General features: G+C 36.8%; 3 protein-coding genes, 1 non-coding gene and 2 pseudogenes across 6 annotated transcripts in view; 1 reads left to right on the forward strand and 5 right to left on the reverse strand.

The window, feature by feature from the left end:
- Positions 1-11,080: 11,080 nt before the first annotated feature.
- Positions 11,081-22,898, forward strand: LOC104906670 (monodehydroascorbate reductase 4, peroxisomal). Its single transcript, XM_010695456.4, has 7 exons — positions 11,081-11,386; positions 15,671-15,722; positions 16,682-16,762; positions 20,060-20,178; positions 20,484-20,703; positions 21,490-21,608; positions 22,023-22,898. Exons 1-7 carry the CDS (start codon positions 11,267-11,269, stop codon positions 22,743-22,745), a joined length of 1,434 nt encoding a protein of 477 aa, XP_010693758.1. The 5' UTR covers positions 11,081-11,266; the 3' UTR covers positions 22,746-22,898.
- A 2,917-nt stretch (positions 22,899-25,815) lies between these two features.
- On the reverse strand, positions 25,816-25,934 carry LOC125497149 (5S ribosomal RNA; annotated as a pseudogene).
- A 226-nt stretch (positions 25,935-26,160) lies between these two features.
- Positions 26,161-26,274, reverse strand: LOC125497242 (5S ribosomal RNA). The gene has a single exon (XR_007273871.2). It is a non-coding gene; the product is annotated as a 5S ribosomal RNA (ribosomal RNA).
- Positions 26,275-26,504: 230 nt separating this feature from the next.
- On the reverse strand, positions 26,505-26,623 carry LOC125497182 (5S ribosomal RNA; annotated as a pseudogene).
- An 18,850-nt stretch (positions 26,624-45,473) lies between these two features.
- LOC104906669 (phosphatidylinositol-3-phosphatase myotubularin-1) lies at positions 45,474-92,598 on the reverse strand. 3 transcript variants are annotated; one of them, XM_010695454.3, is made up of 19 exons: positions 92,391-92,598; positions 92,189-92,257; positions 91,914-91,988; positions 88,010-88,081; positions 86,043-86,112; positions 83,765-83,814; positions 72,114-72,406; positions 71,941-72,014; positions 71,779-71,842; positions 71,625-71,690; positions 70,565-70,664; positions 70,360-70,473; positions 60,226-60,395; positions 59,182-59,266; positions 54,721-54,945; positions 51,889-51,948; positions 51,735-51,799; positions 47,001-47,280; positions 45,474-46,402 (listed from the first exon to the last, which is right to left on the reverse strand). In XM_010695454.3, the coding sequence occupies exons 1-19, from the start codon at positions 92,499-92,501 to the stop codon at positions 45,890-45,892; spliced, it is 2,556 nt and encodes an 851-aa protein (XP_010693756.1). In that variant the 5' UTR covers positions 92,502-92,598; the 3' UTR covers positions 45,474-45,889. The 3 variants fall into 3 exon arrangements, with proteins under 3 accessions (XP_010693756.1, XP_048498935.1, XP_048498934.1); XM_048642978.2 differs by having other exon boundaries at positions 92,189-92,222; positions 92,391-92,524; XM_048642977.1 differs by lacking the exon at positions 51,889-51,948.
- A 50,174-nt stretch (positions 92,599-142,772) lies between these two features.
- The window catches only part of LOC104906668 (hypothetical protein), a 24,651-nt gene continuing 23,244 nt past the window's right edge, over positions 142,773-144,179 (reverse strand). The window contains exon 13 of the mRNA XM_010695452.4: positions 142,773-143,766. Coding sequence (XP_010693754.1) covers positions 143,726-143,766 — 41 coding nt within the window. The 3' untranslated portion in view covers positions 142,773-143,725. The remainder of the gene's footprint in view (positions 143,767-144,179) is intronic.

A 144,179-nucleotide genomic window follows, 5' to 3' on the forward strand; every position in this document is an offset into this window, starting at 1 on the left:
CTAACATCAATTTAGACCTATCCTTGTACACTCTCTTAATCTAGTCACATTTGAAGATTTCAAGAATCTTTCACACTTTCAATTACACAAACAGCATATTCGAGTTCAAGGCACGAACGAAATTGCAATGAAATCATTCCTATGACTTAATGCACATGACATTTATATGCTCCTATCCCATACTACCCATTTTGAAATCGTTTTAAAATGTCTTTGAAAATAGGAGCTTCTGGCTCTGAATCCAGTTTTGTGACACCCCCAAAATCCATACACGTCTAATGCTACGACGCATCGACTTTGGGAGTGTTACCGCCGCGATGGAACGCAAGGCATAAATAGAAATACGGTAACTCAAATTCATTGTCTCAAAACCAAATTGCAGCGGAATTAAAAATGTAAATACAACTCGGGAATCATAGATGACCCCTTTTATTCAAACTCAAACCATTTAACAACGTTTTATAAATTCCAGTAATACTTAATCCAAATGTTTAACTTCAAAACTACGGACTAGCCCCCGTATGCTTGATATCATGCAGCAACACCAGCACACCTACTCTGCTCCCCATTGAAGCGTCAATGGTTCATCACAGGTCAACAAACACATAATAACACACAGAATCAGCTATGCTGAGTACGTAATGAACCATTGAAAATATATGAACATAAATGATGCACACGTGAACAAACTGATATATGATACTACATTATCTCACATCCTTTAGTCTTTCTTTATTTGGCATCGAACGGGCACCGTCATCTTACTAGAATCATACGGGCTACTGAATCCTTAATAGACAACTTGGTCTATTAGATGAAATGCAAATACGGTTTTGTTCCGTCTCACACCCATCACCTTAGTATGCATACCCCCAAGATCGAACGGAACCTTCCGCCTACTTGAGTTATCAAAATATAAGGACACTACTGTCGTCGCAATAGGCCTGCGTAGGAGTGTAGGACAAGTCCCACACTCCCTCCATTGTTCTATACTTGTAGGGAGTCCAACTACAAGTTATTGCCATAATCTTCTTTTACTACTAACTATTCTTTTTATAACTTCAAAGAGTCATTTACACGTTCTCTTAATTACAAAACTCAATCTTATCTCTGGTAACACTCTCGTTACACTATAGATCAGATTAAAAAAGCTTATGTTACACTACGATAGAACTTCGCATCTCAATGCAACATATTGATTTCACGTCACAAACGTCTAACCAAACAATCACAATCAAATGTTCCCTATCATGTACTAGGTTCCAATAAAATGAACTGCAACGTAATCATGATACTAAAACTTGAAAGTAAACTGGTATGCGTACGTACCTTGTAGCGGAGAATTTTCGCTGACTTAATTGAACGAGCCGCTTATGAAATTAGGACCTAAACCGTTAATACAAAGCTTTAGTGCTACGTCCTTGATAACACTAACAACTACTACGTACTAAGACCATAACGATCTAATGATTCGAATTAAACGATAGCTAAAACCTTATTCCAGAACTTTCGTTACTTTTCTATTCTAGTGGATTTAACGTCTTTTAAGAGTTAAAGTTAGTGAGCAACCAAACTTAGTTAATGTCATTAGTCCACTATTTTACCAAACCAAATGGGTCATAAGTCCAACCATGTCTTATGTCCAGAAGTCCAATCTTACGTCCAGTAATTAGGTCTCATGTCCAAAAGTTAAGTCATATGTCCAAAAGGTATATGTCCCACGAAACTGGTCACGCATAATACGATAATAACTTTAACTAATAATAATAACACACTTTTCCTACTTTCATCTTATTCCAATACAAACCTTAACTAGAATTTTAACTTAAAAACAGAATAACAACTTAACTACTTAGACAGTCTAATAAATTATTACACAACTTTACTTACTAATTACTAATTACTAAATACAACTTACGTAATTACGAAAAAACGGTAAATATAAAAATAAACTAATAAACTGACAAACTAAGTTAAGTACATAAATATACCGCTGAAACTCGCCGGCAAAAGAAATTCGACGACCGAAACACCACACCACACACGTGCACAAAACCGAAACCGTCGCGCAACCACTTTGCACCACACCCGTCCGGTCTCCGTCGCCCAAACACCCTCGCGCCACCACACTCGCACGACGCGGAACCACGCTCACACGACTTGGACACCGCTTGGACACCCTCGAACACGAGCCAACACCACCACTCTTGACCCACTTTTCGCACAAAAACTCTCGAACCACTCTTCGCACGAAACCACCCTTCGCACGAAACCACCCTTCGTACAATTTTCTTGCAACCTTCGTCGGAACCCTTCGCACCAACACCACCCACGTACAACACACAGGCGACGAGAGGGAGGCGGAGCGAAGTGGATGAGGAAGAGCAGCGAGAGAATCCGAGAGGGAGAGAGAGAAATCTGAGAGAGGGAGAGAGAAGTCAGCTGAGGAGAGAGAGAAGTCGGCTGAGGAGAGAGAGAAAAGGGTTTAGGGTTTCCTTGTTGGTTTTTTCCTGATTTCCTTCCCTTTTCCTTTTTATACTCCCTTCATAAAAAGGTAACCCTAGGTCAATAAAAAATCAGTTTAACCTTTTTAAAACTCGAAATTTCTAAACCAACTCATTATCAATACTTTATTCCTATTATTTGTAAATAAATAAAATACCTTTTTATTAATTCTTTATATTTTCTTAATTAATACGAAATAACTCAAAAATACGGAGTATTACAGGCTTCCCCCTTAAAAGAAGTGTCGTCGGAAACTTTGAGGTAGCCCGTCTTAACGACGATCTTTTGCACTTATAAGTCCCAAATTTCACAAGCGTTTTCTAACGTTCGCACAACAGATAAGCAAATAAGCAGTAATTACACATAACTAACATAATTAATCAACTACTTTAGGGTGAAAGCGCGAAATTCTATCGCATTTTTCCCCCCTTAAAAGAAAAGTTACGTCCCCGTAACTCACGTACCTCTTGGAAAAGCTCAGGGTACTTCAGACGCATTGCATCTTCGGCTTCCCATGTGGCTTCCTCGGTAGTTTGATTTCTCCACAACACTTTGACAATTCTGACGTCCTTATTCCTCGTACTCGCACTTTGCGGTCTAGGATCTGGACAGGTTTCTCCTCATAGGACAAGTTTCGTCTATCTCGACGTTTTCGGTTCAAGGACATGTGACGCATCAGGTACGTATCTCCGGAGTTGGGATACGTGAAACACGTTATGGACCCTTTCTAAGTCGTTGGGAAATCCAGGCGATAAGCAACTTTCCCTACCTCGCCATATCTCATAGGGTCCTATGAACTTAGGGCTTAGCTTCCCCTTTTTCCCGAATCGCATCACTCCTTTCATTGGGACACCTTAAGCAATACTTTTTCCCCAACTTCGTAATTTCATCCCTTCGCTTCTGTCCGCATAGGATTTTTGCCTGTCCTGTGCAGCCTTAATCTTTTCTTGAATGACTCGCACTGATCCACTGTCTCCTGAATCATCTCAGGTCCTAAAACACAGTCTCACTGATGTCGTTCCAACACAAAGGGCTACGACACTTTCTCCCATACAATGCTTCAAATGGTGCCATCTTAATACTAGCATGGTAGCTGTTGTTGTATGAGAATTCTATGAGGTCCAAATGGTCTTCCCATGATCCTTGGTATTCTAAGGCACATGCTCCAACATGTCCTCTAAGGTCTGAATAGTTCTTTCGGTTTGACCATCGGTAGCTGGGTGAAAGGCTGTACTCATCAATAGCTCACTACCAAATGCTTCCTGGACCTTTTTCCAGAAATTCACAGGAATCGAGAGCTCTATCTGATACTATACTTGGGGTACTCCATGCAATCGAATGACATTTTTCACATAAGCCTTGGCTAAGGCTTCCATACTCCACGTATCTTCATAGGTATGAACCTTGCTGTCTTGGTTAGTCTTCCACTATCACCCAAATGGTATTATTGCCTCCCCGACTCCTAGGTAAGGCGACAACGAAGTCCATGGATATCGATCCCATTTCCATGTCGGAATGTCTAAGGTTGAATCTTTCCTTGAGGTCTCTTGTGTTCACTTTTGACTTTCTGGCACGTTAGGCATTTGGAAACAAACTCAGCTACTGCTCTCTTCATACCAGGCCACCAAAACATCTTCTTGAGGTCCTTATACAACTTATCTCCCCCTGGGTGGACGGAATAAGTCGTGTTATGACCCTCACTCATTATCCTCTGTTTCAACTCTTCACACTTTTGTGGCACGCACCACCTACCCTTATATCGTATGCTTCCATCCTCATGGATCGCAAATCCCTCTGCTTTGCCCTCCTTAAGCTTTGCTTTGACTCGCTCAAGCTTCACATCCCCAGGTTGACTCTCTCTTATCTCGTCTAGGAAGTTGGGTTCGATGGTTAGGGCACTCAGCAATCTTTCTACCTCCCCTTCATGAACAACTTCTATCCGAGTCTAGAAATTCCTCACAAAGTTTGTCGGCAACGACTAATGTATTCAGGCTATGGCTAGACTTGCGACTTAACGCATCAGCAACGACGTTGGCTTTACCCTCATGGTATGGATGTCTAAGTCATAGTCCTTGATGAGCTCTAACCATCTGCGCTGTCTCATGTTAGGTCTTTCTGGGTGAAGATATTTAAGGCTTTTGTGATAGTGAAGATCGCAAGGTTCACCCCGTGAGGTAGTGTCTCCAGATTTTGAGTGCAAATACTATGGCGGCCAATTCTAGGTCGTGTGTTGGGTAATTGACTTCATATGGCTTCAACTGTCGGGACGCATAAGCTATGACCTTCCCGTTTTGCATCAGAACACAACCCAACCCATTTTTGGACGCATCACTATACACATCATATCCCTCATTTTCCGTTAGGCAAGGTCTGATGTTAACCTCTCTTTGAGCGTTTGAAAGGCCTTCTCACTGTCCTCATTCCAGTTAAACCTACAATCCTTCTTCATCAGGTTGGTCATAGGCTTTGCTATTTTGGAGAAGTCTTTCACAAATCTCCTATAGTAACCGGCTAAACCCAAGAAACTTCTTATATCCGTGACATTCTTTGGGTAGGCCATTCACTCACGGCTTTGATCTTTTAGGATCTACTGACACACCCTCCTTGAGATAAAAATGACCCAAAAATGACACTTTTCCAACCAAAATTCACTTTCGAAAACTTCGCATATAGTTGGTTGTCCCTAAGTGCTAAAATGACTCTCAAATCCTCATGTTCCTCCTTGTTCTTAGAATAGATCAGGATATCGTCTATGAATACCACGACAATTTGTCGAGGTAGGGTCGGAAAATCTATTCATAAGGTCCATGAAAACTGCAGGTGCATTGGTTAACCCAAAAGGCATTACCGTAAACTCATAGTGGCCATATCTGGTTCGAAAGGCAGTCTTAGGTATATCATGATCAACAATCCTCAACTGATGGTAACCAGACCTTAAGTCTATTTTGGAGAACATCCCCGCACCCTGAAGTTGGTCGAACAAGTCATCAATCCTAGGTAATGGTACTTTTTTTCACAGTGACATTGTTCAACTCCGATAGTCTATACACAACCTCAACTACCATCCTTCTTTTTCAAACAAAGAGGGTGCTCCCCATGGGACATGCTAGGTCTAATATACCCTTTGTCTAGTAGTTCCTCTAACTGGTTCTTCAACTCATTCATTTCTGCGGAGCCATTCGATAGGGGCTTTCGAAATGGTCCAGTCCCAGGTACTAGGTCAACGGTGAACTCTACATCTCTCCTTGGAGGCATACCAGGTATTTCCTCAGGAAAGACATCCTGGAACTCTCGGACTATGGGCACATCTTCAGGCCTCAACGGATCATCCTCAACTCTTCTCACGAACACATAAATAGGGGCCAACCCTTGTCTACGTAGTTCTTAAGTTGTAAGCATTGACACTTAATCTCGGTTCTCGAGGTATTCTCCTATATGACACTCTTTTCCCGAAGGGTCCTTAGTTCCACTTTCTGCGCATCGCAATCTATCTTAGCCATGTACTTCCCAAGCCAATCCATCCCCAGAATAATGTCTAGGTTGATAAGTTAAACTCTATCAGATCAGAGGGAAAGTAACCCTCACCTATCTTAATGGCACTTTTAGAAATCTTTTAGAGCAATTAACAGTCTCCCCAGATGGAATGACTATAGGCATAGAAATCGACTCAGACTCGACCAATGTAAAGTTCTAACAGTTGCAATGGGCAATAAATGACAATGATGCTCCAGAATCAAATAATACTTTAACAGGAGTGGAGTTGATAGAAAATGTACCCGTGACAACATCTCTACGAGCCTCTTCTTCTCTAGCGTCATCATGTACAGCTTCCCTTGCCCTTATCTTGGGAATTGTTGCATTGTTCCATTAGAGATCTGTTGCTGGTGTTGGTGCAGGCTTGGAATAGTTAGAATTCCCATTGTAAGACTTCCCCCTTTCCATTCCCGTTTCCATTTCCATTTCGCGGGCTTGTCCCCATAATTCCCCTTCTTTGGCCATTGGGGTTTCAGTTTGTTCTTTCGATAGCACTCATATGCCTCTATGTCCCATTTCCCGCATTCTCGACATTCACCTTGTTACCCTCACAGTCTTACCAGGATGGTTGTTAGGGCACTTTCTACACCTATACACACGCTCAGGTCTGCGGTTATTGGTGTTGTTATTGCGGTTTTGTTGTTGGGATTAGAGTTTGTTATTGGGTCCCTTACCAAATTCCTTGAGGGTTTGATGTTTTGGTTCCCATTATGCTTTTCTCAAATTCTGGCCTCGGGTTTGGATTATCTTTCGTTTCTCCCAGCTTACCCCTTCCTCCTTCTTCCTGATGCATAAAGTGGCAGCTTTGCCAAACACTGTCTAGAGAGTGAATGTATCTCCCCCCAGTCTACCCTGCAGGTCAAGGGTAAGTCCAATTCAAAACGTGAGGCTTTAGCCTCCTCAGTAGGGGCAATCTCCGGGGAAACTCATTAGTTCAATGAATTTCGGTAATACTCCTCACGACATGGTCCCTTGCTCAGCATCATAAATCCTGGCTTTTGTTTCTTAAGATATGGAGGGTATATTGTCTCTTAGGGCCTTTTTGAAAGTCTCCCACCCGAAACCAGGTTGACTCAGAAGGTTGTCCTTAGCTGGGTCCACCAGAAATGGGCATCCCCCTGCAGATAGTAGCTAGCTAAGGGCACGTTTTCTCTCAGGCAGGATAGGGTGAAGAAAAGTGTTTCAAATTCCCCAACCCAGTTCTCAACTCTTCAGGTCCCCCTTTTCCTTAGTACAGGTGGGTTCTACGGGCCACTTTTTCAGATAGTCCCCATCCCGGTTGTGACCTTGGGCTAAGTTGGCAGTGATTTGTACAGGTCACGTATCGATTGCTCGATATTAGAGAGGTTTCGGGGGCCTCCCGATCGAACCATTCTGCGCTGAAATTAACAATAGCTATTTCAGTGACTTACACATAATTTTTTAACTTATTCAACGAATACACATTTCATATATAACATATTTGCGAAACTTTAAGTCTGTACTGACTTGCATTACAATCATCCAAAAGAAGATGCCACAATTAACAATAAAAGATAACACTATGCACTATTATTGAAAATGGAATGTAATGTTTGTAAAGAAATACCATATATATATATAAATAACAATAATGTACTCCCTAATCGGCATGCAAGCCTTATTAACATTAATAAACAAATGAAAAAACGACAAAATAAACAAATCCTAATCCTAATATATGCCAAAGAACTATGGACTAAGGCGGCGAGCTTCATCCTCTGATCAGAATCCTCTATCCCCTCATCAAGTCAATCTTCTCATCAGGCTCGTCGTCCTCAAGAATATATCTCAGTAGGGTCCTTGGTCTTCCTCGGGGTCTTCTTCCTGATGGGACCTCTTCCTCAATTGAATCCTCTTCCTCAATGGGATCCTCTTCCTCAATGGAATCCTCATCCTCAATGGGATCCTCTTCCTGAACAGGATTTTCTTCCTTAACAGGGTCTTCGTTCTCAGCAGGTTCTTCTTCCTCAACTGGTATATCTTCTAGTGGGGGTGGCTCGTCATCATCATCTTCCCCGTCTAACCCTGGTGCAGCCTGAACCCCGTCCAACACTACAATAAAGGTCCTATTGTTTCTCTCATCATCCGAGACGTAAGTGACGGTCCTAAGATTTTGAAAGTCATCGACTATTAACTCGGCCTCAAATGGTTGGTATCTTGGCCTCTTTGCCACAGGTGCCGATGGTGGTTCAGGTATGACCCCTGGGTTCTCAGAACTCCCATCTACGGTCCTATTGTCCGAACTTTCCCCCACAGATGAAGTAGAAGGGTTTTGACCTCTCGTTTCACGAACCCTCCACTCATTCTCACAATATTTGAGGTCAGCTAGGAAGTGTTTTTCAGAAGGAAGGTTTTGGTATCCGTAGGTATGCTTATTCCTAATTAAATTCCCCTCTGTCGTCCACATATCTCCATACCTACGATGAACGAATCTATAAGGCTCTATGTCTGGAACATATCGAAGCATAAAGTGTATCCTAGAGCACTCAGACCGTAACCACTGCTCCCCTTGCATAATTCTATAATCCATGGCAGACTTCATCTTAAAAAACCAAACATCCCAGTCCTCCCCTACTTGTTTCATCAAATAATCTGTACAACCTATGTCGTGAACCATCTGCGAAAATAAAAAAAAATAGAATAGTCTAAGCTTTTGTATATAATAGGGTTCAAAACATATGTTATATATATACATGTTTAGGAGGTAAAATGCTCATTTTAACTTTGAAATTCACAAGTGAGATCAAGATCATTTCCATCAATAAAATAGTTTTATACTAAAATAAGTTTTGAGTCTAACATCAATTTAGACCTATCCTTGTACACTCTCTTAATCTAGTCACATTTGAAGATTTCAAGAATCTTTCACAATTTCAATTACACAAACAGCATATTCGAGTTCAAGGCACGAACGAAATTGCAATGAAATCATTCCTCTGACTTAATGCACATGACATGATTTATATGCTCCTATCCCATACTACCCACTTTGCACCACACCCGTCCGGTCTCCGTCGCCCAAACACCCTCGCGCCACCACACTCGCACGACGCGGAACCACGCTCACACGACTCGGACACTGCTCGAACACCCTCGAACACGAGCCAACACCACCACTCTCGACCCACTTTTCGCACAAAAACTCTCGAACCACTCTTCGCACGAAACCACCCTTCGCACGAAACCACCCTTCGCACGAACCACCCTTCGCACGATTTTCTTGCAACCTTCGTCGGAACCCTTCGCACCAACACCACCCACGTACAACACATAGACGACGAGAGGGAGGCGGAGCGAAGTGGATGAGGAAGAGCAGCGAGAGAATCCGAGAGGGAGAGAGACAAATCTGAGAGAGAGAGAGAGAGAAGTCGGCTGAGGAGAGAGAGAAGTCGGCTGAGGAGAGAGAGAAAAGGGTTTAGGGTCTCCTTGTTGGTTTTTTTTTCTGATTTTTCCTTCCCTTTTCCCTTTTATACTCCCTTCATAGAGAGGTAACCCTAGGTCAATAAAAAAATCAGTTTAACCTTTTAAAAACTCCGAAAATTTCTTAAACCAACTCATATTATCAATACTTTATTCCTATTATTTTGTAAATAAACTAAAATACCTTTTATTAATTTCTTTATATTTTCTTTAATTAATACGAAATAACTCCCAAAAATACGGAGCATTACAGTGAGGATGTGATAAATGGGGTGGTCTGAGAAGTGAGAGGGAGAGGAGAGATTTGTGAGTCTGTGGAGTGACCGAGTGAGAGAGAGGGTGAAGTATGAGGAGTGACCGAGTGAGATAGAGGGTGAAGTATGAGTGAGATCTGTGAGTCTGTGAGAGAGAGGTAAGCGGCGCTCAAAAGGATTAAAAAACCCTAATGATCCTATTGTTGCGGTTTTTTCTAAAAATCGCAGCAATAGATTAAAATACTATTTAAAAAAAATTATTTTAATCTATTGCTGCGATTTTGGACGAGAACCGCATCAATAGATCCGGTCAAACCAATAAATGAAGAATGAAAAAATTCTCGTTGACATCTATTGCTGCGATTTTTACTCAAAACCGCAGCAATATGTTGATTTCCAATTTTTCCTTTTTTTTTCACGTGATTTATTGCTGCGTATGGGTAAAACCACTCCAATACCACCGCATCAATAAATAATTATTGTACTAGTGTTTCAAATAAAAAGTTAAACTTTCAAATGCAAAAGTTAAGTTTTCGGTACCAAAAGTGATATGATTTGTTTCTTCAAATATTTTGCAAGTGCAAGTTATCATCTAACAATGGGCAGTATATATTACCCTTTGTGATGAATATGTGTCAAACTCTTCTTTCACTTCAACCACGATAAACATCTTATCAGGTGAAAAAATAAAGTAAGTGTTTGTGGACATTGTCATTGCAAACTCGTGCTCAAATATTTTACTTGCATCCAAATTAAACATCCAATGCAGGTTGTATGAAGAGAATTTTTTTTATTATTATTAGGAAAGCCTATAGGAAACACCAACACATTGGCTGCTAAAGCATGCATAGCATGCTAAGGAAATATCCCAACATAATGCTGGGGGTAAGGATCGAACCCCTGACCTCAGGGGCCAAGGGGGAGCGCTCTACCCACTTGAGCTAACTCTTATCCTTGGTTGTATGAAGAGAATGGATGAGGAAAACAATATAGGTTTTAGGGCGTCTCGATGGATTAACGAATATATTCTGGCGCTTAACTAATATGCTTAACTAATATACTTCAACGCTTAACTAATTCATCCAGAAGCAATTTAAGGCTAACATAACTAATAGTTGCAAACGATTAACTAATTCTACGACTGGTTTGATGCACTTGCGAGATATCATCATGACATCAACAGTTTCCGTTAACACTAATGTTTGTCAATAACAAAATGGTAAAAATTAATTAGTTTTAGATACAAATTTTTAATAAGGTAATTTCTAAAAAAAAGTTAGGATAAAAAGATCCCCATATTTTAATATAGCGAAGGAGAAAGCCGGATAGCGTTGGAAAGAAATGTGTGGGTTGGGGCCCTGCCTGGGGGAGATTGATTGTTTGTTTGTTAATCTTATGAGGTTATCTCTCCGTTCACGGCACGAATTGAGAACATATGATCTCCAATAGCTGTTTCCCTGACAACAAAAAAAAAAAAGAAGCAAGAAATTAAGTTTTCTCTCTCCTCCAGAAAGGGAGGGAAAGAGAAAAAGATGGGGAGGGCGTTTGTGTATGTGATACTTGGAGGTGGAGTAGCAGCTGGCTACGCCGCTCTCGAATTTATCAAGAAGGGGGTTTCACCTGGTGAACTCTGTATAATATCTGAAGAATCGGTACTTTTATTTTTTAATTTATTTTGTCTCTCTTTTTGCGTCATTCAGCATCTTTTCCTACATCTTTGATTTAACGCGCTCAACTCATAGCCAACATTAATTATCTTGCGTTATTGAGCATATTTTACCCGAATTTGAGTTTATTATTTGCGAATTTTGAATATGTGAATTGATTTATAGGAGTATTTGTTTCTGTAAAAGGAATATTGACAAATATAAAACCGCCTTACTATGAGGGACCTCTTTTACCCTTTTTTGGAAACAAAGTGAGGTGGTATTAGACAAGACTTAGTGCGATCATGAGAAGCAAATATATATTTGAGCTGCAAATGTTTCAGAGTCTGGAAAGAAGAAATGGGGTTCGTTCGTCTTAAGTGTTCAGAATGTTTGAGAAAGCACTGTGAATATGATATTATAATGCTGGGAATCAAATGGCTCACTTGTGTATTTGCTAAATAGATGGAATGTTACTATGTTATTCTCGAAGTATGCATATTTTTGTCATAATGGACTCTCTACAACCACCAGAGTTGGGGGGGGGGGGGGCTGATGTCTGAATCTGGTTACTCTTTCAAATCCCGGCAATGTTATTGTTCTTGGTCGAGGTAACAGTTACGAGTATCTTGACATTAGAAAAACAAAATACAAGTTCAATATCGATAATTTATGTTGTCTTGTAAAATTTAATCGCGTCACCAAGCAATGAGATTAGTCTATTACTAGTTGGCGGGGAGAATACAAGTGCTTGTTATAGAAGTTGATGTCTAAGAAACTATAGATCAACTTCAATCTTTTTTCATGTAGAACTAAAGTGTGGCAAATTCATGCCAAGGAGTGGAAGTGTGGAACGACCATGGTTTGCACGACCTCATAGAGTCTTTTACTAGTTTGGTGGAGAGAATACAAGTTATTGGTTAGGGTGCCAGTCAATGTCCAATAAATAAGCTACTTCCTCCGTCCCATTTTATAGTTCCCGTATTCCATCTTGGGTGTCCCAAAATGTTGTTCACATTTCCCTTGTTTCCATTTTTTAACATCACTTTATACTCTCTCTCTCTACCTTTTCACATGGGTTTTTGATACATAATTTAATGTTCCTTCAATCTCATTGGTTGGATATAACCATTTAATATTTTAATTCTTTTTTATTTTTTATGACAATAATTCCAAAAAACACAACAACTCCCGATGCAAGTACATAATAATCATGGTTTCCTTAATTCCCGTGCCCAAGGTGAAACGGGAACTATAACATGAGACGGAGAGAGTATTAATCAACCTCAATTATCTTTGTGTAGAACTAAAGTTTGGCTTGATCAAACCTAGGAGTGAGAGTGAAATGGTGATTTGTTTGACAGGTTATCATGCCTTTAAAGTTATGGCATTCGACGTGTGCACCTTCACCGAGTTTGAGGATACTACGCACAGTCGTGCTTGAGGGTGCACGCCCTTTTCTAACACCACATAGATTTTGCTTCAGAGTAGGTGGAAAACCAATACTCTCCGTAGCGAGAAATTGACTCATCTTCAACGATTCTCTACCTTGATTCGGATTTTTCAGTAAGTCTTTACCTTAACTTGGATTCTCAATAACTCGTCACCAAACATCTATCTCTATCTCTTTAGAAAATGTATAAGGCAATGCCAAAGAAGTCCACCCAATAAGTTCACTTGGTCGTTCGAAGCTATCTTATTAACACATAAACCATATTCTCAGACACCTTGTTTGCAATGATTTAGCGAATGAAGTTATACTCCAGATCAATATGCACGGTTATTTTGTGAAAAGGTATAGTGATTTTTGTTAAAATGATCGACACCTTGAGTATCACAATGAATAAACACCAAATTAGGGTTCATACTGAACTTTGACCAAACCCCTAAGCCGTTGTTGTGCATGTCTATATTTCCAATAGTTTAAGGCAAGTATAAGTCTAATAGAAGAGTGCTTTACCACATGTGAGATGACCTCTTAAATATCATTGTCCTCAACTTGTGTAAAGTCTACAGCAACAAAACTTTCCATCTAACACAGACCTCCATGTTCAGGTTACCTTCCTTCTTTATACATATACACTTGCAAGTTGCACCCCATCTTGTTGTGGGTCAGACGGCTATTTTATGCCAACGCTTACTTGTCTTGCTATTATGTAGAGACTGCGACTCTTTGTGCATTGCAACCAACCACCTATTGACATAGTGCTGCTTGGTAGGAACTGGGATGAGGGATCTTTAAGTGTCTCAACCTTGCCACGAAAAGAGCATAAGTGACAAAGTTACATGGAATGTGTCTTTTAGGAGGCTTAAATTTTGTCCTTTACCGATATCTTAAAATAGAATAACTCTTCTTTTGTGTTACAACTTTACAGGGTCCTCATGTGGTAAATTTTTATCAACTTGTGCAGTGAAGACATATTCAATCCCTACCTTCTTGGTACACTGAGGCCAACTGGTCTCCATAGAAAAGTCGATCATGCGTTTGTCAACTAGTTTAATGAAAAGAATATGAGAAGAGCTTGAGCAATAACAATTATAACTCTTTAATACTCAACACTCTTAAACATTTAGTTTTTAGTGGAATCACCCTCAGAAATGTGGAAGTTATAATGCACAAGCCATAAATCAATCACAATCATTTCTCCTATAACGACTCAAGATACTGAAATTGGAGCATGGGATGACCATGCTATTCTGCAGAGTAGGTTTTTGCCTACTTCTGGAAGTATGTCATGATCTGGCACAATGGCTTCATAACCATGCTAGCCTGCACTGGAGTTTCTGGAGATTTTACAGAAGTAGATGATCTGAATAAGAACAATAACAAAGTTAGAGCCTTTATTGTTTGGATATCGATTAAGGCTTCAAATTTAGGAAAAGCCTTAAAATTAGTTATGGGCTGGAAAGAAATTTAAGTGATTTTACATGGAACAATGTGACTGAAAATCTGAAATTTTAATGCCAAACATAACTCAACACTGGATTCACTCAAATCAGAAAAACTAATTAAACCTTAACTTGAAAGTTGAAACTACCAGACTCCTTCAATCTACAACCCTATGCTATTATTATAGCTAACATTACTTGCTCTTTATGCCAACACAGAAAAAATTGATAAACATAAGGATTTTTTCGATAATAACCACCTTGTGTTTTGCCTACTTTGAGAATAATCACCTTAATACTTTTTTATTTTTATTTTACCACCTTAACTTTACTAACTTCTTTAATTTCACCACCACTTAATATATTAACTCTATTCTCCCGTCCAATGTGGCCCTACCTATTGGTTTCCCTCAATTCCATCCTATAACTCCATGATTCTTCCATTACTCCTCCTCAAACCTTGTCCAATCTCTCTCAATTGTTAAAATTCTTCCAACTAAATCTACAATTAGAAGAAGGTACTTTCATATATTGACTTTGTAATTCAATCTACGATGAAATTTCAAAGATTACCCGGACATATCGAGGAGGGATGTAGAGGAAGAAAAGGAGGGAAACAAAATTTCGGACAAAAAGTATTAAGTGGTGGTGAAATTTTAAGAAGATAGTAGAGTTAAGGTGGTAAATACAAAAAAAAAGAAGTATAAGGTGGTCATTCTCAAATGAAAAGATCTATAAACCTGACAAATTCATTTATCCATAATGTACAGTTCCCTACTTCAAAAGTGAGATAAAAACCATATTATTTACGAAATAAAACAATAAATACAGTAGTAAGCCCATCAAGCTATGCTGACATTAGTGATCCATGATGGGGGAACTAGATCCACACCACTTTACACGGTTTAGAGGGCAGTCACCCCTGCCTAACTGCAAGACTCCTGCAACAGATACAATATGCTTGAAAATTGGGGGAAACAACAAAACTCTAAGCGAGGGACCAACACCCCACTCAGCAGTTTGAATTGTTCCTTGGTGGCATGGGAAGCCTAATTTTGGATTGGCAAGTTGAAAATTGTTTTCATGCTTTAGTAAACTTGTTAGATAAAGCAATAGAATAGACCGCTTAAGAGAACTTTTTTTGTCTATATGTATGAGGAGTGTAACACTTAAGATAATCAAATTTTACACTTAGACTGCACCTTTTTTCTGTTTAGTTCTGCAACCTTCAATTTTATTTTGGAGAAATAGTCCTTTTCTGGAAAGGACAAATTTGTCAAAGTGTGTTGAAATGACCAATATACCATCAGTTTTTTTATGACTTCTAATTAATCTATATGTCGAATTAATTTGGATGCTATTTGATGTGAAAAATCATGAAGCTTCCCGTGTTCTTTTCAGGTTGCTCCTTATGAAAGACCTGCGTTAAGCAAAGGATTTTTGCTTCCTGAAGGTAGGCTTTCTGTTCAGCATGATACTGAAGACACTATCGCATCATACCAATGCCTTCATTGTTTATGTTTTCTAGATGTGTGAAGAAGTTCCTAATAGTAAGTGAAGCTCTGCGTTTGGTTTGGTCAACTAGGAATTCTTAATGAAGTCTCCCTACTCAACCCACCCTATGCATGAGGCAGCATGAAACCTTAGTTGCATTCGCATCCCACTTATAATATGATACCTTTGTTGATCTAGTGATCCTTTGTCCTTGTATTTGAAAATGGAAATGCTTATGTGACAAATGCTGTTTATGTAATTACTCCTGGTGTCCTATGCTGTTTGCGTAGTTTGAAAATTTTGCATATTAAGAACTAAGTCAATAGATGTAAAATTGAGTACCTTTAACCTTGTTATCTAACACCTCAACTAAATCATATGTATTTTTACTAGAGAAGTATGCTATCACATTAATTGATACCCGTAATATTAAAATGCAGAAAGAAGAAAGATGTTATGGATGATATGACTGTAGAAACCATGCACTACTATCTGAAACATCCCAAAAGTATAACGATCTTAAAATATGAGACAGAGAGAGTATCTATTCTCTTGTTATATCTGCTTAAAGGTTTTATGCTACCCACTTATGGTGGCTAACATCACAGTCTACTTTGGGCATAGGGAAAAGGATTCCAGATAACATAGAAGTCTTTATATTATTGTTAATTGGGCATGGAAAGGTTTTATCTCATCATAGGTGGAGATAAGAAATTGCTTCCTAGAAAGAAATTTTCTGATCAAGTAAAGCCTTAATGAAGACAGCCTAAGCATTTTTAACAAAGTCCTAAATTTCCATTGTAGATTTTAGTTGAATAATTTTTTCCTGCAGATTTTGTTTGCCTCTACTCTGAAAATGTTTGTGCTCTCTGTTTGCTGTCATGATATATGACATTGGCTCTAAATTTATGATTGCAGCTCCTGCACGGCTTCCATCATTTCATACATGTGTCGGTTTGAATGAGGAACGATTGACGACAAAATGGTATAAGGAACATGGTATTGCCGCTTTCAGCCTCAAATTATCTTGAACTTGTATGGTATTTGTCATGCTGCTTATGATCAGTTTAATGCACCTTGTTATGGTGAGAGTAGAATGTATACACCAACATACTTTTGCAGTTTGACCCCCATCATTTGTGGAATAAAGTACTTGGTAATGCTGCCTTTTATTGGTGAAATTTGATTTTATTATTTACACCTTTACAGGTTCATAAATACTGAATAAAAGGAGAAAAAGGTTCACTTTGGGAATGTAGTTATGAATTGCACATGCACTGTCTTATAATGACTGCCTATTTGACTTTTTACACATTAGGAGCACTGAGAAGAACCAGCAGGAATGGGTTTTGTGCATTAACAATGCAGAGTGCTAGTAAATAGCACGTTGAGAAAGAACGTAGAGTGCTGGTGGCAGTGTATGTATGTTGCTGATAACGCAGCGCCAAAGGTTTTTGCTGTGCTTTGCTCCCTAAGACTAAGGCACAAAGGGAAATATCTGCTAAATAGTCAAACAGCCTATTTATCCTAAGCTCACCTATAGTGAATGCTTAATTCTAGGAAAGGTGCAATCTAGTTTAGTTACTAGGATGTCGTGTGAAGTTCAGAATACTTTGGATTCAGCTTGAAATATAAAATTTATATCGGTTATAATGGCTGAGAGATTGGACCTTGGAGCAGTTTTTGTTTTTGTGCTGGTCACAACTTTGCGCTGTTATTACATGGGAATATAGGCAATAGGCACTGTAAATTTGGCGAAAACTGGGATGGATGTTAGGATGAAAATTTTGACAGTTTAATAATGCAGTGATATTTTACTTAATGGCTATGCATATGTGATGTGTTTCTTGATACAAGAAACACATTTTTAATTCTCTAACTCTCATGTATTTGTTTTGTATAAGTTCTTGGATGAATTTTTGGTATTTCTTGCTTTAAAGAACAAAAATAACAATAAATGATCTGAAGAATTCAACAATATGAGTTGAATTCAGCTAGGGATATGAAGGGTAAAGCTATCTTGGCTAAATTCAACTCGGAAACAACAATTCACAAGGAATTAATCTTCATAAACTCAGATCTTCATCTTATTTTGGCCGAAATATTCAGCTATTTATAGCCTATAATTTGCTACACTAAATCTGACTATGAAAGCATAAAAGATAAACATATAATAACTATCGAGGAGATACTTTGCACCAGGTAAAAACTCCTTACATGACTATAACAACTAATAAAGAAACCTAATGCTACTCAAATACTAATGACACGCCTAACAGTAATTTAAGTACACGGCTAACAAGATAAATAAACTAATAAACTCCTAAAACAACTAAAATACTATATTACATAGGATCCTAATTTAACTAGGAAGCTACGTAATAGAGTTCTAAGTTTCTAACAGAACTAGGACTTGGAAGAAATGACCATGGCGCACATGGATCGTACTCCCCTAGTTTAAAAAACTTATCCTCAAGTTCCAATGTAGCTAAGCAACCAGCCATATGCGATGCCCACGAGGTTGACCACCATGAAGTGCTTGGTGGTATACAGATGCGTGAATCCACAAGGCTCGTGGCCGTGGATTCACACACATCACCATGAAGTGCACAAATTGTCTTCAAGATTTCATCACAAGTCGCGTTTATAGTTTCTCACATGGTCTGCTGACAACCAGTGTTGAAAGTTTAAGGCTGCATATAACTCGTTAATTATTCAAATATTATGAAATTTAGCTCAACCCACTTCAGGATGTTAGGAATCCACGAGCCAAAAATCATTGCAATCAGATACCACACGTGCTATCGCAAACTACAGCCAGAAATTTGATGCAAATGTTTTCGCTTGCGACTTCATTACTGCTTCAATTGCGCAGAAATTTTGACACAAGGTATATTTTCTTGTTAGCTTTCCAACGAACCAAAAAAAAAAAAATCACGAATCCGACTTGTAATGCGCCCACATGAGCTGTTATGCCGGACTGATACCACTTGATCTATTTCTTGATACAAGAAACACGTCTTTAGTTCTCTAACTCTCATGTATTTGCTTTATATATGTTCTGGGATGCATTTTTTATTTTTTATTGTTCTAATGAACCAAAATAACAATAAATTATATGATGAATTGAACGATCTCAGCTAAATTCAACTAGGGATATGAACGATAAAGCTATCTCGTCTAAATTCAATTGGTTTTTCGCTATGTCGGCGGAAGCAACAATTCACACGGAATCAATTTTTATAAACTTAAATCTTCATCTTATTATGGCTGAAATATTCAGCTAACGTATAATTTCCTAAACCAAAACTAATTATGAAAGCTTAAAAAATAAACACATAAAAACTATCTAGGAGATACTTGGGCACCAAGTAATAACTCCTTGCATGCCTAGAACAACTAATGAAGAAACCTAATGCTACTCAAATACTAATGACACGCCTAACAATAATTAAATACACGCCTAACAAGATAAATAAACTAATTAACTCCTAAAACAACTTGAATACTATATTACATATGATCCTAATATAACTAGGAAGGTACATAATATAGTCCGAACAGAAGTAGGACTTAGAAGAAATGCGCCATGGCACACATGGATCAATATAATAAGGTCAGTAGACTGTTTTTGTTTACTACAATTTTAAGCCGTGGACTTCCAAACATATTTGTTGTATATTTTGGTAGAACTGGGATTTTGAGCTGCATCACCTTCAGCAACATAAGCTACTGTGCCTCTTCAAAGGTTAATTTGACCTTTCTGAATGTTTCACATGCTACATGTTAAGGCCTTGGAACTAGGAACATGAGGAGCATAATCTAAAAAGCACGTGTTGCATAATGGAGAAAGAAGTTGTAAAAATTGCAACCTGATAATATCTGAGATGTTGATTTATGTGACACTGGAAGTAGTTAAGCTGCATACATTAATAATATCTTCTGGTAAAAGTAAATTAAATAGTTATACACGGAGTGATATCTAAATTAGTCTGCAGTGACAGTCACATTATCTGACAGATGGTATACATTATTAATTTGTATAACTTATATGTCTGTCTCTGCATTTTTTATGATGATCGTGTGTATGTTGACAACAAGAATAGCCTTGAGCTACTTCTGTGTTTTTTGTGGGAGTAGAAGTTACTTGAGGTTTAAGGTTTGTCCATGAGTTCTGTGCTTCACATATCTTTCAGGCTGAAGGGAAATGTTGTGAGACCATGCAAATGTCTTATTTAACAAATTGAGGCATAGGAGATGTTGCTTATGAATAACAATTTTGAAAACTGAATCCAGGCATTGAACTTGTCCTTGGAACTCGTGTTAAGTCTGCTGATGTGAAGCGAAAAACTCTGTTGACAGCAACTGGAGAGACTATAAGTTACAAGACTCTCATTGTAGCTACTGGTGCTCGGGTATTGAAGCTCATTCGTTTTGTTTACTGCATTTTCCTTTTCTGTGTTGCTTGCCTCATGTCTTTCTTGCCTTCCAATTATGGACCTACCATATCATTAGTTTCACTGTGTCGGAAATTGACAAAAAGTAACTGGCTAGATAATAGAAGGGTGCTTGAGTTTGAGTTTTCTAAGAGTTAAAATTGAAATACTAGGAAAGCTTTGAGTTTCATCATTACGGTATCACTTGATTTTACAAGATAAAGTGTACTATCTGTAGAACTCAATTGCATAGATTTAAATATGTTTCTGTGAACATCTTGTAGGCTTTAAAACTTGAAGAATTCGGGGTGAATGTATCAAATGCTGAAAATGTGTGTTATCTGCGTGATCTTGCTGATGCGAGCAAGCTTGTTACTGTGATGCAATCTTGTGTTAGCGGAAATGCTGTTGTAATAGGCGGTGGCTATATAGGGATGGAATGTGCTGCATCTTTGGTCATAAACAAGATCAACGTAACGATGGTCTTTCCTGAGGACCACTGCAGTGAGTATAGTTTATAATGATTTCTTGGAAATATTATAGTCACGAGGGCATATCAATCTGAAATGTAATGAGCATATCATGGTTCCATAATTACTGAATGTCTATAAAAATATGGGTGTCTATATTAATATTCACATTAATACTTGCATTGGCAGCAAAGTGTTGCACTGGATTTGTTAAAGTTAAAAGTGTAAATTATGAAACTTATGGATATTTATTGAAACAGTTTCTTATGTGTTGATCTCTGTCAAAATAGTGATTAAATTCATGCTGAAATTAAAGATGTGAAAAAACATTGACAGAAGTTGGATATGTTGACAGATGTCTCAGATGATTCTTTCAAATGTTGATACCTTCATTGTTGAACCTAGCCCTAGGGAAGGCTTATCTGAAATATATGAGCACTCTATGATATTAAGAATGCATGATGCTCTGGCTTTATTATTGCAAATTTTTATTAGTTGTGCCTAGCATATTTTCTTGCTTGACAATACAAGTAGATTTCTCTGTGATCTTCCGTGATGTGTTTCTTCAAAAAAAATTCTGTCAATCAGATCAAAATCTTAGCATGTAGTGATAAAGGGACTATCAGAAAAAAAAAAAAGGAAGAATAGGTAGCTACAAGCATATGATTGGGTATCTTACATATCTGGAAAAAGCTTGCTATCTAGTAGCTTGCTTAACTTGTTCATATGAAGGTCTACAATTCAATGTTCCCTTTTCGTTGTCTGGCCAAAGCTTAATTTTTTCAGAATTCCAAGCCATGTTTATCCTACATTTTTTCAGTGCCACGGTTATTCACAACCAAGATTGCAGATTATTATGAGGAGTATTACAAGGGTAAAGGAGTCAAGTTCGTGAAAGGTACTGTCCTGATGTCGTTTGAATTTGACTCCAATGGGAAGGTAAGTACTGGATTTAACATTATTATCTTCTGCACCTTTTTTTATGTGTATGTGAATTTAGATATATGTATTGAACCGGCATCACTAAGGCATATAAAAGAAGAATATTAAGGACTAAAACTTATATTTGATTGATAATCTGGAAATTTACAGCGAAAATAAAATACTAAAAGCTTTCGAGAGGCTTGTTCCCTCCCCAAACTAAACCAGTAATCTCTCCAAAGTTTTCTTCATAATTTCTTTCCAATCTGTTCTATATGTTGAGTTTCTGCCTCAGTAACTCTCTAACTTATTCTTGAAGCTACCCTTAACTAACATACCTAAAATGACCCTCTCCTTTGTATCAGTCTATTACAACATATTAGTCATTCAAAAGCTTCTGAATTCATTTCTAATTAGATATAAAATACACAGATCACGGCTGTCAATCTCAAGGATGGTACTCGGGTACCTGCTGACATGGTGGTTGTGGGAATTGGAATCCGCCCAAATACTAGTTTGTTTGAAGGCCAATTATCTATAGAGAAGGGTGGAATCAAGGTCAACGGGAAAATGCAAACTAGCAACGATTCAGTTTATGCAGTCGGGGATGTAGCAGCATTCCCAGTGAAATTGTTTGGTGACATTCGACGACTTGAACACGTTGATTCTGCAAGGATGACAGCAAGACATGCTGTCACTGCAATAATGGAACCTGACACGACTGATGACTTTGACTATATTCCTTTTTTTTATTCTAGAGTCTTTGGTTTATCTTGGCAGTTCTATGGGGATAATGCAGGGGAGGTAGTTCATTTCGGTGATTATTCAGCGAAAAGCTTTGGAGCTTATTGGATAAAAGATGGCCTGCTTGTTGGGTCTTTCCTTGAAGGTGGAAACAAAGAAGAATATGAGGCCTTGGCCAGGGCCACCAGGCTTAGGCCTTCAGTTGAAAACTTAGCTGAACTCGAAAATGAAGGTCTGAGCTTCGCCTATGTAATCTGCCAGAAATCACCATCATTTGTTGGTTGCATTGGAAGTTCAATTGCTGTAGAGCAGAAACCAATGCATGTTTGGCATGCAACTGCCGGGGTTATATTTGCTGCATCGATAGCTGGCTTTGCTTACTGGTATGGAAGAAGGCGTAAAAGATGGTGAGAAGAAAAATTCTTTCCATTTTGTTTTATTCTTCATCAAAGTCTGGTCATTTTCACGTGTTATAACACTGTCGATTACCGGATGAAATACTTGATTTTGGCAGATCACATCTGTCCTGGTTACTGATGAATCCAGTCTTTACAGTTACACTTATTGCTAGCTCTTTTTGGTTATTTTCCCCTAGAATATTTTAGCTTGTAAGTGGTCAAAAACCCACAAAGTTACACCGATATGATATGTAGATTAGCTATAAAAGAAGGAATTGGGCCGGCTCAAGCAGTGGGCTTTCCCATTTTTCCTAGTGAAGTTTAGGTTTCGAATCTTAGGATTTAAAGAGAAGGAGTAGGGGGTATATGATTATAATGAGTCTTTGAGTGGGGCTCTATGCGAGGGTAGTCCAAATGATTTCTTTTTACGTGTTAGAAAAAAAAGTTAGCTATATAAAGATAGATCATTAAGAAATTACTATATTTTGTTAGTTGTAATCTAGTATGCATTAAAGCTTATCTAATGTTGGAAGATCAACACTGGACATAGGGGGGAGCTACATAGAGACTAGAGTTATAGGTCGTATGATCCCACTATATTATTTTTAAAGGTTTGAGTTCTTTTTGGGACAAACGAAACAAGAATAAAAGAGAAAGCTAAAAGGTGTGTAACGGTAAGCTATTTATCCTCCTCTCTTTGACTTTTTGTTCTGATGCATAAGATTTCCCCGATTTAAAAGGCCGCTTGAATTTTACTCATGCCTTTGGTGTTAATACTGAACTTCTATACGTTGCCCAACAATTACTTAAAATCGCCCAAAAAAACAATGAAATTACATTTATAACCTTCCTTATTTTTTTCTTCAATCAACATCATCCACTCCACCTCTTGCCTTCCACCACCACCACCATCTCCTTCACCTCCTACCTTCCATCACCACCAACCACGCACCTCACTCCTCCACTGAAATTACCCCTCTCTCTCTCTCCTTCACTGTTTACGTACCACAACCATCACCCAGCGTGACGTCGCAGTGTCGCACACCGCAGCCAGCGAATTTTTTTTAAATTGTAGAACGTCCTGGCCGGACGTTCACCCCATGAGCTGATCGTCCTGGCCGGACGATCGCCCCATGGGCTAAACGTCCTGTCGGGACGTTCTACAATTTAAAAAAAATTTGCTGCGAGATGGTTGCGTAGTCGTGGCACCACGGCTTCGCGAAGCTCCAACAATGGCGAACGAAGAGGAGAGAATTCTGGAAACTCAATTAGAGCTCCAATTACACGAACGAAATGAATCCTTTTCTGCTATTGAACAAGCTTTAATCTCCGATCCCCAAAATTCCGAGCTTCTCAGTGTAATGCTTTTCTTTCCCCTTTTTTATTAGTTTTCATTTTTAGATAATCTCACTTAATTTCATTAATTAATTTCAATTCGCTGCATTTTATCATGTTTTTTCGTATCTTCGACGCTCGATTAAGCTAATATGCATTATGCTTATCATTTCTGGGTCTACAATGTTCAATTGTTTTTGCTTAGAAAGTTGTTCAGTTTGGAGGATTGATTGTGCAGCGACGGTGATAGTGGGAAGGTACGTGGTGGTGGGGTGGTGAGAAAAGAGAAGGTGAAATGGCAGAAGGTTGGTGGTGGTGGGGGTGGTGGGTAGTGTAGAAAAGAGGAAAGGGTAAATTGGGCTATAAAAATATAGTTTGCGCGATTTTAAGTAATTTATGGGCGATGTTTAACAATCCCCGTGTTAATAGTGTAGGAAACTCGGGGTTTGTGCCTCTTTTCGAAAGAAGATAAGTTATCTTTTTCTTTGGAATCCTCTCACAATCATATATGTGGTGATTTACGGGTGGTCACAAAAAATCGAAATTCCGTATCGAAAAAACGGGAAAGCTGGTCAAAATTGGCGGTAATCGAACCAGAAAATTTGAGACTGAACAGTTCGGTTACCAAACCGGTAAAAATTACGGTTAAACGATACGGTTACAGTTATAATTTTTTTATAAAACGGTTAACTGAAAAACGGGATAAATTTATCTTTTTATTATTATTTTAATTCTTTATAATAATTATATTAATTAACTTTTTTATTAAAGGCATTAATTAGTAAGTAAAGTGTAGAGTGTGCACTCATTGGAGACTAAGAAATATTTGTGTGCAGAGTGTGCACTCACCGGAGTAGCCTACACTTGGATTTGTATGTGCACTTGTTGCTGTTGTTTCTTGTAATTTCTCATTGTGAACTACCAACTTGTAATAGTTTAGATTTTTGTGCTTGTTTTTTTAGAACTTTGAGATATGTTATCATTGTATTGTAATATTGTATGGTGTGAAATGTTTTTAGAGATTTTTTTTTTGAAGGAGAAATTTCATTAATTGAAGGCCAAACAGCATCTACAATAGATATTAAAGAAAACTAAGATAATCAAACAAGGTTAAATCAAATTCGTCTTCGAAAAAACTACAATGAACCAGATCGAGCAATACAGCGCAGCTTTCTTGTATTTGCTGAATCAAACAGCTATTGATGAGGAAGTCTATCATTCTGACATAGTTTGGGAAGAACATTCTTGATCGAGCCATGTTTACCGCATCCGAGATTCCAATACCTTCATGTTGAGTCTCGAACTTCAACAAATGGGAACTATTTCTCATACATAAGAATCGAAAAAACCCTACTCACAACTCCCATACAGGAGAAAGAGATCTCCAAAATAGAGATTAAAAAAATCCCATAAAAAGATACTAATTTATTCAAACAAAACTAAAAACTGAAAATAAAAGGGGAAGAGGGGCTTACCATGGATGAAAACATCCATGGCAGCCCCTAACTGATGAAAAAGGGTAGAGAAGGCTACGGTTTAGAGAGAGAAAAAGAGAGGGGGGGGGGAGGGGGTGGCTTTTTAGGTTCACCCCTAATTATTCGAACGCTCATGACTTCGCGCTCGGACCTCCGTTTTAAGTGATTTTTTTTTTCCAAACCAATTATCTTTTCGAGATCTAAGTCGTTGTCTCCCGCCCTTTATAAAAATCGGCTTCAAACGGGAATTTTTTTTTTTTTTTGCAGAAAAAAGGGGTGCAACACGAGGACTTCCGAGGAGGTCACCCGTCCTAGTACTACTCTCGCGCAAGCACGGTTAACTGCTGATTTCTAATGGGATCTAGTGCATAAGTACTGGTATGATCGCACCCGTTAACTCACTGTTCGATTTTTTTTATATGGCCATACCCCTTCTTCCAGTTCTTCACACTTTACCTCAATCACCCCTGATTATTCGAATGCTCATAATTTCGCGCTCGGACCACCGTTTTAAATGATTTTTTTTCTAACCAATTATTTTTCGAGATCTACGTCGTTGTCTCCCGCCCTCTAGAAAAATCGGTTTCAAACGGGAAAAAAATGAATTTTCCAGATCAAAGGGTGCAACACGAGGACTTTCGAGGAGGTCACCCATCCTAGTACTACTCTCGCCCAAGCACGCTTAACTGCGGAGTTGGGATCCGGTGCATTAGTGCTGGTATGATCGCACCCGTCAACTCACTGTTCGAATTTGTTTATATGGCCTTACCCATCCTTCCAGTTCTTCACACCTTACCCCACTCACCCCTAATTATTAGAATGCTCATAACTTCGCGCTCGAACCTCCGTTTTAAGTGATCTTTTTTTCAAACCAATTATCTTTTCGAGATCTACGTCATTGTCTCCCGCTCTCTAGAAAAATCGACTTCAAACGGATAAAAAAATGAATTTTGCAAAAAAAAGGGGTGCAACACGAGGACTTCCCAGGAGGTCACCCATCCTAGTACTACTCTCGCCCAAGCACGCTTAAATGCGGAATTCTAATGGGATCCGGTGCATTAATTTCCGAATGATTATTGCGTCTAAAGTTGCATTTTTCTATGCTCAACATATTTCTCAAGTCCGAATGGGAAAAAAATAAAGTCGATTTTTTCGTACCAGTTGTGTCCTACATTGAACGTGAAAAATAATTTTCCTATATCTCTTATAATGAAAAATATTTCGGAACGATTCTTACGCCTAAAGTTGCATTTTTTCCATGCTCAACATATTATTCAAGTATCAATTGTCAGAATATCTTGTACTAACTCTACCATACATTAAACATGAAAAGTATTTTTCCAGTGATTCTTATCTCGAAAAATATTTCTGATTGATTCTTGCTTCTAAAGTTGCACCTTTCCATGCTCAACATATTCTATAAATCCGAATAGGGAAAAAATGAAGTTGGATTTTTCGTACCAGTTTTGCCCTATATAGAAGTTGAAAAGTGTTTTTGGAATAACTATTAGCATGAAAAGATCTCTAAACAATTGTTGTGCCTAAAGTGGTTTTTTTCCATGATCCACAACTCTGTCAATTTAGAATGTGGAAAAAATGAAGTTGAAATTTTCGTACATTGTACGTGAAAAGTACTTTTCCTATATCTCTGATCTTGAAAACATTTCTAATTGATTCTCGCGCCTAAAGTGCCATTTTCCCATGCTCGAAGTATTCCTCAAGAAAAATGAAGTCGTTTTTTCGTACGAGTTGCGACCTCCAAATAATCTGAAAAGTGTTTTTGGCATAAGTCTTTGTCCGAAAAAACATTTCTACACGATTCTATTGCCTAAAGTGGTTCTTTTCCATGATCCACAACTCCGTCACTTTAGAATGTGGGATAAATGAAGTTGAATTTTTCATACAAGTAGTGCGCTACATCGGACGTGAAAAGTATTTTACTTATAACCTTATCCCGCAAGACATTTCTGATTGATTCTTACGCCTAAAGTGACATTATTTCTTGCTCAACATAGCCCTCAAGTCTGAATGGGAAGAAAAAGTCGAATTTTTTGTACCAGTTATATCCTACATTGAACGTTAAAAGTATTTTTCACATTACTCTCATAAAGAAAAACATTTATGATTGATTCTAGCGCCTAATGTTGCATTTTTTTCCATGCTCAACATTTTCGTGAAGTCTGAATGGAAAAAAATGAAGTCGAATATTTCGTACCAATTTCGCCCTACATTGAACGTGAAAAGTATATTTCTTATAATTCTTATCTAGAGAAACAAGTTTGATTTATTCTTGCGCCTAAAGTTGCATTTTTCCATGCTCAACATATTCTTTAAGTTCAAATGGGCAAAAAAATTAAGTCGGATTTTTCGTACCAGTTGTGCCGTAGATAGAAGCTGAAAGTCTTTTTGGCATAACTATTGGCACGAAAAACATCTCTAAACGGTTGTTGTATCAAAAGTGATTTTTTTCCATGATCCACAATTGTGTCACTTCAGAATGTGGAAAAAATGAAGTTGGATTTTTCGTACAAGTAGTGTCATACATTGAACGTCAAAAGTATTTTCCCTATAATTCTTATCTCGAAATACATTTCTAATTGATTCTTGCGCCTAAAGTTGCCTTTGTTCCATGCTTAACATATTCCTCAAGTCCGAATGGGAAAAAAAATGAATTCGAATATTTCGTATCAGTTGCGCCGTACATTGAATGTGAAAACTATTTTACCTCTAATTCTTATCTTGGAATATATTTTTAATAAATTCTTGCCCGAAAAGTGACATTTTTCCACGCTCAACATAATCCTCAAGTTAGAATGGGAAAAAAAAAATGAAGTAGAACTTTTTTCCTGTTGCGTCCTACATTAAATGTAAAAATTGTTTTCCTGTAATTCTTATCTCGAAAAATAATTCTAATTTATTATTGCGCCTAAAGTTGCATTTTTTCATGCTCAACTTCTTCCTCAAGTGTGAATAGGGAAAAAATAAAGTTGAATTTGTCGTACCGTTGCGCCTTAGATTGAACTGAAAAATATTTTTCCTTTATTCTTATCTCGAAAAAAATTAATGATTGATTAATGCGCCTAAAGTTGCATTTCTCTATGCTCAATATAATCTGAAAATCCGATGGGGAGAAAATAAAGTGGAATTTCGTACCTATTGTGCCCTACATTGAATGTGAAAATTATCTTCCCTATGCTTATCTCAAAAAATATTTATGATTGATTAATGCGCCTAAAGTTGCATTTTCCTATGCTCAATATAATCCGAAAGTCCGATGTGGAAAAAATAAACTCGAATTTTTCGTACCTATTGCGTCCTACATTGAATGTGAAAAATATTTATGATTGATTATTGCACCTAAAGTTGCATTTTTCCATGCTCAACATATTTTTCAAGTCGAAACGGGAAAAAAATTAAGTAAAAATTTTTGTACCAGTTGCGCTCTACATTGAACATAAATTTTTTTTCCTATAATTCTTATCTCGAGAAACATTTCTGATTGATTATTGCGCCTAAAGTTGAAATTTATCATGCTCAACGCATTCCTGAAGTCTAAATGAGAAAAAAATGATGTCACATTTTTCTTACTAGTGAACGTGAAAAATATTTTTCCGATAACTTTTATCTCGAAAAAAATTTCTTGCTGATTCTTGTGCTTAAAGTTGCATTTTTCCATGCTCAACATATTACTCAAGTCCGAATAGGTAAAAAATGACGTCGAATTTATCGTATAGTTGCATTTTTCCATGCTCAAGATATTCCTCATGTCCGAATGAGAATAAAATGAATTTGAATATTTCGTACCAGTTGCGCCCTACAATGAACGTGAAAACTAATGCTTATGTCGGAAAACATTTATGATAAAAAAATGGCATTTTTCCATGTTCAACATAATCCTCAAGTTCGTATAGGCAAAAAATGAAGTCAAATTTTTGATACCTTTGGCGCCCTACGTTGAACGTGAAAATTATTTTTCCTATAATTCTTATCTTGAAAAAATTTCCAAATGATTATTGCGTATAAAGTTGCATTTTCTATGCTCAACATATTTCTCAAGTCCGAGTGGGAAAAAAATTAAGTCGAATTTGATGCATATTGATTAAGATAACAAGACTATTCGAATTGACAAAGAACAAAGATAAGAGCTATGTATCAAACCGGTTCAAACTAGTTGAACAACCACCACTTTCACTAACCAAATTACCACCAATCAAAGACCAAACTATAACAATGAGCTTCTAGTTTGAGTCTACTTTGTGATTCAATCACCAAATCAACGTTTAGATGAAGGAATTAGCAAAGGTTTGATAAAAGGTCAAAACTGACCGAGAGAAACACTTAGCACACAGCTTAGAATTTTGGGCATAAAAGTTTAACTTTTTATTCAATTGATCTAATCCCAAAAGTATTACAAATTAAACTTATATGGCTACAACATTTCCAAAATTCAGCTCATTTGGACGTCATTTGCTATGCCAACTAGGGCAATAAAATAAGAGAAACAAAAACTAAAACTGTTACAGCACACTTCTAATGATTGGCTAAGCTACCCTATTGGACGAGGGAAAACAGAAAAACTACCAATTGGATATTAAAATACATATCTTAAAGTAAATATCCTCAAAAGTTCAAGCCAATTGGAGAAGTAAAAAGCCTTTCCCAAAACAGAAGAAAATGAAGCTGCTGGAACGTGTAAACTGGGCAAGTTGCTTTCCTTGCCATGAAGTCTCTCTTCTCATTTATGAGCTTCTTTGCCCATGTGAACTTCACATGGTTCTTCTACACTTCCCTAATCATCAATAAGCTGGAGGTGGCTTGGAATGCAGCAAAAAACATCTCCTAAGCTCAATCAAAATCGGATTACAAGGAGCTAAGCTAGTTAGCTCTAAACATGATTAGCTTAACTTAACAACTAATTAGGCTATTAATCACCTACTAAACTTGATTACAATAATTAATGATGATTAAGGTATCATTAGTACTAATTAACTTGCTTAAAAGGAGATTAGCAAAAGATTAACCTAATTAAGATGCTTAAGTAGAGTTTTAGGAAAAACCGAGCTAGTTTGCTTATTACACCTTGATTAGACAATTTAAGCCCTTAAAGACCTTAATAATCCTCAATATTAACCAAACCCAGAAATTAAACAAACTTATGATTAATTTCAAGATCAGGTCAAATGCATATGCTTCATTCTCCCCTTCTTGAAGTAAGATTCGTCCTCGAATCTTGTTCTCTTTTTCACCTGAAACATGAAATTTATTGTTAGTGCACTCCCCTTCTTGAATTTTTCTTGGTTTTCTTTTTTTTTCAGTCTTTTCTTTTATGGTATAAGGTTTGCACTCAAATTGTTTTCATGTAGCTCACTATTTTCAGTGGTTTTGGTTTCAAAATGAATGGTTCAAGTGTAATGGATTGAAGGTTTGTTTCTAGGCTATAAGTGTTTTCATAACCATCATGTTGCACTGCCTATCATACATCCAAGGCCTTCCTAATAAGATTTCACAGCCTCCATGGGTAACACATCACAAAGCACTTTATCTTCATAATAGCTGCCAAAAGAAAAACAAATTAGGCTTGGTTAGAAATTTCAATTGAAGTTTCATGATTAACCCATTGAAGAAGGTAGGGTTTTGGATGCTGGATCAATGGAAGCTTCATTTCCTTAACCATGTTTAAGGACACTAGATTGGCGCAACTCCCACTATCTATCACAAGTGAACATTTCTTGCTTTCCACTTCACAACTTGTCTTGAAAATCTGCTCCCTTTTCGTGAGGCCTTTGGAGCACCCCTCTTCATGGAGTAATCTTCTTGTTATGAGTAATGGACCTTCTTGGATTGGTTCAATCACCACTTCTTCCACCTGCTCCTCTTCTTCTTTTTGCTTGGATGCTTCTTCTTCTATGGCTTGAATGTCTACAAGAGTCATGACTCTCTTGTTAGGACATTTTGTTGCATAATGGCCATAACCTTGGCATTTGTAGCACTTGACATCCTCCTTCTTTGTGAGCTTCTTTTGGCCTTGGTTTCTGCCTTGCTGGTTCATCTTGTGGAGTGTAAGATGAGTCTTCCTCCTTGTTATCTCTCCACGCCATCTTCTTCTTTCTCTCCTTTTGATGTTTCTCCACTTTTAAGGCAAGCTTGAAGAGTTCATCCAAGGTAGAATAAGGTTGTAACTCTAGCTTCCTTCGAATGTCCTTCTCTAATCCTCCTAAGAAACGTGACATAGTTTGCTCCTCCCTCTCTTGAACATCAAGCTTCATCATCAATTTATCAAATTCATGAATGTAATGTTCAACTCCCTTATGATCTTGAGACAAATCAGCTAATTGGTTATATAAATCAAGAGTATAAATGGAAGGTAAAAACTTCCCTTTCATTTTCTTCTTAAGTTTTATCCAACTCTTGATTTTAGGCTTATGCTTTCTAGTTCTAGCTAAAACAACATTCTCCCACCAAAGGGATGCATACCCCTTTAGCTTAGCTACAGCAACCTTGAAAGCCTTAGCATCATCATACTCCTTAAGTTCAAAGATCCTATCACACCTTGAAACCCACTCCAAGTAAACATCTGGATTAAGGTTTCCATCAAATTCAGGAACTTCTAACTTAATGTCTCTAAAATCATCAACTTTTCGTGGCCTTCTCCTAGTCCTTGAAGACTCAGAGATAACCTCCTCACTACTATCATAGGCTACACCTTCATCCTCCACATTTTCTCTCCTCAATGGTCCTCTAAACCCCTCTCTCATAACTGCCATCATATTAGCCATTTGTTCAGACAAAGTGGCTATTTGATTCTCCACTCCAACCAACCTTGCTTCATTCATGTTCATACCCCTTCTAAACTGATTTTCTTCACCTCCACTCATGATTGATTCAACCTCAATGAGAGTTAGGCTAGAAAGAAAGAAAAGAAGTGTGTTTGGGCTTAGAATAGGTTCGGTTTTAGGGGGGGATTGTGTTTGGGTTTAAGAAGTGTTTTGAGTGTGTTTATGGGATGAATTGAATGCTCTTAATCAACCTTAAGCTCTGATACCAAATGATGCATATTGATTAAGACACCAAGAGCATTCAAGTTAAGAAAGAACAAAGATAAGAGCTATGTATCAAACCGGTTCGAACTAGTCGAACAACCACCACTTTCCACTATCCAGAGTACCACCAATCAAGACTAAACTATAACAATGAGCTTCTAGTTTGAGTCTACTTTGAGTTTCAATCACCAAATCAACGTTTAGATGATCAAAATAGCAAAGGTTTGATAAATGGTCAAAACTGACCAAGAGATACACTATGCACACAGCCTAGTATATTTTTCATAAAAGTTTCATTTTCACCTGGATTGATCTAATTCCAAACGGATTACAAAGTAATTTTATATGGCTACAACATGTCCAAAATTCAGCTCATTTGGACGTCATTTGCTATGCCAACTAGGGAAATAAAATAAGAGAAACAAAAACTAAAACTGTTACAGCACACTTCTAATGATTAGCTAAGCTACCCTATTGGACGAGGGAAAACAGAAAAACTACCAAATGGATATTAAAATAAATATCTTAAAGTAAATATCCTCAAAAGCTCAAGCCAATTGGAGAAGTAAAAAGCCTTGCCCAAAACAAAAGAAAATGAAGCTGCTGGAACGTGTAAACTGGGCAGGTTGCTTTCCTTGCCATGAAGTACTCTCTTCTCATTTGATGAAGCTTCTTTGCCCATGTGAACTTCACATGGTTCTTCTACACTTCCCTAAGATCATCAATAAGCTGGAGGTGGCTTGGAATTGCAGCAAAATACATCTCCCTAAGCTTAATCAAAATCTGATTACAAGGAGCTTAAGCTAGATTAGCTCTAAACATGATTAACTTAACTAATCAACCTAATTAAGCTAATTAATCACCAACTAAAACTTGATTAACAATACTTAATGATGATTAGGATATCATTAGTACTAATTAACCTTGCTTAAAAGGAGATTAGCAAAAGATTAGCCTAATTAAGGTGCTTTAAGAAGAGTTTAGGGAAAACCGAGCTTGTTCTTGCTTATTACCACCTGGATTAGAGCAATTTAAGCCCTTAAAGACCTTAATAATCCTCAATATTAACCAAACCCAGAAATTAAACAAACTTATGATTAATTTCGAGATCAGGTCATATGCATATGCTTCAGAATTTTTCGTACCAGTTGTATCCTACATTGAACATGAAAGTTTTTTTCCTGTAACTCTTATAACGAAAAATATTTCGGATCGATTCTTACGCCTAAAATTGAATTTTTTTCCATGTTCAACATATTATTCAAGTATCATTGGGAAAAAAAATAAAGTCAGAATATTTCGTACCAACTTTGTCCTACATTGAACGTGAAAAGTATTTTTCTAGTGATTCTTATCTCGAAAAATATTTCTGGTTGAATCTTGCTTCTAAATTTGCATCTTTCCATGCTCAACATATTGTTTAAGTCCGAATAGGGAAAAACATTTCTGATTGATTATTGCGCCTAAAGTTGCATTTTTCTATGCTCAACGTATTCATCAAGTCCGAATGGGAAAAAGATTATGTCGAATTTTTCGTACTACTTGTAGGCTACATTAAAGGTGAAAAGTATTTTTCCCATAACTCTTGTAACGAAAAATATTTCTGATTGATTCTTCCCCCTATAGTTGCATTTTTCCATGCTCAAGATATTCCTCAAGTCCAAATGAAAAAAAAAATGAATTCAAATATTTCGTACCAGTTGCGCCATACAATGAACGTGAAAACTAATTCTTATCTCCGAAAACATTCCTGATAAATTATTGCGCCAAAAGTGGCAATTTTCCATGTTCAACATAATCCTCAAGTTTGTATGGGGAAAAAATGAAGTCAAATTTTTTGTACCTGTTGCGTCCTACATTGAACGTGAAAATTATTTTCCCTATAATTCTTATCTCGAAAAAATTTTATGAATGATTGTTGCACCTAAAGTTGCATTTTTCTATGCTCAACATACTTCTCAAGTCCGAATGGGAAAAAAAATAAAGTCGAATTTTTCGTACTAGTTGCGTCCTACATTGAATGTGAAAAATATTTTTCCTGTAACTCTTATAACGAAAAATATTTCGGATTGATTGTTACACCTAAAGTTGCATTTTTCCCATGCTCAATATATTATTCAAGTATCAATGGGAAAAAAAATCAGAATATTTCGTACCAACTCTGCCCTACATTGAATGTGAAAAGTAGTTTTCCAGTGATTCTTATGTCGAAAAATATTTCTGGTTGATTCTTGCTTCTAAAGTTGCATCTTTCCATCCTCAACATATACTTTAAGTCCGAATAGGAAAACAAATGAAGTTGGATTTTTCGTACCAGTTTTGACCTATATAGAAGTTGAAAAGTGTTTTTGGAATAACTATTAGATCGAAAAACATCTCTAAACAATTGTTGTGCCTAAAGTGATTTTTTTTCCATCATCCACAACTTTGTCAATTCAGAATGTGGAAAAAATGAAGTTGATTTTTTCGTACATTGTACGTGAAAAGTACTTTTCCTATAACCCTGATCTTGAAAAAAATTTCTGATTGATTCTCGCGCCTAAAGTGCCATTTTTCCATGCTCGACATATTCCTCAAGTTTGAGTGGGAAAAATGAAGTCGTTTTTTCATACGAGTTGCGCCCTCCACATAATCTGAAAAGTGTTTTTGGCATAAATTTTTGCCCGAAAAAAAATTGCTACACGATTCTTGTGCCTAAAGTTGTTTTTTTCCATGATCCACAACCGTGTCACTCCAAAATGTAGAAAAAATGAAGTTGAATATTTCTTACAAGTAGTGCCCTACATTGAACGTCAGAATTATTTTGCTTATAACCCTTATCTCGGAAGACATTTCTGATTGATTCTTACGCTTAAAGTGGCATTATTTCATGCTCAACGTAGTCCTCAAGTCTGAATGGGAAAATAATGAAGTCGGATTTTTCGTATTAGTTGCCCCCTCCATTGAAGCGAAAAAGTATTTTTATCATAACTCTTAGCCCGAAAAATATTTCTAAACCATCCTTATGCCTAAAGTAGTTATTTTCCATGATCCATAGCGACATCGCTTTTAAATGCGGAAAAAATAATGTTGTATTTTTCATATAAGTAGTGCCGTACCTTTAACGCTAAAATTATTTTGCCTATAACTCTTATGTCAAAAAACATTTATGATTGATTCTTGCGTCAAAAAGTGGCATTGTTCCATGCTCAATATATTCTGAGTTCCGAATGGGAAGAAAATGAAGTCGAATTTTTTGTACCGGTTGCGGCCTGCGTATAAGCGGAAAAGTATTTTTGTCATAACGTTTAGCCTAAAATACATTTTCTAAACGATTCTTGTGCCTAAAATTGTTTTTTTCCATGCTCCACAACCCCGTCACTTCACAATGTGGAAAGTTGAAGTTAGATTTTTCGTACAAGTATTACATTCAACTAGAATAGTGTTTTGTCTATAACTCTTATCTCAAAAAATATTTTAGTTTGATTCTTGCGCCTAAAGTAGCATTTTCCATGCTTAAAAGATTCTTCAAGTCGAATTTTTTGAACCACGTGCGCCCTACATTTAAGCTCAAAAGTGTTTTTCGCATAACTCTTAATCCGATAAACATTTCTAAACGATTCTTGTGCTTGAAGTTGTTTTTCTCCATACTCCACAACTCCGTAACTTCACAATGTGGAAAAATGAAGTTGGATTTTTCGCACAAGTAGTGCCCTACATTCGACATGAAAATTATTTTGCCTACAAATCTTATCTCGGAAAACATTTCTGATTTATTCTTGCGCCTAAAGTAGCATTTTTCCATGTTTAACAGATTCCTCAAGTCTGAATGGGGAAAAAATGAAGTCAAATTTTTTTATACCAGTTGCGCCTCCACATAATCTGAAAAGTGTATTTCGCATAACTCTTATCCCGAAATACATTTCGAAACGATTCTTGTGCTTAAAGTTGTTTTTTCCATGCTCCAAAGCTCCGTCACTTCAGAATGTAGAAAAAATGAAGTTGGTTTTTTCGTGCAAGTGCCCTGAATTGAATGTGAAAATTATTTTGGATATAACTCTTTTCTTATAAAACATTTATGATAGATTCTTACGCCTAAAGTGGCAAATTTTCATCCTCAGTAGAATCCTCAAGTCCGAATGGAGAAAAAAATTAAGTCGGATTTTTCGTACCAGGTGCACCCTCCATTGAAGCTCAAAAGTGTTTTTGGCATGTCTCTTAGCCTAATAAACATTTCTAAAAGATTCTTGTGCCTAAAGTGGTTTTTATCATACTCTTGATGTGTGCGTGGTGAGATGGATATTTGGGAGACATTCCTAATTATATTAGGAATTAGAATGGCGTGCGATAGCATGCTTAGTTGAGTTCTATTAGGACTCTTCATATCTTTATTGCTTTATGTTTCCTAGTTCAAGTTGTATTAGGAGTCATGGTTTTGCATACGTTCTTTAAACTATGGATTTTACATGATTCAATCTTATTTAGAGTTTGATTAGGATTATGACTTAGGGACTTGTCCTAAGCATAGTAGGAGTTAGTTTATTTTGCTTATATATAGTTTAGGGTGTACCTTATTTTCAGAAGACAAATTTATGAGATTAGAGTTTTAATTTTCTTTGTTAAAATTTTCGGACTTCTTTGTGATTTTCAAACATTAAATCAATTACATTGTGTTTGAGATTTAAGATTGATTGCTTAATTACTTTGTGTTTGAGAGTGAATCAACACCCAATTCGTGAATTACTTTGTATTTGATCAAATTGTTCTATCCTTAATACTTAAAGAAAACCCTAAAGATCCAGTCTTTCTTTCAAGATTCTTAGCTTTTCGTAAAACTCGACTAAAGCACATCCGCATCCACATCAAACTGGTATTAGCGCTAGTTGAAAGAAAGTCGAAAAAACTTGCAGTGCGTTCGTCCGGATTCAAATAGTTTCTAGGTGCGTTTTGTTTATTTTCGTTCTCTTAGTTGGAAACAAATTTTTGGGTTAATTCCTAAGCTAAACTGGACTACTACATGTCTAGTTTACTATCCTAAAATTTCATAAGATTGAAGATCGTTTCTGTTTCGGTTGTGGAACGGTTGACGACCTCAAGGGAAGTCCGCCAAAGATCTGGAGAGTGAAGTCCTTTAGTGAATAGCTGCACAACAAGCAAACGTGAGCTACCCTAAGGGTGGTTGCGAGGAAACCCCCTCCGACGCTCAAGTCAGTGTTTGTCCAACTAGGATTTAGAGAGAGAAATTAGAGAGAGAGATAAGCTATTTTCAGTATGAGAGAGAGTGTACCTGCAGAATAGTACTAGTGGGGTATTTATAGAAGTACTATTCCTCTGACAAGGCGTATAATCCTTCGACACGTGTATGGCTGTGGCGCGCTTGGCAGGTGGGAAGATTCCACTGCTCTTGTCTTATTAGTCGACCACCAACATTGTCGGACTGCGTGGGTGAACTAACTTGTTAGAGATGTGGACGACACTTGTATCGCTCGCGTCTTCATTAGTGTTCGCGGACTTGTCATGCTGGTCCGCTAACGTACTTGGGTTATACCCATACAACTAGCCCCCCAGCATCATTTGGGGTCTTTGACCGCTAAGGATGTTGTTAGCGGACACGAGCTACTTTCGTCGTGTCTGATTTTTCTATAAGATTAATTTGTTTAGTGCCACGTGTTGCTGTAGGGAGTTGAAGCATTTTGAAAAGTTAATGATTACCTTTCCGAAAATCCCGCCCACTACTTTATTGGGACCTTATTTCACCTTGACACTTGGCAGAAATCTGGAGAGGAGTTGGAGAGTTTTTTAGTCTCAGCTGTTCATCTGCGCATATAAACCAGAGCAGTTGTCTTTTTCTGAATTTTTCATCCTACTCTCAAGACTCTCTCTTTCCTTCTTCAGTTTCTTGACAAACTCCTCTATAACCAAAGTTTGCATTGCTTGAAAAATCATCCTTCTTGTGCTTAGATTGCTTTAAAAAGTTTCTCAATCTTCGAGTTTTTACTTTCCGGTTCTAGTGTGCTGCAAATTTCGTTATTTCCCGACGAACATTTTCTGGGTCTTTCTGCTCTTGGGTTTTCGTGCGTTTCCGGTGGCTTTTCGGGATTTTCGGTGGTTCTTTGGCTTCAAGGTAAAAGCTTTTTGGTACGATTCTACCTTTTGAGGACTTTGCTCATCTTTTCCTACAGTTTTCGATTCTTACTTTCTTTTTTTAGGCGGTCCTTCATTTCCAGGTATTCCCTCAATCTGTTTCCTCATTTCCTTAATTTCTTTCGCGTTTTCATCATGTCAGACCACTCTGATAGCCAGAATGCCCTTAGTGAGGTATTTATAACTGAGAGTGACCCTTCTTACCTTTTGGCCGATAACGATCCTGCTTACCCTTTGGTCGAAATTGAACTTGCTTCTGGTTCAAACCCTGTGGGGGAGGACTAGGTTGTTAGCGGACATACCTCTTACGGCCGAGAGAGAGAGAGAGAGAGAGAGAGAACTGAGGTCTAAATTTCTTAACAACCCTGCTACCCCTGAAGACCATAATTTGACTATGAGGTATCTGTCCTCCAGCCAGAGCGGTGACAAACAGATGCTTAGGGAACTTAGGCACCAAACCCTTGCTAGACGCTCTCTTAGGCATCCACCAGCAAGCTTTGATAATCCTTTCTTGCTTGTGTTACAAGCTTTGATAATTTTGACCTCGACGTACTTTGCGTCGACGAAGACTTTTGGCCGCTAACAAATTTGCCACCTGCTCCCGCTAACGACTACGAGACGATGCACGGTGTCACTAACGGTCGTCGAGGGGCAAATTGTCATGGTCCCTAGAATATCTACCAAGGACGTGGTGGGACAACTGTGCCTCGCGTCTCTGCTCTTGAGGGTACTGCTGCTAGTACTAGTATTACACCATCCCTCTGAGGTCGTCTGCCACTCGGACCGTTACCAGAGGTGCCATTACCAGAAGACGACCCCGTGAGCAGGTCCTGGCAGATTCTGCCGCCAACAAGAGGCAGGTCTTGGATGATCCTGGGTCTTCTGCCGCTAATGAGATCGTCCATGTGGAGAATCTGAACGTGAGTGCTCGTCCGGAGACCCAGGAGCACACTACTGTGGCCGCTGGTCCCGGACATGCTAGTGGCATTTCTTGGCTGTAGGGCTCTTATTCTTCCATTAGGGAGAAAATAAGGGAGCTGATTTCCATGCCAAGCTTCCTGTCCAACTTGTCTTCTGGTATCTTTACTCGGCACCGGGAGTGGATTGAGAAGAAAGAGGTGCCGCTGAGTGAATCCATGGTGGCCACCTTTTCTCGCCGGCCTGTCACCCCCGGCAAAATTTACCAGCCTGAATGGGACGTCAGGGAGGATGAGTCGCTGTACGCCGACATTCCTGAGAATGGTGGCATTCTTGCCTACCGTATCTTGAAGGGCATGCAGCTGCCCTTAGACAGGCCGGCAGGATCCTTGGTAACTCCTGCTGCTCGGCTGGCTCATGATCAGTTTGTGTACGTTTTCATACTTGGTTTATATATATATATATATTTTTTTTTTTTTTTGACTCGTTGGCGTTCTCTTCCTTTTGCAGGACAACAATGCCGCTATTGAGCTAATTGAGCAATATGTCGAGTACTAAAAGTTGGCGGACAGCTATAAGACCTCATTGGAGACCTTCCAGGACTTGCTCAAGGACGCCGAGACTCAGTTAGCGGCAAAGGTGGCGGCTTTGCAGCCTTTGGAGGACGAGTTGGAGATATTGCGGTCAAGGGTAACTTTGTTGGAATAGACCGAGGAAAACGTCAAGGCGTTAACCAAGGCTGTGGAGGTTGCCAATACTGAAAAGGAGGTGGTTGTGTTGGACGCCTCTGCTGAAGCTGAAGCTAGGGGGTCGCCAAAGCTATTGCTGAATTCAAACAATCTGATGATTATGTGGCGGCCCTCCACAAGAGGTATGATGGCGGCTGGGCGGCTGCCATGAGGTGTGTATGCAAGGCCATTCCAGGGTTTGACTGGAATGTGATTGAAGATGCTCATGCTGCCGCCTAGCATCTCACGCCTTTTGAGGGGGATCCCAACTTTGCTGATGAGGATGCCATTACTGATGTGGATCCTCGAGACCCTCCGACCCAAGGACTTCCTCCCTCTTGAAGCTCTTGGCGGCCTTCTCTCAGCTCTTCTTGCTCTTCTAACAGCGTGTAGTTTTATACAACTTTTTTGTAATAATTTCGATTAAACATTGTATTCGGCCTCTTGTTGGCGTTTGTGAACGATGGCAGTTTTGACTTTGTGAGTAATTATTCCAACTGAAAGCCTTTTTTGTTGGCCGCCATAATTTTCATTTGTAGTTGGCCACCAAGACAGTAGCTTTTATTTTATGGAAAAGTACTTTCGTATTTTTTGCTTCCTTTCGTTGCTAGCGTTCTTGTTTTTGCATGATGGTTAACAAGAGTTTGGTTTATTTAATAACCGTTAGCATAATTCACCTTTCATGTGGTGGTATCATGTGCTTGGTGTGTTATATTCTGTTATATGACCGCGAATGCACTTTGCTTGTCATATGGCTTTTTATTATGTGCTTGGTCTGTCATGTGGCCGTTAATGCACTTTGCCTGTCATATGGCTTTTATCATGTGCTTGGTCTGTCATATGACCGTTAAGGCACTTTGCCTGTCATATGGCTTTTATTATGTGCTTGGTCTATCATATGACCGCTAATGCACTTTGCCTGTCATATGGCTTTTATTATGTGCTTGGTCTGTCATATGACCGTTAATGCGCTTTGCCTATCATATGGCTTGATCTGCAACCCCTAACCCTCCTATTGTTGATTTAGGCGACGACAGTGATTCCATTACTACCGTCATGGTTCGTGAAGAAACGGTTTATCATCGTCGTGCCGGTGCGAGCATTGGGGTATCTATGCCTCTAGCATCACCTGTAATTGGGGCAGGCTTAAGCCAGCCGGCAGAGGTCGCAGCCGGGCAGGGTTCTGATGCTCTATGGCTTCCTGAGGACGCCGCTGCCGACCCTCTCAACGTGGAGATTGACGGGCGATGGCGTTAGGATGCTCTTGATCTTGCTTATCCGAGAGTTGCTCGAGATTTATACCATATGCCCACAGGGTACCGTTTGATAGTGCCGCCAGAGGGGGCCATTGTGACGGAATGTCCTCCCGGTTATGTGGCCTACATCTGCATCCACATCAATTCCCCAGCTCCGTTACTTCATAATGTGGAAAAATGAAGTTGGATTTTTCGTACAAGTAGTGCCCTACATTAAACGTGAAAAGTTTTTTGGCATATATTTCTTATCTCGGAAAACATTTCTGATTGATTTTTGCGCCTAATGTGGCATTTTTCCACGCTCCACATATTCCTGAAGTTCGAATAGGGAAAAAAATGAATTCAGACTTTTCATACCAGTTGCGTCATCCATTGAAGCGAAGAAGTGTTTTTATCATTAGTTTTAGCCCGAAAAACATTTCTAAACGATTCTTATGCGTAATGTGGTTTTTTTTCATGTTCCGTAGCTCCGTCACTTCACAAGTAGTTCCATAACAAGAAAAGTATTTCCCAATAACTCTTATCTCAAATAACATTTTTGATTGATTCTTGCGCCTAAAGTGGCATTTTTCAAAGTTCAACAGATTCCTCAAGTACGAATGGAAATAAATAAAGTCGGACTCTTCTTACCAGTTGCGCCTTTCACATAATCTGAAAATTGTTTTTGACATAACTGTTAGCCCGAAAAACATTTCTAAACGATTCTTGTGCCTAAAGTGGTTTTTTTCAATGCTCCAAAGCTCCGTCACTTCATAATGTGAAAAAAAATGAAGTTGGATTTCCATTCAAGTAGTGCCCTGAATTGAACGTGAAAAGTATTTTGACTATAACTCTTATCTCGGAAAACATTTCTGATTGATTCTTACGCCTAAAGTGGCTTTTTCCCATGCTCAACATACCCCTCAAGTCCAATGGAGAAAAAATGAAGCCGGATTTTTCGTACCAGGTTCGCCGTGCATTGAAGCTCAAAAGTGTTTTTGGCATAATTCTTAGCCCAATAAATATTTATAAACGATTCTTGTGCCTAAAGTGGTTTATTTCCATACTCCACAGCTCTGTCACTTCATAATATCGAAAATGAAGCTGAATTTTCCGTACAAGTAGTGCCCTACATTGAATGTCAAAAGTATTTTGACTATAACTCTTAGCTCGAAAGACATTTATGGATGATTCTTGCGCCTAAAGTGGCATTTTTCCATGCTCAACATATTCCTCAAGTCCGAATAAGAAAAATGAAATCGGATGTTTCATACCGGTGGCGCCCTCCAATGAAGCAAACAAATGTTTTTATCATAACTCTTAGCTCCAAAAACATGTGTAAACGATTCTTATGCCTAAAGTGGTTTTTTTCCACGACTTTTAACTCCGTCGCTTTAGAAAGCGGAAAAAACGAAGTTGGATTTTTCATACAAGTAGTGTCCATTTGCTCAATTAAACTCTAATTTTCTAGCGTAGTTGCTCAATTATTGAACAAAGAAATTGTTGAAGAATCAATTTCGAATTAATATGGCGTTACAATTATTGAATCAAATGAGAATAATTATTCGATTGTGAAGAGATTTACGTAAATTTAGGTTTTGTATGAAATTGAGAAATAATTTGAATGAAGAGAGGTAAAAATTTTAGAGCGAGAGAATTTTCGGTTTGGAAGTATATGAGAGAGTGAATCGCAAATTTGGGAAAATGAAAGTCAATAGTGTTTGTCGCGGGCACGTGCCTGGGCCTGATGCCCAATATTTTCAATGTGAACTGGGTTCACGCAAGTCGGATTGAAGAAATTAAACTGTTTAGGAAGTTAGAATTTACAAAAAACTGATTATAAGTAAAAAAAAAAAAAAAGATCTATTTTTAATAGTAGTAATTGGCAAACTTGAGATACTGACTGTGATCCATGTGAGAGATGGTCATTTTCTATAAATCATGATGCTTGAGGACGGGTACGACAAAGAACTACATCATGACAACAAAAATCAGTAGAAGATGCTTCATAATATTGTACCCCACGCTGCTTGGAAGCTTTTTCCGCACATGGAACAACAAAGATAGGACCTTTGGTAGGTTTACTAGCTAAAGATGCAATCTTGAAGTCATCTTGATCCAACGATTGAACTATAGAACCGAAATCATCCAAAGATAACTTCTCTTCTTCCTTCTTTGAACAAGACAAGGTTTCGATCTTTTCTTCATCCTCAACAACATGAAGTGCTTGTGACCGTTCTTCCACAAATTCATCAACGTAGTTTTGATTATTAGTTTTATTTTCTTGCTTTTCTCCGCTTAGTTGTTGCATCAAATCTTGAAGCTTCATGTTACTCCTTTGAATTCGTGCTAGCCTTTCTTCAAAGGTTGTGGACATATGAGATCTTTTATTTTCTGGTTAGCCCTTTCAATTTTTTGAAAAACGTCCAATAAATCGAATGACACACCTTTAAACTCCATAGCACTGAAACTGACGCAATGTGCCAGGATTTAACATTGAAAGTAATTGCTCGCTGTGAAATCGTTATGTCTCCAAACCATCCGAAATTTTTGCAAGACTTAGCCCTATATGTAATAAGCACACGATCAAAATTTTATGCAAAAATTTGAAACCAGCAATTCGTAGTTTATTTTATCACAAAACCATATTCACCCGATTTTAGACTACTTTGAAAGATCAGTCTCGAATATATAGCAAATAAACTTCAAATAATACGAGGTTTTAGAAAAATAAAGTAGACAAATGATAGTCCAGTTTAGGCTCAAGAATCACCCAAAAATCGATCGGAGGTGGGAGAACGAGTTGCTCAAAGTTATCTAAAAAAATCTGTTTGTTATGGGCGATTTTCTTGTTCTTTCTTCTTCTCCAATAACGTCTAAGTACCAAGGGGTCTTAGATGTCTTTTCTCCGGTACCAATAGATATATTTGCGAATAGTAATCTATATTAGTTCGACAAAACCTACGACACTATCGTTTGTGTTTCGATTAAACTAACTTAGGGCCTGTTCTCTTTAGTATAAAACAATTGAACTAAACTAAACTGAACTGAATTGAATTAAACTGAAATGAATGGTGATATGTGAGAGTAAAAGTATTGTCCAGAGCTGAATTGAATTGAACTGAACTAAACTGAACTGAACTGAATTGAACTGAATTGAACTGAATTGAACTGAATTGAAAATAAGTTGGGGAGAACAAACCCTTAGATTGATATGTTTTCAGCAAGAAAGAATTTGCTCTTAATTACCTTCAACTGATATTAGATTATGAAAAGATTAGCTCTTAACCTAAACTAATGGTTTGTGTTTAATTGCTCAAAAGATTCCCTCTTAGGAACTCAAACGTTTTGTGAATTTGCAGCTTTTAACTTCCAAATATCACGGTCTAATTTCTCTCTGATTCACACAAATGAGCAAAGAACTGTTTACACTCAAAAAACTTACTATTCTCTTTTTATTAATGAAAACAAAGCCTTATATAGGCGTGAAAACAGAAAACAAAGCAATCCTAATCCTACTAAGACTAGGAAACTAAAAACAAGATAGCAAAGAAATAACAAACTCTTAAACCATATAGAACAAGCTCAAGTTGGTGCCCACTATCTAGACTCGTACTACTATTATAACTCTACTCCAATTAGAATCCTAATCCAACTAGGATTTGGGTTTCTAACTCTTGAAACTTTAAAACTCCTAACATAAGCAAAAGTTGTAATCCTACTAGAATTAGGATAATTAATCCTACTAGAGTTAGGAAACAAACAAATCCTAACAAAACTAGAATTTATAAAAAATGACCATCTCTCACATGGATCAGACTCTTGTGAAGCTTGATTGTTCAATTGCTGGCAAGAAACAGAGTATACATATTTTACCAAACAAAATAGATGCTAGTACAAGTTTTTCACAATTAAATGAAATTAGTAACCAAAGTCATACAGGTTTCTTATTACTGAATACATGTATGCTGTAAAATATCATGCCGTATTTCAGAAAGACTTGAGATAGTCATCTATCACGACTTAATTTGCAGATGGGAAGCAGAATCCCAGTCACAGAGCTGGCCTTGAAAGATCAGTTAAGAATTACAGACGTCTATGATGAAACGGAGCTTCCAACTCTATATTTAACTATACAATCCCAAAACCCAAGTCAAAAGATGGGTCACAAGTTTTATTTGTTGCAAGTGTTGTACAAGATTTTTTACTTGCAACGTCTCCTATACCTTGTTCTGAATATACAATGAACTGGTAAAAGTTCCATTAAATCCAAAATTAGCTCAAAACTTCGAAGTTGCAGGTTTCAAAAGTAACCATCATCTATAGATAACCGATCAAAAGCATCAAAGTTTGCCTTCAGACCAACAAACTGGCTTCCAATCTGAGCACAACCTGCTTCAGGCCACCTACATCGACCATCTGGTGAATGTAATGGGCAGAGGGATTCACATATCCGAGTAAAAGAATCAGTTGGAAGATCATCATTATGCATTAGCCCGATGGAGATTGAGAGATCTGACTTTTCATCAGACGGCAACTTTCTCACAGATTGTTGTTTGGAAAGAGAGTAGAATGATTTATGAGGGGACTCTGTTCCACAGTGTTCAACATCAATAGTGGTATCCCCACTACCTGAGAAGTGAATCTTGCAGCCTAATGACTGGATTGCACGCTTAATAGCAGCATTTTCCTTGCTGGCATTTTTAGCCAAGTGCAGTGCAGAGCTACTCAGTTGCTTCTCATTTCTCAACTCTGAGGCTAGAGACTCCATGGCGGCTGTAACTTCCCAAGTCTTCCTTTCTGCTGCATCTTTAGCCTGCAAGCACAGAAGGGTACTCAGCAACTAGCCAATAGTTGTCAGATGAGAAATATAAAACGGACAACGAAACTGACTTCTTTGACTGACCTAGTTATACCGAGTGAATTTTAATAATAATCATAATTTTAGCATGAGATGGGTTACTTGGACTCAAGAACATAGATCAGATACATATACAGATCCAAGTATCAAGTCCAAGTGTTACAAGAAGAGGGAAAACCACTTCACATTATCTTCAATTTTCCATGACACTTGTGCAGTTGTTCTCTGCATTTTCATCTAATTTAATCATAACATCCTCCCTTCTCCTCACACTCACCCTCACCCCATATCAAAACTAAATTCTTACAGCCATATACATTCACAAATTCCGGTTCTTTAGTCAAAGCAACTTCGTCACTTTCGTGTACCCATCAGACGGCAGCCCTTTCGGCAGTTCTTAAGGAACCGATTCACCCTGCGTAGATTGACTAAACAAAGAAAGCCTTCCACCCTACCTCTCCCTTCCCCCTTTCTCAGGTTGTGGCCCATCTAAAGGTTTGGGTATTAAGCAGTAAAGTCATGATGTTCATATAAAGCACAAGACACCAGTTACCTTCTGCAAATCAGATAATTTGCTATCCATGCTTCTACATTTAGCTTCAATGTCACCAGCCTCGACTTCTTTAGGACAGGCCCAGCGAAGGTGGAACTGCGGCCATAATGTAGGAGCAAGAGCTGCTGCCGGAGGTAGCAGTGGACCATCATGTTTCATTGGATCATAAAAAAGATTGAAGTGAACATGTGATTGACCATCAGAGGAATGCAATTCAGCCAAGTAGCTCCACAAGCATCCACATGCATCAGAAACCCCAAATTGTTGTCTTTCCCTTTCACTACAAATAATAATAAAAATAATCGATCAAATTTTCAAGTTTCATGGTACGAACAGGTAAGTGTAAGGAACTCCATCACTTTCTCTCATCCACAGAGACATATTATAGACTTTAAAAATACTTCAAGTCACATCACATCAAATTCCAATGAAGGCACATACAATGATCATACCGATGCCAAATCATTTTGGTAGCGTCACAAACAGAAATACAACCATCATAAAAAAAAAATCACTATTCAGGTTGTATGACATTGCTATAATCATAATCATTGTGTAACATAACTCATTAGACATTACTCAGTCCCATATTTTTCTTCATATAAGGGATTGGCACGGAATATAAGAATAGTAGAACATATAAAATTTTATGGTAGGGAGAGAAAATAGTAAGAGAAAGTGTGGGGAGAAAGTGAGAAAGACTGATGGGTTGGACAGAGAAATGGGAAATGTGAGACGGAAGTATCAAGATATTGGATCAATAGATCTGAATAAGCTACAAATTCATTCACATAGGTGAAATTCATTGGATACTTTGAATAAAACAACACTGAGAACCTAACTGGTTAGTAAGAATCCTACCATTATTTGCAGCATTTTCACATACACAACCATACTCTAGCAATAAAAACTCATAGAAAGGCTGTTCTCCAAAGGTAATAAAGTAACAGAACAACATCCCTGAGGGGCTTCATTGTGCAGCAATGTCATACCAGTATTCTGGGTTGTACCCTGTGTTGCATTAAGTTCCCACAAAATAAACACCCAGTATTCCAAGTCATAATAACACAGATGTTTCCTGATTGCTGCACTAAATTAGAAAAAAGGTATTTCCCTACATATACAAAGAAAAAAAGTTTCCAAAAGGAGTAAGTGGGTTAGCAACAGTATTTTTGAGGCTCTTCCCTGCATAAAGTAACCAACCATTCCGCCAACTGTGTACACCACAAGAAATTTTTGACATCTTCTGCTGCAACTGCTTAGATATCACGATGGAGTAGTTTGAAAAACATAAATTCCAATACTTTGTAAGGCACCACCTTCAAAAGATAATTTGTTCCACATTCATTCCACATCTGTAAATTTGTTCCACTTTCATTCTTAGTTCCAAAAAAGCGCGTCTAGAGGCAAGGTGAGCCTAGTCATCGAGCAAAACGCATCCATCGGCCCAAGTGAGGCGCACAACAATACGCGCACAGAGGGGCGCGCTTTAGAGCGCCTTGTCTCGAGGCGCATGAGGCCGCCACTTTTGGGGTTGAGCCGCGCGTGTAAGCCACCGCCCCCTTTTTTTGAAAATATTTCCACGTTTTTGCTCGGCACTCTGCTTTTCTTTTGCGTGGGGATCTAGGAAACACCAGAGACACTCAACCTTGACCCTCTGCTCGATATTGGACCTTGCCGTTGGTCACCGATGTTCGCCCACTGCTTGCCGGTAAATTTGTCTGCCTTTATTTTATTTTCTTCATCTGTTCTCTTTCCATTTAGATGCTTCTTTATTTAATTAGTTTTGGAATAACATTTGGATTCTAGTGGGTTAATCTGAAAACTTTGTTTGCTTTTCTTTCTATTTAGTACTTTGACTTGTTAAGGTATTGTAGTGAATGATCAACTCCATCTATGGTCTGTTTTGTTACCAAAAACCACTTTTACTGATCCAATTTGTATACCAAAAATTTCCATTTCAGAAATATATCAATATCAATGTTATAATATGCGTTCCCAAGGGGTATGTGGTCAGTGATCACTACTAACAAAGAACGGAAGAAAATATTTTCCAGATTAAGTTCATATAATTTCAATAATGTTTTGTCCAAACTTTCAATTTACACAGTTTATACAGAAAGTATTATTAACCACCATAAAAATTCTCATCAAAATCATGGAGGTGATTACAGAAACAGGAAAAATTTCAGAAAGTATTATTATCCCCTACTGATGCATGAGACAATATGGATCCTTGTTCTTGGATACTCATGGAAAGAGTCATGATGATTTTCGAAGCTTCTTTAAGGTTTTCATGGAGTTCAAGTTCCATTATGACTCTTCATAGTTTTCTAGTTCTATTAGGATTCTTGTGTTGTGATCCTAGTCCTAGTAGGAATGGAATTTGTGAAATCCTAGTTCTAGTAGGATTAGAACTCCTAGTTGTATTAGGAGTATAAGTTGAAATCCTAATTCTGGTTGGATTAGTAGTCCAAATCCTAGTTGGATTAGAATTATAGTTTAGTTAGAATTCTAGTAGTATAGTTCACTATCCTAATTGGGAAAGGTTTTATTTGATTCAGCTAGTTAGGAGTTTTAGTTAGTTAGTTTATCTTTTAGTTTATTAGTTATCTTTTATGTTTTCTAGTCCTAGTATAATTAGGTCTTTGTAACGCCTATTTAAAGGCTATTTTCGATCATTAACAATACAGATTAATATAGAGTGATTAATTTCGAGTACATTGAGTATTCATCCAAATCTAATTGCTGGTGGCTTAGCCTTTACGCATTCAAACCCTTAGTGTGTTTTTCGTGGTGGCGTTGCCTTTATCATGATTCACCTAAGCACTATCCAGTTTTGTCTTGTTTAGTTGGTGGCTTTGCCTTTACGCTAATCAAACAATTCGAATCTTTTATGTTATTCTTGGTGATTAAATTCTTTATAGAATTCACATAAAAGCCTATCCAACCCTTAGTTTGATATTTGTGGGGATTAAATTCTTTATCGGAAATCAACTAAGTACCTATGAAGCATGGCCTCATGGGTACTTCTCCCACCTGCCGTATCCCGTATCCCGTACCCGGGACGGGACGGGACGGATACGGCAAAAATACGTGCCCAAGCCGTATCTGGAACTTGGAGACGACCGGTGTAGTTGGGGATGGCTAAAGAAAACGTTGGGGTCGTCTTGGGGACAGGGTTAGAAGCTTTATGACGTCCCCCATGCCGGCGGGATTCATCGGGAAATGTCTAGTTATCTACTGGTCTACCTTTTTTTTAATTTGAAAATGGGGAGGGGAGGGGAGGGGAGGGGGTGGGGAAGGGTTAAGGAATTAAGTCACGTGAAAGAGGGGACAGTGCTAATACTGTAATACAGCTGTCCAACACTTGTTTTTTTATAGTTATTGCCTATAGTGTGCTGCAAGTTTGCAGCCCTTTGACTTTCTCTAGTTCAATTTATTTGTTTCTTTTCTTTCTTTTATGTTTTTATTTGAACCTAATCATCTATAACTTTTAACTTTATAACCCCATATAAACTTTAAATTTTTATTTATATTTCGTTTAATTTTTTTGCACCAATTTTTTTTGAGATTATGTGTATGAATTTTTTTTGTAATATTATTCATTAATTTTTTTTTTCCGAATCCAAGCCGTACCCATTTTTAGAAATTTTCATTTTCCCATTTTCTGTCCCCGTCCCCGTATCCGTATTGGTGCTACCTAGCTAAGTACTATCCTTTTTTTCTTTTAATTTACGCACCTTAATTTAGTCTTTTAGTAGGATTAAATATATCATCCACCCTCGTCTTTCGAAGTTAGGGTTTACTCACCATATTATATTATTATGATCCCACTCTCTTGCACCCTTAGCCAAACACCACCATTAGAACAGAATCTGCCATGGCAGTCAGCTCTCTAAATCGATCAAATTCCTAAGCTTCGCTGCTTTGTCACAGTAGTCTTTCAATCGACATTGCAAGTCACATACCTTAGAGTTAGATAGATATCCTGGGACTGAACATTTACAGGGGCACATAATTGTGAAATGAGAGTGGGGATTAGTAGCTGGGTGATTCAAGAGAATCAAGAAGAATCTCAATGTTATTCCTTTCAATTTTCATCGTTCCTTCACTTTTTGAGGCTTGCAATAATTTAAACACCAAAAGACCAGACGTATTAACCAGATATAATGTCTTGTAGCCATGATTCTCATTCTGATCATACTTTGAGGTGATTTTGCCATTTTGATATCTGAAATATTTTGGGTATTTCGGCATGCTATTCCTTAGTATTACATTCTTCATATGATCCATTACTTTAGCAAAAGAAATAACCATAAATTACATGGAGCAAAGAAACAAGTAATGTACAAATCTCAACAGGATACTCACAAAGGTCTTTTGAATAGGTTGTAATATATGAAGAGGGGATTGTTTTAAGAGACCACCAAAATAGTCTTCTAGCAAGTAATTTATCAAACGTACACCAAAATAGTCTTCTAGCTAGTTATTTATCAAACGTGTTGATATACATGACTACACTGACAGTAGCTGGCAAGGAGCAGCACAAAAAAAGGATATATAGAGATTTAGCTACTTATCTATTATAGGGGTAGTATATATGATTGTAGAGACAATTGTCATAAGAGGCAGCCCAAAATTTATAAAAAACTTTCAGCATGGGATACCATAAATAACCCACCCCAATGTACAACATCACTCATTTAAGAAATACATAAGATTGAAGAATACCTGTTACACAGAAAATTTCCAAAGCGACAAGAGAGCACGCAATCCAAGAACTCAACCAAAAATGTCTACAGTTCACAAAGGAATTAAAACAACATATCAGCTCTTCAGCAGTTCAGCATTAAACTATACCACGCAAGAGGACTGCTGGACCTACCGAGGAAAATTCAAAAGCAGACGGATACATTCTTAATAACTGTGAAACACAATCAACCCACTGCAACAAATAAAATTAAGATTTAGGTCTCTGAAAATGCTTGCATCACCACAGCATATTGCCATCCTTCACAATAGGATAATAACGGGAAAAAATGAACAAAATAAAGAGACGGAAAAGGAAAAGGGAAGCAAAGTGTTAAAAGGACGAGATCTAGCATGATGTTCGGAGGGGAGCCAGGGGTGGTTCCTTGCTGAAGGATTCAAGATTAACTAATGCTGCGGTGCACTGTAAATGCTATTATTTTACCCTATGTTACTCCGACACGGATATGGGTGTCGTATCCAAGTAGGGATCGGAGGATCCGACACTATACTCCAAAAGTATGGCCGATACGGGGATACGGTCAAAAGAGTGTCTTGACCAGTTTTATAGACACGGGTATCGTATAAGTGTCAGAAAAAAATCCACACCTTTTTTTCCTTAAAAAAAAAGTTGTAAAATTATTAAAAATTAGGTAGAATTTAAAATTTTACCTTGAAAATTATTATAATTAAAGAATAGCAGACATTTATTTTTCATGCTGGTTTAATAAGTTGAGGGTCATGTTCCAATACACACTCGTTCCAATAGTCAACTGTCAATGCAGACATTTAATAAGTATTTATTTTGCTTTTCTTTATAACATTTCAAGCTTTTAGTAGTATTTTCCAGAACCCACGTTTTGACCTCCCAGGCTCCCACCCTTTCACCTTCTATCTCTTTCTTTCATCTTCTTCAGTTCTCTTCGTTCTCCCCCTCTCTGTCAATCACATCATAGCATCGGATAACAATGGAGCCCTCCTTCCAGTTTGAAATTGATCGAAAAGCAAAATCCCCATGGTATTTCCCTAATGCCGGTCTCCTCTCTTTCCAATTTCACATTTAGGGTTTGTCATCCAAGCCCTAGATCTGTAATTTCTCCTTTGCAATTTCAGTGGGCGATTTCGACACCTCTCTTCGATACTTCTCTGATACCCAACTCGGACACTTCTTCCAGGCAGTGTCGAGCGTGGTGTCACGTGTCGTGTCGAGTAGACACACGACACCCAAGGTGAAAGAGGGTGTCGAAGTAAAGCAGATTTTACCTTAATTGAATGTAATATCAACATCTATGGAACCACAAATTATCAGAACTCGATTTAATGAAAAAGATGGATTTCTACAGAACTGTAATCCTTAAAATTCTATTCCCCATGTCCCAGCAGGCATCATCCAGCCTTACCCAACCAGTAGAATTTTTTTACAGGACAGCCTTGATACAGTCACTTTTCCTAGATACTCCAGAGTACAGATGCACACAGATATACTTCGAATTGCAAATTGTCAGGATCAACTAATTTGGAAAAAAAAAAGTACTTCTAAGGAAATGATATATATTCTTGCCCAACTGAGATTTGATCTCCCATGTTACAACAGGTACCAGTACCAGACAAAGGAGCGCAACCAGTAGAAAGTAAACACACAATTGATAAACAATTTGCCTCTAGACCAGGGAAGAAAAACTCGGCCATTGCGTTCTAGAATGGGCGCTCTGTAACGGGTTTGAGAGTTGTCGTTCCCAGAAAACCCGTTCTAGAATGGTGGCAGGAAATTCACACCAAACTCGGCCGTTCTTCCGTTATGCAACGGATTTGCGGCGTTCTAAAATGGTTTCTTGGCCGCTTTGTATTAAAACGCAAGGGAAAGAAGGAAAAGTGAGAAAAGCATAAATCTGACTAAAATTTCTCGAATTAATCTTACCAAGCTTCTTCATGCTCTAATTCAACAAAAAAACCCTAAAGTAATTTCATTTAATTACTTCAGATTGCAGTCTAAAATGGAAACCCTAATTTTAAAGAAACCACTAATTTACAAAAAAACCCTAATATGCGTATGGGAGGTAAATGATGGCCCCTGCTTCGCCGGTCACAACAGAAAATGCCGGCGATATATCTTCGGATGCTTCTGGCATCATAGCTGCCGGTGGACGGCGGCTGTTGTTGAAGCAGGTTGGTTCTCTTTCATCAATCTGATGATTCTTCTTCTTTTCTCTCTCTTCTTGTTTCTTCTATTTTTCATTTTATTTTGTGACTGCGAGTCACATGAGAAATGAGAACTGAGATAAAATATCTCGCTTGTTCTCTGTCTTCTTTTTTTTTATTTTTTATTTTTCATTCCCTTTTTTTCATTCTCTTTTTCTTTTTATTCCACACAGAGTCACAACTTTACAATTGCACCAAAAAAACATGAGTATTTTCCATTTTACTTGTTCACAAGCTCTTGTAAAGACTTGTGTGTTAAAATATCATCAAAAGTACCCAAAATATTGTATTGGTAACAAAACAAAGTTAAAACACTGCTTATGTGAATTTTTTCACAAAATTCACGCCATTGAGACGTTCTATTTGGCCGTTACCGCGAACGCGACCGCGGTTTTTTTCCGTGTTCTTGACAATACGACATGCACAGTCATATCCGGCATGCTAAGTCTAACTGTGCAAGAATAAGTTAAGATTGATAGTTCACAGGCAACATACAAAAGTAAGGGGACAAGTGAATACTACATCTTTTATGAGATACCTTTCTTCAATCAGAAATTGAAATGATTCTAATGTTCTATTTATGCCAAATCAGACAAGTAAAACTATGAGACAGGATTCAGCACAATGAACAACTGTTCCACTCGTAAGACAAACATTGGAGTCTGGAGCGGAAACAATGTTTAGGCCCTCAATCCACATGCTAGTCCAGGAAAAGTAGAATTACAATCTCTAGCACCAGTGGTCAGTCGAAGAATGGGAGAAGACTTACCTGCAAAAAGATAGGAGAATAGCTGTTCGAACTGTGTGTGTGTGAAGAGCCAGATGGCTGTGTAAAAGATCCAGACTGCTGACGTATTGAAGGCGAATGGAAACTACCAGTGGTAGACTGTCGTGACAATTCTACTGGCGTATTACCACTTCCAGATAAAGTAGGGAGCCCAATACGGTCAGAAAACGGATGACCAAAAGCAAGCCAATCTTTCTCAACAAGTGCCTGAACATGACAAAACACAATTAACAAAGTCAGACCCACATATTTAGAAACTCTTACCTAATGAACACTTAGTATAGATTTGAAGTCTTAAGTCGATCTATGACTTTCACATAACATTAGCAGCGCAGAAAGGCCCCTAATATCTCAGCTTTTTGGCCATAGATAATGTTGTAAAAGATAGACACAGAAAAAGCTTGCTTTCACCCAATCACTAAATATAGTAGCACACATACACAGCACAAGCTCAATTAATCCCTCATTATTTTGGGGAGGAAGGTCTAATACTTCTTCCTCGCTCACTTGTTTAGGTTTGTCGGGGACTTAGAGCTCTAATAACCTTTTAATTTTCTAGTAATCTCTTTTAGATGATTTTTAATTAGAGATTACATTCTGTCAAATTTGAACATCTTCAAAGTAGTATATTTGTGCAATCAATATTGTGGCACCCCAGAACATAATACACATCATGCTCCCAGGTCACAGTTTTTCAACATGTCTGTAAATTTGTTTGAACACACAAGTTGCTTATAGCATACTCCCTCCGGTCTTTATTAGTTTACCCGTTTCTTTTGCACAAAGTTTTTAGGAGAAACAATATTGTGGGACATAGAAGAAAAGAGAAACTATTATTTTATGTCAAAGTTGAATGTATGTATGATGGAAAGTTAGTGGTCCCATTCAAAAAATAGAAACAAAAGAAATTGGTATATTAATAAGGGACATCCTAAAAAGGAATACGGGTAAACTAATAAAGACCGAAGATTTCAAACCCACAGCACCACCATTTCAAACCCACAGCCAACCCCACCAGCATTGGAATCCCACAGCCAGCATTCGAATCCCACAGCCACCATTCGAACCCCAAACTCCACCACCAGAAAAACCATTCAAACCACTTGAAAACAAGAAAACAACGGCCACCATTAACATGGCTGGAGATTTCTCCATTATCTTCAATAATTGCTCTCTCTCTCTCCTCTCTACTTCTCAGTTCTCACAATCGAAATTGAAAAATTTATGAATTGGAGAAGAGAGAGGAGATAGACGAAGAGAGAAATGAGATCGAACTTAGGGATTTTAGACAATGAGATCGAAATTGGGGGAGAATTAAAATTTGTTCCAAATGAGTTACTATTGTATGTTGAGTTTACTGAGATTAAAACCCAAAAATAAAGTTGGGATGAAGATGAATTCAAGTTTACTCCTAAAGCTTTTGCTGCCTTCTTTCATAGTGATATTAAATACTAATATTACCCTGTTTCCTTTACCTTTTCATTTTCATTCCCGTAATTATTCTATTGCAACTGATGAAGATCATAAGTTAATCACTTACAAAGACTGCAAATTAGGGTTTTCCAATCTCAATTGACCCCTTTCTCTCTTCCATCAAATGGTCTCTTTGCGCCTTTCCAATCGCGCACTTTGAGGAGGGATTCTTGAGAGAGGAGGAAGAAGCCAAGGCGAGAAAGGTCGAGAGGAGAGAGATTAAAGGAGGGAGTTACGGAGGCAACCAAGGTTATTGGTTGGCTGAGCGTCGACAAGGGAGAGAGGGAGGAGGAGGAGGAGGAGGAGGAAGGTGTGACGATTGCGAGAACAGAAGATGGGTTGAGGGTGTGGGTTGTGGAAGAAGGGTGGTGGCTAGAAGATATCATGGAGTAGTTAGGAGAAAGAATAAGTAGGTCTATTAGTTTAATTGTTTTATATTAGAGTATGTAATCGCATAAAAGGTATTTAAGTAATTTTACATTCCAAAACTTACTAAATAAGGAAAGAAAAAAGAGTCTAAGATCTTATTTGAAACATCCCATTTAGGAAAGTGTAGCATCTTATGTGATACGGAGGAAGTATAAGTTTCATACATCTGTTTAATTTTCCTTCGTTGCAATGAGGTGCACCACGACGCTACTAGGCGCACCAACATCCTATTGCTGGAATGCACCTTAGCTTTTTCATACTGATTCTTATATAGAGAATGTAAATAGGTCGTCTTGTATGTTACATGGAATTGGGTACGAGTATTAAATAGATCTGAGTGCAAGGAAATTTTGGAAGGCTTGGAGGTATGTTAACGAATTGGTTCACGACATAAACGACACTTCATAAATTCAGGGACTTGATATTGGAACAAAGGCGGGGAGACTCGCTCGCCTCCCAAAGAGAGATGCAACTGAAGTGACAATCATCTCACTTGCAAACATATATGTGGGTGGGATCAAATATATGACATGGTTACCAGATATTGTAATCATTATTGATCAACAAGAAGAATATACAGCCCTTCGTGAATGTGTTACTTTAGGGATTCCAACGATTTGTTTAATCGATACAAATTGTGACCAGGATCTCGCATATATTTCGATTCTGGCAAACGATGACGTTATAGCTTCAATTCGATTAATTAGTATTTGCAATTTGTGAAGGCCGCTCTAGAAATATAAGAAATCCTTGATTCATAATAAAGTAAAAAACAAACTTCCTAAACTCTATTTTAGCTTCAATTCGATAAATTAGTATTTGCAATTTGTGAAGGCCGCTCTAGCTATATAAGAAATCCTTGATTCATAATAAAATAAAAAACAGACTTCCTAAACTCTATTTGGGGTGCGCAAATATCCTAAAATACACCAGCACGCAGATACAGATACAACATCTGCAAAATAATACTCCTAATATCTTAAATTTTCCACATAAATCTCAATTGATATTTTCTCAAATGATAAAATCTCTTTATTACTCCCTTTGTTTGTTTTTAATCTACACACTTTTCTTTTTGGTTAGTTTCTTTTCAATCTACACAATGTTGCTTTTTCTATTATTGGTAACCGGCTAACCGCTATGATTTAATATAGCTTGGACGATAGTAATGGTAGAGATTAAGCAGAAAGAGAAGATTTAACTCATAAACTGAAATTACAGCAATATAAACGATAATTACAACCTTTCGAGAGGCTTGTTCTCTCTCATTGAACTCTTAAAAGCTCACCCAATTTCTTATCAATATTAAACATGCTTTCTTCTTTCTCATTACCACTATATATAGACTTCTTTCCCTAACAAACTACTAAATTATTCCTCAAGTCAACTAATAAAACACCCCCTAAAATACCCCTACCTCTTAAATATCGATTCATAGCGGTAACATCAATCTACTTTCACCTCTTTTTCCACCCATGTCATCTACTTTATAATATTTTTATCCACTTTTTAGTTTATCTCTCATTTTTCAGTTTCTCTTTCCACCTTTTCAGCTTCTCTCTCATACTTTTGTACTTCCTGCTTGGTTCACCCCTTAAGTAAAGTGAGTGAACTTAAAAAAAAGGGAGTAGTAGATAATGTATGAATATTTAGCTTGAAGAAGTGAAAAACAAGGACTTCAAAAGTCAAAAGCTTTACTTCACTAGTTAAAGTGAAAAAAATAAAAAGTAAAAATAGATGAAGTTTATAAAACGAAGTAAAAGTAGCAATCTCTCCCATGATTCAGATTATAAAAAATATGACGATAAAAAAGAGAATTCTGAAAGAGTTAGAGATGTATTACTATATTCACATGGGTCTTTTACCCCTTACCCAGCAAAGATTTTTAATTTTTCCAAAAAAAACCCAAAAAGGAAGAGGAAAGAACAAAACATCAAGTCTCCAGTATCATTCAGAATTCTCACTTGAATACCTTCGCTGGAGAAATAGCTGGCGAGATCAGCCACAGGAGACACAGAAATTTTCCTATTATTGCATAAGACTCAACCTACCAAGCAAAAACTATCTCAAGAAAGAATTTTGAGAACTTCCATTGGTTTCTCACTTTCCAGATTTTGCTGTATGTGACTATGACAGTGCCAATTCATGTGTAAAACCCCCCATTTAATACTTGATTCAGTGTTGGGTTGTATCAGCACCATTATGTTCTCTAAAGAGCCGGGTCTGAGTAGCATAGGTCGTGATGTAGAATTCTAATGACTAAAAGTGCAAGGTTTGTCGATATGTGCTATAAGGGGGTGGGAGGGTGGGAGCTTTCATTCATAATTGAGGTCCTGCAATGCCATCAAGCTTCTGTTTGGAGTTGCAGGTATTGTTCTATGGCATTCCTATATCTCATGTTTCCAATTTCTACAGTATTCTCATTCCCAAATCTGCATGTTAGCATGAAAGATGAACTGTACTGGTAACATCAAAAGACAAGAACGTAACAATTCACATGTATCAAAAGTAAAATCAGGAACCTTAGTGTGCCCACTTTACCTGAAAACCCTTGATTGTCCGATAGTATGGATCAAGTAGCAAACTTGTAAGTGAGACCAACTGAGTTGTTCTATCCCAACCATCACTGAGAAAAATCTCCACAAATTGTCAGCAATCAGCATACCCAATAAACCAATAGAAAGCAAAACCACTACAGTTTCACTCACCATCATCATACACAAACAGCAACACTAACAAGCAAAACACTAGTACATAATCAACATCTTCTGTCCTTGTCCCAGAAAGTATCATCCACCTCAGAACTTTTAGATAAAGACAAGCAACCATAGATACTTTTCAACAGACACAATTTGATATACAAAACTACTTATACTCTCCAAACCAAAACTGAGACCAATTTGGGATAGGGGAGAACTGAAGGAACATCAGTTTTTTTTTTTTTGTTTGAAAAGAAAGGAATATCATTTTACAAACTTTATTTAATACTCCCTCCGTTCCTTATTAGATGTCTCATTTCTAATTTAGGCACTATTTAAAGGTAAAGAAACTCCTAAAAAAAGGTCCAATATATGAGAGAAAAAATAGTAATGTGGGATCTTGATTGATCCGTCTCATTGTGTACATTAGGAAAATCAAACTTTTTAGAACTTTTACTAATACGTAACTAAAGATATTAACAATACAAACATGCATTGGAGAAATGAGAAATCTATTGGGGGACGGATGGAGTATAATGCAATATTTATCACTCAAATACATATAAGATGTGTAACTCAATCAAATTCAGCTGTTTTCTAGGATGGCTACAGGTTATCAAACTTTTACCTGATTTCGGGACATAAAGCAATATGCTACTTTTAATGGAACAATGTGACAAAGGACCAAGTGAAAGACTAATATGAATCTAAAAAGGCACAAGAGAAGTATTTGTGGTGGATCAGTTTCAAGTGATAATGCAAGACGTGTGTGAATTTTGGAAGGCTGAAGGGACCAGATAAGAGACATGCCGAAACAAAAGACAAAAACATCTTCCAAAATTGGTGCCATTTCGACATAGTCTGTGCTAAAAGCAATTTTTCTAACCTGCAATGAACAAGAACTGATGCAGATTCCTTGGCTACGCGTGCAGCAATCCAGGCAGCACCAGCCAAGACATTTTGAACATGTATTAACCATCCACTGTCACCAAGGGTTGACACTGAAGTAGACATACTGCTGAGATTACCTCCTCCCCAACTTGATCCACCATGCCTCTATCAATATAAATTATACAAGCATCAGACTATAGGCTAAGATAATCATAATCAGCGAATATTGCATTTTTTTTATAAAGGCGTCAGACATCGACGTCCCATTAATCAAAAGTAAAGATTGTCAATCTAGCAACATTTCAGAGAAATATTGTCATCCAAAATTCCGCTCATCATCTTTTCATGTTGACTCGATCCAACATTAGATCCAGAATAGGGAACCGAAAATGGAGAGTAATAAAAGTATATAATACCACCCTCTGGTATTTTTCTATAGGCCAAAAATAATACAATTTACGTGTCACCTCTACTCTCTTCCGTGCAAAATGGCTTTGCCATCAACATTTCTTAGAAGCTTCCACAGCCAAACCTAGTATTGGCAACATTCTCCAGGGGAGCATGGACTCAGAACCTTGCCAATTACCACTATCATATCAAAAAAGAGGGCACAAGACTCTCACTGGGTACAGACGGAGACAGGAGAGAGAAATGAAGATATTATGACTTACAACTGGTAACTACTACCTCCGGTTTTTTTTTTATTGTTACACTTTTCTTTTTAGACCGTTTTTATTAATTGTTACACTTTACTTTATCTACATATGGTAACATGTCACATCACATTTACTCCCTTTTCTACCACATTTGGTCCACTACCCATTTATTTACCTACTACAAACCATTCCAACTACCCCAATTTTTTGTCTCCTCCAATACTCGAATGTTTTTTGTAGCACTTTTTGTCATGCTCTTTTGTCCCTTGCCTTGATATCCCCCAAAGTAAAGTGTGACAATTAAAAACAGAAGTAGTATGAAACACCAATACAGTTGAGATTTTCCATTTGATAAGAAAATCAAATTTTCTTGGTGAATTAAGTGGATGGCCCTAAAAGGGGAAAAAACACAGCCAAACCAATAACACCGAATAGAAAGCGCCACCAATCATACACCCTCTTGGATGATCTTGTTGAGGCATCAGAAATGCTCGCCACATGCCCACTTTAATATATGTCAAGTAGCCTGCTGCAAAGATGGACATCTGGCCTCCGAAGAGGTCACACATGTCCTTCCCAGTCTTAGAGCTGTTTCATTGAGCAATGGGGCTTAATTCAGTCACCCCTTGATACTTGTCATTCCCCTATTACCCAACCAATATTGGCTGGAATTCACTAGGGTATTCTAAGGTTAAAAAGAACTTATATCACACGATACAAAGGAAAAAGCTCCCATTTCTCTCCTTCAAAATCATTATCTTGTTAACTCATTAATTAACTACGCCATTGAAGAGACGATTATCCACCGAAACTATTATTATCCTTATTTTGCACGCTTGAAAGAAGCAAGCCAGCAACCAACCCGTGGCATACACAACTTCCATGCTATGAATCCATATTAGGGGGAAGGGTAATATAGATATTATCTTCATTAGTTAGCTTGGGAAATAAGCTAGGTAGTTGTGCTAAGGAAATTACTCTATATATAGGGATAATTAGAGAGAAGAAAATTTCTGTTGAATATTAATTAGAAAATTAGGTAACCTCTTAGTAGTTCAATGGTAGAAAACAAGCCTCTTGAAAGCTTGTGATTATCCTTTTTATTGCTGTAATTTCAGTTGAGTAATCACATCTTCAATTTCTTCCTTAATTTATGCCATTAATGGTGTCCAAGCTATGTTACTCCCTCCGTCTTTTTTTATTTGCTACATTTTGCCATTTAGGGGTGTTTCAATTTATTTGCTACATTTGCAAATATTTCCATATATAGTACATAGGTCCCACACTTTATTTACAAATTTGCCATCACTCCCTTCTTGATTTTGTAAATGTTTCCATATATAATACATAGGTCCCACAATTTACCTATTTGCTTTTTTTGTTAATTCCATTTATGTCAATGGTCCCCACTCCCTCCTTGGTCTTTGTGAAAAAGTGCTTGTAGCAAATAAAAAAAGACAGAGGGAGTAATTCATAGCAAATGGTATCAGATCATGACACTTCTGGGAGAGTACAGTGCTAATTTTCGAATTTCCAAAAAAAAAAAATCTGCAATGGTGGTCGCTGGAAATCGTGCATCACTACAAATGTAAGGATCGGTTCAAAAAGAACTTGCATATATCTCACAGAAAAGAGATCGAGAAACTTCGTATTCGGAAGAGCGAAAAATTCGACGAGAACTTCAACTTCCTAATTAATGGAAGAAATTGGAATGAATGGATTGAGGATTTGGAGGATATTTTCCATTTCTTCATACTAAATAGGGAGGCGAAGCTTAAGCTGCTATAATCTCACTTGACGGAGATGCGCAATAATGGTTCCAGTGCGAACAAGCAATGGCCGTTCTACGATTGGTCGGAATTCGACTATCATTATAACAGCACGAGTGTGGTGGTGCCAAGAAACATGAAACATATCTGGAGGTTTTAGAAAAAGAAGAGCAAATCCTCAAGGATCGCAACACTATCTCTAAAATTGGAGGGTGTTGTGAAGGTCTTTCAACAAACAGAAGATACAGGTGGTGATTTTGTGAGTAACAAGGGTGGAGAGTTGAGTAGTGAGTCTGACAGTTTGAATGGTGATTCGCGACGAGGAGTATTAAGCGATGGGGTGCCGCGGTTCCGGTGGTGGACCAGGCAGCTGCGGAGGTGAAGTATTCAGGTACGGCGGCGCTGGCGCTGGAGGAGGCGAATCTGATGGATGGAAGGCCTCGTGAGTTGGGAGGAGGATTCAATGATATGATTGGAAACAGAATCTGTTTAGCTTCGAATAACCTTCACTCACTTGATCTCCACTAAGGTATCTAATTCATTTTAGGGTTTCACTCACCTTAAATATGAATTAGGAAAGGATTTAAGATTGGTTTATTAGCTTCATTCAGTAACTCATGTAAATGTCGCTTAGTTTTAGGTTTCACTCGCCTAAATCTAAGGTTCTTGTGTTTACGTTCACTCCCTAAAACAATAAGAAATATGAAAAATACGTCTAAATTCAATATTAAACTCGCGTTTAACTTTAAGCAAAAACAACAACTATCTTATTATTATGGCCGAAATCCCATAAAAGTATTACACATAATCCTAAACCCATTAGAACGAGTAAAGCCTACAGGATAAACAAAAACAACAAACTAAAGTTATCCCTAACACACGAGTAAAATAATTAAAAGTCCTAACGCAAATGAACTCCAAACAACCAGCAAGACTCTATGATTAAGGTAATTAGACTCCTAAACATAATAGGATCTCTTCATCATTCACATGCCCAAAATAAAGACTTCTAAAGCAATGAAACTACATAGTTTCCTAACATAACTAGGGAACTACATACAGAGTCCTAACAGAACTAGGACTTCTTGGCAACCTTCTTTCCTAAGAGAGACTAAGCACTTCCAATCCACATCATTCTCTCCCTCTTAGAAATGAACTTGTCCTCAAGTTCCATAGTCATAACATCAAACCAAATCTGCACCACTGAAGGATGCACACACGCCACCTCCACGCAAGACTTGGAACGTATCATAATTCTCCCTATGCACAACCTTGAATGAACCTTCTTCAATAGGCTCGGTTTTTCTCTTTGCATTGCTATGAAGCTTTTGAGCACTCAATGACAACCACATATAATCACCTATTTCGAATGGTGGTTTTTGCCAATCTTGTAACACATGTTGCTCCCCATTTTTTTCCTTGCATTGCTTACGGTTCATGCCCTTCATAGTGTCTTCATCTCCTACCAATGAAACTATAGTAACCTTATCAGTAGATTTTGACACCACTTTGGGTGGTAATGGTTTCAAACTCAATCTCTTCCCATCGTGCATCACCGAAACCACATTCTTCTTAGCTAAGTAAACCATGTCTTGATCGAACTGCCATAGCCTCCCAAGTAAGATAGCACACGCATCCATAGGTACCACATCACACCAAACCTCACAAACTCACCAATTGAAAAATTAACGAGAGCTTGCTTAGCAACCGCCACTCCTCCGTTGTTAGTTAACTAGTTTAGTTTGTAAGGATGAGCATGTGGTCGTATTTCTAAATCTAGTGTATCCACCATCTTCTTTGAGCACACATTAGTACACAAACCATTGTCCACAATAACTGAACAACTACGACCATCCACCAAGCACCTAGTTTGAAAATGATTCTCCCTTTGCGCCAAATCATCGAAGGGATTGGTTTGGACATGAAGTACCTTCCTCACTACACGTGTTTCATGATCCGGAGCTGGCTCAATCAATGGACTTCCCTCCAAATCCTCCGAGTCCATGTCACCATCCTCCCTAGACTCCTTACTCTCCATCAACGCCAAAGCATACCTAGCATCCTCCTCTTCTAATGCAGCTAAGACTCATGAAGTCATCACTTTTCCATTTGGACACTCAGATTTGTAGTGGCCTCTCCCTTGACACTTGAAGCATTTGATTTCATCCTTTTTCACACGTTCAAGTTTAGAATCAACCTCCTTCTTCAAAGCACCCAACACGCCCTTTCCCTTGTCTGAAACGTCAAATTTTTCACTTAGTTTGGAACTCTCGATCTTAGGCATAAAAGAAGGCTTAAAAGATGTAGCCTTGATTTGCCTCTCAACCTTGACGGCCAACTCACACGCCTCATCAAAGAGAAATAAGGTTGCAGCTCCATCTTATGGCTAATCTCTAAGTTCAATCCCAAGAGAAATATTGAAATCTTTTGCTCCTCCACATCCTTGCAATCACACGCCAAGGACAACCTCTCGACTCCTTAATGTACCCTTCAAGATCTATACTCCCTTACTATGGAGTATTGAACTTGTGAAACAAATCTTGTTTATAAGTTCTTGGAACAAACCACTTCTTCATCTTTAATTTCAAGTCATCCCATGAATTTATCTTCTCCTTTCCTTTTGTCTCTCGTCGCATCTGCATATTGTCAAACCAGAGAGAAGCAAGTTTAGACAATTTGAGCATGGCATAAGTGTACACGTTATGATCAACCACGCCCTGTGTTCAAAGAGTCTCTCGAGTTTTCGTTCCGACTCCAAGTAGGCATCCGGATCTTGAGAACCATCAAATTTCAGAAGATGAAAAATTGAGTCCTCCTCTGGTGTTCGTGCCTCATCACCCTTCTTCTTGACCACCTCCAATGTTAGTTGGGTGAGCATCTCGTGCACGTTCTCGTTCTGTTTAACAAGTTCTTCCAACATAGCATCCTTCGTTGATCCACCTCGCTATCCTCCATAATAACGTCGGATGTTTGGCTTCACTGCGACTTTGTTACTAGTCGGGTTGAGCTCAAATTTTGACACAATGTAGCCTACAATGCTAGCTTTCCAACAAGCCAAGAAAATCCAAATTCCACTGTCACACAAGCCGTCACAGTGACCCTTGCTCTGATACCAATTGATATGATTCCAAAAACAAATTCCGCTTATCTTAGAATAACCTTCACCCAGTTTATCTCCACTAAGGGTTCTAATTCACTTTAGGGCTTCACTCACCATAAATATGAATTAGGAAAGGATTTCAGATTGGTTTATTAGCTTCACTCACTAACTCACGCAAATCTCGCTTAGTTTTAGGTTTCACTCACCTAAATCTAAGGTTCTTGTGTTAAGGTTCACTCCCTAAAACAATAAGAAATCTAAAAAAGTCTCCCGAATTCAATATTAAACTCACGTTTAACTTTAAGCAAAAGCAACAACTATCTTATTATTATGGCCGAAATCCCATATAAGTATTACATAGAATCCTAAACCAAGTAGACCTAGTAAAGGCTAAAGGATAAACAAAAAACAAAAAACTAAACTTATCCCTTTCATATAGCTAACATAATTAAAAGTCCTAATGCAAATGAACTCTAAACAACCAGCAAGACTCTATAAAAGTCCCCCGTATACCCCCTTTCCGGCAGCCCCCCTTGCCTCGCTCGCGCCTCCCCCTCCTTCCCTCGCGCCTCCCCTCCCCCTCCCTCACTCTCGCCGGCGAGCTTGTTTTCGAAGTTCTTCCCACCCAGATCTCATTCTTCCCACCCAGATTCTGACAACAATTTATTCGTCGGCATGTTGTTGGGTGTTTGTTGGTATGCCGGCGAGAGTGAGGGGAGGGAGGGGAGGCGCGAGGGACGGGGAAAGGGAGGCGCGAGGGAGGCGAGGGGAGGGGGGCTGCCAGAAAGGGGGTCTGCCGGGGAGGGAGAGGGGAGGGGGTGGGGCTGGTGGGTTTAGGGGTTGGGTTGGGTTGGGTTAAGGAGAATTTAGGGTTTAGTTAGGTTTATTAAGGGTTTTTATGGTTGATCCGTTAGTCAAAAGGGCATTTTGGGTAATTTTTTTAAAGATTTGGGTCATTTGGTGAATTTTGTTAAAAGCTAGTGGTATATGGTGAATTTTGATCAAAGTTGGGGTATTTGGTGAATAAATTTTTTTGTCAGGGGTATTTGGTGAAAAAACCAAAAAAATTATGAAAAGGTGGTGTATAGGAGAAACCTCCTTAGTTCCTTCATGGCTTTGGAGAAGAATCTAGAAAATACTGATGGGGGAAAGTTTGTCATTAACCAACTTAGTTTAGACAGTGCACCTAGGATATGGGTCTATACAGGCTAAAAAAAGAGCATTTGAAAAGCTGGGAGTAGCGCCCTACAAGGCTACAACAAGTGGTAGAAGGCTCACACCTCAAGCCTCTCTAGCCAAAGCCTTGGCCTTTTTGTGTAGAAAAGTAAGACGAAGAGGGGATATTCAAGGGATAAAAGTGACATATTCAACCAATTATTTCTGGAATTAAATCTTTTGAAAGGTGATAAGCTCGCCTGGGCCAACAAGGAGAAGGTGAGTTGCGAGATGTGCTACTGAGCAGCGAAGAATCACACGTGGACTCAAGGGTCCTCTAGCCTTTTCCATTGGCTTTTCAAAGCTTGCCCTTTGCCACTACACTAATATACCTCGTGGGGATTTTGAATTAAGTCCTATCTGACTTTAAGTCTCTAATTCGACACAAACCCATGCACGATTTTGGGCCCTAACCAACAAACCCTAACTTGTGAGTCCGTCATAATTGAACGTTATTGACCCACATGAACTATGACAAAGATTGCCATAATGTGACCAATATTCCGACTTCCAGTGGAAGTCATCGCAAGGTTCTTCATCACATTTTCTTATGAACTCTTGCTTATCTCTCTCTTTCTTCGCTGTTCATTTTTTATATTTTTTACATGTCTAGTTGTATTGCGGCATCTAAAGGCTAGTTTTACAAACTCACGTATTTAAAATATTATGCTGACCTTTTCTTTACCCTTTCAACATTTGAATTGTTTCACTTTACTTTTTGTTGTCACTTTTGTGTTTCCTACTCCATAATAGTTCTTTTATTCATTTGAATTCCCTTCATAACTTTCATACTCCCTCTATCCTTTCAATTGTTACGTTTTCCTTTTTTTGGCCGCTTTTTTTTAATTGTTAAACTTTCACTTTTTTCCTTATATGATAACCTATCACATCAACTTTTTACACTATTCTATCTCATACACCCCACCACCCATTTTATTAATCCATCCAAAACCTTCCCACCTACCATTCTCTCCTAAAATTTCTACATTTCTGAAAACCAAACTCTTTTTTTTGTACTTCTTGTTTTTGCACAATTTCCTTCATCTCCCCAAAGTAAAGTGTAACAGTTAAAAAAATAAAGGTGGGAGAACATAATTTCAAGGCTCTTCAATTTGAATAGAAAAAAAGAAAATGAAGAAAAATTTGGAAAAAAAAGTAAAGGTGGGGCCTAGCCTACAACTTAGAAAAAAAGTAAAGATGGGCCTAGCCAACAGGATGTGCACGCGTTAAGCCTAGGCTCCACCGTAGCACCTAGGCGCAACACCTTATAAAATTAAAATCTGCATATCGTGAACTTAGACTAGACGAAGCCATATCACATACATATTCTTAAGTCTGAGTAACATAAATCAAGAAAATTATTAATCCATTGGTCACCAGCCACTTCCAACTTTCTTTTCCCTTGAATACTCTAGTTATGGCTTTAGCTTTCTCTTATATGAGCTATAAGTGGACATATAAGGCATCAAAGCACGCGTGGTTATGGCTTGGAAATAGAGGACAAAGATGGGTCTCATTGCCACAAGTTCGAAGTTGATCCCTTAAAGCAATGAATCTCTAAAGGCCAACTTCCTATCAAATATTGAATTCTCTCTCTCTCCCCAATCCCTACCCACCCGTCTCTCTCTAAGCCACCCCTCTCTATCTCTCTTCCCCCCAACCTCCCCCTCCCCCACTCCTCTCTCTCCCCTAAACCACCCCACTCCTCTCTCTCCCCTAAACCACCCCACTCCTCTCTCTCCCCTAAACCACCCAACTCCTCTCTCTCCCCAAACCACCCCCCATTCTCCCTTACTATAAAGAGTTTCATGGTTGAGCCACGAGTTCATGGGAAGTCACTTGTCTTTCTCTTTATTCAGCGATGTAAGGACATTAAGAAAAAGGAATTCTTGCATGGTTTGTAAGAGTTTGACAATTTGATATCAAAATTATAATTGCATTTTCTCACCCGTCCTTTCATCAAGCACTTTCAACTCCAAGGTTCCTAACTAAGGAATTTCAAATTCATCTCTCCAACAACATGCCAGTCTACTCGCCTAGTTAATTATATGGGGGGAGGGGGGGAGACTGTCGTTTTATACTTTGTCATTTGATTATTTAGTGTCTCAACAAAGCACATAAGTGCTATGATGCTCGAACTCGAGCACGGGTGTATGATACGAGTACAAATCAAAATGTTTGATCCTTTAAATCTCTGGATCAAGGACTCGAGGACACATTTCAGAATAATCCAAAATTGGAAATTGTCTTTTCAAATAAAAAAATTTTTTACATATTTTTGAAATATTATTTTAGATAATGTGGAGACTTTAGAAGAAATAGGAGTATTATTAAGTATTATTAGCTAGTAAAATATTATCTTTTATCAGTCAAAGTCAACCTCCTTACTCTTTTAACATTTATGCATTCATTATAGGGAATAAGAAAAGCTGGTAGATGGAGAATAGCTGGCAAGAGTAATGAAATAATATTCTAAAAGAGAGGGTCCGGGAAGGGAATATGACTGGTCACAGGTGTCCTACCACACTTATATATTTAATTAGTTCATCTCCAAAGCTCTTTCCAGTGCTCACTACCCGACGGTCCCTTTCCTTTTTCTGTACATCTCAACGGCCACCAGAACTTGTTATGACACCATAGCAAGGGTTGTCTATCGGCTATCACTGACGACTCAAACCCCTTGGTTTTTGTTCCTTTCTTCTTTGTTTGATGCTTCAATTAATAGATCTAGGGTTATTTGAAACCCTAGATGTGAGAAATAGTCGCACCCAATGTTCCAACGAAACCGCAACCGTTTCCCCGACCGCTACTCAACCGCATTTTCGAACAATGGCACCCATTTAACCTCCGTCGAGTCCGGCCGATATCCCATGTCTGCAGGTCAGGCCTTGTGGATACAGCGAGGGTAAATGTCGAGTCCGGCATCACAGTACAAGTGTATGCATGTCAGTTTGTTTAATATTAAACTCCCTCCATTTAGTATTGGTCGTCCAGTTTAGGGATAAAATAGGGGAACAATTTTTACTTAATACATTTCTCCTACCACCTCTTTTACTTTCAATGAATCATCTTTTAGATTAATGCAAGTTTCTAATCTTGACAAAAGAGCGACATTCGACAACTAATCTGTGGAGAAAGTCATAATCTACTCCATCCATTCTATATCAACTATCATGTAAGGTCATGCACAAGTTATTACCATGTGTTGGTTATTGCATTGATAATATAACTAACATGTGAGTGCATTTGATCTGAAACCAACAAATAACAAAACATTGATTATTTAAATGATAAATTATACAGATTAAGTGGTATATAACATTAGGAAGGAGTAAGGAGAAACAATATAAGGTCTCATGCCATGAAGATAAACCCAGATTAGAACTTACAAGATATGAAGACATTCCATCAGATGAAGTGGTCCCATAAGTATCCAAGTATTCTCTGAGACGAGAAAGGCTCTCTCTCATGGCATGAATATTGTCTATGCCAAAGAAAACTATCTGATCAGAAATTGTTAGCATCAGAAATCAGCAATCGGGAGTGTCAGAAAATTCATCAACTGCAAGACAAATCATTTACATTGAGACAAACCTCTGACTGGAAGTAATTAGCAGCTGACTCGGAACCACCACCCATTGCTCCATTTGCTAAAGCATTTTTTCTTGGTCTTGCATCAGCAATATATAACTTCCTAAAACTCAAATTCACACCTCAATTAGATAAATTTTAAAAGAAAATTTGATATATTGAGTAAAAAAAAAAAGACGTTCATATTTAATCTGCAAATTAAAAAGTCTATTAACAAATGACATTTGCCACTCCTCATACAGCAAAGAAAATGAATCAATAATACAATTATCTAATCTTTTAACAAACCAAACATCTTTAAACCAAATTTCATAGCGATCCCTAAGCCCCTATCCAGATTTCCTTAACTGAATGAGATTACTTAAAGATCTATATCCACTGTTCTGCTAGACCAACATAGTTTCCTGGATTGCTGGTAAAAATTTCTGCTAGTCTCAGCGTCTTCACTAACTCATTCACCACTCTTTTTTCGTCATGAATCCGGCCTTCATACCACGACAACCAAGGCCTAAATTGATATTTGTGTTATGACTTATAATTCGAGTCCAAGTTTCTCCACCTTTGGGATCCTTGTCAAGCACAAAGTCCAAGATAATACTGATTCAGGTCATCACTTCACATTTGTGGCAATCACAGGTTGGTTCATTTTGGTTTTGTGTAAGAAATCCAAGCCTCTGATAAACAAATTTAACTCAACAGGCGAATTATTCATCTATAATGCTATAAGAAGCAATGATATACCCCTCAAAAAAAAATTAAGAAGCAATGATATGACATTTTTCTCCACCTAGATTGAATTAGAATGATATTCTTACCCGGAATATTATGAGACAAATTGAAGGTAACATATTCTTTGCTCTTTCCAACACTTCATGTGTTTCACTTAGAGTCAATATGAATGACATTAATTGCTCTTACCAATACTTAATGTAACAAAAAAAACAAATCAGAAGGCAGGGGACCATACTATACAAGCAAGGAAGATACATATAACATCGAAAGTTCCAAAACTAAGTCATGATTATCACAAAGATTTATCACAATCTCAGATAAGCAGATGCACCTTCTCCCCTCCTTTCCACTAGCAAATTGTGTGCAAAGTGCAGCCACGAGCTTTTCATCAGCATTGCTGTGGACAAAAGATAGCAACCATCAGTAGAAATGTAAATAAACTAAAGTTCAATTAACCGAAAACCATAAGTCAAGAATAAAATTACCTCCTCATGTTCATCATGAGACCAACTAATGGCTGGGATGAACGTGCTAGAACTGCTCCAGTTCCTATGGTATCACATGACTAAAGTCCATAAGAGACATCAACTGCAAAAAGGCATTAAATCAACTTAAGTAACAAAAAAAAATATTAAAAAAAAGCCTACCAGGATGGCACCATGAAATTACAGGCAACCGACATCTAGCCCGAAATGTTGAGGCCTGTAGTACTTCCTCGTCACTAGCATTAGTAGCAACATGAAACTATGGATCACTATATTCTTGAAGGACACACTCTGTATACAAGTCTTAGAATAAGTAGCCAAACCATGATTCTTACGTGATGGATTTTGGAAAAATCAAAGCGAAGGGGTAAGTTGCAGACAATGTGTAGTTGGAATTTATACTGCTTATTCTCCACCATATATTGGACAACGTAAATGATCCTTCCTCAATCATATGAATCGATGGTTGTAAGTATGAACTTATTCCAAGAAGCCGAAAATATTCATCTAACAGTCGCGCCTTTGGATTATTGCCATTGTATTTAGAAGGTCCACATATAAAAGCATAAAGATCCCATAATCTTGCCGGTTTTGTACAGCTCAAAAGTGCTTCGTAGACCGCACGTCTCTGTTATATTCCACAGTTTAGAGACAACATTACAAGAAAAGAATAGCAGCACTGAAGCTACTTGAAAGACGCACAATTTATAATGCTCAAGAGTTTGCTTCAGATTCACAGAATCCCAAACTGAACAAGTAGGTGATAATATTTTAATTTAACTATTTTCTAGTGAGAATCACACTTATTAAACCAGAGCAGAAGCCTATCTTAACTCTAAAGTATTTGTTCTTCCAAAATCTTAGTTAAATCATCTATATGTGAGGCGCACCTTGGTGCCAAAAACCATTAAGATCAATTATCTCTTATCATATAAGAAAGAGGGGAGGACATGTGCCCACCCTAAATTACAAAATAACAAGCAAATAAAAAATAATCAAAAATCATCTTCATCACTTTTTCCCATCAAAAAGAAAACAAAGACAATTGAGACGGCAATTCTTTCAAATTTAAGGGTAATTTATCAACTTAATTGGCATAATTTTCTTTACCGGAACTTTTCGAACAAATTTGCTTACATGTTATTTTAGGTTATTAGATGTAATTTCGCAATTAACTTTCTATTTTCTTTCTTGCCTATCGCGTGCATACAAGACTAGTAGCACATATTGATACTCGAAACAACGTAACAATTACCTTGACGATGCATAAAAGAATATACTAATTGTAAACAATTTGTTTCACCAAAAATAACTTTGGGCATGGCCCAGAACCATACAATACAGTCAGTCTTTAATATAGACGAAGAAAACTTACAAATGATAAGGAATTCCACCTCAAAGAAAATAAAAAGAAAAAAAAGAAAAGAGGACACTTTACTCCCGACCATTTTAGTGGAAGTGTACTGCTATTGGGGACCACAGGGACAAGAGAAAAAGAAAAGTGATAAAGGCAGAAAAACAGATTGAAGAGGAAGAACACAAGAGAAAGAGAGCAGATTAAAGCCCCGCCATAAAAACCTTTACTGACGACGGCTATCGGAACGCTAAAGCACCGGTAAACATGGGAAAAGTCCAGGTGGCACTCTTTGTCATGAATATCGACACTTGGTTGTCAAATTTACCAAATTTTTGGAATCAGAACTTCACCTAATTGGGGTTATTCATTTACGATTCAAATTATAGCGCCTGTCATAGGCCCGCTTCGCCTAGGTCTTCAACGCGATTTTGCCGCACCTGGACTCGCCCATTGCTTGGGGATGCCTTGAGCGCACTTTTTAAACTAAGCTAGCTGCCAATGATCAGTGTAGCTTTGGAAATAAGATGTCAACAGAATATCAAAGTGTCAAGCACATGGAGCCAGACCATATCTAAAGCAAGGCGCAACCCACTCAAGAACATAGCAATTGAAGTGAGGGGCAACACACGAAATTTAAATAAATCTGATGTAACTAAATTTGATAATGGCCTTAGGTTTGTGTAATATTCCGAAATCATTTTCACAAACTTTGTTATAACATTGTGTTTTACAAAATAATACACTATTTACAGTATAACATTGTGTTTTACAAAATAATACACTATTTACACTATAACATTGTGTTTTACCAAATAATACTTCCTCCGTTTGTTTTTAGATGTTACACTTTCTATTTTAGAAAGTTTCAAATTAGATGTTACACTTTTATTTTGGGTAATAACTTCTCTCTATCTCTTTCCTCTCCAAAAATTACCTAGAAGTTCGTGATTTGAAAAGTGTAACATCTAAAAAAACGGAGGAAGTACATTATTTACATTTTCACAAATTTTGATTGTGTTTTACAAAACGTACATTATTCATTTGAGTTACATATTATATTTACAAACCAATGACTGATTTCATCTTTCCCTTACACTAAGTTTTCAAAAAAAAAAAGGGAGAGAAATTCTTCTGTCAAAGAACGGATTCCACGCATATACCAAACTTAACATTATCTTTCCATTTTTACTTTATGTCAAAGACTTCACAAGTTTTGATTGTGTTTTACAAAACGTACATTATTTACCTTCCTTTATGAGTTAAATTTGAGTTACATATTATATTTACAAACCAATGACTGATTTCATCTTTCCCTTACACTAATGTCCCGTTTGGTAGTTGGTCATAAATGGTGGTAATGGAAATGAAGTTGTGTGTAAATTTGTGAAAAATATCATTGTCCATTCCCATGGTAATGCTAATTTATCCTAAAGTGTCCACTTTCCTTCTTGAATTTTCATTCCTATCCAATACCACCTTGTAGGTGGTAATGAGTGGTAATGGAAATTGCTTCCCCTTGGAGACAAAAACACAAGTTTAAGAGTGAGATTGCTTGCCCGTGGAGGAAAAATGCCTCCCCATAGAGATTTTGAGGGTGCTTCCCTAATAAAATTACACTTAAAATCCATTGCCATTACCGCAATTCACTAACGACTACCAAACGGGCCATAAGTTTTCGAAAAAAAAAAGGGGGGGGGGGGGGGGGGAGAAATTCTTCTGTCAAAGAACAGATTCCACGCATATACCAAACTTCACATTATCTTTCCATTTTTACTTTATGTCAAAGACTTAACATTATAATCAATTAGCCTCCAATCAATGAAATTGATTGAGAAAATCAAGCAATCAAAGATCCATCCACCCTAAATTACTCTTGACAATTACACTATATAAACCCACAACTCTCTTCCACCAGAATAACTCTTCCTCTTGTGTAACAACTGATTTCGTTCCTTGAAAGTTCCACTTCTTCCACCATTACTCTCGACCTTCGCGGGATAATTTTTTTTCAAAGAAAACGAGGAACCTGTTAAGTCGCGACCCATTACTTGCCACCGCCGCTACTCGCCATAGTGGTTGAGTGGCTGGCTGGCGTGACTCTTCTTTCTTCTTCTCCTTTTTTTCTTCTTTTTCTTTTGTCTTTGTATTTTTTTGGTTTGAAAGAAAAATGGTTCAATAGAACCAGCAAGTTGGTTCACCTTTTGCAACTTTATTTACTTACCTTGTTTTACTTTTTTGAGTTTTCAAAAAAATTCCCACGTTTCATTGTCTTCTGCGTAATCATGTTTACTTTTTCTTATTTCATTTACTTTTTCTTTCTTCTTTCTCTTACATTCTAGTTACTTGAATTCTTTCATTTCTTTCTCTAGTTTTAAACAATGACCTACATACACCTTTTGACACCTCACTTATATTTTTAATGAAAACCTTTATAGTTTCTACTACCTTCAACTCAACAACTTATTAATTTTCGGATATTACATATGTGACTAATTTCATCTCTTAACTTATTATTGTAGAGGGAGATTTTGTAGAAGGAGCTCTATTATTCGTATTTGCGCTACTAGGCTTAGTTTTAAAAAGCACGCCACACGAGCCAAGGCGCCATCTGAAAAGCACCCTCCACCTCAGGCGAAGTGAAGAATGTAGAGAGGCATGTGTGACCCACATGACTTCTTTTTTCTTTTCTTTTTTGTTTTTCTCTGTTTCGAACGTTCCCACAAAGAGCTCGACAAAGGAAAATAATTTCCACACTACAGTAGCTCTAGTACAACCGGAGTGGGTCAGCGCCGGTGGTACATCATCGGGTGTCGCCGGCGCCGGCAAGTTCTTCGTCTTCTTTCTTCTCTCACCTTTTTTTCGTGAGTTCTTTCTTCTGATTTCTCTCAACTTTTTTTTTCTTAAGTTCTTTCTTCTCTTCTCTCACCTTCTTTTCATTTTTCTTCTTTTTTGTTCTGTGATTTTTTCTTCTTTCTTCTCTCACCTTTTTATTCTCATTTCTTTGTTCTTTGTTATCTATTTCTTTTTTTCCTCCATTTTCTTGGTTCCATCTTTCATTTTTTATTCTGTTTCTTACTTTCTTTGTCTTTGGGCCACTAGGAATTTTTATAGCATTATAGTGATTTAGTTTTGTCCTACATAATTTACTTTTGAAATATGATTTGAATTGTAGATTGTTGGTTGTTCATTGAGAAACTTTGATGGGTTTGGGTTTGGCATCTAGGAGATCAACGGACGCTTTGCTAGGAAGTACGGAAAACCGGACCCTAATAATAAGAAAAGTGGACTTGTAGTTTTTGTGAAAAGGTAAACAAAGGAGGGGCTTATCATTTGAAGCAACATTTGGTACGAGGTTTTAGGAATGTGATTAAGTGTCCTCTTTGTCCTAAACATGTGAAGGAGGAAGTGACATCATTTATGATTCAAAAGGCACAAGCTAAGCTTAATGCACAAATGTTGCCAAACATTCCTCGTTATGATGTTAGATGATGATGATGAGGAAGAGGCGGATTGTGATGTTTTGAACTCCATAGGTAGCTCCAGGAAGGAAGGAAAGAGAAAAAAAAAAAAAAAGAAAAAAAAAAGAAGTGGCACATCATCAAATGTTAAAAGGCCAAGACAAAGGGGTCCTTTAGACACATATGTCAATTCTACTCCCGAAGATATTTTGAAAGGAAGAAAGAGAGGAAAGGCATATTAGGGGTTTGTGACAAGCAATTGAGGGACAAAGCTTGTAGGAATATTGCTAAACGGTATTAAGATAAGGGAATTCCTTTCCATGCGGCCACTTATGAGAGTTTTGGCAAAATGATGCAATCCATTGGCCAATATGGTCCCGATTTCAAGCTACATTCTATTCATGAGCTACGAGTACCACTTCTTAAGAAAATGGAGGAGCATAAGAAAGAGTGGGCAATAAAGGGTTCCTCCGTTTTATCCAATGGATGGCGTGATTGGATTGCCCATAAGGATATTTTGAACTTTCTTGTGAACTCTCCAAAAGGATCCATGTTCATAAAATATATGAATGTTTCTGAAATTGCGCAAGATGCCAACTTGTTTAAAATGCTTATGAAATTTGTTGAAGTTGGGGAGAAAATTGTGATTAAGGGGTGACGGATAATGTGAAGGCGGGTAAGAAAGAAATATCTCTTTAATTAGTTTAATTTAACTTTACTCTTTCTAATATTCATAAATCATTGTCTTACAAATCCATGGAAATTTGATAAAATTTGTAGGAAAGATGCTTGAGGCTACAAGACCACATCTTTATTGAACTCCATGTGCAGAGCATTGTCTTCATCGTATGTTGGAGGATATTGGAAAAAATTTGAAGGTCAAGATCGCACTAAAAAGGTGCATATTCATGAGTGGCTATATTTATAGCCATATCACACTTGTGAACATGATGAGGAGGTTTACAAACGGTCCAAAATTTGCATAGGCCGACAATTACAAGATTTGCGACCTCTTTCATAACTCTAGCATAATTTCATAAGCAAAAGACACAACTTAAGGAAGATGGTTACTTCTCAAGAGTGAAATGATTCCAAATGGCCAGAGGAAGCGAGAGGAAAAAAAAGTTGCATCATTTGTTTTGTAAGAAACCTTTTGGAGACATGTTTTTTATACATTTAAGTTGACGAGGCCTCTTGTCAAGGTTCTTAGGATGGTTGATGGAGAAAGAAACCCACCTATGGGTTACATTTATGAAGTTATGGATAAAGCTATGGAGACTATTGCTAAGAGTTTCTCAATGAAAAAGGAAAACTACAAGAGAGCTTTTGAGTACATTAATGCAAGTTGGGATTGTCAGCTTCATCGACCTTTGCATGCGCCCGGTTATTCCCTCAATCCAAGTTCTATTATGATAATCCCGATGAGGTCGGTTGTGAAGAAGTTATGAATGGGTTGTTTGGTTGCATTACAAGGTTGACTCCGGATGTAGAAACAGAGAGTTGGATATATACAAGAATGCAACCAGTATTTATGCCCAACCCACGGCCATTAGGCAAAGAAAGACAAAAGCACCTGATAAATATTTATTTAAAATAAGTAAATCTTAATTTTCAATATCTTTGATAATTTAAATATTAATGTTTACATTTAAATCTAATAACGGGGTGGTGGTATATCTTTGGATCTTCTGCACCAAACCTCAGAGAATTTTGCTATAAAGGTTCTTAGCCTCACTAGTAGTGCTACTTAGCCTCACTTTTAGTGCTAGTGGTTGTGAGAGAAACTAAGTTTTAGAAGGCGTGAGGCACACCAAGGCGCAAAGCGAAGAGAGGCCAAAGGCGAAGGGGCACGCATCACGTAGGCGAGGTCGCACCTCTAGTGCCAAGATCCTTAAAAATCAATTGCAGAGTATATTTTTATATTTAAACTCAAAATAATAATAATTTAAAAAAATATAAGTATATATATATATATATATATATATATATATATATATATATATATATATATATATATGAGCTACTATATTTATAAACATTAACTCCTAAAAATAAATAAAAAGTGGTAAGTGTTTATTCACAAAGAAAAAAATATGATTAGGGGAAAGAAAAAAGGAGAGAAGGTTAAAAAAAACAGAAAAGAAACGGGGAAAAAAAAAGTGGCACAAAAGAGAAGAATAAAAGGGCAAAAAGGAGAGAAGGTTTAAAACAAAAAAAACTCAAAAAAGAAAACATGTGACTACTTCTAACTCTTGGGAAGTAGGTCACATGTCGAACAAAGAGAAAGAGAAAGTTCGAGAGGAACGAACATAAAGAATGAAAGGATACCAAACAACTCACCTCGAAAGCTTCGCGGCGACGAACGTCGGTATATCTGGTGGTGACCACCACCGAACATTAATCGTCTGCTATTTAGTCATCCCAATTATAATCAATCTTCCAGATGTTTCATTTTTCGCAAATTAGGGTTTCTAAAATTAGGGCTTCGATCTTTGGGGTTAGGTTGAAGTAATTTCATGCAATTACATGAGGGTTTTTGCTCGAATTTACATATCAAAGACTATGTATGACTTTTAAAAAAAAACTTAACATTATTCATTGATTCAAAGTCATACGACATCTACAATAGAAGTCAAAACTAAACAAATACATATCAAAATGAAATAAATACAATTCTAATATGATAAAACCACAATCGTTGAGTAGATCTAACACTTCTTAAAACCCTTGTCTTTCACATCGCTGTCTGGTCCAACCTTTTGCAAGGGGGTGTATCGATCTTTTGTAGTTTTGAAGTAGAACCGAATTCAATTCAAGTGAATGTAAACGAAGTCTTGACATTTATTGCAACTCCGCACAAATTTCAATCAACATCTTGAATCACACAAAAACCCAAAAACAAATTCTCTAAACTCTCACATGGAGAGAGATAAAACCCAATATATGGGTAGACATAACCCAATACATGGGTAAAAAAACTCTTAGAAACCGAGATTTATTGGAAACATGAACATAAAAAACTAGTAATAAAACGAGAAAAGGGGCTTACCACCACCCAAAAGGGTGGTGAAGCCCCTAGGTTGAAAATTAGGGTTTTGTGGGAGAGGAGAGAGGAGAGAGAAAAACAAGGAGAGAGGAGGGTATGACTCAATTTGATTTTTTTTGTTTTATTTCTTGTTTTAAACTCAGATCTCTTACTTCTCTCGCTTCTTTATAAAAGGCCACTCAGGCAGCGCGCCTCACGCCTCCAGTAAAGGTGCACAAAAGCTCGCGCCTCTACGCACATATCGTTGTGCGCCTCGCCTTAACGGGTGGATGCGATTTCCGCACCGCCTCGACACGCCTTAGCGCGCTTTTTAAAACTAATGAGAGACATTGGGGTGTTTTTCAGCTTGTAAGTATCTTTATTTTTATTGTTTTCACTTTAATATCTAATGTCTAATAGCATACTAATGAGCTTTCACTTTATCTGCATACTAAGAAGCGAAACAGATTGGCACAAGGTCGATATTATATGATAGGAGAGACACCGTGGATCGAATTCTCTTAGAGGAGATAGATGATAGCAATGAGTGGCTACTTCGAAGAATGGATGATAACTCTTGTGATGTAACTTTGTGTTTGAGGGTGATGACTTGACATGGCGTACGGTAGCTAGAGCTTCGGGAGCTCATGTGCCCCTTTATGTCACTAGAGCATCAAGGCTAGCAAAGAATGGTATGGGATCCTCACCTAAACCTGATAAAGGTAAAGATCTTGCTAGTAGCTCCACTCCTAAAGATGCTCATAGAGTCACGGTGTTGGATGAAGATGACTTTGGAGGAGATAGAGACTATGAAAAAGATGAGGATGATGATGATTTTGACTTAGGATGATGATGTTGATGATGAAGAATTGGATTACTAGTTGTTCTAGCCCCACTATCCCGAAAACATTCTTTGCTTTTCTTTCTACTTAATATTTTGACTTGTTGCGGTACTTCAGCAAAGAATTATGCTTTCTTGTATCCTTTTATGGGTCTTTAATATAATATTTATGTTGTTTTAAGTATTAAGATGCTTCTACATTTGATTTCTAATCATTTTGGCGTCAACGGTGGGCCTCGCCTATGGGATGCGCACGCCTTCGCCCTGCGCCTCGGTGCGCTTTGCGCCTTGCCCCTTCTAAAACTAAGCTACTAGTCCTACTTTAATTTTCGCAATAAAACGATTTACCTATGTGATTGTGTGATTATGTAGTTATGTATGTGATAATTAATTATGCACTAGTATTACTAAATTACGAGTTAGTAATTACTATTATAAGAGCATAATTATCGTATTACTATAAAACTTGAATATGTTGTTAGAATGTTGATAATAGTATACACGTTTTTATTATCATGTATTTATTTTAAAACAATGATTAGTAATAAGTATTAATATGTGATTATTCATGTAATGAACTTTGGACTTAAATATGTTACTATATTGAAAAGACTTGTTCAATTGTATGGTTATTAAATTAAGAACATGTGTACATTCTATCTCTTAATTAAATCTTATTGTTGTTGATTGTGTCAAAGAATGTTATTGATTATATGACTTATGATGGAAGATTAATTTTAAAAAAGAGCGGCCAAGGCACGGCTAGGCGCCAGGTGAGGAGAGGCACCAGCAAAAACGCATCATTTAACCCACGCGAAGTGCAACACGAAGGGTTACTATAGGCGCACCGCTTGTAGTGGAGAGGCGCGGAGGAGAGCAAGAAAGAGACTACATGTGAGTTATGATGTTCAAAAAATCCCAAAAATGTTCAAATTTAAACTTACCTTGGTTTCATTTAGCATTTTCGAGCAAAGGCGAGCCAAGCACCATAGTTCCCGACACCATATCTCCGGTAGTCAGTCGGCGGCGGCAAGCAAGTCAGTCCTCTTTCTCTCTCTCTTTCTCTTCGAACTTCTTCGGTTTTCTTTTCTTCGATCTTTACTCTCTCTTCTTCTTCGATCATCTCTCTTCACTTCCTCAATCTACTTTTCTTCTTCTGCTGGAATTTTTTTCTATGCTAATCTTCTCTCCTCTTCTCTTCTGTTCTTTGATCTTCTGATGCTTGGTTTGAACTTTTCTTTTTTCCTTTTCTTTTTAATATTGAATGTTGTATTATTGAAGGAAAGTGGGAAACTTACCCACTCCCTTGAACCCACTGCTGTCAATTTTTTGTATTAAATTTTCTTTTACATGAATTTTTTTGTATTGTATTCACTTTTTCTTTAAAGCACATATTTACTTTACTTTTTTCTTTTACATAACATGTTTATATTACTTTGAAATGGAACTCATATGTTTAATACCACTAAAGTTTAATAATAATAATAATCAGTGTACCTTGCCTAAAAGATGCCCTCACCTTACGCCTCCCTTCGCCTCGCGCCTTTATAAACTAAGGATGGAAGCTTATTAAAATAAATATTATAGAGCATAAATATTAATATTATTATTATTGGTTCTCTTTTTCTTCTACATTCAAAACTTATTTTCAAAATTATTATTATTAAGGGACGGAGTCGAATTACTCAATTTTCCTGATTTTTAGGAGTTGGCTCTCTTGTAGTTCTTCTTTTCTGTTACTTTGGAGGTTGGACCAGGGAAAAAAAAACGCGCTCGCGGTCGCGTTCGCGGGAACGGTCGCGTTGTCGCGGGAACGGCTTGTAACGGCGAAATAGAACGTTTCGCGGCCGTCGCGGCGTGAATTTTTTAAAAAATTCACATTAATATGTTTTAATCTTATTGCATTTTTTTAGTTTATGAAGCATTATTACAACATAAATCAAATCTAATAGAATATCATGTTTCCTCAACTATATAATTTAATCATAAAAAAAAATTGGCCAATGTTTGAAAAGAACGGATGTAACAGGGATAAAATCGTTCTAACGCGGCGAGTTCGAGTTACGGAACGGACAACGCGGCGAGAAGTACGTGAATTTTTATGGCGTTCCGTAACGGGATTTCGCGGAACGGCAAATCCAAAATCCGTTACAGAACGGCTGTTCTGTAACGGAACGGGAGAGTTTTAATTCCCTGGGTTGGACTTGGTAATGAAGATCTCGTGTGAGGAGACTTAGTTAATTCAATCAGATAACTTTATTTAGTTGTTCTATCATGGAGTTATTTTTTTAGTATTGTCTAAAATTTAGTTGTAATAGTATTTTTTAACTTTAAATTCTCTTTCTAAGGTACTTGGTTTAGTTTTTTTTTTTTTTGTTAGCCTTTCGTTTACTCTTAGAGAGTAAATGGGCGGTAATTTCCTACAGGATCGAATAAATGATTTTCCGAAAACTATATTTATTGATTATTTACTTATTTTAATTTAGAGGGTGTTACAGTTTGGCTCGGTGCACTTTTTTGAGTGCCTTTTTGCGCCTCAAGTACGCCTCTTTAAAATCACTTCGCCTAGACCAAAAAAAGCCCTTGACCCAAAACACCCTGGGCCTCAATCATGCTTTTATATACACTGCTGCAGTTAAGTTTCAGTTATGGTGAGTTGAGGTGGCGACATGGAGAAGACCAACAGCTCAAAGGTAATGCTTAATGAGAGCAGACTGAGTGCTTATGAGAAACATCTAGAAGATGAAGGGAGAGGGCCAAATGCAATGCATGAACAACTAACAAGGAGTCATGGCACGTTTCTGTGCTCTCTTTTTCACATCCTATTATCTCTCTTTCTAAAAGAGGCAAGGCTTTCGACTAACAAGGAGGCATGGCACGTTTCTGTGCTCTCTTTTTGAAATCCTATTATCTCTCTTTCTAAAAGAGGCAAGGCTTTCAACTATAATTAATCACTCCAGGCCCACATTCTTAGCCCAGAGTTTCACCCCCCACCCCTAACCTATTGATCCAACCCATTTTATTAACCGCGCAAAAATTTCACACGAAATCATACTTATTCCTCCAACCCACTCAAGACAAATGGTGAAGGGCCCACGCCTATACTAACACAAGGCCTACGATAGATTCATTGTTAAACACCCGTTAGTTAGCCAACCTCCCAACTCACCAGGTAGGCGATAATCTATTACCAAACTATGCCCAATAGGAAGAGTGTAACAAGCAGGAATAACCACAATAATGACAGCACAAATGTACCAGAAAAAAAAGTTCATTCCAAATGAAGAGTTGTTAATAAAGATTACCTGCTTTGTTCGAGCTCGGAAACCAAAGACTATTATCCTTAAATCCTTGCCTGTAAAGACCATAAAGATAAGCATTAACATCTTCTATGAGCAAATACATGAATGAAGCTAAGAGCTCAATTTCAGAGTTAGAAACCTATATATTCAAACAAATTGTCATGCAAAACTACCATAAGAAACAACCATACATGATATCCACCATGACAAGAAGGCTTCATATTCAATTATCCATCTAGGTCCTTGAAATTTTACTTTTCTTGTCTTAACACCTCTAAACTATTACTCCAAACTGATTTTTACTTTTTTGCGAATCAAAACTTCTACTTATTATTTTTTCTAAGTTGAAGAGAACATAACCTAGGTATGTCAAGTGGGAGGTTCAAATCCCTTTCCATTCTTGTATGCATAATATTGTTTTCGCCTTTCGTACAGAGACATATATATACACACACCAGGGCAGAGAACTGCCATGGCCACCGCGTTCACATTAACGGTCGGGTCATGGCGGGAACGGCTTGCAACAGCAGTAACGGAACGAAAGGCTGCCTTCGCAGCATGAATTTTGAGAAAAGAAACTTACATTACCCTAATTTAAGCTTTTTTTAAACTTTGGCAAGCATATTTACAACATAATATGCCCAAAAACTATTAGTCTATTGGAACTGCACTATGTTATGGATATCGTGAATAGATTATTATTTTAATTGCTTTTTTTAATTTTTTTTTTTTTATTCACGGCAATTTAAAGAAATACAATATTAATTTAACAAGATTTTATCATTTTATATCAAATAAAGATAGAAGTAATCTGTTTATGCAAAAAAATTGGGTAAAGGAGAACTATGATGTTCTGAAGGTAGGGAAAAAAAACATAAAAAGCGATTAAAAATCGCCACATAGGGATTAGGGAACAGGTAAATAAATTAAATAAGAATAGAGAAATAAATCTATCGCTGTAAAGTTATCAAACGTTATTTGACTTTTCCTTCACCCCCCATCCTATTGAACTGCTTCATCCAGAAACCACGCATCCTCCCTCCCACCAACCCCCCCCCCCTCTGTCTCTCTCTCTCTCTCTAGAAACACACAACAGCATCTACTCTCTCTTTCTTCAAGCACAGCCAGCAAAGAAGCCAGTTCAGCTCACATCAACACGCTAAAGACCCAAATTTTCTCTATTTCTTCCAAATTAAAGGACTCAGTTCTTAGAACCAAGGTTTTTAAATCCCAACATATGCTGAGTCCATCACAGTGATAATTTCATGGAGAACAAGTAGAAGATCTACTATTCTGGTGTGGTTCCCCTTCCCTTATGAAGCTGAGCATGAATAAATTGAATGAAATTCTAAGAGATCTACTATTCTGGCCTTTGCCTAAAAAAAAAAAAAAGAAAACGGCCGTTTACCTATTGTAATGATGACAAACGCTGATTATCCATTACGTAAAGGGAATAACAGCGAGTTGTGCATGAATCTTCAAAATGCCGTAACAGGAAGTTATTTAAGGGCTCGCCCTCTCACAAACCCAGTACAGATCATCCGTGACATTATATAATGACCGAGTTTTTATTCATTCCCTGATACACACAAATATGGAAGTATACATCTATAGCGTATACACACACACACACGTGTATCTGGAGACAGTAATTTAAATCCGATTGTGGTTGCAATCGCGGTAATAATCGTATAGACTTATTGCTGTCACAGCCGGCTATAACAATCACAGAAAGTTCAAAAGCATTTGCATAGACTGGTCAATGACAAAGATTTATGCGCTCAAGATAAGCCATTCTCCAATCATTCCTAATTTCAGTGCATTTTTGCAGACACGTTAACATAGATTTTTGACAATATAGGAAATGCTGCAGCCAAGACTCATCAAAAATCATATATTGATGTCTTAAGAAGGTCTTAACTTACTACAAACTCCAGCAAAACAGCAGACAGATAGATGGATTCAGTGGTATCTTATCATATTGAAGAGATGGGGATAAACACCAATGCAGCATCTCAGTTGAAATAAAAAAACTTCTCGTCTTAAGTATATAAACATGAAATACTAACGCGAGTGACAGGCTTGTACTTCAAAATAAACAGATATTAGACACTGATTCATTTCTATCTTTAATTTCTCTTCCATGTGTTCAATTAAATATCTTGTCTGATTACAGTGTATGTTAACCTCATCTCAACAAAATATTCCTTTCAACACAAACTGGGCCATATTAGACAAACCCAACAATTGAGGATAAAAAAAAAATGTAAGGCATACTTACCAAAAACCTGAAGAAGGCGCCGCACTGGAGGCTTATCTGCATGACGTAATCCTGATGTTTGCTTAACAGCCTATATTTTCATAGAGCAAACATATATCAGTAGTTCAGAACCAACAAGTAAGCCTCCTTTAACACCTAACCGCACCCAACAAAGAAACAAAAAGAGAGAAGAAAGGTAGACTCCAAATCACAGTGTCTTCCACATGTACAACTGAATGATGCTGACAAAGACAACCATATGGAAGGAGCCTCAACTTAAGATGGTTGTAGTTCATTATATAGGCTATGTTTAGTTCACCTGAAATTTTCTGGTCTGAACTTATTTGATCTGAACTTATTTTTTCTGATGTGATCTGATGTGATCTGATTTGATTTACAAGATCTTATCTTTTATAAAATATATTATTACTATTATATTATTACTTTGTAATTCATTATTATGCAATACATTATAAGATCTTATTTATAGTATTACTATTATTATCATTTTATTTCTATTACAACTTTTACACAACTTTTATTAATAATAATAATTATCATTATTATAAGAGCAACAACAATAATTATAATCATAATAATAATTATTATTACTAAAAATAATTATATAACCCAAGTCATTAATTTATAAGAGCACTTATACAATGTTTCACACTTTCCCTTAAAAAAAGTGTTGCACACTTCAGAAGTCGGCACACTCAACTCTTTTTTCCATATAAAATAAAATAAGATATACCAACAACTATGACTTGCGCAAGAAAGAAATAAATAGCGTGCAACTTCATATAGCTAGAGAGATTTGGACTTCGGTAGGAAGAGGTATACCGAATCTAAATTTATAATTTGTATCTCGCACTTAGCTTATTTTGAAATGTAATCCGAACTTAGTAGTTTCGTGGTCATGAATTTGAGCTATCATATTTTATATATTTCTTATTTTTGCGTCAATCTTATGTTCTTAACACGTGTTTTAATTTTCTATTATTTAGTAACAACAAAATAACTTAAAATGATGATAACAATGGCATTTATAATGATAACAACCAGGGAAAAAAAATGCGCTCGCGGTCGCGTTCGCGGGAACGGTCGCGTTGTCGCGGGAACGGCTTGTAACGGCAAAATAGAACGTTTCGCGGCCGACGTGGCGTGAATTTTTTTTAAAATTCACATTAATATGTTTTAACCTTATTTGCGTTTTTATAGTTTATGAAGCATTATTACAACATAATATAATCAAATCCAATAGAATATCATGTTTCCTCAACTATATAATTAAATCATAAAAAAAATTTGGCCAATGTTTGAAAAGAACGGATGTAACGGGGATAAAATCGTTCTAACGCAGGGAGTTCGCGTTACGGAACGGTCAACGCGGCGAGAAGTACGTGAATTTTATTATGGAGTTCCGTAACGGGATTTCGCGGAACGGCAAATCCAAAATCCGTTACAGAACGGCCGTTCTGTAACGGAACGGGAGAGTTTTAATTCCCTTATAACAACAAGATTAATAATAATTATCAATATTAATAATTAATAAGTAGAACAACAATAATAAAAATCCTTTTGAACAAAGGTACTAGTAAATAATAATACTCCCTTTGTTATTTTTTATCTTGACACTATTCACAATTAGAGAGAATCTTTTAGATTTTTCTACAAGAAAAAATATAGTCATGTGGGGTCTTGTTTGATTCGTCTCAATGAGTACTTTATAAATATTCAATTATTATAATTTTTACTAATATGTAATGAAAGATACTTAATAGTAATAACGAGTTTTTAAATATAAGCATGATCTGATCTGATTAGATCTGAAATAAGCAAAAATAAGGTGAACTGAACATAGCCATAGTCTTCCTTATTGCCAATTGGAAGCTCTAAGTACCAATTTGCGACTATCCAGAGTGTTAGACACGACTGGGTTTCACAAATACATGTTAGAACAGAACCAGAAAGAAGGTGACACATACTAGTTTGTTGAACTTCTCAATTACTGCCAACGGCATCGTTCCAAGTGCAATTATGTCTCTGGTCTTCTCACTCTAGTAAATGCAAATAAGAAAGCATATGTCAGTGCAAAATATCAAAGAAATTCAAGTGTAGTTGAAGCAACAAGCCACATACAAGACATAAATCTGATCCACAAAAGTTCAAACTAAGATCACAATCAGGAATAAATGGTAACATACTACGTGAGCTCTCAAAATTGGGACTAAATGGTAAGATACTACGTGAAGTCTGATAATCGTATGCATAAAAGATCAAATTACTTACAAGTCAATGGTCATATACTTTATATCACCACTTAGAACACACAGATTGACACCATTTTCATGATCTCTCACTTAAGTACAACCTGATTATTGTCAAAAGATCAGATAGGAAGACACTTGAAAACCCCAACAACAGCTTAACTCTGAGGCCCACAGATTTTTAAGATACTTCATCATTTTTTTTAATTGTGACATCTAGGTTGGGCACCCTGTTTAACAATTAAATTAGAGAAGGTAAGCAAACATATTAATTGAAAAAATATGAACATCGGTTAAAGGGAAGGTTTGGGTTATTAAGATCAGGATTATAGAAAAAAATTGTGTGTGTATCATTTCTAATCTCTTCCTTAAGATGTATGCCCAACTTAGATATTGCAAGTTAAAATAACCCGGAGGAGGTATATTTAGTATATTTTGTCGACTGATAACTCTAAGCTATTATCATAATCATAAGTGTTTGTTTCTTGTCATGCCTCTAATCTCTTGGACCTCTCACTGTGAGCCAGAAGCCAGAATTGCAATGGCTATAATGAAGCATACCGCATTTGTGAGCATGAAGCATATGGCACTTGCGAACAAGGGAAATGATTTGTGACCGTTGCGCCTAATATCAGGATCAGAGTGAGGTCAAGAACCTTGTGATGAGGTCACGATGCGACGATGACACTAAATCTAGGTTGTCTATATGTAATCTGATCCGACTAAAGCTTCCTCACATTTTGTTCTTTCCCAAGGATATACATACCACAATGCCAAAGTTCTAACCCCAAAAGACAGAATCGGCTACTTGACCACGATTTTTTCCTGGGATCGCTAACAAAGATCTTTTCTATCCATTCTGATATAGCCATCGTCACTATAGTAAAATGAAGGACAACAAATGAACCTAAACTTCAGTAAAAAGATCTTAAAACCCCTGGTACTTATAAATTTTCACGTACCAAACACCCTCTTAGTATCTATGTGCATCATTACAGCCTACAGGATCAGCTTTTATGAATTTTGTTGACAATTTGCTCACCTGTATGGAGTAATAAGCTGGTCATCATCCTTCTCTCTTTCTTATCAAGCTAGATTGCTACCTTCTATGGCATGCATTTACATCTAACTAGAAGTTAAAGAGTATCTGACTACAAAACTGTAGATGAGTGACACTTGCTGAGAATACTTCGAGCTTAAAGATCTTTGGCTCTCTATGATATCACAGATTTCAAAATTATATTTCCCAGGGAATGAGCTTAACAGGTTTGGATTTCATTTTTTGTCAAGGAAATCTAAGGCAGTACGCTTTGAAAAAAAGAACAATTGCTAGCAAAACACCATCCTGATTAGGAGTGTTAATGAGCCAGGGTGGCTCGCAAACTATTCGTCCTCGGCTCGGTCAAAGCCCTGCTCGAGAGGGCTCAGTTCGAGTTCGAGATCGGCTCGAGACACTAACGAGCCGAGCCTAAACTACCTTAAGCTCGGCTCGGAAGCTCGTGAGTCAGGCTTGATACTTTTAAATTATGAAAAATATTCCATTAATGTTTAATATAGGATAAAATTAATAGCTATGGGAAAAATTGTAGTCTTGGAATCAAAGATCACACTAAAAAGTTAAAAGTTTACATGTTTGATAAACTAGAAATACACCTAAAAAAGAAAAAAAAAACTTTCAAAAAAAACAAGAACAAATTCTTTTAATAAATAAAAGCCAAAAACAATAAAAAATATGTTTCTCGTTGTAACTAAGTGGATAGTGATGCAGCATGGACTGAAATGTGGCTTGTGACCATAGTTCGAAAATGCGGTTTCGGTAACGGTTGTGGTTTCATTGAAACATAACGGATACGTTCATCTCGGACCACGTCACGGTTGTCGCGGCAAGAATTTTCTTTCAAATGTTTTCAGGTGTTCTAAATAGTTCCCTATAAATGGAAGCATACTGGTAGTCCAAAGCTTTTAGAAGAAATAAATATTGGGACCCAATGCGTAGAAGAGATAAAGAAATAATTATAATAATAATAATAATAATAATAATAATAATAATAAATAAAAAACAAAAAAGTAATGAAAATAGAAAAAAAAGTAATAAAAAAACGAAAATGGATCCCCATCAAAAAAGAAACCAAGAAAGCATGCGAATTGTGAGTGGAGATAAGGCTGAGAGATACAACACATAAAAATAAAAATTGACAAAGCAATTGATAAGGAAGTGCAAGAGGAGGGAGAAAAGAAATTTAAAAAAGAACTTGCCAGTTGTCAAAGCTACAGGAGAGAGAAAAGATAAAAAAAAAGGTAGTACTTAATTATGGCGACTCCATGCACTTTTCTCTTTCCTCTTCTTTTTCGATTTTCAGAGCTTCTCCTCTTCAACTATTCGATTGTTTCTACTCCTCAATTTCAAATTTGAGGTTAGTATTTAATTGGTCTTTTGGGAGAAATACGGATGTAACGGTCAACTGCGGGTTATTTGGGGATCTAATGCTTGATGCGGGCAAGATTTCGGGTTTTTTTTTACACCGTGATGAATAGGCTTATTTTGGTTCCGTCAGCTTCAAATCTGTTATCAGACGGGCGCACCAAACCGAAACGGCCGCATTTTGATACTATGCCTGTGAATCGTTGCTCAATGCAAATTAAAAATTAGAAAAAAGTATTATTTGTATTTTGTGCTACATAATTGGTGGAGAAAATGTAGAAGCACGAATACATAGGACTAAGAAAGAGGAGAAATGAAAAAGCAATTGTGTCCTGCATGTGGATTAAACACAAAGATCAAAGCGAAATAGGACTATAGGAGTATCCCACATCGGTAGAACATAGTAAGTGTGCGTGATCATTACTCTATAAAAGAAACCCTATAGGTGGCTTGTTTGGGCCATATAATTAACAAGTTAGACAATTTGGGCTTTTCAACTATAACGTTTGGGCCTCAAAATTTGACTTTTCGAGCTTTTCGAGCTCAAGTTGCAAGTTTTGGACTCGAGCTCGAGCCGAGCCCAATAATTCAAGCTCGACGAGCTTCGAGCTCGAGCCGAGCCCTAAAAAATATGTTTTCGAGCCGAGCCGAGGCTAGTCAAGTTCGATCTCGGTTCGGCTCGTTAACACCGGTCTTCAAATTTTACAGAGGAATGACGGAACTTTTGGAATAAAGAAATGTAACACATCATCACCTCTATATATAAAAGATATGAACAGGTTACACCTAAGAGCAAAATTTTAGATAAAATAATGGAAACTAACTAGTATAAAAAAAAAAGATTTACGCAACATCTGAAATGAGATAATGAAGAACAATTAAAAACACACCTAAAATAAAGTGGAAAACAAAAAAAAAAAAGAGTATTCCTATTTTGACAAATATTCTATGCTTAAACATGTATAAAAAGATACACATAAATGTGGGTGTTGAATCATATTGGATAACTAAAATGTGAATGAAAAGAGAAGCAAACTAATTTGATTAGTACTGGGGAATAAAGCATAAAGTCATCATAAAAAAAAATTTACCCACAAACAAAAATTTACATAGTACATTATCGAAGACAATGATCATAATGCCAAAATTCCCCTTCCCATAAGCAACAATCAGTTCGATCAAATTGAAAACGTCACTTACTACAAAGAGTAGCCGGTAGTTGGTAACAAGCAAGGTGCCCGCTTCATCGGTGTTCACAAGAACAACACCGTATCCCTAAAAATCATCAAAATTTCCAAAAAGAAAAATAGATAAATAAAAAAACAAAAATCTGAGGAAGAATTCTCAATTCTGAACCTAATCAAACAAACAAGAATTCAAACTCACAACTAATAACTAATAACAGTATGCGAGATTAATTAAAGAGAAACGTTACAAAACAGAATGAAAAACAAATACTCAGAAAAAGCACAAACCTCCCTAATAACTTCTTCAGCTTCAAGCAAAAATCTGGAGAATCCATGAGAAATAGTGCGACCAAGAGACTGAGAATTTTAATAAAAATCAAGATAGTTCAAGAAAATCGAGACTGAATATAAGAATTATGTACGTATAATCGAAATTTAATCAGGAAAATAATTTTAGGGTTCTTGTAGGAAGAGAGAGATCGAGATTGACCTCATTCTTAGTCCATTCAATGGCTTCCCAACTACCAGTACCATCCATCTTCTCTGTATCGGAAAGACGAGATTGTGGAACAGACGCGGAAGGCGGAGTTCGTGCGGCCATGCGGCGGGTCGCCGATGACAGGAGAGAATAACGGTTGGTGAAAGACAGAAATGACGGGGCAAGTGTTGAGACTTGAAAGAGTTTACCACCTGACAGCCGTTTGTTCTCGAGAGATTAGCCTTATATGCACGCGATACGAAATTATGATTGGCATTTAATTAGTTGTAAAACTACATTTAGTATTAATATTTAGAAAAATTATTTATAAAGTTTATCTAAGCAAAAACATATTCATGTATAACAATATAATAACAAATTAATAGATGAAATCTCAAATGTTTCAACTACGCAGTTTGTTTTGATGGTGCTTGGTCAATCACATGCACTTTTCAGCCCAGTCGATCTGCAGCACGGCTAACAGTATAGGAATAATGTGGATTGAACTCTTGCATATGTGGAGGTATAATCCAAGAGAAGGCTTTGTCTTCAAGTTTTGAAAATATCATCTCCATGACTCGCGTCCATTTGGCTGCATTAACGCAAACAATTGTACAATTATTTTATAGAGGGAAATATAGGTTTTGAAAATATGCAGGGTATTTAAAAGCAATGCAAGCTATTGTGACCTTTAAACAACCACTTTTATCACATATTGTAAACCGAATTAACAATCTGTTAATAAAAAAGCTATAAGTTTATTAGATTAAATAAAGATTGGTAGTTTCATGATAAAGATCAAATAAGTTCGAGAATTATACCCTGGAATGGTTATAACATTCGTAAGATCGCAAGACTCACATTTAGGAACCCTTTGGAAAATAACCACCTTCTTGAGACAACGATGACGTGATTCATATATGATATTGTCAGCCTGCTCAAGATGAAATGCATTGCCAATAACTCGACAATATTGTACCTGCAAGATGATTCAAAGTTATTTATTCATGTATAAGTTTATTTTAGTTTTAAAAAGGAAAATTAAGGGTTTAATTACATTTCTCACGCCATGAAAGGTAGCTAATCGGATCCGAGGAGCATCTGAAATATCAATAGATGATTGTAAGGAGAAAGGAGTTGAGCGAAACCCCGCAACCCTTTTTTCGCTAATTTAGAAGATTCAAACCTATAAATTTAGAAGATTAAATTATTCAATAAAAAATAGTAAATTAAGGTACACATTGGTATAATTATCTTGCGTATACCATGTAGATAAGGAAGTAGTTAAATTATCTACTTTGTTAACATAAATCCTGGAGTAAAATCCTATTGTAAGATATGTCCAGCCTGTAATTAAGAGACACGAAAAATCACTATCACATATTAATATGACAATTTTAAATATGAAAATAAAATTCTAAATACTGATAATTCATGTCGATCAATAGTGTACCACGAAAGTTCCTTACATGTAGACCACATGCAAAAAGAATTGGACAAAAATTAGCTTCAGTGTTAAAATGCACAGCTCCAAGTATGTGCACAAATTCATTCCAGAGGGTTAACTTAATAATTGTGCAACTGCAAGTAGGAAATAGGATTAGTGTTAGGAACACTTTGTGTTAAATGAATATAAAGATGGTTTACAACTAAGAATTAATTTCTAAAAATATACTTACGTTTTATCCATTATCGCGAAATCTCTTTTAACTGAGTTTCCTCCAACAAACTCAATTAGTGAAGCATACAGAACTAATCCTATTGCATCTTAACAAAATCAAAATTAAGTAAGTAAAAAGTTAGCTTCCTTCAAGCAAAGAATTTTAATGTGGATAGATGGTTAGTAAAAGTACTGAAGACCATATCAGTACGATTAGCATGGACATGTAACTAGTTGAAAGCAACTCAATTGTAGAAGAACGTAGGAATTGCAGTGTCATCATGCTCTTCGCATATCACAATTGTTTTTGCTGCTATCATCATTTGTTTCCAATTTGCGACGATGTTATTGCTCTCATCGGTGTGCACTACTTGCACCCCATAAAGTACATAAACAAATCCCTCGTGAAACCTTCCTATGAAATGTTCAACATGGGGCGAGAATAGTGCATTATATGCACTCACCCTATCATTAAAACCAAAATGGAAGTTGATAAGAGTGTGTTTCGGCTAAGAAACTAGTCAAAAGAGTAATGTGTTTAGGGTGAGAGTCAAATTATGAGTTAGGTTGTAATCCCGAGTTTGGTCACTACCAATCCTGCAAAACACGGAAAAACTGGCCCCTCCGACGCTCAAGTTAGTGACGGGCTAGAGAGAGAGAAAGTAAGCAAGTCTAGAGAGAGATGATCTGGTTTAGCTAGGTGAGAATTGAATACCTGTTAATTGATGAGACTGTTGTTATTTGTAGTGTTGGGACCCCCCCCCCCCCGCGCAACAGGAAACCCTTTTGGGGAGCATCCCAATACTAGGGAAGTTGTCACCTTTTTATGGTAAAATTATATTACTTTTGAAAAGCTGGTGAATCCTTTTGATGCCTAGGGCTTAGGCCTTGGAGGAAGTGCCTTTTGGTTTTCATTCGGCCAGGTCATAGGCCCAAATAATTAGCCCCGCACCAAATAATCGGAGACGGACTTTCAATCCAACATGCGGTTGTTTGGCGGAATTTGTATGAACTTATAGCTTCGTTCTGAATCCAGGATGCGGTTGTTTGGCGGAACGATGCATGTGCCTTCTTTAAAGTAAACCCTCGACACGGGAGTGTCACTCCCTCACTTGGTCAGGAGGAGTCTTCTACCAGACCCCTAGAGGACCTTGAGCCATACAAGATATCCCCAACTGCTCTTGGAGCTGACATTAGTAAATCCGACCCGCAGTGCACTCTACATATGCGGAATGGGTTTCGAGGAGGTTGAGACTATTCGAGCGATAGCCCCTCTCCTGAGTGCGTACCGATAGCCCCTGCGATCCCCTGGGCGGGATCGGAGCTCCCCAAATGGACTCCTTCGACTCGAGTGTGTCACGATGCTTTGGGCAAGACCTTGGGCCGTAGAGTGGAACCCCGAGTGGGTCTGCCTCTAGATGTCTCATGCGAGGTGTTGACCCTGAGATTGTTGGGCCTTCAGTCTTTCTAGTATGCAGACTCGACTCTGGATTGAGGAGCCTCCCTCAAAGAGTCCCAAGTTGGTGCTAAGGTCCGGCTGGTCAAATCTTCCTTCGGGGAGATCCGGGTTAGTCTGGTGACTTTCGCGGGGGCCACTAACCCTTCCACGAGGGGACCCCGAGTAGGTCGCTTGAATGCCCGACTGGTTGGCAGCTTGGATATGTGAGCCCCTGGCTTGAGCCAAGGAATGGTGCCCAACTCGGGGGCTAATGATCCATTCCCTTGGGATCCCGAGTTGGTCATGAGTGTACTTAACTATTTTTAGCTAAGTGTTGAGCCCCTTGGATTGACCAAGGAATGGTGCCCAACTCGGGGGCTAATGAGCCCTTCCCTTGGGCCCCGAGTTGGTCATGAGTGTACTTCGCTATTTTCTAGCTAAGTGTTGAGCCCCTTGGATTGAGCAAGGAATGGTGCCCAACTCGGGGGCTAATGAGCCCTTCCCTCAGGATCCGGAGTTGGTCATGAGTGTACTTAGCTATTTTCTAGCTAAGTGTTGGACCCCTTGGATTGACCAAGAAGGGGTGCCCAACTCAGGGGATAATGAGCCTTTCCCTTGGGATTCCGAGGTGGTCATAGGTATACTTAGCTGTTTTTGGCTAAGTGTTGACCCCTTGGATTGACCAAGTAGGGGTGCCCAACTCCAGGACTAATGAGCCTTTCCCTTGGGATCCCGAGTTGGTCATAGGTATACATAGCTATTTTTTAGCTAAGTGTTGAGCCCCTTGGATTGACCAAGAAGGGGTGCCCAACTCGGGGGCTAATGAGCCTTTTTCTTGGGATCTCGAGTTGGTCAGGGGTACACTTAGCTGTTTTGTGGCTAAGTGTTAAGCCCCTTGGCTTGACCAAGAGATGGTAGACTCCGGGAAGCTTCGAGGTAGTCGAGATTCTTGGTCGGTAGAGAACGAGGAGTCGTTGACTTCTGACCATTGACCAGAGTTCTTTGACCGTTGACCTTGACTATTTGAATTTGGGCCTTAGTTTCAATTGGGCTTTTATCCAAAGATTGTCCTTGGGCTTTTTCTCCTGTGGCTCAAACCTTTTTGGGCCCATTTACGTGGTCCAGAGGTTGTCATGACACAGAGGTCACGACAATGACTATATATTAGGGGGGACTCTTTGAAGACGCCGGCAAGCAGATGAAGAACGAGCGAACTTGAGCGACGACGCGACTGCGAAGGAGAGTGAGGTGAGAAGGTGAGCGAGGTGAGAAATTACTGTGAGTTGGGAGGATGAGCAAGGTGAGTTAGGTGCGAAAATTACTGTGAGTTTGGGAGGATGAGAGAGGTGAGAAGGTTTGAGAGGATGAGAGAGGTGAGAAGGTGCGAGTCTGTGAGTGAGTTTGGGAGGATGAGAGAAGTGAGAAGGTTTGAGAGGATGAGAGAGGTGAGAAGGTGCGAGTCTGTGAGTGAGTTTGGGAGGATGAGAGAGGTGAGAAGGTGAGAGAATTAAGAGGCGTGAAAAGTTGGAAACGCGCTTAGCTAACCCTAAATATATACAAGGCACTATTGCTGCGGTTTTGGCAAACACCGCAGCAATATATTAAAATAATATATTTTTTATATTATTTTAATATATTGCTGCGGTTTTTTTCAGAAACCGCAGCAATATATCCCGGTCAAATAGTCAAACTTTTTCAAAAGTTATCCACGAAACTATATTGCTGCAGTTTGCGGTCAAAACCGCAGCAATATGGATATTTTTATTTTTTAATTTCTTTTTACGTGATATATTGCTGCGTATGGGTAAAACCGCAGCAATATTATCGCAGCAAATAGCATTTATTCTACTAGTGCATTCTCCATATTTGCTTAGTTGTTCCACGGTGATTGTAATTGAATATGTCTTAGTTGCAAACCAACAGAGCCCTAACATCATATCGTCGTACCCCGCAAGGATATAACTGCATAAAGGGTGGATAATGGAACCCATCCTAAAAATATATGTTAGAGATAAAAATGAAGTTACATATAATTAGAAAATGAATAACATCACTATTTGTAGATCCACATCACAGTACAATATGTTTAGGTTTCACAATAAATCATTAATGTAATGATGTAATTAATTGAACGCTATACGCTTACGATATGAACATGAGATTATTATGAAGTAAGTCATAATAGTAAAGTACATAAATTAGGTAGAATCATGACTATTTTTCAATCAGTTGCATTGTGCTCTTGTTACAAAGTGGTATTTCAAGATTATACACATTGAATACAACTATTCAGAAGACAATAAAACTTCTTTATATACAATGTTCTTGTTACAAAGTGGTATTTAAAGATTGTACACATTGAATACAACTATTCAGAAGGCAATAAAACTTCTTTATATACAATGTTCTTTGTAAAAACCCCTTGATGTTCTTGTACTTTTCCCTTTTTGTACCACAATCTTTGTTGTATTGTCCGAGGTTCCCCGTGATAATGCCACATAGAGCTGTTTGTAGCTGAATACATGATCTAGTAGGTATATGCCTACATGGGGTATAGTTTACCCCTGAGACTTATTTATTGTCAAGGAAAAACTAACCTTTACTGGAAACTACTTTCTAACCAGCTCAAACGACAACTTTATATCTTCAGCACTCTTCAACGAAATTCTGGGCAAGAAAACTCTGTTACCCAGAATGCCCTGTTAAAATCTCAGCATCTATAAAATGTTCGTTGAGTGAACAACAAAGCAACCGTGTTCTATTGCAAAGGCCATTCTTAGGATCGATGTTTCTCAAAAGCATTAAAGGTACCCTAGGTTTCAGAGTGAGAGCATGGAGGCAATCCTGAAGCTGAAATTGAATTCAAAAACTCTTGCTGGTACAAATTTCTCCTATCTTCGAGAACAGAATCAATCGAATAGTATGTTTTTCCTTCTCCGAGAAACTTCTCAACAACCTTATCATTTATCTTGTCAGCATATTCGTTGAGGGGTGTAATGATGGCCCTTTCAACCATATAATTTCCTTCTCCCACATGCTGACTTAGATTTGGAAAAACCTGGTCAATTAATATTTCAATCGACACATCATCAATTAATGGTATGACCATATGGTTTGGCAGTTTTATCATTTGATCTAACACGATAAGTTCATCTCTGTTGCCAATTGAGGACAACCGGGTAACAAACGCGCTGTCATCTCTTGATCTCATATTTTCTCTCAAATGCAAAATACTGACGTGTCTCCAAACAGGGGACTTGATAAAGGATGCATATATCATCTGAGCCCTTGTTCCGTTTCGAAGCACTTGTAACACTTGTCTGAAATCACCACCAAATACAATAATTTTTCCCCAAATGGTAAGTCGTTTCCCATTAAATCTCTAAGTGATCATCCCATATAATTATGGCAGAGTGTTTTAGAACAGTGGCAGTTTTGGAACGCTTAGTGAATGAGCAAGTTGAGTTGCTATTAGGTTGCAATGGGAGCTCAAAAGTCGAGTGCCATGTTCTTCCCTGATGCAACAATGTTGCTGCAATACCAGATGTTGCCGTGGGAACAACAATTTCACCTCTTCCTTTTACGGTAGCTAGGAGTGCTCTGTATAAGGATGTTTTGCCTGTACCTCCTAGGCCATCAACGAAAAAAGCTCCATAAGTTTTTGAGATGATAGTATCCATAATTATGTCGAACGCATGTCGTTGGTCGCTATTAAGAGTGTTTACACATGCCATATCCTTTTCTGGAACTGGCACAGAGAAGTACTCCAATTGCAGGAAGATTATTGGTGTCCTCAATTCTTTCTGGTAAACTTGGCAACTCTGTGAAGTCAGTAAAATTGTTTTTCGTAGTGGCCGTAATAAACGATCTAAGTCCTGCAAAAACTTGTGAGTGAGAACATCATTATTAGTTGTCGTGCTTGAAGATGGATAATCCTCAACCATGAAGGTGAAGAACTCGTCCCATAAGGCACATAATCCAGTTAGTTGACAGTATACCAAGATGGTTGCAAATAATCTTCGCAATGATGATGGCGTTCTTACAGTAGATGCTTCCAAAAGACACTAACGGATGCTTTCATCACTCTCAATTAGACCGAGGGATCCCACAGCAGCTCGTAATGTTGGTTGTGTGTAACACCCCAATAATTCTCTCTTTTTAGAAACTACTTTATAATATAATTGTAGAGAATTACCCAAGTATTATCGCCCGTGTGATAACGTATCGACTTATTCAGAATTTTGCAGCGGAAAACAATTAACTACATTTCAACTTTATTATAACTCAATAAATAATTAAACAAGTGTTTAGAACTTAAACAATCTAATTTAATCAACTCACACAAACTTAATAAAATATGTTCTTAATAAATGCAGAAAGTAAACTATACTAGTTACACATTCTCTCCATTCCAGATTCCAATGATGCACATCTGCGAACCCGTAATGTCAATGCTATACTGAATCTGCTCACCAAAATGGATCATCACAGGATCAATAAGGCAAAGCCATGATCACACACACAAACAAAGCACGTAATCAGCAAAGCTGAGTACTACATACTAAAACATAAGCATTCCTAACATGATACTAAATAATAACGTGCAGGGATAAATAATAGTATAATCATATAACATTCTACAGACAACTTTTACTGAACTAAACTCTAAACATCTTTTTATTACTTTAATGGAATAGTTATTGGAACGAGTTGACTTATCTACTAATGCCTTCATTAAGAAGACGAAATACGGGCACGACTTCGTATTCGAGAATGACCTGCGATATCGAGGAACCTTTGAACTAAAAGAGGGGTGGTGATCAATCCATTCCTAGAAAAGCCATGGGCTACCACCATGTACTCCAACCCTTAATGTCCAACTCTAGATGTGCACCAGTCTAAAGTCTATAACTATTCTCGTTACACTTTACGTTAATTTCCAATTATCACTTGTTATGACTCACATACAAGCGACACAGAAATAATAAGCAAACAGTCACAACTGAACTTCTTTTATCTTAGAATTTAATAAGTGATCACAACTTACAATCCAAGACTTACTTTTCTTTTTAATCTGAACTTTATTATTTGTTGAACCTAGCCAACAATAAAACTTACCTTTACAAAGGCATAACTTATCAACTTACCAAATAAGGCTCACAGTTCTCATAAGATAGTGAAAATAAAACATGTCAGGGAATACATGAATAACATGATTCGAACTCTATAACATATATTAATTCCTCATGCGAATTAATAAAAAAAACTTCCTTTTCATGCTTGTATCAAATATTCCATACAAACATACAATCTAGTACTCATAATAAATCACAAATCACATGCTTGCACACAGGCATAAAACATGTAACAATCAAATACTAGAAATCATATATGAACATAATAAGTTCCTATACATGATACTAAAATTTATTTCTCCTTAAATCATGATACTAATCACATAGCACACAGGTATGTAGCGTATCTTGTTAAACTAGTCTGCAGGCCACTTTTAACCCTTAAAAGTCCCCTACGAAATATTCTCCGCCTAGAAATCAATATAAACTAAAATCAATACTTTTAAATAAAAATACAGCAACTCTAAAATATTTAAAATCCCCTTTAAATATATTCAAAAGTTGATTTTAATACCAAAACTTCAATTACTTTTAATTCCTAGCATAGTACCATCATACTAGTAATTAAACTCTTAAATCTCCATTAATAAAACATTTTATGAAATTCCAACAACTTTTAAAATCATAAAACCTTCTTTAAACACATATAAACATGTTTAAAATCATAATCTAAATCAATCTCATAGTTTTAACATGCTACTATGGTTTTCTAGTAATTAAAACCCTAAAAATCCATACTTTGATGATTAAAACTTCAATCCAATCATAATAAACAAATTAGAATTTTTATTCTCATAATATAATATAAATATGAATCAAGATTAACAGTAAACTAAATCCAATAATCATGATTAACATGAAAAGAAAGCATAAAAGTATAGTCTTTAATGGAAACTTGAGGAAGAAGAAAAGCAAAAGGGAGAAAAAGAGTGAAATACCTAAAACGCGAGTGAAATATGGCAGCAGAATTGCAAAACTTGCAGAGGCCATAAATGATAGAATAATAATTGGAATCGAGTGTTTTTTGAGCCTAAGTTCAATAACTTTTCGATATCTACAATTTCTAAGAAGGAAGTTTTGGCTAAAAACAAACGGAACTATGAGAAGTCTGGCCAATCAAATTCGGGTGAGAGAAAAAACGAGTGAAGAGAAGGAAAGAAAACCGTGAGGAGAGAGAGAAAAATGGATTGGCCGAAATCTTTAACAGAGAGAGGAGAGAGAAAATATTCTTTGTGTGGGGTAAAATAATTGGCTATTAGAATATTTATAAAAAGCTTCCTTTTTGGGCTTAGGAAAAGGAGATAACTCAGATAAGGCTTAATGAAAATTGATGATAAATAGGATAAACAAATTAGAACTTTTATCATCAATATGACTCCTTTTCCTTATTGGGTTCCTCAAGTCCATGAGACTTCTTTTCCAATAGAAATTAGTATTTAAAACTTTTATCAAAGCATGCTTAATTAAAATATTTTCAACTTTCTTAAATCATTAAAATAATTTCATTTGACTTTTAAAATAGTCAACCTTTTTAAATAGTCAAATCATTTTAAAACTAGATTATGTTTAAATATAAATACCAAAATATATTTATAAAATTTTTTAAAATTATGGGGGATTACATTGTGTGATACCATTAACTATCCTTAGATTTCCAAATGATTGAGGACCTCACATATGGTTGAGCATTAATCTCAGGTAAAATCTCTTTCCTTTAAGTGGAGAAGCTACATACAATCGTCCCATAACCTACTGATTACTTCTCCTTCTCTGCCACTCGGATGAAGACTTAAGCCACCTGTAATGCTCCGGAAATTCTCTGTAAAGATATCTTCTTGCACATGGATCAGTGTCATTCATCTTGAAGAACTGAGCTAGCATCGTTCTCGAGTTTCTCGGGTCTTCTAATACGTCTGATATTAGGTTGTTCCCTTCGAGTCTCACTTGATGCATGTTTGGCAAATGGACTTGACGGTCTACAGTTGGACACATTCGAGTGAAAGGGAATTTGTAAATTTTCCAAAAAGCTTCGGGTGCACAAATCCATCTCGCATCCACATACTGTCAATCTCATCACCATTCTTAAATTCCATGGATACTCTATCTGAACCCTTATGTATATATTTATAGAGTTATTTGACACACTTAATGCTGCTACATATCTCTACATTAATGTGACATTCATATTTCTGGAGCAAAAATGGATTATAGGGAACTACCCATCGGTGGTCTACATTTATCCGAGAATGTTGATGCAACGGAACATGTGGACGATCTTGTCGGCGACGGCATGGAGGATATGAGTCATTTCCTTGCATTGTTGCATCATTAAAGGATTTGGGGAATCCTTTCTCACAACTCCCTTGTTCCATACATGAAGAATCCCTATTATGGATACCACATGGATTATGAATCATGTGTTTTAGAACTCTTTTGTATAATTTTGTTTCTTGTTGTTCATCTGGTATTTCTGCTCTCACAATAATGTCGTAATCATCAGGAATTGTTAGCTTGTCATTTTGGACTAGGATTAACAACATATGATGGGAAGACCCCTCGTTCGGAATTCAACAACATATACATAAGAAACACCTTTCTAAGGATTCCCCTTTCTGGAACATCTTTTTTTAACTCTTCAATTTAGCATGAAATACCCTTGTTAGGAGATTTGGGAGATCGTTTGACACTTGTCCAGGCAATAATTCTGATTGTATTTCTGACCAAGATGGATTGCATGTCATTGTCAAAAATATATATGGTGTGCCGAACTTGTACCAACGTCATAACATCTTGATACCTCTGGTGCATATCTCGTGGGCTTTCTACGAATGAAGACGGTAATATAGTCCTTCGACCAACATTATCTGCATATGATAATTTAATGATAGAAAATTTAATGTTCATTGAAGTGATCGGTTTAATTGCAAAGATAGTTGGTTAGCTAAATCAAACTGGACCTGTGTTGTGCTCTCCAACATTTAGAGAATCCTCTAAACCCTTATACAAATTAGCACGTATCTTGTCTTAATATTGAGTGCAATCCATCTCAAGTTAGATGCTTGCATTTTCATGCAGTTATCAACAATATATTGTTGGAGCAGACGATCGTCTCTTAAGAGTAAAGAATCAAGATGTTGCCTCATCTAAGAAACATGATAATGATTTTTGTTAGAATGATATGACCACAAAGATTATAGGAATATGAGTCACACATAGCCTTTCTAAAATAATTTTCACTTGAAACATGTATGCGTAGAATTCCCGACATGTCAGCTTTCTGCCATTAGCAGTACGACTGTTTATATCCCAATCATAAGAGCCATAAGGAAATAAGAGAGGATACTATAGTGGGTCATAATAACCCGCAGTATCTTTGATATGCATCAGTCTTCCACTGACTGACTCTATCATAATATCTCGCTCTTTTAGGTTAGCCATGTCATCCCCTCCAATGACAACAGCTGCCACTTGGGATGCCGAAGGCATTGAGTATTGATGATTATTGGCAGGTTTCTCTTTGATGACAAACTTGCAGTCTTGTATGTCACTACATTGTGCAAGATGGCTAAGATTTGAAATATCAATGATGTCAATTCGTAATGAGGAATTTTCAGCTACATGATTGTTATTTTCATGATCAGTGTCATAACTGTAGAGTCGAAGGAACCGAGGACGATCAATTGAGTTCAAAGGAAGTACCCCACCAATGCGGTGATAAATTGACATTTGAGCACGATATGTGTGCACACCTCGACAGGCATTGGCTAATTCGTCATATATTTCTACTCCTATTGAAGTGAACGTAACGACATGGTTATACTTACGGATGTTTTATCTAAAATGATTCCCATCATCCGATTGATCAGAGTACAGATCAAGTAAATCAGATGACAAAGGTAAATCAGGTAGATTAACCTTCCCATTTAAGCATAATAGTTCATGAGTTTCAGACCTAAAGAGGCGTGCTTGACAGTATGGACATGTTGTCATCATAGGCAAATTGAATATGGGCACCCCTTGTGTGTAATAACCCGAATTCTCCCGACCAGCTTACAGAGAATTAAGCACAGCGAAAGAGACTCTTGTCGAGATAATCCAGACTATTACCATCACACTCACCGAACTACATCGGAGAGTGTGGAACTTAACTTCCTAACTCTACTCAATTTAATTAACTATTACAACTACGCCCTGATTCCCAGACTTCATTCTCATAAATTTTTATAGAAAATCCGGCAGAGTTTCCTTTGAAAATAGGACAACTCTAAAGCGAGAAATAGTTTAAACCTATTACAGTTTCAATAAATATAATATTTTGAAATCCCAGAACTCAATAACCTCAACGCTTTCGCGAAGCAACACCCAACAGAGAATCAAACGCACTAACAACTCTTAAATGGAAAGATAGATTATAAATAATAAACAACTAACTATTATAAAGTCAATCGTCCTCACTTCGTTAGAAACTATAATATTGCTTCAGCTTGTATTAGCTTCAACTTGCAAAAGGTTAACTTACGGCTTCAAACTGAAACATTTAGACAAACTGCCACTCACCAAGTGACAGACCACATAAAGGACAAAACAACATATACACATCAGCAAAGCTGAGTACTAACTTGTCAACAAGAGTAACACATGCTTTGGTGGTTTTTACTTGAAAACGACTCTCAACAATCAATATAACTTCAACAAGCATATCCATTATAGCATGCTTAGCAGCAAAATTCTTATTGAACATACATATTACATTTCCAATTCCACGTTTCATAATACAGCACCAATCACATAGTAACAAACATGATAAGGTGACTCCAAACAATAACATGTGTCATATATTCTCATTCAATCAACCTTTCAACTTACCACGATTCCATAGTAGGAATTTGAGATCACCAACTTTGATATAAACAATATTCTTCATTTCCTTTAGTCGATTTCTTAATGGAAATTCACACTTATGCTTAGGGATGGCAGTGGGGCGGGTCAAGTAGGAGACCCGCCCCATCCCCGCCCAAGTGGGGCGGGGATGGGTCTAGGTTTGGTGGGGATTAAAATCCTACCCGCAATGGGTGGTGGAGCGGGTATGGATTTTATGTTATCCCCGCCCCATCCCCGCTCGCCTCGCCCCACCACCGCCCGCCCCACATATATATGATTAAAATTCTACTTATATACTTATATTATTAATAAATTTATCTTGCAAAATATAAATATGTGGGTATGACGCAGGTACGAAGTGGGTGCGGATACCCATGAGGGTGGTGGGGGTGGGGATGAAGTGGGTACGGTGCGGGTATGAAGCGGGTGTGGGTACCCATGCGGGTGGTGGGGTGGGGATGGATATAAATAAATACCTGGTGGAGCGCGGATAGGTCTGGAATTTTCCCCCGTAATGGGTGGTGGGGCGGGGATGGGGATTGAAATTTTATGCGGGTACGGGTGTGGAGGTACCATCCTCCGCACCCGCCCCGCCCAATTGCCATCCCTACTTATGCTTTCATATTCTATCAATCACTTTCTTATATTCTATAAACAACCTCTTATCAAGCGATAAATATCATAACAACTATCACTATAACGATTCATCACATAACAAGATACGATTCCTTATCGAAAATCCTACATTAGTATCACTTACCATGATATGCCTCCTTATCAGGAAACCTATATCGATATTCATTTTCATATACTGAATAAACATTCATTACTGACCTGATATGGTTCTTTATCGGGAAGCCAATATCGAAATAGCTTACCATGATACGATTCCTTACCGGGAATTCAATATCGATATAACTTTCACAACTTGAGATAACTTTCTTTTAACCAGAGGGAAAGAGAACGCGGGGGAGGAGACAAAGCTTACACTCCGACAGTGGGGGTCGTCACCCAACCATTCGCTTTACTTTTGGCCAATAACCGCTACTAGTCCGGAGTACATTTTTCCGCTGATCAATCAACCATCCACAGGTTTCACATTACCTGATATATCACCCGATTATCGCCCCACAGAGCAATGGGCAGGTTTTCCTATGGGGTCCCCAAGGTTCACAGTCCATGGGGTACTGTTCCTGTCACCTCATCCATCGACTCAGACGAGGCTACTTTCCCCTTTTAGATTTCTTATCGATTATCATTAATAACACAATCAATCATTCTTGGAACTCATCCAATAATACTCGTGATTCTTAACGTCTTTTAAACAACCAAACTTACTAGGAGACTTGCCTTAGAAAACTATAAATCACATGTCATAGTTCTTCCATACGTAATTGACTTGCCTTAAAATTGTTAAAGATAATTAAACCTAAATTCAATGAGAAAGTGAGGGTTGAAATTGTATCATTTGGTATCATAGCTTTGGTGGAGAAATTCGTTGGAAAAATCGAGTTTTGGAGAAGAAACAAAACTGCCAGAATTTGACCAGTTTTTCATCCGACTTTGAAGGATGATTTCTCAACCTTCAGGAGTCCAAATTGGTTGATTTTTTTTTTCATTCTGCACAATTTTTTGTCTAGAATACGCATATAATTTTTCAGATTTTTATGAATTTTTTAGATATCAAACTGGGCACATTTTTCACAATTGCGCCAAAACGGAGCAAATCCAGCACACAGAATTTCAAACGATGATTACGCCTTCATCCGGAAAGCTTTTCAAGATTTTTTTTTTTTTGCTTATTTTTTCCTGAATTTTCATAATTTGTAAGCCTCTGAGACTCTGAAGGCTATTTACAGTTTTGTTTTGTTGTTTGAAGTTACGGGCAGATTCATGATTGTAACTGTAATAGTTTAGCAATATAGCAAAATCCTGGCTGACGGGGATCTTGTTAAGATGTTACAGGTTATCATTTAAAAGTTAGAAAATTTGAAGAAAAAATCAGAAAAGAAGGATGAGAAATGTGAGGAGGAGAAAAGAAGACAAGGTAAAAGATGGGATGCTATAGCCGAAATGGCTTTGCAAGTAAATAAAAACCTAATTTCCCGAAAATTGATGAGACTCCAATCCTTAGGCATCCCATAGATATTTGGTCTACTTTTCTGAAATAAAAGAAGAAGTGAGAATTTGTAAACAACAACTTCTTGATGCTTCCCCTCAAACCAATATCACACAAAAATTTGAGGATGATTCTGGTTTTGTAGAGCATCCTATAAACGAGGATATTGTTGTTGATCAAAGTCAAGAAAAAACCAAAAAAGAGGAAATAAAGGAAGATTTGGTGGTTCCTTCTTTGATGGTCGATGATGGTTCGGAGTCGCCCAATGACTCTATTGTCTTGAACTTACAAAAAAGAGTGTTCGTGAAATATTTTGATGCCATTTTGACACCCCTCCAAATTAGTTACATCATACTTTCGGGATTGATGAGAGCATTGTTGATCATGACTATGATCATCAAGTCGGCGTTCAAGATGATGTTCCAAGAAATTATTTTAAAATGTTTTTGAGTGTTCCAATGCAGCGTACACGACTTGATAAGGTTCTCATTTCTTTTGATAAATTGGCCAAATTCATGGTCGGATTTTTTTCAAAGAAAGAGAGAATGATACAAGTGCATCAAGACGACACAAAATATTGAAATTAGATGATCATTTCAATTATTGGATTTGGTTCATCTTAAAATTCGATGTTGCAAAAGCCCAAGTGTGTCACATGCATTACATGAATACAACGTGAGAAGGACCAAATTCTGGTAGGGTGCTCAAAGAGGGACGTGACAAGGCCCAAGTTCTGTTTGGGTTTTTAAAACATGGTTGTAAAGGAACCCCGAGTTCTGTTTGGGATCCTATTAATTTTCTTTGTTTTTATTTTAAAGCATAAATAAGGCCTAGTGTTTACATGAAACACTTAGATAAGTAGGCGTGTGTTACCCTTCAAATATTAGGCTCCTTAGTTGCTGATGTTAAGCGCTTGTAATAGCCCATTAAAGTAGAGTCATGAGTGGCGTGAATTAAGGAGGCTTTTTAGCTCCTCTAAACCGTTTCACTTTGGGCGGTTGTAGGGGGTGTGTGAAGCCTCGTGAGTTTCTTTTGCTGCTCCTCCCTCTATATATGGAGAGCATATGATAGGTGAAAATCAGATTGGAGTTTGAATGAAAAAAAGTGTTTCTTTGTGAAACTTTCTTTGGGTGTGTCTCAAAACCCCTATTACAACTTGAGTGTGTCTTGGTTGTTTAGGATTGATAGACTAAATTGAGTGTGTCTTATTTAGTTGTATCAATTTGAGACACACTCAAAGAAAGTTTCACAAAGAAACACTTTTTTTCATTCAAACTCCAATCTGATCTTCGCCTATCATATGCTCTCCTTATATAGAGGGAGGAGCAGCAAAAAAAATTCAAGAGGCTTCCACACACCCTCTATTACAACTTAAGTGTGTCTTGGTTGTTTAGGATTGATTGACTAAATTGTGTGTGTCTTATTTAGTTGTATCAAGATCCTATAGTTCTTTGAGTGTGTTTTGAGAACTATAGTTAAATTTTCAGTTTTCCATATCCGTTCTAATTCATCAAAAGCAGCAAAATTGTTAAAGCCAATTCAACCTAAATTAAGTGAGAAAGTGAGGGTTGAAATTGTATCAGTAATGTCTGTCATGGCCCTTCTAATTTGTGAAGAGTTGGAAGAATAATTACAATTTTGAATCATGCAATGACCTTCAATAGACGTTGTTTGAGGTCGACTTTCTTGAGAAGCAATTCCATTTTCTCGGATCACACGGACATAATTAGATTGCCTTTTGGCTTTCTCATGTCCTCTTTGCTCAAGTGTAAGTGATTGTCTTTGACGTCTTTTCTTATCACTCCATTTCCTCCGTTGTTGTTGCATTTTTTCTCTTTTACTTTCATCCATTATGAAACTACACATGCCAATCTTAACTTTGTTATTATATAAGCGAATTAGTGTGATAATATAGAGATATGAATTCGTTTGTGTGTAAATTTGCAAAAATCATAGAATTAATTTCTTACTTCTATGTAGTACATATTGCCATATATAAATAGAGATTCAAGATATCAACGCCTAAAAAGTCCTCCATTAGTCTAACTTTAATAACCATAACTTTGTTATTATATAAGTGAATTAATGAGATCATATATTTTATGAATTCGTTTGTGTGAAAATTTTTATGAAAACAATTATTTTCTTATTTTTATGTAGTGTGTATTGTCATATATCAATAGAGATTGAACATATCAACGCCTACGAATTTCTTTTCAAGTCTAACTTTAATTTTAAAGTAACTTTGCTTCTAATTTATTTAATATTAATTAGTGAGTACATATTCTAATGTATTGAATAATGATTACCCTATATTTAATAAGTTATAATTTTGTCATTTTGTTTAATCTTATAATCTAACTATAAATTCAAAGTACTAATAAGATTACTTTGCATCATATTTAAATATTATCGATATTCATGTTGTATGGATTATTATAGGAATTTGACGTTTTATATTCAAAATTGATTTTACTTGTTATGTAGTTACCTTTGAACAGTAGTTCATAGATTTATGTATGACATGACATATAAATATAAATGATTATATTTGCATGATATATCATTATGAATACTTTTATAATAATAATGTTTATATATATTGTATAACCGTTTATGATACATGAAGTTTTAATGTAGAGTTAAGAACTACTCCCTCTATTTTTTTTTATCTTTCTCACTTAGAATCTTGGCATTATTCATACTTAGAGAGAATCTTCTAATTGTTTCACAATTCATAAGAAAAAACATAGTCATGTGGGGTCTTCTTTGATTCGTCTCAATTAGTACATTATTAATATTCAATCGTTATAATTTTTACTAATATATAATGCAAGATATTTAAGCTCAAAGAGGTGCGTTGGGAGACGCGCATAGAAAAGTGAGAATGATAAAAAAAAACAGAGGGAGTATTATAATGAGCTTTGTTATAATGTCACGGTCTATACATCTCAATGTTAGGTTTTGTTTGATTATGTTATTATGTTTTTGTCTTTTGGTAATTTTATTGTCATAATAACATCGAGAAATTATATAAGATGATTAATCTCTATTTTTTGCATCTGAAAGACTAAGAGGGAGCTCAAGGTTTGCATAAACTTAAATAATGACTATTATAAACCACAAATTTGCACATCTCAAACTAATAGTTTAATGTATACATCTTAAACTTGAAGATGAAGCTGAAAGACTAAGAGGGAGCTCAAGGTGTACATAAATTAAGTAATGACTATTATAAACCACAAATTTGCACATCTCAAACTAATAGTTCAATATATACATCTTAAACTTGAAAATGAAGCTTGAATTTGAGCACAAATATCGCGAACTAAAATATAATATCATGACTATTATATTGAAAAAAGTCTCAATAATGCAACAACTTAACACCAAAGTACATTATAAACATAAAATAACATCTTTTAACAAAGGAGCCACAAACATTACAAAAGAATAACTCTTAAGGTAATTGAAATAATAGTTGTGATATTTATTATAAAGTTTATTAATAAATAATAACTCTAAAATAAAATTGAGGATTCTTATGTTTAATGTTGAACATAAATCTCTATTCTATAAGGCAATTGATATTGGTATAATCAACCATATATGATTATGATTATCCCCACCTTATGAATTATCCTTGATTTATTTTGTGCCATATGATTATCCCCACCTTATATTTTCACCTCACTTTATAAGGCAATTGATATTTGCACTTCACTTTAAATTTTTTTTCTTTTGGTGTTTGCACCCGGTTCACCCTTCGGGCTACATCCGGATCGAGGCCAAGTTTGGGGTGGTTAGGTTCCATTCCTCTCCCAAGAGTGTCGCAGGGATTCGAACACGGGTCCGTCCTACCAAACCCAGTCTCCATCACCACTGGGCCAACACTTACTTGGTCAACTGATTTTGCAATTAACTTTATCTTTTCTCCCCAAGAGAGTCTTACAGTTTGTTTGGTAGAAGGAATTTGGAAGGAAAAGAAAGGAAGTGGAAGGAAATTTGTTACTTTTCAATGTTTGGTTCATTAAAAAAAACATTAAGTGAAAGGAAATGGTAGGAATTGGAAGGAAAGACTCTTTGATAAAATTTCACTTTCCTTTCCTCCCAAAAGTGGGGGAATTTGGGTGGAAAGTGAAAATTTATACCAAACATGGGAAGTTAAGGTTTTTTTTTCCTTTCTCTTCCGTTCTTTTCTTTTCTTTTCCCTTCCTTTCTCTTCTCTTTCTTTCCTTTACTAAAAATGAACCAAACACACTGTTATTCACGTTGAATAGATCAGTGGGTCTAGATTTGCACTTCACTTTATTTTTTCTCCCTCTCTCCTTAATTTTTCTCTCTAATATCTTAAACTACCTAACTCTAGATCTAAGCTTTCTCTGTTTGTGTAACGCCCCGACAAAATTAACATGACCTTAATCGTCAGCGGAAGCATAACTTAATCCTACAGTTTGTTATCATCAACAGTGATTAATGCCCGTGTTGAAGTGTTTGAAGCTGCGAGTCACCACACCACCATCGCAGAACAGTAGTAATTGAAGGTGGATGAAGAATTTTTGGAGAAATAACTTGATTTTGGGAGAAGAAATGGAGAATCATGGTCGCAATTAAGGAGGTGAGTTTGAAAAAGCGCAGCCCTACAAATAAGAAGGGCTGCGCTTTTTCAAAAAAGCGCAGCCCTTCACCTTGAGAAGGGCTGCGCTTTTTTAAAAAGCTGAGGAGTGGCATGCATTTGTTGCACAAAAAAGAACCCCAGAAGCTGTTGTAAGAATTTTTTACTAGCTAAGATTTAATACTTTTAGATCCAATATTATTGTATAACATCATATCTAATCTTTGTTTATATTTGTGTGTTTCAGGCATATGGTGAGAAAAATAGCGCGAATGCAAAAGCTTGGAAGCACTATCACCATCTGGGTGCTCAGTCGTATGGTCAGGCTAGATAATCGTGGATGTACAACCATTACCCCACGATTGCGTCGACCACGACATCGGGCACTAGCTCTACGACGACAGTTGCACAACGGCAACCAGATAGAGTGCTCGATTGGTGGTGTTCCATGCATGGGGTTGATGCAAAGGGACAGAGAGTCATACCTGATCCCGAACAAAACAGATAGCTAATCCATTGTAAGTACATATTATAAGTTTTTGATAAGGTTTACATAATAATATAACTTGTGCGCTCACGAGTATTTCTCTCTTATCATTATGCAGATTGGCTTGAAGGAAAAGGAGGCAGCTGGTGAGTTCACTCCTAGAGGACAAGTTGATGCCTTACACGAGACTCTAGGACGGACCAATATGGACGTGTGAGGGGCGTAGGAGGTGTCCGCCTCGGGTGAGAAAGGTGTATGGTGATCAATACACCTCTACGTCAAGATCCACTACCTCCAGTGTCAATTCATCACCTTCCATAGATGTGGAGGCTATGAAAGCCCAACTTCGGGAGGAGCTCAGAGCGGAGATGACTCAGAATTTCAACGCCATTTTGGCGCAGATGGGCTTACCGACTTTTGGTGCTTTCACGCAGGGCAATGTTCCTATCGCAGCCTGTTCCTACGCAGCCTCGTCCACATCCGGAGTTCACGGTAATCATTTAATATCACAACTATTGTTCTTAAATAGTTGTTTCATAGACTAACTATGAATAGAGTTTTTTTTTAAAGGAAGAGACACCATGTGAGCATGTAATCAAGGAGATGGTCATGGTAGTTTCATTATCGTGGCTTATGGATCTGTACAGCCCCCTAGGGACCGGTACATTGCACAACCAGCCAGTCGCTGATATTCACTATGTGGTCAGCGTTTCAGACATTGTGCCCGGTTTCGAAGCATTTCCTCTTCCGCTGCCGAATGCAGAGTTGTACAGTTATTGTCTGATTCCCTTGGCAGTTATATTCTATGGCCGCGTGCATTGGTGCGGTTATCAGATCAGGTACAATGTCTAACATAAGTTATATACATAGTTTTCTTTTATAGTTCCTATATATGATTGTCAGTAATATCTTTTAATTTAACTAATTACTAGGGTTCGGGGAAGGCCGACAGGAAGGGAAAGAAGGTAGCTTCACCTCAGGGAGGCCGACGTGCCCAAGTGGGAAAGAATTTCTACGGCAAAGTCTCCACTCATTACGGATATGGAGGTGGTGCAAGGCCTTACTCAACCGTGCTTCTGGCTACATGAGTGCATTAGCGATGCAGACGATGAAGCAATGATTGAGATTAAGTTGTCGGACCACCAATTCCACTACATTGAGGAAACATCGACCTTCATTTCTAAGGTTGATATTAAAGAATTCTTACTTGGGGAAGAGTTGAATGTTTCCATGATACAAACATTCATGAGGTAATACTTATTAGTATATTAAATTAATAAATATACATATATGCCTTAATTAAGTAGTATTCAATCCAACTAATAATAACTTCCATAATAAGTAAGTTTTATTTTTATCAATATGAATTCTCAGGCTATTATACAATGATTGAGGCATCTAGTCAGCCAATCTTTGGTTGGTTATGTCCAAGCTTTGTACGAGATGACAGTTGCGTACAAAACGAAAAGGAGGTGAAAGCATATCTCAAGGATTCTTTGAACGCATGTTCTCGTATGGATATAAGATCATTCTTCTTCCTTACATTGAATCGTATGCTTCTTAAACTCACTTTTTAATTAATTAAATTGACCTATTAGTTGTTCTACGATACATAACATTTTTATTGTTGTAGGAACCATTGGACACTCATTGCAATATGTTTGTCACGTAACGAAGTCTACCACTTTGATTCTTTGCGTAAAGGAACAATACGGTCCTTACTAGTCAAATCATTGTTAAATAGGTAGCCTAATCGAAACTATATGCACACTTAGCTTATTAAATATTAAATGTACATCTAATCTTATAATAATGTATTGATGTAGTGTGATGAAGAACATTACTACATCTGGACTTCGACAAGGAAAAGCTCCTGTTTGGTATTTAGTCGAGGTAACATGAGTAATTTTTTGCATCCTTTTATAGAACACATAATACACATCTAACATGTCATTTATTGCATCTTTGGTGAATTTTAGTGTCCGGTACAAGAAGGTGGACTTGCGTGTGGGTATTACGTCATGAGGTTCATGCTCGATATCGTCAACTATTGCAAAGATGTTGTGATCTTCGAAAGGTATGTAACTTTTAGGTTTCCAATTGTTTTTGTTGCATTTTCCGGCCTATTTTGGCCTTTTCGCTCCCAAAATGTAGTTATAAGTGATTTAACCTAAATTCTCTTTGAACATGATTATATGAGGCATATTATAACTAGTATGTAGATTCTTAGGCTTTAATTTGTTGTTGGTTGCATTTCGGGAACGAAAAGGCCATTTCCGGCCTATTTTGGCCTATTTTGGCCTTTTCGCTCCCAAAATGTACTTATGAAGTGATTTAACCCAAATTTCTTTTGAACATGATTATATGAGGCATAATAAACTAGTATGTAGATTCTTAGGTTGCATTTGTTGTTGGTTGCATTTCGGGAACGAAAAGGCCATTTCCGGCCTATTTTGGCCTATTTTGGCCTTTTCCCAAAATGTACTTATGAAGTGATTTAACCCAAATTCTCTTTGAACATGATTATATGAGGCATATTATAACTAGTATGAGATTCTTAGGCTTTAATTGTTTGTTGGTTGCATTTCGGGAACGAAAAGGCCATTTCCGGCCTATTTTGGCCTTTTCGCTCCCAAAATGTACTTAAGAAGTGATTTAACCCAAATTCTCTTTGAACATGATTATATGAGGCATAATATAACTAGTATGTAGATTCTTAGGCTTGCATTTGTTGTTGGTTGCATTTCGGGAACGAAAAGGCCATTTCCGGCCTATTTGGCCTATTTTGGCCTTTTCGCTCCCAAAATGTTTATAAAGTGACTTAACCCCAAATTCTCTTTGAATATGATTATATGAGGCATAATATAACTAGTATAGATTCTTAGGCTTGCATTTGTTGTTGGTTGCATTTCGGGAACGAAAAGGCCATTTCCGGCCTTTTTGGCTTTTTCGTCCCAAAATGTACTTATTAAGTCATTTAACCCCAAATTTTCTTTGAACATGATTATATGAGATATATTATAACTAGTGTGTAGACTTTTAGGCTTGCTTTGATTTTGATTCCATTTCGGGAAGGTATATGTCATTTTTAGAAGTACTAACTACGGTAAAATGATTGAATTTTTATATATGTGTTTATTCCTTGGTTGTTTTGCAAGGTTTATGCGAATTCCACACCACGTTTGAGGAACTTCACCAAAGAAGAAATCGACGAAGTTCGGGATAAGTTGGCGTCCCATATTACCGATGATTGCATAGGATGAGATTTAGCTCCAACAATGTACTAGTTTCCATCAATCCTATGTACACTTTTTACATTATTAAATCAATATATTTGAATTTAATTATTACCTTTCTCCACTTGTCATATATTATCGTATTGCAATTTGCATTTTTTTTGTCCAAGGGAGGTTTTGGGTGGGGGTGGGGCTGCTGTGTGTGTGCAGGCTGTGCTGCTGTGTGTGTAGGCTGTGTGCACGCAAAAAAAAAAAACAAAATAGTGAAGGGTTGCGCTAGTTAGAACTAGCGCAGCCCTTCTATTGAAGAAGGGATCCGCTAGTTCTTCACTAGCGCAGCCCTTCTTCTTAGAAGGGTTGCCCTTCTATACTTAGAAGGGCTGCGCTAGTGAAGAAGGCGCAGCCCTTCTAGCTTAGAAGGGCTGCACTTTTTACAAAAAAGCGCAGCCCTTCCAGCTAGGAAGGGTTGCGCTTTTTTGTAAAAAGCGCAGCCCTTCCTTGTGAAGGGTTGCGCTTTACTAGCGCAGCCCTACTTGAATAGTGAAGGGCTGCTATGGAAAGAGCTGCTGTCAAAAAGCGCAGCCCTACATGCCATTTTCAGCGCAGCCCTTCTGCTTTTTTCCACTAGTGGCTAGTATAATTTCCGAATTGTTCAGTTTTATTTTCGAATTATTATTTCTTCGAAATGGCAGAAGAAACTTTTCTTTCTTCAAAATATTCAGTTTTATTTTCGAATTAATATCTGTATATGAAAAAGAAATCTTTGAAAATTGCAATTGTTTTCAAATTGTTAAGTTTATTTTCGAATTAGTATTTCTTCAAAGTGGGTGAAGAAAATTTTCTTTTTTACGAACTTCAAAATGGGAGAAAAAACTTTTCTTTCTTGAAAAATGTTCAATTTTTTTTTTACGAATGATCTTTCTTTCTTGAAAAATGTTCAATTGAAAGTGTGAGATATAATAGTGGAAACAAAATAAAATTATGATTTCTCATCTTCGATTTCGTGAATGAAGATCACTTCACAATCTATATGTAAAGGTTCAATTTGAAACTTTTCTTTCTTGAAAAATGTTCAATTATTTTACGAATTGTTGAGTTTATTTCGATTTAATATTTCTTCAAAATGGGAGAACTTTTCTTTCTTAAAAAAGGTTTAACTTTTTATTTTATGATCTTCAAAATGGGAGAAGAAACTTTTCTTTCTTCAAAAATGTTCAATTTTTTTTCACGAATTCTCTTTTGTATATGAAACATTAACCTTCACAAATAAAAGTGGTTTTAGAATGACAATGCTTTAGTCGATTTACAGTGGTTTTATAATGGTTAGTGTTTTAATTATAATCACTGCAGTTAGTATGATGAAAAGAAAAACACTCAAGTTAGTATGAAAAGAATGGTATTATCAAAGTGATAGTGTTATATCTTAAAATTATAACACAATCAAATATAATGACTTAATTCGAATGTTGCTCAATTAGTATGTGTTAAAGAAATACCTTTAGGTTGCTCTTTTGTTCTCCTCTTGTTAACTTGAGAGTTGAGATTGCCCTAGGATGTTGAAATTGAGATTGCCCGTAGTAATTGAGTCTGCTCTTTGTTTCCCGCTTGTTAATTATGTGGTTGGAGTGCTTATGAAATCAAACCAAAATTAATTAAGAACAACATAACAAATTTTATGAATTATGAACAACACAACAAATTTTATGAATTATGTATTAGCCTGATATTGGTATAATGAATTTTGGTATATGATGAATTTTGGTATACTGGATTTTGCAGGTAAGGAATGGGAGAATATACAGAGGATGAATGGGAGTAAAGTAAGGGCCTGTTCTCTTCGGCATAAAACAGCTGAACTGAACGGAACTGAACCAATCTGAACTGAACTGAATTGAATTGAACTGAATTGAACTGAACTGAATTGAACTGAACTGAACTGAAATGAATAGTGATATGTGAGAGTAAAAGTATTGTCAAGAGTTGAACTGAACTGAACTGAACTGCATTGAATAGAACTGAACTGAATTGAATTGAACTGAACTGAAAATAAGATGGGGAGAACAGGCCCTAAGAAGGAAGAAGAGGAAGATTTAGATAAACTGCACAGAATTGGGTTAACTGCTCTGGGGAGTTGGAGTGGTGTTATGTGGGTGAATTACAGTTTCTTTTTCGCCGTGTTTTTCGAAAAAAAAAGTTGTTGCAATTTTTGTTATTAGATGTAATTTTCTTAATTTATTGAGGACAAAATAGAATTTCTACATTTTGGTGTCCCCCTAGCTCCCTTATAGAATAGAGATTGTTATAGAAAAAACTCTAAACAACAAATAGCTCACATTCTCTCTTTCCTTACTTTTGTTTTGTTGTGGCCCCACATCATATATCAAACAATTAGTTACTAAGAGTTTGTCAATTTTATGAGGGAGGTTGAGCCACATCCACACATTCTCTCTTTCTTTAGTTTTGTTTGTTGTGGGCCCCATATTATATTGGTTTTCTCTTTTTTTTGCTGCTTGAGTATCGAAGATAGTTGGTTACTAGGAATTTCTCAACAGTTCAGTGGTGAAAAAAATGGGGCCCACATGTCATAAAGCAAAATAACTATGGTTAGAAAATGTAATTATTAGATCTTTTATTTTGTAAATTAAAGTCAAAAGTTGGGTTCTTTTACTAAAGTAAATATTAGTAATAATAATGGGAAGGAAGTAAGTATTTTTGTTTTTAACATCTATCTCTCGCTCCTCAAAAATTCTCTCTCCTCCCAAATATTATATCCCTTGAAAAATTAGGGTTTATGAATTGAGGATGAAGTCGACAAAGTCGATGCACCGACTCTGAAGTCGAAGTTATTGTTGCTATAAATAACAATCGCTAGTGTACGTGAAGCAATAATTGAAGTTAAATGTGGTGAATGTGTTTGAAAAAAAATTAGAATGAAGAAGATCAATCCTGGTGTGGAATAGTAAAAATTTGCAAAAAGAATTTAAATTGTGATTTGGGAAGAAGGTAAGTATTTATTGTATAATTAATCTTTTAGTATTTTATCATTTAATCCCTAAATTCAGTGAAGTATATTGATGTGGATGTACTTTAGTTGAGTTTTACGAAAATCCAAGAATCTTGAAAGAAAGATCGGATCTTTAGGTTTTTATTTAAGTATAAAGGATAGACAATTCGATGAAACACAAAGTAATTCACGAATTGAGTCTTGATTCACTCTCAAACACAAAGTAATTAAGCAATCAATCTTAAATCTCAAACACAAAGTAATTAATTCAAGGTTTGAAAATGATAAAGAAGTCCGAAAAATTTCACAAAGAAAATTTGAACTCTAATCTCATAAATCTCTCTATCTTTATTAATGAAAAACGAGCCATATATATAGGCTTACAAATATTGATTCCTACCTCTACTAGGTTTAGGAATACTAAATAAACTAGAAAAAGGAAAACAACTCCTACTATGCTTAGGACAACCCTTAAGTCATATGACTCCTATTAAGCTTGAATCATGTAAAATCCATCGTTTTAAGAATGTAGGCAAAATCATGATTCCTAATACAACTCGAATAAGAGAACATAAAGCAATAAAGATATGAAGGGTCCTAATAGAACTCAACTAAGCATGCTATCACACGTCATTCTTAAGGAAAGGTGGCAAATTTTTCCTTAAATACAACAAAAGCACACGACTACAAGGACTCTCCTTGGACGCCACTGCACCCTTCAAACTTAAGACAACTACCCTAGAATACAATCATGAAAACTAGACACTTAATGGACCAAAATAACTAGATATTTTCAACCTTATTGAAGATAAAACAACTCAAATAAATTAACCAATATTTTAACTAATAATGACGCAAAGTTAAAATGCTAAGTAGCTTCATCTTCAAGCCAAGTGACACATGACACAAACACATTCTTGTGAACCATCAATGTGAACCCCATGTGTTCCATTAGAAGTGAAATTGGCTCATATTGGCTTGATTCCTTTGGATCCGCATCAAGGTCATTGAATGAGCTTAATAGGGGCGTGAATCAAGGAGCTTTTCATGCTCCTTGAAATTGATTTGTTTAGGCAGCTTTTCTAGTGTTGTGTGGGTGTGATCTAAGCTTCCTTTGATGCTCCTATTTCCTATATAAGGAGAGCTTATGATAATAAGAAATGAGTTTTGAGTTTGATTAAAAAAAACCTTTGTGTTTATAGTTTTTACTTTGAGCTTGTCTCATGTATTGACTAACCCTTATTACTTTGAGTGAGTCTTGAGTGATTAGCCTACGGGAGATTGAGTGAGTCTTATGTCTGGCCTAAGACCCCAATTATTGAGTTTGTCTTGTGATTTGGTCATTTATCCTAAATTCGCGAGTTACAAAGTGCTCTTGTGAGTATTTTTGATCATTGAATTTAAAATCGTCATCCAACTCTTGGGAAGGTGCTTCTAGACTTACATCATATGGTATTAGAGCTTTAGCATGGAGATCTTGCATAAAAATCAAGTTTTTGAGAAGAACAAAACCGCCAGACTTCATCCAGTTTTTCAGCCACTTTGAAGGACGATTTCTCTGTCTTTGGGAGTTCAAATAGGTTGATTCTTATTTTGATTCTGCATAATTTTTTGTCTAAAATACTCACAAAATTCTTAAGATTTTTGTGAATGTAAATATTAAACTCGGCACGTTTTTCGCAACTGCGCCAGAACGGAGCAAATACAACATACGTAACTTCAAATAAATATTACTCCTTCATCCGAAAAGATTTTCAAGAGTTTCTATTTTTATTCTGCTTGAAATTTCCAGAATTTTCTTAATCTTCAAGCCTTTGAGATCTAGTCTCAAGACCATTTACAGTTTCGTTTTGTTGTTCAAAGTTTACGACAGTTTACGCCTTGTATATGTAATTGTCTAAGAAAAATATGGCTGGGGTGGGGATGTTTCTGTAATGGTACGAATAATCACCCAAAAACTTGAAAATTTAGAGAAGAAAACAGAAGAAAATATGGCCACTAGATTACAACAAAGCACTAGAATGGATACTAAGTGGGCATAATTTTTCTTTAAAACTGGAATGGTTGATGGCGCAAGAGGTTCGAAATGTCATGGTTATGGGCATACTTACCCTACATGTCCAAATAAATTAAAGATTTCCTTGGAAGAATATGAACTCTTGGAAGAAGAGGATAAAAGAAAAATGAAGAAGGTTCTAGAACCTAAAATTGAAATCAAGGAGGAAGAGAAAAACTTATCCAAAAATCCTTGAAGAAGCAAATCAAGTTTTTTCAAGAAAAATACCAAGAAAAGAATAGAGAAGAAAATGAAGTTTTAATTTATGTTTTCCCCATTGACGGACAAACAACCATTGACTCAAAAATTTCATTATAGTACTATTATAACATGGGTGGATGAATTTTTTGATAATTTGATTGAGCCCAAATATGATCCATAGTAACAAGTCTTACAAGAGATTATAAATAATTCTTAGTTAGTTCCTTCTATTAAGTTGGAGGAACGTGCAAAGTATGGTGGAAAAACTTATACTCATACGCGGAACATAAAGCAAAGAAAGAAAGGGAGATAATTTTTCTTTCAATTCTTTCCTCCAATGAAATAAATTGATGGTTTTAAAAAAAAATTATTCTTAATCCTGGATTCACGAAAGCACAATGGATTCGAGGATGAATTTTTTAAGAAAGGTAGAATAAACCAAGTGCAAGAGCAACAAATAAACCCTATGGTTTCAATTATACAGTTTTGACACTTGCATTCTAAGCGTCAATAATTTGGTGAGATCAACACCAATTATAGTCATGTAGGGATGTATCAAGAAGTTCACTTTCTAAACTTACGAAAAAAGTGGTCAAACACTTAATTTGGACAAGTTCTAAGGTTGAAATCCAATGTTGCATCTCATGGGTTGATCGAAGGTCCAACATGAAGTGGTGTGCATTAAGAAGTAGAGCCCGAGTTCTGTTTGGTTTTCTATTTAGCTTCTATTTGCTTTTGTTGTTATTTTTGAGTTGTAATAAACAATGAAATTACTCATAAAGTGTAATATCCCAAATTTTAACTATTTTTATTTAAGTTTATTTTGTTATAATAAGACTTTATAAATACGAAATTCTGAAAAATAAAATAAAATAATCAGATTTTTTTATTCAAAATTCGTATAATTATACTACCAGAGTTTTTTTTACCCTTTAAAAATAAGATTTTCGAAATTAGATTTTGTTACTAAATCAGATTTTCGTCCTTAATAAATAAATATATAGAGAGAAGAAATTTGGGGAAGTATAATTTGAGTAGGTGATATATTTAATCTACTAAAAGACTAAATTAGGGTGTGGAAATTAACAGAAGTAAAGGATAGTACTTAGTTGAGTTTCGATAAAGAATTTAATCCCCACAAATATCAAATTAAGGGTTAGATAGGCTTTTATGTGATTTTTATAAAGAATTTAATCGCCAAGAATAACATAAAAGGTTCGAATTGTTTGATTAGCATAAAGGCAAAGCCACCAACTAAACAAGACAAAATTGGATGGTGCTTAGGTGAATCACGATAAAGGCAACGCCACCACGAAAAACACACTAAGGGTTTGAATGCGTAAAGGCTAAGCCACCATCAATCAAAGGTTGTTTGTTTTTGCACACTTGAGTTTTAACCAAACTCAAATAATTCACTCTCATTAATTTGTATTGTTAATGATCGAAAGCCTTTAAATAGGCATTACAAAGACCTAATTATACTAGGACTAGAAAACATAAAAGATAACTAATAAACTAAAAGAGAAACTAACTAACTAAAACTTCTAACTAGCTTAAAACAAGTAAAACTTATCCCAATTAGGATAGTAAAACCTTGTAAGCAAAAGACTGTTACTACTACTAGAATTCTAAATAAACTATAATTCTAATCCAATTAGGAATCCTAATCCAACTAGGATTTGGACTATTAATCCAACTAGAATAAGGATTACAACTTATACTCCTAATTCAACTAGGAGTTCTAATCCTACTAAAACTAGGATTTCACAGATCCTATACCTACTAGGACTAGGATCACAACATAAGAATCCTAATAGAACTTAAAAAACTATGAAGAGTCATAATGGAACTTGAACTCCACGAAAACCTTCAAGACGCTTCTAAAATCACCATGGCTCTTCCATGAGTATCCAAGAACAAGGATCCATATTGTGTCATGCATAAGTAGGTTTTGGAAAAAGATCAGAATTTAAAGACTTATCTTTTAGAGAAACCTTAAATTCACTTACCTATATATACCTCCACACACTTAAAAAAAATTCTCACCTAATTTGCTCTTTCTTCATCTATTTGATAAGTTCCAATTTAAGATTTAGATTTCCTATCACCGTTGCTATTCGAGGTTCAAAATAAAGAGGGAACCAACACCATGTGTGTGTGTGACGTCGGAGCTAGACCCACCACCCATGCACTTTTATTTATTCTCCTTTCCTTCTTTCTTCTTCCTTCTGGTTTCTTCTTTATTTACCTTTCTCCGTTTCTATGTCGTGTGCAAATTACAGGAAAAAGTTCATGACTTCCTTAGTCAAGTTATTGTTTGATTTTTTAATTTTAAAAATGAGTTTTGTCTTTAGTGTAGTAAATAGGAATAAGTTGTATGACTTATATGAAGTATGAGGAATTCATACGCTGACTCACGTGTTCTGCAAAAATAAATAAATAAATTTCTAAAGTTTTCTTATACTCTTTAATCTTGCAAATAATATGATTCACTCCATATTTGACTATTTGACCTTGGTAAATAAATATTTTCTTAAAGGTTTAAACTTCAGTTTTATTTTTCGAATGATATATTTTGAGTGACTAACTTTAGGTAATATTATTTGTTGCAGACGAAAATTTCGTAGAAGGCAAATTTTAGGTGCTATTGCTATACTCGGACGCTTCGAGGTAATTCACAATGTCCATCAACACTTAAAATCTCCTTAGGAATTGTATGTGGTATATGTAATTGATGTAACTATGTGATTAAATGTTAAGTTTGATATATCTTATATGACATGAATAATAAGAGTTACTGTATGACTAATGTTATGATTATTATTATTAGTACTATTTTCCATACGTATCATATATATATATATATATATATATATATATTACTAGTATGAGTAATTTTTTGGACTTGTTAATGTAACTATTGTACCATCATATCAAAATTAAACTATACTAATATGGATAATGTAATTTAATAGGTACAATGGGTGAATTAATGATGTTACGAACGATAGTATAAGTTGATAGTGTGACTCTATATATGAGGCTGTAATGATGGACCTATTGGTTATTAAGAATTATAGACACTGGTTATCTATACAAATATATTAAAAGGCGTGCGAAAACAAGAAATTGTGCCACATGGCGCTCTCCCTAGGGAGTTTTAGTTCATGTAATCCATGTACAATAAAAAATTAAGAAATTGCATAGCATAGGGTTTGATCCCGAGACCTCAAGTACATATATAATAAAGTTATAACCACTAGGCTAAGTTGTATCTAGTGTTATTATCATAAAGTATTATATTAATAAATGAATTGTTTTCTTACCCGGGACATAGCCCGGGCCTAATAACTAGTTATAATTCTATAAAGTGATTAGGTCGGGAAAAGTAATTGTTGAGCTAAAGATGTTCAGGTGTAGTGTTTATTGTGATATTTGATGTGTCATAACTATTAAAATCTATTCATCACGTAAAGTGGAAATATTATTGAGGGAATGATCCTATGGACTTGGACCTCCATAGGTGATGAACAATACTGGATTCTTATTTTGTTACAACTCTTTATTGTCTTCCTCCTAATACTATTGGCCCGCGTTGCGAATACCCATTAGATTAGTGAGGGGTGTGTACACTATTGACATTATGCAAAACGATATTGGTCATTACTCTTAATTTATTTAGGTGACGACCCATGTTGAAGTAGTTGGGATTAGTCCCGGCTCACTGACGTTCAATTCCCCTTTTGTTATATACTTGGAGTAACACTCGAAGCATACAAAGATCAAAAACACTAGGGGAAGCAATGAACTTCAACTAAGTGTTTGAAGGATAATTAGCTAACTTTAACCTCCTAAGGACACAGATACACCACCTTAGTTAATTAAAATTTCTAAGATCACAAATTAGTCTAGCTAGGACTAATTAAGCATAGGCAAATCACTCTAAGTTTCCAAATCCAAGAAACAAGAATAATTCAAGACTTTGAGATTGAACTCGATTGCTTTAGGCATAAACTTCGATGATTTTTCCATTGATGATCACAAGTATTTATACATGAGTTAATGTCCTAGTTTTTTGATTTAATGAATTAAAACAACAAAATTAAATTAAGCACTATGTCCACTAAGCTCGAGTCATGGTAGATCATGGAGATCATGTCTTTGTGAGGCATGAAAGTAGGCGGACAAGGAGTAGTACATCAAGGTAGGCAACTCTTGATTTGTGGAGCTAACTCCATTGTTCTAGTCGTGCTGTTGAGGGCTAAGAATGTGCGCCACAAGATGGCCTTGCTCTCCTATTTTCACGCCAACCATAAGCTTCAAAGTTTGTAGCTTGCAACAACACTCTTCCATCACTCCTTGATGCGCACAACTCGCTATATTATAGCAACTAACTCTAACAAACTCGACGTGCACTACTCTAGGACTCTTGCTTGCTCTAGGACTCTTATGCGCACGATTGCACACTCTTACTAATACTAAGACTTTTTGTACTTAGCTAAATCTTATTACAACTCAATGACACTTAGTAGTACAATTTTTAGGGAATTGAAATTACAACTCAAAACAAACTAATTCAAGAATTAATTGAAGCAAACAAATAAAGAAACAAAGGGAAATAAATTCGACACACTAAAGTTATCTAATTATGCACTAAGCTAACAATAGCCTCGAACTCATGTGCTTAAACCATGGACATAGAATTGAACTCTAACATAGTTTTACCTACCATGGCAATAAGGGAATGAGCCTTGTTGATGTTCAATGATGAAGTTGTGTCGCCATCATCCTCCCCTTGTTGAGAAGAGTTTACCTTCATACTTGGAATTGCACCAAGATCCTCTTGAAAATGGACTAAAATCCGAGACATTGAAAGTGGCTGAAACTTCATAATCTCCTGGAAGCTCGATTTTATATGCATTAGGATTGATTTGTTCTAGCCCCTTGAATGGTCCATCTGATCTAGGACTTAACTTAGAACGCCTTTTGGAAGGAAAAATTTCCTTCCTTAAGTGTATCCACACTAAATCTCCCGGTGCAAATTGAACATCCTTCTTCTTCTTGTCTAACCTAGCTTACGTTTCTCATTGGCCTTCATGATTCTAGCTCGAACAAGTTCATATAACTTCTTGATTTCTCTGGCTCTTTCAACAACTTCCATACTAAACTTGTTTTGGATTGGAATGGTGAAAGATTAAGAGGAGTGCAAGGATTAATACCATATACAATATCGAAGGAACTAAGACCAGTTACCTTATGAGGAACACGGTTGTAGGCAAATGTAGCATGTGGAAGCTTCTCCTCCCATTGCCTTGGACCCTTGGTAGTTAGATCTCTAAGAAAAGTTCCTAAAGTTCTATTAACAACCTCAATTTGGCCGTCGGTTTGTGGATGACTAGAGGTCCTAAACTTCAGTTTTGTTCCCATTTTCTTCCACAAAGTGAGCCAGAGATGACTCAAGAACTTGAAGTCTCGATCACTAACCATGGACCTTGGAACACCATGTAACTTAACCACTTCTTTGAAGTACAACAAAGCGGTTTGGACAGCATCATGAGTAGTGTTGCTTATAATGAAATGAGCCATCTTCAAGAAACGATCAACAACAACCATTATGGCATCTTTATTGTGTTGTGAGCGTGGCAAACCAGTGATGAAGTCAAGACTCACATCCTCTTATGGAGCTTGAGGCGTAGGCAACAGGATGTGAAGACCTTAAGGCAAAGAATGACCCTTGGCTCTTTGACACACATTTGCAACGTTTGATCAAGTATTCCACATCTCTTCTTAATCTCGGCCAATAGAAGTAGTCACTCACCATGTTTGTTGTTTTCTCAATACCAATGTGACCAACTAATGCTCCTTCATGAAATTCTTTGATGAGAGATTCTCGTACATTATTCCTAGGGACACATAGTTGATTGCTCTTGAATAAAAAACCATCGAAGAGATGATATTCTCCTTGTGTATGATTTTGACACTTCTTGAACATTTCACCGAAATCCGGATCATCTTTGTAATTATCCTTCAATATTTCAAGTCCAATGACTTGACTCTTCAAAGAGTTCAATAACACATACTTCCTTGACAAAGCATCTGCTCCTTTGTTCATCTTGTCGGATTTGTGCTTAATAACAATGTGATAAGCTTGTAAGAACCATTTAGCATGTCTTGCTTGTAATTTTTGTTGACTTTGCAAGTACTTCAAGGTCTCATGATCAGAATGTAGGATGAACTCCTTAGCAATGAGATAGTGGCGCCAATGATCCAATGAACGAACCAAAGCATAAAACTCTTTGTCATAGGTCAAGTATTTGCGCTTGGCTTCATTAAGTTTCTCACTAAAATAGGCCAATGGACGACCATTTTGAGATAAAACAACACCTGTTCCCACACCAGATGCATCACACTCCACTTTAAATACCTCTTCAAAGCTAGGTAGGGCTATGATGGGGGTTGTGGTTAATCTCCTTTTCACCTCTTCGAAGTCTAGTTGGGCTTGGGGGTTCCATTGAAAGTGTTTGAGTTTAGTGAGTTCAGTTAGGGGTGCCATGAGAGTGCTAAAATCCCTCACAAAACACCTGTAGAATGAAGCTAGACCATGGAAGCTTCGGATTTGTTGGATGGAGGTTGTGGGTAGGCCAATCTCTTATTGCTTGCACCTTCTTATCATCAACCTTAATTCCTTCATTAGAGACTAAGAATCCGAGAAAAAGCACTTGACTAAAGAAGAAGTGAAATTGTTCCATGTTTCCATAAAGCATCTCTTTCTCCAAAACTTCGAACACTTGCTCCAAATGTGAAGCATGTTCTTCCTCATTCTTGCTATATATAAGAATGTCATCAAAGTAAACCACAACAAATCTTCGAAGTAATGGTCGAAGTGTTTGGTTCTTGAGTCTCATGAATGTGCTTGGCACATTATACAAGCTAAATGGCATGACTAGCCAATCATACAATCCTTCTTTTGTCTTGAATGCAGTTTTCCATTCATCCCCTTCATGGATTCTAATTTGGTGATAGCCACTCCTAAGATCAATATTAGAGAATACTTTAGAACCATGAAGATCATCAAGAAGGTCATTTAACCTAGGAATGGGAAAACGGTATTTGATGGTGATCTTGTTGATAGCTCTATTATCAACACACATGCGCCGCTCACCATTCTTCTTTGGTACCAAAAGTGTAGGTACTACACATGGACTTAAGGATTCTCTAATCAACCCTTTAGACTTCAACTCCTCAACTTGCCTTCTTATCTCTTCGGTTTCTCTAGGGTTAGTTCGATAAGCAGGTTTGTTGGGTAGGCTAGCTCCAAGTATGAGGTCTATTTTGTGTTGTACATCACGCTTAGGAGGCAAAATAGGTGGTATTTCTTGTGGCGAAAGCGTGCACATACTTATCAAGCAAAGGGGTGAGTAGAGGATGTTGGTTGTTTTATGGAGGTGGAGATTCATCAAGGCCACTAAGGATGAGTTCCTTAATTGGTGCATACTCATGATAATCAGATTTCATCAAGGTGGTTAAGGCTATCTTTCTTTTGGATTGAAGGGTTTGGGGTTCTTTTGATTTAGGCAGGAGGGGAGCAAGAATAATCTTCTTGTAATTTTTCATGAAAGTGTAAGTGTTTTTGTATCCATCATGGATTACTCTCCTATCGAACATCCCAAGGTCTCCCAAGTAACACATGTCATGCGTTCATGGGAATAACATCACACCAAATCTCCTATTCATAAGTCTTACCAATACTAAAGTTAAGCAATACATAATTTGAAACATGTGTTCCTTTGCCTTGATTCAACCATTGGATGACAAAAGGTTTAGGATGAGGGGTTGTGTTTAGGTTGAGTTTGGTTATGAGGGTTTGAGAGGCTACATTCGTACAACTTTCACCATCAATTATCAAAGTACATGACTTTCCTCCAATAGTGCATCGAGTATGAAAGATTGACCCCCTTTGGAGTTGCTACTCTTGGACAACCATCCCACTAAGGGATCTTTGAACAACCAAGCACTCTCCTTCATCAGGACGGAGTACTTTTTCCTCCTCCTCTCTTTCTTCTTCATACTCCTCCTCAATTATCCTTCTAAGGCTTCATACTCCATTAAAGTCACCACTTTTGTATTAGGGCACTCAGATGCAAAGTGTCCTAATCCTTGGCACCTAAAACATCTCCTAGGAGCCTTAATTTGGATGGGATTGTTTTCGGGTTTCTTGAAGGGTGGTTTCGAAGTATTAGGGGTGGTAGGCTTAGGGGTGAATGTGTTTGTCTTAGTGTAGGGCGTGGGTTTGGCAAAGGATTTAGAGGATTCCCATTTACCCTTGGTCTTTTGTGTTGCTGTCTACTTTATGAGCCAAGATGACAAGCTCTTCAAGGGTTGAGTAATGATGGAGTTCTACCACATTAGCAATCTTAGAGTCTAATCTTCCCAAGAACCTAATAAGAGTTCATCCTCTTGTAACTCACTCTTCATCAAGAAAAGACTCGAACTCTCTTGCATATTCTTCAACCCTCCTCGAACCTTGTTGAATGTTGTGAACCTTGGCAAAGTTCTCTTGCACATGTAAGTTGGCAAGAAATTTTGCTTAAGCAACTTCTTCATCTTCTCACAAGTACGCACCTTCTCTTTTCCATCCCTCTCCCTTTTGGCACACACACTAGCCCACCAAGTAGAGGCATACTTCCTCAACTTAAGAGCTGCCAACTTCACTCGTTTGTTCTTCGGTATTTGCTTGTAATCAAATACTCTTTCCACCGTTCTCATCCACTCTATGACTCATCAGCATCCAACTTGCCATCATAATCAGGGATATCAACTTTGATATCATTAGTATGGCTTTGGTGTTGTTGTGGAGGTCTTCTAAAGGCCATGAAAGTCTCATCACTTTCTCGATCAGAATTTTCTTCTCCTTCCCTATCTCCTCTTTGTGTTTGCAACCGTAGTGATAATTTCCTCACTTGTTCTTGTAGGAGTTGCATTCTAGCCTCATTTTCCTTCCTTTCAACCTCCATTAATTTCAAGGTTGCTCTCCAAATGTTTGGTGGTTCGAATTGCTCACCAAACTCCGTGTTTAGGGCTGTTTTGGTTTCGGTTTTAAGATGGGTTATGGGATTGTGTTTGAAAGGTGTTTATGGATGGTTTAAGGTTGGTGAAAGATGATTTCTTCAACCTCTATCAAGATGTTGTAGACTTGGAGTAACACTCGAAGCATACAAAGATCAAATTCGAACAAGAACACAATTCAACTAAGTGTTTGAAGGATAATTAGCTAGCTTTAAGCTCCTAAGGATATAAACACACCACCTTATATAATAAAAGTTCCTAAGATCGTAAATTAGTCTAGCTAGGGCTAGTTAAGCATCGATAAGCCACTCTGAGTTTCCAAATCCAAGAAACAAGAATAATTCAAGACTTTGAGATTGAACTCGGTTGCTTTAGGCATAAAATTCGATGATTTTTCCATTGATGATCACAACTATTTATACATGAGTTTATCTCCTAATTTTCTGATTTGATGACTTAAAACAACAAATTAAATTAAGCATTATGTCCACTAAGCTCGAGTCATGGTAGATCATGGAGATTATGTCTTTGTGAAAAGACATGAAAGTATGCGGACAAGGAGTAGTACATCAAGGTAGGCAACCCTTGATTTGTGGAGCCAACTCCACTCTTCTAGTCGTGTTGTTGAGGGCTAAGAATGTGCGCCACAAGATGGCCTTGCTCTCCTATTTTCACGCCAACCATAAGCTTCAAAGTTGTATCTTGCAACGGCACTCTTCCATCACTCCTTGATGCGCACAACTTGCTATATTATAGCGACTAACTCTAACAAACTCGACGTGCAATACTCTAGGACTCTTGCTTGCACTAGGACTCTTATGCGCACAATTGTAAACTCCTACTAATATTAAGACTCTTTCTTAGAAAAATCTCATTACAACTCAATGACACAGAGTAGTACCATTTTTAGGGAATTGAAATTACAACTCAAAACAAACTAATACAAGAATCAATTGAAGCAAACAAATAAAGAAACAAAGGTAATTCGACACACTAAAGTTATCTAAGTATTCACTAAGCTAACAATAGCCTTGAACTCATTTGCTTGAACCATGGACATAGAATTGAACTCTAACATAGCTTCACCTAGCATCACAATAAGGAAATGAGCCTTGTTGATGTTCAATGATGGAGTTGTGTCGCTATCACTAGGGACTAAGCTATTGCTTAGCACATCTCATCATCCACAAACGGATGGACAAACTGAGGTTACTAATAGAACACTTGGGGTTTTGTTGTGTGGATTGGTAAGCAAGACTGGAAAGGATAGGGTTATCAAGCTTAGCCATGCTAAGTTTGCATAAAATAGAATGCAAACAAGCACTACCAAGCATAGGCCATTTGAAAGTGTATGGAATGAATCCCTACGTGCCTATTGATCTCATTGCTTTACCTAAGGATGAGTTTATACACAAGAAAGCTAGGAAGCATGCTGCTGCTATGATTAAGTTACATAAGCAAGTACGAGCTACAATTGAAAGATGAATGAGGCTTACAAGAGGAGAGCTAGTAAGAACCGTAGCCAGCATGAGTTTTAATGAGGTGATCTAGTGTGGTTACATCTAAGACATGAGATATTTCCAGGGAAGAGGAAGCACAAGTTGATGCCATGATCTGAAGATCCTTTTGTGGTTGAAAGGAGGCTAGGTGATGGTGCTTACAAGTTAGAGTTGCCTGGTGAATTTGGTGGATTATCTGTAAGTTTCAATGTTGGAGACTTGTCTCCTTATTTGGGAGCTGAAGACATGGCAGAATTAAGGACAATTCCTTTTCAAGGAGGAAATGATGTGGTGATACATATGGGATATAGTCATTTTCTTTAAATCCTAGTTCTATTAGGATTCTTATGTAGCTTCTTAGTTCTGTTAGGATTCTTATGTAGCTTCCTAGTTCTGTTAGGAAACTATGTATTTTATTTGCTTAATAACTCTGTAATTTAGGTGTTTGCATGATAAAGGGGTCCTATTATGTTTAGGAGTCTAATTCCATAATTCATAGTGTTTGAGTTTGCTTAGGAGTATTTATTTTCTATCCTACAATAGGCGTGTGAAGATAAGGATGGTTGTTAAGTTGTTTAGCATGATTATAAGTCCTAAACTAATAGATAAGATTATGCATGGTTATCTTGTTAGGCGTGTGGTGCTTAATTAGCCTAACTAGGTGTCTTTATTATTTATCTTCTTAGTTGTTAGTGTGTGTTAGGACTTGTTTCAAGCGTGTATTTATAGGCATGAGCTTCATTAATAAAATCAATTTTGTTGAGTAAAAGAAAGTGCGTAATTGCATATGTTGAGCGTAAGCTAACAAATTGGTTTCCGAGTAGTAAACCAAAACAAACAACCGAGACTTGTTTGTCTATTCTCTTAACTGCGACTTAAGAGTAATATCCTTTAGTTTCATAGTTAGTTCGTTCATAAATTACAAAACCATAAAAGAGTCCGAAACAACCACAAAAATCACATCAAGTGGTTTCAAAGCAGGGTTCATTGTGACGGCGCGTGAGCGTGCGTGCGGTGGCCAAATCATGATTTGTTTGGTTATGTGGAAAGCTAACATACAGGGCTACATCATGTCCAAATTTCAACCCAATTCGATCCGTAACAAAGTCACAACAATCTCAAACACTATGACTTAGGGAATTAGACTCCTAAACATAATAGCATCCCTTTATCAGGCAAACACCTAAATTAAAGAGATATTAAGCAAATAAAATACATAGTTTCCTAACATACTAGGAAGCTACTTAGAATCCTAATCGAACTAGGATTTATAGAAAATGACCATATCACATATGTATCATCCTGTCTTTTACGCGAAGATGGTGAGTGAATCTTCCAAGAAGTTGGAGGACGATGTTGATCTCCTAGGGAATATGATGTTGCAATTGGATGCTAGCCTAAATCAGTGGTTGGTGCCATGAAGGAGATGCAAGCGGTGTTATTGGGGTTGAGAAACAAAGCTGATGAACGTTCCTACAACTCCTATGATCGACAATCAAGCAAGGAGGAGGAGATGAAACTAAGTGAACTTCCGAAATTTGATGGTACTTTGGAGTCGGATGTTTATTTGGATTGGGAGAGGCGTATGCAGTGAATCTTTGATCATAAAAAGGTTAGTGATGCGAAGATTTTTTCTTATGCTACTCTTAAATTCACAAGGTACGCTTCTTTATGGTTTGAAAACATGCAAGTGAAGCGAGAAAGAGAAGGGAAGGAATCCATCTCTATGTGGTCAGATTTGAAGCTTAAACTAAAGAAACGTTTTGTTCCACTTACTTATAAGCAAGATTTGTTTGTAAAGTTTAATTATTTGCAACAAAATCAGTTAACTGTGGCACAATATGTACAAGAATTTGAGAGGCTATCAATGGCTTGTGACTGTAAGGATGAAGATGAGGAAAAGAGTGTCAAGTTTCTGATTGGACTCAATACCCTTATTGCAAATGTCGTGTAACTTCAAGTCTATCATTCTCTTGACGAGTTGTGCTCATTAGCCAGCAAGGTCGAGCGCCAACAAAAAGAGGCTAAGGGTAAGAGTACGCGATTTTCATTTGCTCCTAAATCTGAAGCAGCATTTTCTACACCAAAGTGCGAGGCTTTAGATAAAGGTAAGGCTATAGATGCAGCGATGGTGGGGGATTTGAAGCTCAAAAAAGGACCTTTGACTCCGGGGTAGGTGATCGTGAAGGGTAAGTAGTGCTTTAAGTGCCAAGGACATGGACACATAGCTCGACAATGTCCGAACATGGTTCTTGTTTTGGTGGAGGAGCATCATGCACTTTTAATGGAGCAACAAGGGGAGGAAACGAGGTTGTTGGCTGGTAACACGACTTCTACTGATTTTGAGGAGATGGAGGCTGCCTTGTTTAGTATCAATTTGGTGCATCCGGAAGAGGAGAGGGGAGAGAGGAGGAGCATGATCCTTAGGCGTGCGTTGGTGGTGCAATTTGTCAAAGATGATGAGCAGCGTCAAAAGTTATTTCAATCAAGGTGCTTGATCAATGGTAAGACGTACAATTTTATTATTGATTCGGGTTCTTGCACTAATGTTGTGGCTCAATCTGTTGTGAGTTCATCAAAAATACCTACGCAATACATCCTAGGCCTTACAAGTTGAGTTGGTTGAATGGTGATGGGGGTGTGTTGGTTAATAAGCGGGAGTTAATAGTCTTTAGGGTAGGCACGTACATGGATCAGTTGTGGTTTGACGTTGTCCCTATGAGTGCTTGTGATTTATTGCTTAGGCATCCATGGCAATCAGATCGCCAAGTGATACACCATGGTCGAGATAATATCTATTCGGTGGTGAAAGATGTGGAACGTTTTGGTCTCAAGCCTTCACCTCCTAAGCGTAAGATGGTGCCTACAGATGTTGACGTCGCATGATAACAAGTTAGGGCTGCTGAAGTTGCGTCCAAGGTAAATGAGAGTGTCGGTCATGTATGCATAAGTTCGTGTAGGGAAGAGGAGCTAGATGCCGCAAGCAACAAAAAGGAACGACGAGCTAAGTTGCTGCACCTTCGTCAAGGTCCACATATAGGCGAGGGAGATTATGTGTGGCTATCACTTAGTGCTAAAAAACTGCATTTCATCATAAGAACGATGAGCCTATGGATGAGGGACCGTTCAAGATTGTGAAGAAACTTGGCTATGCAACGTACAAAGTCTTGTTGGGAAAGGGGGTGTGCGCAACACTTTACATATGAGATATGATCATTTTCTATAAATCCTAGTTATGTTAGGATTCTTATGTAGCTTCCTAGTTCTGTTAGGAAACTATGTATTTTATTTGCTTAATAACTCTTTAATTTAGGTGTTTGCATGATAAAGGGATCCTAGAATAGGCGTGTGAAGATATGGATGGTTGTTAAGTTGTTTAGCATGATTAGAAGTCCTAAACTAGATAAGATTATGCATAGTTATCTTGTTAGGCGCGTGGTGCTTAATTAGCTTACAGGAGTCTTTATTATTTATCTTCTTAGTTGTTAGTGTGTGTTAGGACTTGTTTCAAGCGTGTATTTATAGGCACGAGCTTCATTAATAAAATCAGTTTTGTTGAGTAAAAGAAAGTGCGTAATTGCATATGTTGAGTGTAAGCTAACAAATTGGTTTCCGAGTAGTAAACCAAAACAAACAACCGAGACTTGTTTGTCTATGATCTTAACCGTGAAGAGTAATATCCTTTTAGTTTCATAGTTAGTTCGTTCATAAATCACAAAACCATAAAAGAGTCCGAAACAACCACAAAAATCACATCATGCGGAAGCATGTAGCACACTAAATGAAGGTCAAGAGGTTTTGCTTACTAAAGAGTTGGATGCTAACCATGGAGGGTTTAGTGAAGCACATGGTCCAAGCTTGGAGGCTACAAGGGCTTGGATGGTGGTTAATTGGCAATCCTAGTTCTGTTAGGATCCTTATGTAACACCCGATAATTCTCTCTTTTCAGAAATACCTTTATAATATAAGAGTAGAGAATTACCCAAGTATTATCGCCCGTGTAATAACGTATCGGTTTATTTAGAATTTTGCAGCGGAAAACAATTAACTAATCTTTAAACTTTATTATAAATAAACAAATAAATGAGTATTTAGAAACAAACAATCTAAATGAGTCTACTCAAACAACTTATAAAATATGTTCTTATTAATGCAGAAAAATAAATTATACTAGTTACACATTCTCTCCACTCCAGATTCCTAATGATGCACATCTGCGAACCTGTAATGTCAATCCTATACTGAATCTGCTCACCAAAATGGGTCATCACAGGATCAATAAGGCAAAGCCATGATCACAATCACAAACAAAGCACGTAATCAGCAAAGCTGAGTGCTACATACTAAAACATAAGCATTCCTAATATGATACTAGATAAATAACATGTAGGGATAAATAATAATATAGTCATATAATATTCTGCCAGATAACTTTAACAGAAGTAAACTCTAAACATCTTTTTATTACTTTAATGGAATAGTTATTAGAACTGGGTTGTCTTATCTACTAATGCCTTCACCTACGAAGACGAAATACGGGTGCTACTAGGCACTACAACGCATTTCAGTTTGACCTGCGATATCGATGAACTTTTGCTAATTGAAAAAGGGATGGTGATCAATCCATCTCCTGTAAAAAGGCATGGACTACCACCATGTACTCCAACTCTTAATGTCCAACTCTAGACGTGCAGCAGTCTAAAGTCTATAACTATCCTTGTTACACTTTACGTTCTTTACAAGTTATTACTTGTTATGACACACATACAAGCAACACATAATACAAAGCAAACATGCACAACTGAACTTCTTTTATCTTAGGATTTCATAAGTGATCACAACTTACAATCCAAGACTTACTTTCTTTTAATCTCAACTTTCTTATTTGTTGAACCTAGCCAACAATAATCTTACCTTTAAAAAGGCATAACTTATCAACTTACCAAATAATGCCCACAGTCCTCATAAACTAGTGAAAATAATACTTGTCAGGGAATACATGAATAACATGATTCAATCTCTATAACATATATTAATTCCTCATGCGAACTAATAAATACAATTCCCTATCACATGCTTGCATCAACAATTCCGTACAAACATATAATAAATCTCAAATCACATGCTTGCACACAGGCATAAAACATGTAACAATCAAATACTAAAAATCAAATATGAACATATAAAGTTTCTATACGTGATACTAAAATTTTTGTCTCCTTAAATCATGATACTAATCACATAACACACATGTATGTACGTACCTTGTGTAGACAAATTGAGAGGCCACTTTTCTACTCTAAAAGTCGCGTAGGGAATAATCTCCGCCTAAAAAAATACAAAACATTGGTATATCAACATACTAATAAATTTACAGCAATAGACCTTCACTTAAAAACGTGTCAAAACCTTTTCTAAAATTCTTTTGACACCAAAGATTATATATTTCAAACCCTAAAATACGATACTACTAAAATAGGCTTTTAAAACCTCAAAAATCAAAACCTTTAAGATTTAAATCTCATCTTGAATGTAAAATGTCAAATCTGAAATTCTTTTGCTTAATAATATGAAACATATAATCTGAAATAATTAAAGATACAATCTTTAAACAATAATTTATCAAAATAATACTTAGAAATATTAAATCAATGTATATGTAATCAATATATAAGAAAACGAGGAAAAGAATCAAAAGAAAAAAGGGAGAAAAAGAGTAAAATACCGAAATCGCGAGTGAAATATGGCAGCAAAATTGCAAAACTTGTAAAGGCCATAACTGATAGAATAATAATCGGATGTGAGTGATTCTTGAGCCTAAGATCAATAAATTTTCGAGAAAATTTTTAAGTAGGAAGTTTTGGCTAAAAATAAACGAAACTATGAGAAATCTGGACAATCAGATTTGAGTGAGAAAAAAAAACGAGTGAAGGGAGGGAAAAGAAAACCGTGAGGAGAGAGAGAATAGAGAGGGCCGAAATTCTTGAGTGTGAGGAGAGTGAAAATAATCTTTGTGTGGAATAAAATAATTGGGTATTGAAATATTTATAAGGAGACTTCCTTTTGGGCTTAGGAAAAAGGAGATTGGGCTCAATCAAAATTGATGATGAACAGGATAAATAAATTAGAACTCCTATCATCAATATGACTCCTCTTTCCTAATATACTTAGAATTTAAGTTCCTCAAGTTCACTTAAACTTCTTTTCTAGATCAAATTAGTATTTAAAATATTTTTCAAAACATGCTTAAATAAAATATTTTTAACTTTCTTAAATCCTTAAAATAATTTCATTTGACTTTTAAAAATAGTCAACCCCTTTTTAAATAGTCAAATCATTTAAAACTAAATTATATTCAAATATAAATATATAAATACTAAAATATATTTATAAAATCCTTTAAAATTATGGAAAATTACATGTTAGGGGTCCCCTAGTTCTATCAAGAGAAGGTTGTACTAATCCATGTTGGATTAGGAGTCTTTAATATCTTAGGAGTCATTTTGCTAGTAAGGTTTTGCCTTCCTACTTGGGAGAGGTATTACTTGATTTTAGCATAGGATTAGGACTCTGTTTCTATTCGATTTATTTCTTTTATTATCTTTAAGTTAAACATGTGTTTTAGTTTATCTATAGGAGTTATGTTAGGAGTTGGAGTCTTAGGTAGGGGTGTGCAAAAATACCCGATCCGAAATATCCGATCAGAAAATCCGTCGATCCGATTCGAAATTTCGGATATCCGATCCGATTTTAAGATTTCGAATATTTCGGATCGGGTATCCGGAAAAAATTTCGGGTTTTCGGATCGGATACGGATCGGAATTTTTCAAAAATGTCAACGAACCCAATTCGAAAATCCGGTGATCTGATCCGAAAATCGGTATCCGATCCGATCCAAAAAGTGCGGATATCCGAACATTTCGGATCGGATTCGGATCGCAATTCCTCCGATCCGAAATTTTCGGATCGGATCGGATCCGATATCCGACATTGAACACCCCTAGTCTTAGGGTATATATATTGTAAGTTGTTTCATTAATAAGATCAATTGTATGTTTTGAGTTAAAAATTAGCACTTTTGTTCATCGAGCTTTGTATTGTGTTTGCTTGCTTGTTTGATTAATTTACCGAGAGATTTCCTATGAGTTCCAAGCAATCTTCGAAGAGTTTGTGAGTGTTTCCAATACAAACAAATTTAAAACCCTTAGTTTAGGATGCAAGAATCAAGTTCTTGAAACCTAACTAACCGATTCAAAAAATAGAGAAATCTTCTTGTTTCTTATTGTTTGAGTTGTAAGGTATGAGATTTCTTATCCCACAATACACATCAGCTTGAATCCACAAGTCCACGATTTAATAGAAAATTCTAGTGTACTTGGATAACTCACACCACCAAGTAAACTAAAAGATTCTAAGAACACAAATTAGCTGTCAACTCTAATTAAGCATAGGTACTTATACTTAATTCTAATCCAAGAAATCAAAGATGAAAGTAAGAAGTCAAACACTCGGTTTTGAGTCATAAAAGTCATATTTATTTCATTCCATATCATCCGGTTTAATATTGGACTTGTACAACTTAATTTTCTGATTTTTAAGACAAAATAAATAAGGAAATTAAATAGCCATTAAGTACATGTTCTAACATGATCAGCTACATGCTAAAACGTAGGAATAATGGTTGAACTAATGCTAGCTAAAACGGTTCAAAGCAACAGCTACGACTAGCAACTACTTCCTATTATTAAGGCACCTCTTCCTTGCTTGATGTTCATGGCTTTGCTGCACCCCAAGCACTCCAACCACAGCTAGGACTCTTCCTCTTGCACAGTTGCACGCCTCAATTGTAGGGTTGTTGGTTTGTGTTTGAACGTGGGAATGAGGGGCAACAACTTCCCTATTCTCACGCCACTTGCACACTGCATTCTCTACCTTCCTTGTTTGCGCTCCTTAGCTTCATTTAAACTCATCTCATTACATGATAAGTTATTAATGACGAGCCTACAAGGATTACAAGACTCCAATATAACTCGAATGAAATACAACTTAAAACAAACTAATCAGACGATGAAAAACAAGAACACTCCTATAGATTTAAGGACTAACATCTAACTTATTTGAACTAAAAGAAAGAAATAACATGATACTAAACTAAGAACTCGAACACATTATTGAATGAAATTAAATACCTCCATGAAAGAAGCATCTAACTCATTAACATTAATAAGAAAGATACAATCTCCAACCATATGGATAAACTTAGTATCCTTGGACAGCAATAATGGTGAGGCCACGCCACCTCCATCTCCAATAGCGCGCCTATCTAAACGTTGGACTGGGCTACTCCAATATTTACCAGTTTCGCATGTCCATAGTCGTTATATGGGTTATATGAGTCGGTCACACGAAAGATTATTGATGTGGCAGCCACATATAAGAATTTGTGTATTTCTTAACCCTGCTTCACTCTCCTCTTACCTCCATCCCCCCCCCCCCCAATCTTCATCATTATCCTTTATGTGTCCTTTTTGTCCAGTGCAACTATTCCTTGAGCTTCTTCTTAAGCATCTCAACTTTTCAATGCCTAAAATAGTTGTCTTATTTTCCATAATCCCTAATATCACATCTCTTTATCGATCCACCTAAAATAGTTGCATCCCCTTGTGTTACTATAAGCATCATAGTCTAAGCATGCATTAAACCTTCATGTATTGTCTTTAGGGTGCGTTCTGTTCAATTTAAAAAATTAAGTTTCAGGTCCAATACGTTCATATAAGTTCAGATAAGTTGCAATAAGGTCTAATAAGGGCAATAAGTTCCAATAAGGTCTAATAAGGTCCAATAAGTTCCAATCAGGTGCAATAAGTTCCAATTAGGTCTAACAAGGTTTAATAAGTTCCAATCAGGTCTAATAAGGTCCAATAAGGTCCAAATAGTCAATGTTTAATAAACATTTGTATTATTGTCCATTATTTTGTTATTCATAATTTCATATCACTATTAGCTGATTATGCTATTATTAGAATTTTAATTAAAGTACCACAATGACATATAGTATTATACTTGTATTAGTGTATTATTTTATTATTTATTTGTATTAAGTCTATTATTTTATTATTTATTTGTATTATGTCTATTATTTTATTATTCATATTACTATTAGCTGATTATGTTATTATTAGAAATTTTTATTAAAGTACCACAATGTATAGTATTATACTTGTATTATTGTCTATTATTTAATTATTCATATTGCTATTAAATAATATTATAATCATGATCAAATAATTAAGGTTAACAATAATTATAATTTTACAATATTTTGCAATCCGTCTTTAAATAACTAGAGATAACATGTTTTCGTTACTAATAACAATGAAAGATAACAATGTCATGCAAAGCTACGGTGATTTTGACTATTTTTTTCCTCTTTCTTTTTGTTTTCTTTTTATCTACTAGTACATTGACATAAATGAAAGGAGAAGAAAGGAGAAGAAATGAAGGAAGGAGTTAATGCTATCTACTTACCTTCACATTAATGAAAGTGAAGTGAGAATTTTTTATATGTGCCAATTTTAACCTGTTAGCAATAAATGTTATTAACTTTTGATTTTCTACTAGTGTTTTATAAAATCAAAACAAGACTATTAGATATATTAGTGGTGAAAGTTATGTATAGGCAAATATATAAATAATAAATTTTTTTGTTAAATTAATTATCATAAGAGATAATTAATAATCATTATGTTTTAAAGGACAAATTATAATAATTATTACTCCATAAAAAATTTTGAGGGGTAGTATTTACGTTAGTGGTAATATTTATGTTATTCATGGTCAATTGTATTTGTCCAATAAGGTCAAATAAGTTTCAATCAGGTCCAATAAGGTCTAATAAGTTCCAATCAGGTCAAATAAGGTCTAATAAGTTTCAATCAGGGCAAATAAGGTCTAATAAGTTCCAATCAGGTCAAATAAGGTCTAATAAGTTTCAATCAGGGCCAATAAGGTCTAATAAGTTTCAATAAGGTCTAATAAGTACCAATAAGGTCCAATAAGTTCCAATCAGGTTCAATCTGGTCGAATAAGTTGAATCAGGTCCAATCAGGTTTAATAAGTTCCAATAAGTTCAGTTCAGGTTCAATAAGTTCAGTTCAGATAAGGTCCAATAAATTCAGGGTCAATAAGTTGAATAGAATGCACCCTTAATCTAAGCTCTTGCCTTTGAAATTGACAACCCAAAATTGCACCCCTTACCAGCTTGCACAGAACCTCTAGCCTTCTTAGACATAAAACCTACTACATAATTACCAAATTCTCCAAACAATTTCACCTAATTAGGTTTGGAAATTAAAAGCCCTTATATTTGTCAATCAACAAGGCCTAATTTTTTGACCAAAGAAAATTGAAAAAAAAAACCATGAAAATCTGGAAACAATTAAATTCAAAGAAAAAACAAGTAATTTTGTTCAACTACCTAGTTTCATGATGCGCAACTCCCAAGATCAAATAAAGGGCAACTCCCAAAATCAAATAAAGGACAATGACTGGAAAGGGAGGAGAGAGAAAAAACAATGAAAGATGTGTAAGTGGTTGAGGAATTAAACAGAACAAAAAAAGCGAGGGACTTAACATAAAAAGAGAGAAAAATTACCATCAATAACTAAACTAGACTCAAACATGTAATATCGTTTTCAGGCCAATTCGACCTGAAAATAAATTTGAACCACAGCTTAAAAGTGTATGATTTATTTGATATTGTAATTGAAGAGATTTAAATTAAAGCGTTGCAATTAAACCAAGTGACCACATTAAAAGGCTGTATTTGGCACCCTTTATATATTTGCGTGAAAACTTTGAGCATATACATTCAGATGCTTTATAATATAATTATCAAATAAACTATATTTGTCTCAATATATATTTTCAAAATATCAGCTTTAAATAATTTTAAATTATACGTAATTAACAATATTAATAGTTAGAATTATAGTCCGTAGAAAAAGATATGTTGCAATTAAAAAAAATGGAAGAATTACAAAGTCAGGAGTTGCATTCATCTAGAAAATGAGGAAGTATGACGTGCTATTTTCTAACCACCACCACCATGACCATTTACTAGTATTTCAAAATATAAGAAATGCTCCCCTCAAAAAAATATAAGAAAAGAAACAGGTACCATTTTATAATGGGATACAAATATCTTATACATACAAATAGCAACCCAGAATCAAGGCACCAGCCACAGTAAAGATGGAGAGCGATGAATAGCTCACTCTTGCGAGTTGGGTTTCTCTTTACTCCTCTAACTTGTCAAGGTTTCTCCTTACCTTAAAAAACATGATAAAGACTATGCTCTAGGACTTGCATCTTCATCAGCATATTACCATTGAACTTGAAAGATTCCACCCCTTCATAAGGTACTCATTATGAAAACTTCTTGCCCACCGAAATAAACAATGAGACATCGTCAGCAACCAGATGCTTAATTTAACAGGAAAAAAAATAAACAGATTGTATAGCTCACACCATTCCTACTTCAGTAAACTTTTAACCAGACAGCAGCTCAACGAACCCTCCGCGAGATGAATATATCAGCTCTAACCAATCCTCAGTGGCAGGTTGGCAACCAACAATAACAAGAGGCATCTGCCTCCACCTGCAACCATCAGGCTGATGCAGCCATGGCTGTCTCCATTTACAAGGCTGACCCCATTGTCCATTCAGATTGACTTATCCTGGTCAGACTCATTAGTACTCCAGGCAGACTTTGGTGTTCTAATAAAATTTACATTTTTGCATCTGTGCATTCATAGCTCCGTAATTTGGTATCGAAATGAATGCATGACATGCAGAAACAATTAATATCGGCCCTTCAACCCAGCAACATTCAGAAGTAGGGGTGAAACAACAGCATATAACAGAAACAGGAAGAAGGCCAGACACTCGTTCAATGCTCCATCAAAGCAGCATCAGTTTCAGAAAGTGGTGCTGCATAGAGCAATATGATCTCAATTTGTCAGAAGTTAGAAGGACACTAAAAATAACAGAAAACATAAACTACTTCCAATACAGATAGAAACAAGAAGCTGTAATCGGATCGGAAGCAAATTGTACCACTTCATATTTCCTGTGTTTCATATTAGTCGCAACACGTCCCTTTTCAGATAGTTTCATATTAGTTGCAACATTAATTGTTTGGTAATAGATCCTCTCTCCCTTTGCTCTTCACATGCACTCCTCAACCTTGTTCCTCGCCCCATGTCGCAGGTAATATAGCACAAAGGAACCATTTTATATGAAAAGAAACCAGGTCTTCTATATTGAAGTCGTCAACAATCAGAAAGGTAGAGAGATGGATTTATCCCCCCCCCCACACCAGCACCACCACACGCACACACACC

This window comes from Beta vulgaris, chromosome 4 (genome assembly GCF_026745355.1).
Source record: "Beta vulgaris subsp. vulgaris cultivar EL10 chromosome 4, EL10.2, whole genome shotgun sequence".
NCBI classification, from domain to species: domain Eukaryota; kingdom Viridiplantae; phylum Streptophyta; class Magnoliopsida; order Caryophyllales; family Amaranthaceae; genus Beta; species Beta vulgaris.

Bases quoted from the DNA above. Each gene is read 5' to 3' on its own strand.
- LOC104906670 (XM_010695456.4), top strand. From the start codon at position 11,267: ATGGGGAGGGCGTTTGTGTATGTGATACTTGGAGGTGGAGTAGCAGCT. The intron at 11,387-15,670 runs GTACTTTTATTT...TGTTCTTTTCAG, and splicing joins GTATAATATCTGAAGAATCG to GTTGCTCCTTATGAAAGACC. The intron at 15,723-16,681 runs GTAGGCTTTCTG...TTATGATTGCAG, and splicing joins AGGATTTTTGCTTCCTGAAG to CTCCTGCACGGCTTCCATCA.
- LOC104906669 (XM_010695454.3), bottom strand. From the start codon at position 92,501: ATGGCCGCACGAACTCCGCCTTCCGCGTCTGTTCCACAATCTCGTCTT. The intron at 91,989-92,188 runs GTTTGTGCTTTT...GATGATTTTTAG, and splicing joins CTGAAGAAGTTATTAGGGAG to GGATACGGTGTTGTTCTTGT. The intron at 72,015-72,113 runs GTAAGAATCATG...TACTAATGCTAG, and splicing joins ATTTTTCCAAAATCCATCAC to TGACGAGGAAGTACTACAGG.